Here is a 144,179-nt window from a genome sequence, read left to right on the forward strand (position 1 = left end):
TCAGTTCCCAAAAGAAACATGAAGATACATACATACAGTATTCTGGCACGATTGAGAAGGGAGAGTACATGTTGGCTGTATCCCTTGAGGCCAATCAGCTTCCTGCTTTTGAGAAGGGAATGAGGGAACTTAAAGGAGCCACCTAAAAGTGTATAGCCTACATGGGTATGTTTACTTGTTAACGGTCCAAGATAGATCATAAGCTTCATCCCTCTTTGAGGATAATGAAATGTCTTGAGTGTCAGAACCTCTGAACTTCATAGCTTTTTTGATCAGCAGGGAATGAGTTTGTAACTTCAGCTGTAATCCATATTCGTACCAAAACCTCCCAATCTTCAAACGTGTACTCCAATCTAAATGAGTGCTCTGGGCTCACAAGAACACCCCCCCCCAAAAAAAAACTGGAGTGCCTCTATGATGGCCACAATTTTTAGCCTACAGTCACATTAAATGGTATAGCTGTTGCTTTCATATTAAAAGACCACTTGAAAGTGTGGTATGTAGCTACAGTAGGTATGTAAAATATCTGTGTATCATAAACTTTGCTCAGGAGCTTCTTGTACTCTTAAGCACTGAAGATAGAACTGGAGTGCCTTATTGACTGAATAGCTACAGATAGAACCACTCCAAAATAGGGTCATCTATAGCACTAGTCCTCTAAACAAATGGAATGTTCTGCAATACTCACTGTAAGTATTGTAAGTAAACATTACTTGAAGTCTTCTGAAGAAGCACTATACTAAGTCATCAAGACAAGTGTGACAGGGTGTAAAGATGACTCAAAGGATTCTTTTTGAGTCTTTGGATTCTTCACAGCTTAGGTTTTTCCACCTCTGCAATTATACAGATGGTACAGATGTTGAAGCAATTTTATGTGGGATTGACCTTTTGGTAAATTTGGGAGGAGGGATTCTTGGAATAAACCAAAGGTCCTAGATTTTTGGAAAGTAGAAACACAGTCTATGAATGATAAGAGATGGAGTTCCAGGTATCTTCAGTCATATGAATAAACTGAAAGAACAACAAATATATATTTTACATACAGATAATACGGTATTGGAAGATGAAAAACCACTTTTTCTACAAAACTTGTATATGTAAACATTTTTGAGAACAAGGCAACTATGTAGAAACAGGAGGATGACTCAGAGCTTCTCTTGCATCCTGCAATTGCTTACAGATCTTGGTAGTTTGTACCCTCAGCTGTTTTATTAATTATATAAGTAATTGTTACTGCCCTCTCTGCATTTTGATTCCTTTCTATCTCCATACGTAAAATTCCAGCATCACTGAACATTCTATGCTGATAAAAATAATGAAGTGGGGTTCTCCCAAACCCTTATAGTCTACAGATTACAAAGTCTTCATCTGTTAAGAGATTAATGATGCATTTTCCATGCAAAATCTGGATCCTATTGCACCATCAGTGCTCAACCTTTCATGCAGACTTATCACCAGGTATTCTTATTGCTGAAAGAGAAAAAGGCAAAAGATGAAAGCAAACTTGTTTCTTACAACAAGCAATCACTATCACTAAGCAAGCTACAGTATATACCTTTGTTAGATGCAACATACTGTAATATTAATTGAAGGCTTATTGTTTTAGATAAGGGCCCTGCTGGATAAAAAGGAAAGCTACAAAAATTCACTAAATCAATAAATCTAGGAAATCTTATTACAAATGTCCTTTTATCCTATTACTGTCTTGTTCTCCCTATAATTTGGAATACTAATGTTATCCTGAATTAATTACAAAAAAAGGGGAAATTAAAACAAAACACAATCACCCATTTCCTTAGTTGTGCTGCTTATTCCAAATATAAGAAAACTGAGGACAGACCCTTAGCTTATTAAAACTCTCAAATGCCTCAGTGTTTAAAAAAACCCTAAAAAGAGATTTACTTTAGCAGCAGAATGCCCAATTTTTATTTCAGTAGTCTAGATTTCAGGCCAGGCATCTTCAGTTATAAGGTTTTGTTAGGCAGTAATGGAAAATGTCTATGATAGCCTAGAAAACTTCTGAGCAATTAATCCTGAATTAAATGATCCAACTATGTAATTTGGTAAAGGGCATCATTGTTTTTAATAGGTTAATTTATCCCATTAAATAGGAATAAACCTTTATTAAGAATTCAACAAATACACAAAACTTTTTGTAACACAAACATCTGGAATAACACCAATCTGAAAAGTAGATTATAGACTAGTTTATCCCAAGCATATCTTGACACATATTGTGATTTCATCTCCCCATCTCATTCAATAAATGAAAGGTTCCTATATTTTGTCAAATCAGCAATTGATTACATTTAGAATATTTACTTGTCACAAGAACTCTCACAAAATGACTACCATCAAAAGCCTGGGTGGTCATAAGGCACCATTTACCAGAAGATAAATTGGTGTGATTAACCCCATTACTTCCATAGGACAAGCTTTTCAATCCCAACTTACCTTTTTTATTTCCTGAGAAACAGGCAATTCTAAAATATCGCTCAACTGTTCCAGACTTGAGCATTCCTGGAAATAAAGCCTGCATGAGGCTGGTATTCTGCTTTGCTTCCCCTTTTCTTTTTATTAAAAATATTTAGTAATAAAATGAGGAGACAGAATTTATAAGGTATAAAGGCATGGGGATCCAAGCATGAAACATCCAGTTGCTGCTTAGGTGTCTGCCATTAAAGTGTTACTCTTATTCCCCTACTAGCACCATTTTTTAAGTATTGTACATTGAACCTCAGAAGGACGTCAGATGGTTTAAGGTCTTATTCAAGAACATTTCCAGTGTTTGAGTACTCACCTGGAAAGACACTTTATGTTTAATTTGTTCACATTTAAGAAAAAATATATAATAAGTAACAGCAACATAACCTCACATGAAAGCATTCAAAACTGAAAATGATTAAATGACTAAGATTGCAGATCTCTACATATGATCTCTACATATAAGATTCTGGGCACTTCAATAATGTATTTTTGACTTTATGGTTTTTGTGCAAAATTATTGGAGAAAACAACATGCACTTCCAAGTGGTTGACAGTATCCATTTTATTTTGAGATATCTAGTAAAACCATCCATGACTATGCAGAAAATAGGAAGTAGGTTCAAATGATTCTTTTCTTTTTTCAATTTTCCATTTTTGGATATCCGTACTTCCCTAAACAGCCTGAGATCAACAAGCAAGTACATGTGCATCATGCATAGTTCTCAGATTATTTATGTAGAGAGAAAAAATCATTTTAGCTGGTGAACAAATCTGAGCATTTTAAGCAAATATATGATTCCATTTAATAAAGATTTCAGAGCAGTGACCATATTTAAAGCTGTTCCAGTGACTTTTCTCCAACACTGATCCTCACCAGAATAAAACTTTGTCACCTAGGTCTGGAGAATAGATATTTTTTTTCTGTTCTGTATCAGATACATCCTAACTAGCTAACCTATATCAATCTCCAATGTCATCATGGCTCTGCTTATCAGAAGGAAGAAGTTTTATTGGAAATGGACTTGCATGAGCTCAAATTTAAGTAAACATTATTAACTAAAGTAGGGATTGGAAGCATGACTGTTTGGCTTTCTTTTTAAACTATTTATACGATAAACTGATAAGGAATAAACATTGCAATTCTGCAAGGTAATGCTAAAGTCAGAGCCAACCAGATATACTCCATGTAAATTTGCTAAGTTGCAGAATCTATTTTCCTGTAAGCAAAAATCCATCCTGTATTCTGTATCGCAAATGAAATCTGGGTGTCCCATTACACTTACTTTTAGAAAAAGTGTGTATATTTTTCTCTCAGAGTTCTACCTATAGATGGATAGAAGGGGAAGATTTGCATTAGAGGCAAGAAGACAGGTCTCACCAATGTTCCAAAGAATCCATGTATCTTTCAAAATGAAATTGGGAGTCTCTGCTGACATATGCTATAACATTCTATATATATATATTTATCAAAAAAGGAGGGTTACTATCCACTCAATGGATAGGGCCCCTATAAAATTATGATTTATGATTATTATTTTATATTTATGATTTAGTATTTGTTGCTCACATGTATACTGAGAGCTTATGCACCAGAGATAAATAATGATTTCTCTTCTGACCTATTCTCTGGGTTGTAGGAGATCATGAATGAGCTATTATATCCTTTTAAAAACTAGAAAATGAATACAATCTGATGAGAAGCAGTATAAAGTTAAATGATCTTTCTGAAAAGGGTACCAAGAAGCCCAGAACCACTGAAAAGTCAGAGCAGAAAAGTATAAAAATTCATTAAGTGCTGATTTACAAAGCATTTTGCAACTATTTATACTCAATGTTCATTTGGTCACAATAGCTTATCTATCAGTTCAAGGAGCCTGTTAATTGGCATTAATTGTAGAAACAGTATATCAATTTGTCTGATTATAAGTTTATTTTTAAACCGTTTGTACCAGTTAGATGTTTCTTTAATGTTTAAATATTTTGGAGCAGGGTTAAACATTCAAGCTAGAATTCATAGTTATCTAATTTGATGGTACAGGACCATTTCATACTCTAGTTTGCCAATTGTCCATCCCAGTAGCTAGGATACTGTAGCTTTTATTCATATTCTTTTACAATCCAGACAGAATTAAAAATGTGGAGGAACACTGAATTGTAGCTCACAAAAGCCTATCAGATACCCCATAAAATTTTACTTTGCATTGTCTATATCTTCATGCTTATATGTACATTTGTGATTCATGGTAGTTGTACATGAAAGTGGCAACATATTCTTGTTTATTCACCAAAGTGAGTTAGGGGAGTTTGGGGCAAAACCTGGTTAAACTTGCACAATAATGGGGATCTCTCTCCCCATCTGCCAGCAATAAAATTACTTGTTGCTCTTATACCATGAAGGAAGAGAAAATTAGGAAGGATATTGTAGCCAAAACCACTAAACATGAAAAGCATTCTTGGCTATCTTGGAATTCAGTATTAGCTGTCCTCTAGCTTCAATTTTTAATTCCACTAAAATGTTTGCCCAAATTGTATGAACTTGAGATAGCATGTTCCTTTATTGTCAATATTCTCTTTTTCAAAAGCAGTATGTTTCATCTCTAAACATTCACCTAATATTTTTATTGACAAAACAAACTTAAATACAATTGTTTGTTGCATATTGACATTGCTTCATGAAATGTAAAATTTATTAATGATTGCTTCTACAAAATTAAAAAAAGTTAAAATGCAACATTATGCACTGATCCTTTGAGTGACTAGCAACTTTGAGTGACTAGTGACCTGTGCTTTCTAAATTAAAAATAGGGATTGCTTTATTAAAGCAGCAGTCCCCAATCTTTCAACTTTGGCAGCCTGGCAAGTGGCAGTCACATGCGCAAATGAAGTTTCATGCTCAAATAGAGGGTGTTTGTGCTCGCACACAAAGCTCCACTCGCGCAAACTGTGGGCCTTTGCACTCGCGCATGAAGCTCCAGTTGCATGAGCTAGGGTGGATGAGCTTGTGCACAAAGGTCCACTCATTTGAATGAAGCTTTGTGTGCAAGCACCCGCCACTCGGACGAGTGGAGTTTTACGTGCATGCTGCTTGCCCACTGATCGCGCACCCCAATTTCAAAGAGGCCACGGCCTGGGGGTTGTGGACCCCTTTACAGTATTAAAGGAATTGCAAGGAAAGACAAAAGCGAAAGGTTTTCCAAAACACCCAAGTCAGTTGGGGAACTCATTGCCAGCGACTTACAGCGCAGGTTGGACCATTCTGTATATTGGCTGCCTCAGATGGATTGTGAACACTGCAGCTGGCAGCATAATTCAAGCAAATACTGAATTCTCTCAGAAGCCTCGTGCATATCATGGGATTTAAGATATCTTCTATTCTTATAAATTTGCCAACATAAATGCTATGTAGATTTCTAATTCTAAAATTGAGTAGCTTGATTAAAACATAATTTTATTCATTGAATGTTTAATTGTTTGTCTAACCAAACGGTTAATAAGGTTATACCAAACCCAGATTCAGTACATCATATATTTGTGGAATATGATCAGATTAGATAATCAATCATATATGTAGACTGCAGAAGGAAACATAAAATTATGATATTCGTACTATTAAACATGTATACCTTACATTAAAAATAAGAACCAAAATGCTTAAGTATTATCAAACCCACTTAAATTTTTTGAGACCAAGAAAGGCCAACATTGGAAAATGTTATAGGAAAAAACAACATGTAACAGGTCACTTTAGACTTGGTACCCCCACCAAGCAACCTGACATGCACCCAAGATGGACAGAATAATGAAGATGAAAACCATGACACAAAACATGCTTTCATTTTTATTCACAAAACAGCTTAGCTTGAATTGCTAGAACATTACAAACAGGCTTTCAATTAGAGATGGTAAGAAAGCAGGAGATGAGGGTTTTTCAACATAAAAAAGGACTTCTATATTTTTTCAGCACAGGTTCTGCAACAGCTTACATTGGAATTCCAGCAATATTTCCAAATGGTCTCTAAAAGTGAATCATTGCAATTAGTTCTGGGTTTACTATAGTATGCAATTTTATTTGATCTAAATTTTATTATTTTTGCTTTTCTTTTTAAAAAAATGCCAGTTTTCAATATATTTCCATTTTATAAGACCAGACATCTTGCTGATTAAATCTCGTCTTATTTGTAGAATTAGGGAAAAGAAACTACCTTATTTTAAATATATGTTCATTTATAAACATGAATTGAGGCATTCTAGAAACTAGCCACACTATTTTTCTTTAATGATGGAAATCAATCAGATAAATGAAGAAACTGCTGTGCTAATTACAGTAGTGCGTATTAGTAACTAGATTTAAAAGGTTACTGTAAATTTACATTCTCTACACAAGAACTGCATCTTCCACACATAAACAACATCAACATCAAAACACAGGAAAACAAATTGATTGATTGTCCATACTCTATTACATCTTGATACTTTATGGATTCTTTAAAAAAAATTATTTGAAAACATTAATGCTTTACTAGTACTTAAAAGATGTTAAACAAATGCCAAAAATTATATTAAAAAAAGGAATGAAATCTGCAAGAAAATATTTTTGGTTCTAAAGAAGACATAGGTGCATCCATTTATTTCCGTCAAAAAATTCCTTGCCTGAGACAACACAAGCAAGCAGTGACATTGCACTGGAGGATAGAGCTTTGGGATTCTTGTTCCTATTGAAACCATCGGAATGCAGCACCTGTAGGAAGCATCACTTTCTGTAGAGACAGAAGAGAACAGAAGAGGGATACATGATAAGCAAGAATGAGAAAAACCAGCCCAGGACAGAGTTTAATTTTGTGACATCCAGTGCACTAGAACAGGAAGTGTCATTTTCCGACTGCAGTGTTCCCTGCAGTTTCACTTGAAGCTTGAGACAGGGTTCATAACTGCCTCCCATATTTAATTGTTTTTGCTTTCTGCTCCTGTCCAAGTTTTCTTGATAATTTTTCTTAGTACTCTTTTCCTACCCTTAGTTTCTGCACCTCATGAAAACCTGTAATTTATTCCACGATCTATTCTTCTTTAAAAGAACCTCTAATCCACATGCAAATTGCCCTTAAACTCTATTTCAAAATCTTCAAGAACTGTTAAAGGATGGAATAGAAAAAAAAATGCTATTTCTTGTGTGACCCCAAAATAAGAAGTTGTCATTCACATAGCCTTGAGAAGAATTTACTATATTTAGTTAAGACTTTTGAGATTTGTATCATTTAAATCTTGCTGCCCACCGCATGTGTTAGTCCTCTTTTACGGTGGAATGTATTTCTCATGAATAAAGAATAATGTATTTCTGTTCAAATCAACTTGGTTTGGTAAAACTGTTGAAAGTCAGCATCAGGTTTGGAAATCTGTCCTTAGAAAATGAAGGCAATTCAAATTCACAGGACAGCAGTGAGAAAGTAATGAGAAAAGGGTAAATTCTTAAAAATATTTACCAATACTCAATTTTAGATCATGAGGTTTCCAAGATTACAAGGGATGCCATTTGGAACATTCTACCAACATATATACTATATGTGACTTAGTTAATGACACACATAAAAAATAACAAGACAAAACTAAATTTGTCCTATTATATAGTATCCTAATTCTTAGTGTAACTCTGGGAAACTACATAATTTGGGCTGCTAATCTGGAAACTACAATAACTTTATCAAATCTTGTGACAAACAAAAGGTGTTTAAGCGATCCAATTTAATCAGTTTCCATGCTGTCAAAGAAACTCCTCAGGCATTCAGGCTTTTATGCCCACTACACAATCCTGTGATTTAGGAAATATGTAGCTTCCTTCAATGACTGAAGAAGCCTTATGGTTAGATAGCAGAGCTCAGAATTTAGCATACCTTTAAGTAGACTGGGAGAGGATAATTTGCTGTATGAAAATGTTATGTGTATGCTTTTTATTTCCTTCTCAAAACTCCTGTACAAAAATTAAGACAGAAAAACCTCAATTTTAAGAACAAACTTTATCTATGAATATATTTGGCTTATTTAGGTAAACTTTCAAGCAAATAAGTTTCTCTGCCTATGCAAAATGTTCTTTCTGGAGCTTTTGGACATGAAAAAAGCCCTTCTCTATACATATGCAATGAAGTTTTTCCCACAGCTCCACAATGCAGGTAAGACCTAAGCCCATAAGAACAAAGAGCCAAGATTTCAGGTGGATGGAATATGGGTTTAAGCAACCTATTGTTGTTAAGAGTTTTCTGTGCTTTACACAACAAGTAGAATAGCAACTTGTAAGTTATACTAAAGGCAAGGCAGGTTTGTCAGGTTAAAACAGAAAACCACCTGGCTGAATGAGGCACCTGTTCTTTCTCAAACATCCATAGAAAAGTGGCCAATGATGTCACTAATGTGCAGATCTCTCAAAGAAAAGTGCCCACCAGAAAGGCTCTTGATGATACTGTCAAGAGTGAGAGGTCCAACTCAAGAATGAGTTGGACCTCTCAAGAGTGAGAGGTCCATGAACTCAGGAATCAGGGAATTTCACTTTGATAGAAAAAAATCATGGCGCTCACAACTCACAGTGCTCTACTTTGGGGAGAGAAAAGAAATGTTTCTTTAAGCAGTAAGAGAGCCCCATTCTGCAGGTTTTTTAAAAGTGGCATGTGTTGAATTCAACAAGCTAAGACTTGCTGGGCCATTAAGGCAAAGTAGAGATGCTTCCCAAAGCATAAAGGGATATGGGAAAAATATAAATGATAGTAAAGCATCCTGGCTCACATAAAACTCAGACTCAAGACAGGATAGGCATAAAAGACATGAAAACTATTTATTTAGGGTCCAAGTTCAAGTAACATAATTTAAAATACAGTACACCATTAATATATTATGTACATATATAATATACATGCATATATAATGTATGTGTATTGTTACATATGTAATATACATAATGTAATGTAATGTATGCTGTATTTTAAATTTTCTGAAATAGAATGAGGAAATGCCATGCAAGTTAGCAAATTATTAGCACTGAGAAACCTAACAATCAAAGCAGCTACTTTCATCAATGAGCAAAGATACACCTGTAGCCTCAGAGAGGTTCTCTTCACATCCCACACTAGCTAAGTAGATAGCATTGACTTGTCCACAAAGTGGATACTAGTACTGAAGAAAGTTATACATTATTCACTCATAGAAGGCATGTATTAACTAAGTGAGACAAGGAATATCCTCTGGTTGATGTACATTATTACAGCAGCAAACATTATCTGGAAAATGGGATATTCTCTGTAATCAAAACGTGTACAGATATTAAATTATAAATTGCTCCAGTATCCAGAACAGTCAAGAAAAGGAAAAACTGCAATTTGGCTCCTGGCCTCATTTTGGTTATTTTAATCATCTACCATGTTACTAATGCAATACTGGTCCCAATGAAGTTTAACTTCCATGGTGACTAAAATACATTTGGGAGATCCAAATCCAATGAATCCCTAAATTATTTGATTTAAGATTCTTTAGGTCTGAAAATAGTTAAAGATTTGAAGGGAGAGGCATGCCAAATCTTTTCTATTCTATACCAATTCAGCAGATCCAAAACTAGTGGCATTTGCTACATATTTTTTAAAAAGATGCAGTTATTTAAATCCTAATTGATGAAAATATTCAAAAAAAATTGCCACCACTGCAGAATTTGACATAGAAACTGAGCCTGCCATGCCAGAAATACAGTGAGACTTACCGTATTTTCACCCATATACCCCGCCCACGCAGATAACCCGCACACGCATATAACCCGCGGGTTTTCTGGATCGTGTAAAATGTTTCCCGTATACCCCGCACACGCATATAACCCGCCCACGCATATAACCCGCGGCGAGTAAAAGAGAAGGGAAACAGCTGAGATGGGGGGGGGGAAGAAACGGAGAAAGAAAGAAGCCTGCGCACGCTGGGGAAGAGGAAAGGAACGAAGGAGAAGGAAACAGCTGAGATCGGGGTGGGGAAGAAACGGAGAAAGAAGCCTGCGCACGCTGGGGAAGAGGAAAGGAACGAAGGAGAAGGAAACAGCTGAGATCGGGGTGGGGGAAGAAACGGAGAAAGAAGCCTGCGCACGCTGGGGAAGAGGAAAGGAACGAAGGAGAAGGAAACAGCTGAGATCGGGGTGGGGGAAGAAACGGAGAAAGAAGCCTGCGCACGCTGGGGAAGAGGAAAGGAACGAAGGAGAAGGAAACAGCTGAGATCGGGGTGGGGGAAGAAACGGAGAAAGAAGCCTGCGCACGCTGGGGAAGAGGAAAGGAACGAAGGAGAAGGAAACAGCTGAGATCGGGGTGGGGGAAGAAACGGAGAAAGAAGCCTGCGCACGCTGGGGAAGAGGAAAGGAACGAAGGAGAAGGAAACAGCTGAGATCGGGGTGGGGGAAGAAACGGAGAAAGAAGCAAGCCTCCGATCGTGTAAGCCTCCGATCGTGTAAAATATTTTCTGTATACCCCGCCCACGCATATAACCCGCAGGGGGGCGCTGTGCATGTAAAAACCGCATATAACCCGCGGGTTATATGGGTGAAAATACGGTACTTGATTTATCCTACTTGAAATGTACTAAGAATCTATTAAAAGCTCCCAGAAATAATTAACAACAACAAAATCAAGCCCAGGATGACTTAAGATAGAATCACATAATCAAGTCAGGCTCAGCGTCTAAGGGAAGAATCAGGTCTAACAAAATAAGAGAGTTGGAAGGACCTTGGAGGTCTTCCAGTCCAACTCCCTGCTCAAGCAGGAAACCCTACCATTTCAGAGAAATGGTTGTCCAATCTCTTCTTTAAAACCTTCCAGAGTTGGAGCATGCACAACTTCTAGAGGCAAGTTGTTCCACTGATTAATTGTCAGGAAATTTCTCCTTAGTTCTAGGTTGCTTCTCTCCTTGATTAGTTTCCATCTATTGCTTCTTGTTGTGCCTTGTGCTTTTGAGAATAGGTTGATTTCCCTCTTCTTTGTGGTAGCCCCTATTGGAACACACCTATCATGTCACTCCTAATACTTCTTTCCATCAAACTACACATACCCATTTCCTGCAACTGTTCTTCATATGTTTAAGCCTCCAGCCCCCTAAACAACTTTTGCACTCTTTCTATTATCTCAATATCTTTTTAAAATCATGGTGGAATATTCCAAGTGTGGTCTTACCAGTGCAGTATAACGTGGTAGTAACACTTCAAATGAACTTGATTCTATTCCTCTGTGAAAGCAGCATTGGCTTTTTTGGCAGCTTCAGCACACTGCTGGCTCATATTTAAATGCCTGTCCAGTAGGACTCCAAAATCCCTCTTGCAGTTATTACTATTGAGCCAGGTACCACCTATTCTGTACCTGTGCATTTCATTTTCTTCTCATATGGCACCTGCCTACAGAGCAGATACTTCCTTGAGCTTATCTTCTGGAGTGTTGGCTATTCCTACCAGTTTGGTGTTATCTACAAATAGGTTGATGAGTTCCATTCTATCCCATCGTCTAAATCACTGATGATGATATTGAAGAGTACTGGGACTAAGGCAGAGTCTTTGGTTACCCCAATGGATTCTTCCCTCTATGTAGGTGCAGTTCAATGAAGGACCTATTAAAGAGCCCTAGGGTCTTTAGTGCCTTCTGAAGGTCTGGCCAGGTAGGAATCAAATGAATCTCAGGGAGTATGGTATCTGCTCTGAGGGTAGGTATCGTAAGAGTAGCCATATTTTTGGGTTCCCATTAAACAACTTTGTTTGATAGAGGACCTTACCAACCTCCTCAGACTTTGTGGGGACAAGCAGAAATAACTGGAGTACGTGGTTTTATAAATAAGCCTAGCCTGGGCCATGAAAAGCCTTACAGATAATAATGAGGACCTTGAACTGCACACAGAGGTCCCTAGTATAGGTGTTAGTTACATAGGTGTACAGAGATAAGCTAAGAACTACCAGTGCCATACACTATGGACCAGCTGTAGCTTTCAAGTACTCTTCAAAGGCAGCCCCATTTAAAATGCACTAATAAACAAATACAAGGTGACCAAAGATTAAGTAACAGCAAATAGTGCTTCTGGGTCAATGAATGGGTGCAAGTGGCAAGTAAGATGTCTCTTATGAAAGCCCTTCCTAACTGTACTGCTAGTTGCTCAAACAGGACCTGAGAATCTAGGAAAAATTCCAAATTGTACACCAAATCTGAAGGTATACTAGAACTGAAGGGTCCAGATATGGAAACAGACTTTGTCCCTTTTTGCTGTCACTTCCATATGGCACTTCAAATATCTGTAGATGTCACAGCAAGATCATTTCATTATGCAATAAACAGTATTTCAAGTTGGGAATGTTCTGCTTGTTAACAGAGGCCTAAAATTTGGAAATGGAGAAATGTGGTAAAACTGCAACTGCTTACCATTCAGAGGTCAATGAGTTTTTATAGATGCTTATCAGAGGTGGGTTCCTACCAGTTCGCACCAGTTCGGTAGAACCGATTCGTCAAATCTACCGAACTGGTTAGAAGAGGTTCCACCAGAAAGCAGGCCACACCTACAGAAGAGGTTCCAAAATTTTTTGAAACTCACCACTGACACACACACACACAGGAAGGAAGGAAGGAAGGAAGGAAGAAAGAAAGAGTGAGAGAGATGAAAGGAAAAAAGGACAGAGAGACAAAAGGAGAGAGAGAGAGAAAGAAAGAAAGAAAACACATGGGCAGCAAGCCACTCCCACCAGGTCACATGGCCGGCAAGCCACTCCCACAAAGGAGGCCACACCCACAGAGTAGGTTCGAAAAAAATTTGAAACTCACCACTGATGCTTATGTAATAATGATGTCTAATCATTAATAAAGGGGGGAATAAAAACCCACTGGAAGTTTAGATGAGCGATGAGAACCTTGCATTTCATGAAACTTCAAGCACAGCAGGAAGTCCTAAGGATGCACCCAAACTTTTTAAAAAAGTAATTTCCTATTATGAACAACTTGTCTCAGCAATAATAGAAGAGAACAGAAATGTGAGGATAATACTTAAAAATTCTTGGATATCAATTCGGGTTTACCAATCTCTTCAAGTGAAAAAAATGGATGCTGAAATCATCAGAGATGAAATAATTGATGATGGAATTCCAATCTGTGCAAAAAATTATAAGATTACAATCTAAAAAGTGTTTTCCATCTGATGGCAGCAGATGGCAGTGAGTTAAAAACACTGCCTTCCTTAGTTAGAAACCCTCTGGTGATGCTAAAGATAGGATCAACACTGAACATGATCTATAAACATTAGAACCTGTAGGCTGATTTGATCTAGAAGACTATGGTGTGATTTACAGATAAAAGTTTCAGTGCTAAGGGTAGAGTATTAAGTAGAACAAGGAATTGGGAGTAATTCCTAACTAAGCAGTAATTCTCTTTTTTTCACCCAGGCATTTCTTCATTTTTTCCCATTGAAAAGGCCTTATGCATTTAAAGGACGGTCCTGATAAAACATGCATCCTTCAACAAACCACAAGAAAAAGCACCATGTGTATTGACAAAATTATGATTCATGAAACCCCCTTCCCCAAGCAATCTGTTAGCTATTTAGATATAGTTAAGTTGTCAACAGACCAGTCTGGGTGACTTAGGATAAGTAGGTATAATTCGTTCATTTGTTTATTATTTTATGCCTTCAAGTCAATTTTTTAAAACTTTAGATAAGGTTTTTCAGGAGTGCCTCCTTCCTAACACTGAAAAAGAGTTACTACTGGACCAAGAGTTTCTAGCAGCCTTAACCATTACACCAAACTGGCTGTCAAGTAGGTAGAAAGGTACAACCTTTTCCCATAAAAAAATATGGCACTCAGCTATGCACATGTGGTCGTTAGTGATCTGAAAAGAAATTGCTCTCATAGAAAAAGTTCTTGCTCCATGATATTCAATTGTTGTCTGTTACTGAGCTACCAAAACAAACAGGTGGAAGAGGAAGCTCTGTTATACAACTTGGTATTATTATTTGCAGCACAAATAGTATATAAATAGTTGTCAATTTACAGCCATAAATGTTAAATTTGGGGCACCATCAGATCCATCTCAGAAGCCAGTCATGTTAGGAAATAAACAAATTTGCCACAAGGTCAGCAAACACCCAGTCAAAAGATGAGACAAGGTAACAAGATTTAGAATAAGTATAATGGTGAATATATTCTGAATCATTCTCATTATAACAAGAATAGTTTGTAAGAGTAAGGAGAACTGGGTGAAAATGTGCAACAGAAGCAACTAGTTTCATATTTTGATCCATGGATGCAAGAACAAGAAACCTCCGGGTTTAGGAATCCATGTCATCTGTGTAAATGAGTAAGAGATTACAAAATAGCAACATGTCAAAGCTATTCACTTCTTTATTGAATGAAGGGGACAGACCAGCAGTATAGCAAGCCTGCAAACCCCTCTTGGACCTAATCTTCCATGATTACAATCACCAAAACTATGTCCTTTAAAAGCAAGTCCTTCAGAATAGCAAAGAAATGGAAAGTGGTGAAGAGCCAGGACCAACATTGGTGTTATCATAACACTACTGTAATAGGAATGACTGCACTCTAAAAAAAAAATTTTTTTCCTCTTGTTCTCGTGACGCTCCTCATCAGGGTTCCACCACAAAACCGTGTTCGACTAAAGGGCGCTCGACAAAACTGCGTAGCTGACGTCATCACAGCTCAACAACAGCACGGAGAAAAAAGCACGCTGTAAACGCTAAACCTAAAATTAACCCCTAAACCTAAACCCCCTAAACCTAATCCTAAACCTAACCCTAAACCTAACCCTTAACCTAACCCTAACCCTTAACCTAACCCTAACCCTAACCCTAAACCTAACCCTTACCTTAACTTGAATCGGCTTGCTTTCAAAGCGCTATTTAAAGCACCCTTCTTTCTCCGCGCTCACTGTTGTCGCCCTGCTGATGACATCAGTGACGCGGTTTAATCGGGCGCGCTTTAGTCGAGCGCGGTTTTGCCGTGCCACGCCTCATCAGAGCCAACTCCTTTGTACTTCAAGCAAGTGAGGAATTTCATGGTAAAACCTGATTGTCAATTGCATCAAAATTCTTGTCAATGTTGTGGGCCTGCTGGCTGCAGGCACCAAAAAGGTGATTGGATGTGATAAAATAGCAATGATTACACAAACTGGAAAAAGACATAAATGATGGAAAAATACAAAACAAGGAATTGCTTCTCCAAATGATTGATCACAATATTGCTGTGGATGTCAAAAGGAAATGAGATAGTAAACAGCACTTCCCAAGCATGTATGCAGGAAGATGGAAGAAGTGCCTTTATCTTACTCAGCTGGAAATATTCTGATAATAATAATAAGGCATAGAATCCCCTTTGTTTGAAATATTGGGGGGGGAGGAGCTTATCCTAAATACAGTATATATTATTCTTAATAAGAAATTCAGAATGCAGTATTGCATGTAGAAAGCAATCTACTAACTTCAGCCTGGAACTAGGCAATCAGATATTCAGCGTCGTCATATCTTAGAGAAATTAGGAAAGTGTGGAAAGCATGTGTAACACCCAGCTCTGTTCTAAGACTTACGGGAATTGCCCATAAAAATAGCACAGTCAGTTCAGCTCAAATGAACTGATTTCTCAACCAATATTCATTATCCTCCAGGCCCTTACTTGGATTGTGGCATTCCTGTCTCAAGGAATTAACCAGATGCTTGCTATTTCATTTGGCATAAAGAGGAACGATCTCAATAATTTTGTTTGCATGAAACCAGTGCATTCTATTTTGCATAATTTCTCACTTATCAAATCTTATAGGAATATTTATAGAATATGGTTACAGCATGACATACTATTTGTACAAATAATTATGTAGCATCTAGAGATGACCATACCCTATTTCAAAAATTTAAAAGTGGACCAAAAATAAATTCTGAATTGTTTTCATAAATTAAAAGAATAAAAACTTTAGTGCCCCCAAAACCCCACACCACATGCATGGATTGCCTAAAAACAGTTCTTTACAGGTAAAATATCTGGCTTTGTCCTTTTGCACTGTCAACAAGGAAGCACCATTATCTATTCAAACATATACAGACAAATATTGTAATGATTTTGATCTGATATGCCTGTAGCCTAACTGTATGCACATATAACCTTAAAAATAAATTCCACTGAATTTAGTGAAGTTTACTCATAAATAAGACAACATTAAGAAAGTTAAAATCTGGCTTAACTTTGTCTTATTTAAAACTTTTGTTGAGAACTCAATTGCCCCAACATTCAGATTTCTTTCATTTCTAAGGACATCCCTAAAAGAGTCAAATGTTATCTATTAATTATAGTTCTAACTTTGAATAAGCATTTTATATATCATAAATGCTATCCAAATTGGGATAAATCTAGAAAGAAAGAAAGAATTCAAATTAGCTGAGTGAACAATTATGACAAACAGCTCTTTGCTGAAAAAAACCCCTCCCAATTTAGTCAGCAATGTAAATATTTCTGACTAGAATTTCCTTAAATGAGGTTTAACATGAGGCATTGCAGTTTCTAAACCATTTACCTATTCTCTCCCTCTCTACATTTTCAATGTAATGTGAACAAAATATCCACTCCCTTTTTTATGCATCAGATGAATTAAATATAAATATATAAATGTACTAAGTTTACTGGCAAAACTCCAACTTCTTTTTGAGAGTGGCCTCCTTTTTCTTTTCATGAATATATGTATGTATTGTGTCACAACCCCTGGTATGCCCAAATATGGGAGGGAGCATACTACTTCCCTTTTCTGTCTTTTGGCTCACCCTAGGAGCCATCCAGGCAGAAAGCCATTTTTTTATGTCGCCTTTGTTACATTTTGTTATCAGCACAAATGCAAAACACACACACACGTATGTATGTGTGTGTGTGTGTATGTATATATATATGTGTGTGTATGTGTGTGTGTGTATGTATGTATGTATGTATGGAGAGAGAGAGAGAGGGAGGGAGGGAGGGAGGGAGGGAGGGAGGGAGAGAGAGAGAGAGAGAGAGGGAGAGAGGGAGAGAGAGAGAGAGAGAGAGAGAGAGAGAGAGAGAGAGATAGATAGATAGATAGATAGATAGATAGATAGATAGATAGATAGATACACAACCCCCAGTATGCCCAAATATGGGAGGAAGTTCACTACTTCCATTCTCTGTCCATCGGCTCGTCACAAGAGACCATCCAGACAGAAACCCAATATTTTTACTGTTGCCTTTGTTACATTTTGTGTTGTATTTGTGCTGATAAATAAAGGGAGACTAGTATAGATCTATTTCAAGTTATTTAGCTCTCATCAGCTAGCCATACCCTTACTGGGATTCGAACCTGTGCTGCCAAATATATACAATACCCAGATAAGGGTAATTAAGTGCATTCAATTGTTTGCATTTTCATTTAATATACTAGCTAGCTAACCCCTAGTACAATGTTTCCCATACTTGGGTCCTGCTAAATGTTTGGATTCTCAGAATGGTCAACACTGAAATATGATCCTAAGTATGAGTTCAAGCATCTGAGAGTCAACAGTTGGACAAATCTAGTATACTTCAAAGATAAAAGGGCTGTTTATTCAAAAGATTTAGAAGTCATCTGTAAACATATAATCATAGACAGAGGCAGAAAGCCTCTGAATAGCAGATGTCCTAAATATCTTGATGGCCTATTTTTGAGATTCCAAAGGCATCTGCTTGTGTTTTGGTTTGGTCTTGCAAACCAGATTGGGGTGGTGGTGGTGGAAAAAGAGTGAGAGAGAGAGAGATTACATAATAAACAATCAGTAGTTAATTAATCTTTGCATTTATTACTCCTAAGGTTGAGAGTAAAATAGCTTTACTTTGTGGCAAGAAGTGGGGAAGAGCATGGTCTCTATCTTTGAAAAAAAACTTCTCTTCTATGCTTCTTTCCATTCACTAAATAGGTATCCATTAAGTTGTAAATATCAAAAGCATTCTCAATTACAAAATGCTTTCCATTTAGAGTATTTGCATTTTCAAGGGCAAAATATTTAGTATGGAACAGATCAGGAATAGGACAACTATGCCTCAGCTCAAGAAGAGGGGCTCAAGAATAAGAGATATAGCAGGTTATTTGTTGCAATCAGTGAACATTGTGGAACTTCATCTTATTCTCTTCTATTTGGGTATGATTAATGCTTTCAAAGGACAAATTGCTTGATAAGCAATATAATATTACCAGGGTAGTTTAATATCCTCCTCCACTGGATATTCTTTACAACAAGTTCATCATGCAGCATTGTAATTTGTTCATAGATGCATGAAACACAGAAGTGTAGTGTTTTTCATTCTTTTCAGCTCAACATAAATTGCCAATTAAAATAAGCCTTATTATCAGTGATCAAGTGGCAAAAGGCAGGTAAGTATGCACAGGAAAATATAGCACATATTTTACAGGATTCTTTTTAACCATGGCTAATTAAATTAAGCCATAGTGATAGGAGTTTATATGAAAGTAAACCATAAGCTATGATTTAAAACACTTGTTATAAGCTTCATATAGCACACTAACTCAAAAGCACACAAAGCAGATTAAGTATTAAATGAAATATGTGAATCCAGCCAAAGGGTCCCAGCACTCCCAAAAATTCATGCATTTTATATTTTAACTCTCTTTAACTGGAGGTTGATTTTTTCAGTATTTAAATTTCGTGACCCGACAAATGCGCGCCCAACAACAGTGCACCGCCAAAACCGCAGCGATAAAACTGCGATGTTGACAGCGCACCGACAAAGGTGCGCCGACAAGAGCGCGATTAGGGTTAAGGTAAGGATTAGGGTAAGGGTTAGGTTTAGGGTTCTTACGTTGTTTTCGCGTTGTTTGTTGACGGCACACTTCTGTCGGCGTTCTTTTGTCGGCGTGCCTATTTGGGCACGATTTTGACATCACGGTTTTCTCGGCGCGGTTTTCTCGGCGCGCTTTTGTCGGTGAACCTTTAAATTTAACAATGTCTACTCTGTACTGTATTTCACCTCAATTGTACAAAAGGGTGCAAGTTCTTTCCACACAGAGCTATTATACTGAAAGAAGGAACAATTCAGGAAAAACAAAGCCTGAGTAAAGAGCTGGATACAGAAATAAATCTGCCTTGTAAGATAAAACCAAAATTACTTTCAAAGAATTCTGGGCCTTCTGAATCTTTCTCAGACAAATATGATAACCACAACTGGATGTTATCATACTTGCTGCATATATAATTTTGCATTGTCCACTGGCTCCGTTTGATCCTACAAACCACAGAAACTAGTATTTGGAGTTTCTAGAAAAGTAAGCATTTCAGTGTCTTCTTTTACATTATCTTTCTACCTGTGGCTAAATTAATGATTCACGGGGAACTAGATATATGTTGCATATTTGTAACTTATTGTAGAATTGCAGAGTTCAGCATTTTCTTTGCATGTTTTTATTTGTCTAACAGCAGAATCAGCATAGGATAATAGCACCTTGAGTACTCCCTAAATAGAAAATCAGGGCATACAATAAACAATAATATTGCTGGGAAAGTTTTAGTGATTTCTCAGTCAAAGACCTAGGTTACATTTTATACATTTTGATCAAAAGTAAAGATTTTAGAAAAATGTTTTCTCTAATAGTCAATACGGATTTCATCTAATGAGACATGCTAATAGGTTTAGCATAGTTAATACACATATTATATGTATATAGAACTATGTGTATGTGATTTGTTGTGTTCCCCATCTCAAAAATAGGAATTGGCTCCAAAGGTAGAAATTTGAAAATGAAAGCAGTCTAGTTTGAGGAAGTAGATAAACAATTTTGCTAAATCAATTTGGAGTAGACATGAAAAAGCTTCAAAGCAGAGAAACAAGACTATCTGGATTGAAATATTTATTCATACTACATTAATATATACTAATCTCCTGATATTAATTGAGGTTCTATCTGATCTTTATAAAGTTCATATATTTATTGCAATATTAAGAGTTTGCTAGTTTGTAACTATACAGTCTTCTAATCTTTGCATGAAATTAATTATATTTTTCTTGAACATTCTATAGATTTATCATTGTGATACAGTCTATTAATTAAGAATTACAAAGAGGCAATCCTTCCTCTCCCTAGATTAAAAAAAATGTAAGTATAGATTAAAATAATTTCTGAAGACCCACAAACACTTTTTTACATATTTCTATAACATTAGCTTCCAGTTTCTTTAAAAGAGTGTTTATTTTGCCAATTATAGAACAGAATCAGATATCTCATTCAATAACAGGTAAAGATTTTTTTTAGTAAATAAAGAGCAAATCATTAATTAATTTTAAACAGCTGCATCTGTACAATTCAGTCATTCTATTTATTTCTTAATGGTGTGAGCATATTATGAATAAAACTCTTCATATTTGAGCCACTTCAAATTCGCAAAGTTTTTTTTAAACTATTCAAATTTGAAATGCCCTTTTTGAAAGAATTGATTACTTAGGAAATGTTTTATGCCTAAATCAGTGTTTTGATATTAAAACAAAGTGATTTTGAACTCACAGCAAAGCTTTGATAGGCATTTTGAGCTTTGGTAAGTATATTTCAAATGTAAAGCAATTGTCAAATAATTGAAATTTGAAATGTTTTGTATATTACTGATCCATACTGGAATTTTCTTTCCAGTGTTTTCCTTCACTTGATGCATTGTACCAGAGTTTACACTCCACCCTCTACATCTTTTTAAAAGTCCTTGGATCATGTATACAATCCCTCCAAGTTGAAATTTAGAACTGCAGAAATACGCTGCCTCAACACACTTAGAATTTGTTTTAAGCAGACTCTTAATAAGATTAGTTAGGAAAGAACAGAGGTTCTAAATTTCCGCAGGACGTGTATGCAATGTTTGGCCTGTTTTAGGCAGAGAAATACCATTTTCTGCATTTCTCGCTAACAAATTATGAATCAAAATACCGGTAGTCCTCGACTTACAACAGTTTATTTAGTGACTGTTCAAAGTTACAACAGCACTGAAACGCAAGACTTATGACCACTTTTCATACTTAAAACCACTGCAGCACCCCCACGGTCACATGATCAAAATTTAGACACTTGTCAACTGACTAATATTTATAGCAATAGCAATAGCAGTAGACTTATATACCGCTTCATAGGGCTTTCAGCCCTCTCTAAGCGGTTTACAGAGAGTCAGCATATTGCCCCCAACAATCTGGGTCCTCATTTTACCCACCTCGGAAGGATGGAAGGCTGAGTCAACCCTGAGCCGGTGAGATTTGAACCGCTGAACTGCTGATCTAGCAGTAGCCTGCAGTGCTGCATTTAACCACTGCGCCACCTTGGCTCTATGACGATTGCAATGTCCCAAAGTCATGTCATCCCCCTTTGCAACCTTCTGACAAGCAGAGTCAATGGGGAAGCCAGATTCAATTAACCATGTTACTAACTTAATAACTGCAGTGATTCACATTAGCAATAGCAATAGCAATAGCAGTAGACTTATATACCGCTTCATAGGCCTTTCAGGCCTCTCTAAGCGGTTTACAGAGAGTCAGCATATTGCCCCCAACAATCTGGGTCCTCATTTTACCCACCTCGGAAGGATGGAAGGCTGAGTCAACCCTGAGCCGGTGAGATTTGAACCGCTGACCTGCTGATCTAGCAGTAGCCTGCAGTGCTGCATTTAACCACTGCGCCACCTTGGCTCTTAACAACATTAACAACATTAACAACTGTGGCAAGAAAGGTGATAAAATGGGGCAAAACTCATTTAACAAATGTCTCATTTAGCAACATAAATTTTGGTCTCAGTTGTGGTCGTAAGTCAAGGACTACCTGTAAGAAGTCCTAGGATGGGAGTGAAGTGAAGAAATCCTTACTGTGAGATGATGACAGCTCTTGCAAATCAGAAGTCAGGCAGCTCTGAACAATCAGGGACCACAATCCACTGACTCTGTGTCCTGTATTAATTAGACAGAGGAAGGACCTATTGGATTTTCTACTCAGTATGGATGCTTTAAAAAAATCTGATTTAAATACAACCAAAGAAATTGTCTTGATATGGTGGATACAAAGGCATACTGGGAAATAATTACAGAAACTGACCATTGATTTAATGTATAAAGTATATGTATGAATACATACCTGCACCATGAAATATAACAAAAAGAAACAGGATCAAATAAGACATAGACAAATCTGGCAACTGAAGGAAGCTGTCTGTCAAAACTGACTTGGCTTCACCATTACTTGTATCTGATTTCAGCTCACAGTTTGCCAAACAGAAATGGAAGGAGAGTTGGTAAATTCCTAGGGAGGGGGAGGTCTAAGGAATTTAGGAGCACCTTCTACTGCCGGAGAAGAGATACCCATCAAGGTCAGGTTCCAGTCTGTTCAAACAGCGCAGACTATTTTCCCAAAACAAAAGCACTGCGTGTAACTGGTTTTACCTATGCAGGTTTTCGCGGGAAAACCTCAGAACTGACTTTGCTTCTGCTGTACCTAGATGGATTTCAATAAAGTCTTACTCTTGCTGAACTAATTGGACCAGGACCTTCTTTTTTTAGAATGTGCCAACTGAGATGGTTCACACTGTTGATCCACATACTATCTCCATTACCTACTGTATTGTATTCTAATATACTGTACTTCTTTTCAATCTTTATCTCTAGGAGCCCACGATCAAACTCAAGGCTTTGTGGGCAATTTTTCTACTGAGTTATAAACTCCATAGAAAGACTCATCTTCATGATAAAAGGTAAGATTAAGGTCCTTAAGAGACTACATTATGATTCTCTCGTTTATCTGGTTTGATAAATATAGGAATATCCATATGGTTTTCCTACTGACTCTTTCCTTTTTATCCAAATGTTATCCACCCCGTAACCCACAAGAAATATTTTTGAAGCACTTTTGCAACTTCTTGTGGTGAAACCTGTTTGCCATATTATTATACTTTCACACAAAGCAGAAAGCTAGCTTCCATGTTGCCTATTGTTGTCTTCATTCTTCATTGTCCTGGTGATTCGTTTCCCATTCTTACAAAAAAGTTTGGTTTGGTTTTGGTTTGGTTTTATTGGGATTTATATGCCGCCCTTTTCCCTGAGGGGACTCAGGACGGCTTACAACCACAGGGGAGGGGAAGTGCAAGGTCAAAACAAAACACTTTGTGAACAAAAGAAAAATAATAAAACACAACTTTCATTCAGCAATCAAACACTCGGGCGGGTAATTGGAAGCCTATCCCCAGGCCTGTTGGGAGAGCCAGATCTTGAGGGCTGCGCGGAAGGTCTGGATCGTGGTGAGGGTGCGGATCTCCATGGGGAGCTCGTTCCATAGGGTCGGGGCAGCAACAGAAAAGGCCCTCCTCCGTGTGGTCGCCAGTCGACATTGACTGGCAGATGGAATTCGGAGGAGGCCCAGTCTGTGCGATCTGATTGGTCGATTTAGGGAGGTAATCGGCAGAAGGCGGTCTCTCAAGTACCCAGATCCACTACCATGGAGTGCTTTAAAGATGGTCATCAGTATCCTGAAGCGCACCCGGAGACCAACAGGTAGCCAGTGCAGCTCGCGGAGGGCAGGTGTAACGTGGGCGAACCGAGGTGCGCCCACTATCACTCGCGCGGCTGCATTTTGGACTAGCTGTAGTCGCCGGATGCACTTCAGGGGCAACCCCATGTAGAGCCCATTGCAGTATTCCAGTCTAGAGATCACAAGGGCTCGAGTGACTGTTGTGAGAGCCCCCCGATCTAGGTAGGGCCGCAACTGGCGGACCAGGCGAACCTGGGCAAATGCCCCCCTGGTCACAGCTGACAGCTGGTGGTCAAAAGTCAGCTGTGGATCCAGGAGGACTCCTAAGTTGCGGACCCTATCTGAGGGGTATAAAATTTGACCCCCCAGCCTAAGCGTTGGTGTATTAGCCAAATTATTGGGGGGGAAACACAACAGCCACTCGGTCTTATCCGGGTTGAGCACCAGTTTGTTAGCACTCATCCAGTTCTTAACGGCCTCCAGACCCTGGTTCATCACGTCCACCGCTTCATTGAGTTGGCACGGGGCGGACAGATACAATTGCGTATCGTCCGCATATTGATGGTATTTTATCCCGTGCCTCCGAATGATCTCGCCCAGCGGTTTCATGTATATGTTAAATAGTAGGGGGGATAAGACCGAACCCTGAGGTACTCCACATGTTAGGGGCCTCAGGGACGATCTCTGCCCCCCGACTAACACCGACTGCGACCTGTCCGAGAGGTAGGAGGAGAACCACCGCAGAACAGTGCCTCCCACTCCCACCTCCCGCAGTCGTCGCAGAAGGATACCATGGTCGATGGTATCGAAAGCCGCTGAGAGGTCAAGGAGAACCAGGATGGACGCATAGCCTCCATCTCTGGCCCTCCAGAGATCATCGGTCAATGCGACCAAAGCGGTTTCTGTGCTGTAACCAGGTCTGAAGCCGGACTGGAAGGGGTCAAGATAGCTAGCTTCCTCCAAGGCCCGTCGAAGCTGAAAGGCCACCACCTTCTCAACAACCTTCCCGATAAAGGGAAGGTTGGAGACAGGACGAAAGTTGTTTAAGATGGCTGGATCTAACGATGGTTTCTTTAGGAGGGGTCTCACCACCGCCGATTTAAATACGGCGGGGAAGTGCCCCTCCCGAAGGGAGGCGGTGACAACCGCCTGGATCCAGCCATGTGTCACCTCCCTGCTGTTGGCCACCAGCCAGGAGGGACACGGGTCCAGAATACAAGTGGAGGCACTTACAGCTCGGATGGCCTTGTCCACATCCCCAGAGGCAACTTCCTGGAACTCAACCCAGAACTGGTGTGGCAAATAATCCTCCTGTGTCTCAGCTGGATCTACTGCGGTGGAGTCCAAGTCCGATCGAAACCGAGCTACTTTGTCCGCCAAGAATTGAGCATAATCCTCAGCCCTACCCTGCAAGGGGTCTCCCGCATCCCTCCTATTAAGGAGGGAGCGGGTTATCCTGAACAGGGCGGCTGGGCGTGACTCGGCGGACGCAACCAAGGAAGAAATATATGATCTTTTTGCAATTCTTAATGCTCGGACATAGTCCTTGGTGCAGGTAGTTAAGAGTGCTCGGTTTGCCTCGGACCTATCGGACCTCCACTGGTGCTCTAGGCATCTCCTCCGGCGTTTCTTCTCCCGGAGTTCCTCGGTAAACCAGGGAGCTCTCCGGGATCCACTGACCCGGAGGGGCCGTAGTGGCGCAATCCGGTCGAGAGACTCCGACGCCGCCGAGTACCAGGCGGCAGCCAGAGTCTCCGCCGAACTGTGGGCGAGGGTATCAGGAATAACCCCAAGCTCCGTCTGGAACCTCAAAGGGTCCATAAGTCGCCTGGGGCGGAACCACCTGGTCGGTTCCTCCTCCCTACGGTGGGGGTTTGGCCTCCGGAAGTCAAGCCTCAGTAGGCAATGGTCTGACCACGACAGGGGTATGATCTCATTACCCCTCAGACCAAGATCACACATCCACTGCTCCGAGAGAAATACGAGGTCGAGCATGTGACCCGCTGCATGGGTTGGACCCCGAATTACTTGGGTCAAGCCCATGGCTGTCATGGAAGCCATGAACTCCTGCGCCCCATCAGAGCGTTCACCGAGCGATGGCAAGTTGAAATCCCCCAGAACTATAAGCCTGGGGAACTCAACTGCCAGCTCGGCTACTGACTCGAGGAGCGAGGGGAGGGATGCTGTAACGCAGTTGGGAGGCAGGTACGTTAGCAGCAAACCCACTTGACCCTTGAGGTCCAACTTTATCAGCAGAGACTCACACCCGACAAGCTCCGGAGCAGGGACCCTACGAGGTAACAGAGACTCCCGGATTACAATAGCCACACCGCCACCCCTTCCCTGGGCTCTCGGCTGATGAAGCACCTGAAATCCCTCTGGGCACATCTCTACAAGGGGGACTCCTCCTTCTGTGCCCAGCCAGGTTTCAGTAATACATGCCAGGTCTGCCCTCTCGTCAACAATTAAGTCCCGGACGAGGGGAGCTTTGTGAACAACAGACCTGGCATTTAGCGACAACAGCCTGAGACCAGGGTCCTGACTACTCGCGCCATCTGGTCTTGGAGTGGGACTCCTAGGGCCGGAAGGAGGGATCTCTGTAATGTAGCGAACCCTCCTTCCCCGGTAATGGCCAGCCCTAAGGTCCCCGCCGTATCTGCCTCTCCCTGTCACGACCGCTATGCTCCGACCCACTCCCATGTCCATGGTCCCCCCAACCACCCCAGTTCCTCCCGCCTTCCCCAGCAGGTCCTCCGAGTCAAGCATTCTCATTTATCCACTCTAACAAATCCCACGTAAAAATTTAAAACATATAAAATACAAAGGTAACAATTACTAAAAGTGGGCCATTCATTCAATTCCAAGCAACTCCCATACACTCAACATTCTATTTAAAATTGCGCAGTTATAATATATAATAATATGGAAACAGTGGAGGAAGCGATGGTCTGCTCCCCTCCCTTCTTATGTCCTGGGGAGATGTCCTTAGCCACCAAGTCAAAAGTACGTAGTATATAAGGTGGCTGTAGACAAACAAGATTGAGTATAGAGCTCCAGAGTTCGTAGACGGCTCCCATATAGTCTTGCCCCACTGGTGGAGGTTAGCGGGCTGTATATTCGAAAGTCTCTTTCTCAAAGATATATAAAGGCCCCAGTGTAGGAGGCCAGAGTTCGAGGCTAACTTGCACCGCTCTTGCAAATGGAAGGAAAATTGCTGGTATTTTCGGGGCTCAGTCCTTGTCCCTGCTGTCGCCATCCTCTATTGCTCCTTGCCAGTTGGCCACAGTCCTACTCCTCTTAATAATTAAGTGAGCAGGGAGCAAGGTCCGGAGGGGGCTACAACGATAATAAATAGCAAAACAGCAGGTGATAAATAATAAATTAGGTAATAGATAGTAAAGTGAGCAGAGATAGATCCGAGGGGGGGTGGGGCGTCTAGGGTGGTAGCAAGCACGACCATTCAATCTGTAGATTCAGTGTAGCCTCCAACAGCTTCCGACAGCCCCCTTCTTTAAAGTAAACTAAGTTGAAAAGTTCACCCCTCTTAGCTCACTAGTCACCAAGACTCACAGACACAGTCACCACCACTCAGCTCCAGCATAGTCAGCAAGCTGGCCGGAAAGGAGGATGTAAGAATGTAATACTGTGAGTCAGCTGTTTGGCGCCGCCATTTCCTCCATGCTTTCCTCCACGCTTTTCTTCTAAGCTCAGCAGCCGCTGTTCCGCTGCTCTGGATGACTGATAGGACCAGGGGCCAGCAGGTAATCGGCCAGGGGGGCTCACCAGCAGCACCAGGGGCTTCCGAAAAAGACCAGAGATGGTAAGGTGGTAGGGGAGGCTCCGAACGCCCGCGCGCCGCTCTCACCGCTTTTCACAAGGAAAAGAATGCCTACAAAAATCCAAATCGGCAACAGTTCTACGTTTCCGTTGAGAAGGCATGAAAGATTCTGAAGGGACTAGGAGACAGAAGAAGCACTGTCCTTTTTTTAGGAGATGTTTAGGAGCCTCAAAAATCCCCAGCTATATACAGATTATTAGGCTAGATTTCATTGATATTATGAAGATAGCCTGCCTATTCAATCCCACAAACAACCATGCACAGATCACCTTCCACCTCCTAGTTTATAGAAGTAAAGTGTGACATGTTAATAAAACCAGTTTGGGTCTAGCAGTTAAGGCAATGGCTAGAAATCAGGTGATTGTACGTTCTAGTTCTGCTTTAGTCATAAGAGCCAGCTGAGTAACTTTGGGCCACTCACTTGTTCAGTACAGCCCACCTCACAGGATTGTTGTTGTGTTGAAAATAGGAAAAGGATGATGTTTTAAATATGTTCACAACCTTGAATAACTTGCAAAAATAATATAGGCAGGATGCAAATAAAAAAGAAGAAAATATCTACCCCTTTATGACAGTTCCCTGTGTGCATACTGTTATCCCGAAGGGTTCCACCACAAAACCGCGGTAGAATAAAGCGCACTCGACGAAAGCGCGTACGTGACGTCATCACAGCGCGACAAAAACAGCACGCTGTGAGCGGTAAACTTAAAATTAACGCGTAAATCTAAACCTAACCCCCCCAAACCTAACCCTAAACCTAACCCTAAGCCTAACCCTAACCCTAAGCCTAACCCTTAACCTAACCCTAACCCTTAACCTAACGCTAAACCTAACGCTAACCCTTAACCTAACCCTAAACCTAACCCTAACGCTTAACGTAACCCTAAACCTAACCCTAACCCTAACCCTTAACCTAACCCTAACCCTAACCCTTACCTTTACGTGAATCGGCTTGCTTTAATTTTATTTTAATTTAATTTATTTTTAATTTTATTTGTCGCGCTGCTGATGATGTCAGGTACGCGCTTTAATCGGGCGCGCTTTAGTGGACCGCGGTTTTGACGGGTCACGATCCCGAAGTAGTATTTCTATATGTTCTACTTCTTTCAAATGTAATATTTCTATACAATTGATATATATTCAATTTATATATGATAAATTCTGTGGACAAATCATATTATTCTTGGGAGGTAACAGCAGCTTTCTAGACTTTGGAGCTCTCCAGGAGTGATAGCAGAAGTGCTATCCTACAATTTCGGTGATTCTCATTAATTATGGAAGTGATGATTCTAATGTATCCAGAGTGTACCAGGTTGGGGAAGGCGGTCTACATTATTTCTTACTCCTGGATCTAAACGTGAATGTTGTTCTTTGCTATTAAAAGTATAAAATCATGCAATTGTTAGAAGTTATTTTGGAAATAATGCCATTCCATTTTTTTTTATCCAAAGCAGGAACTGCAATGCAACACATTACTATAAAATACACAATAGCTTGCTGCCCAGACTCTGCTGAGGTATCTCCAACAAAACTAGGATCTCCAAAACAAAACAATCCTCACCAGTTAGAAGGTTCTTAGTGCTTCTTTCAATTTCATCCATTCATTATAGCCTTTTCTTTCTGGACCCAGAGAACTACTCTGATTCTTTGTTTGCATGACTGTCTTTCAAACACGAATATGTTTTAATCCACCAATGATGATATTTCTCTTAATAAATTTTAATACTGTCTGAAGAAATGAAAATGATAAAATAGCAAAACTAAATTGCTTGGATAGTAAATAAATGCCACAATTCTAATAGAATAAAGACACCTGCATTCTGGATTTTATCAAATTCTAAAATGCCTAGAAGAGAAATATCTTAGCCTAATACAAGAAGGGCAATGCGATGTTTCCTAAATCACGAGTCCACAACACTTAGACCACAGACTGCCACAAGTGAGCAAAGCCCCATCTATGTACATGCAATATCCAGGCAGTTTGGAAATTCAATTCACCCCCACCACCAGTCCATGGAAAAACCGCCCTCCACAGAACCAGTCCCTGGCACTCCAAAAGGTAGGGGGTTGCTGTCCTAGATGGAAGACAGATGGCTGGCCTCAGATGGAGAAAGGTTTAAAGGTTTAAAAGGACAGCAGTGGAACCCTGAAATGGTTTAGAACCCAATATAGCTGATACCTTAATATTCTGTCGACCTATCCTAATTAGTACAATAGAAGTACAATTCTGGATTACTAGGTTATTTTCAAAAAATAACTCTAATTAGAACAATAGGAGTAATCTGAGTGAATGAAGTATTATACCTGAATCCAGACAAGACTATTTGTACATTTAGTACTGGTTAGTTGGTAATACTCCATTTAACAACTCAGATAGCCTCCACTGGCAATAGTAATAGCAATAGCAGTTAGACTTATATACCGCTTCATAGGGCTTTCAGCCCTCTCTAAGCGGTTTACAGAGTCAGCATATCGCCCCCACAGTCTGGGTCCTCATTTCACCCACCTCGGAAGGATGGAAGGCTGAGTCAACCTTGAGCCGGTGAGATTAGAACCGCTGAACTGCAGATAACAGTCAGCTGAAGTGGCCTGCAGTACAGCACCCTAACCACTGCACCACCTCGGCAATGACTAGAGTAGTCCCAAACAGCATAACTGAAATTTCAGAGAAAGTCCATCCCAGATTGAATATCATTCACTTAGGGAGACAAACTATCTCCATCTCATGGTATTTCTATCTTATCAAGGCTGCATTTTAACATACTGGCTATCAAATGGTTTCCAGTCAGCTAAGCAAGAAACTGAAGGACCAAACTTCCAAGGACACCAAATTCCAGTAAGTAGATTTATTATTAGTTAATGACCTCCACAGCAAAAGAATTCCATAAAACTGCTATCCATCCTGCGAGCCAAATAAAATCAGGGTTTAAATTTTGGCACCTCTCCACATAATATAATAGGCTAGAAAGTACGGGCTTTGGATGCAATCTGACAATTCAGGAATCAGCAATGACCCAAATAATAAATCAAACCTGTATCATTTATATGCAACAGATTTAATTTCTAATTTGCTTTCTTGAAACAACTCATTTGAATCAAGTTCAACTCCTGATGAATTGCTGATCATATCCATGCAATTTTCTTCATAATAGCATGGAAGTGATTTGCCCTTGTCTTACCTTTTTGCAACTATACTGAAGAAGCACCAATGTTATTGCCTATCAAAATGTATGTACATTTTTAAGTAAAATGGGAGTAAACTGTTTAATTAAGGTCACTCCCCAAATTCAAATAAATTGATCTTTTAAGTCATTAATGCAGCTTGAGAAATGAACTAGTATATACACATTTTTCTTTGCTTGCAGGTTAGCGAAGTTAAATCTAAATATTACTGGATTTTTTTCACATGATGGAATTATTTATGTCTTTATTTTGCTGTGCTTATATCTCAATTATAATCCTAATCCTTATTGCCTAATCTTTATTCTTTCATTTGAGAGCTCATGTTTACTATATTGAAGCACCCGTTCTTTCAAATTACAAAGGTTTGGAACTCTATGCTTAGCCAAACATCAATGAGCTTTACTAAATCAAATTCTATTGACGTGAAAAGTTTAATAAAGGTTCCGGGCATGGACTTTCAAGACTGTCAATTACTGGACAAAGTTCAGACAGATAAACATCTGAGAGAAAATTGACACTATCCCAAGGGTTTGTTGAAATAAAATGAAAGAATGAATGTAATCTTTATAACAAGTTAACTTCCCAGAAACAAGAGTTTAGGAATATAGTATTCTAGAATATAGACATATGTGCTCATCTTAGCTCCTTATGTTTCCAAGTTATAAGAATCTTGTATAGCTGGGTAAATCAAGACCGTTGGGACATTGAAGAGATGTAATCAAAAGCAGTATTGAACTAAGTAAAGAGTACTATGCCACAATACAACCAAGGGAGGGAGGGAGGAAGTTAAGTGGCCCAGCTCTGATTCTTTGAGAACGTAACATTATGCTATATCAAGCTTCATTAGTTTGAAACTAGTATGGATTAATGGATGATCACATCTTGAAAGGGGCATGGATATAAACAACTTCCTCATAAACAGTACAAAGTGGTAAATGTTTGCATCACTTAGTAACTTCCACGAAGAGGGTAAAAACCCTACATCTTCACTTCTAGCTCAAAGAAGCATGAATACACAGTTGCACCACCTAAGCTACAAACTCTAAATGCAAATAGAGAGTCTTTGACTTACAATAATTTCTTTAGTGACAATGGCACTGAAACAAGTGATTCCTGACAGTTTTTCACACTTACAACTGAAGTAGGACGTAAAGTGAGATTTGGACATTAAGAGTGAACATATGGGGTCAGGCTGGATAGCCTCTTGGGGTACCTTTCATCTTGTTATTATAAAGTAAAAGATGGGAGTTTGAAGATTGTGGAAGAACAGGAAGCGTGAATGCCAAAGCCACAAAGTTCAGCTAAAGTTCTTACAAAGCCACATAGCCATTATGAGACTAAGCGCTCCATGCTCGAATACCTGCGGCCCAAACCAAAGGGGAAGCAAGACAGTATCTGCTTATAAGGCTTCTTTCCTCAAGGTAACCAATAAGAAATGAGTTAAGTATTTCCATGTTGTGCTGCTTTTGACAAAGTATAAGAATGTGTGCTTCCATTAGAAGAGTTGTTAAGAAGTTACATGCTTGCTTTGACTAGCTTTTCTGAACCTGGCTGCCAAATAAACTTATCCTCGATCCTGAAACATCTAGGTCCTGTTATTTTCTGCAACACAACCATTAGCAGCACCACAATGACCATATTACCAAAAAGTGGATGCTTGGCAACCGACTCATATTTATGACAGTATCCCGGGGTCGTGTGATCACATTTAGCGACCTTCTGACAAACAAAATCAATGGCGAAGCCAAATTCACTTAGCCATGTTGTTAACATAACAACTGTAATGATTCATTTAACAATTGTGACAAGAAAGGTAAAATGAGCAAAACACACTTAACTGTCTTGCTTAGCAACATAAATTTTGGGTTCAATTGTTGTCATAAGTATCCCTCCAGCTGTAAAAGTAATAAGCTATACCTATACCTTCTTCTACCCTTGGCCCTTCTTCTAATACGGTGTTTCTCAACCTTGGCGACTTTAAGTCCTGTGGACTTCAACTCCCAGAATACCCCAGCCAGCTGTGCTGGCTGGGGGATTTGGAAAGTTGAAGTCCACAGGCCTTAAAGTCGCCCAAGGTTGAGAAACACTGTTCTAATATAAGCTTACCTTACACCATTGCTGAAATATTTAAATCAAAATAACACATGTAAAAATATTGTGAACACTCAAAAGCACTATACTATTAAACAAGAAATTTATCCTGGGATGACACAATAGATCCTCTTTCTTTAATGTACAGGAATTTCTCCCACTTATTATCTTTCCTTGGAGAAATACTCAGCAATCTGAACCCAGGGAAGCAGTCTGGGATGAAGGAGTCAATGACTGCCACATCAGCTTTCTTAACTTGCTATAAGGTTCTAGCTCATTGTATCTCATGAAGGAAACTAATGCAAAACACCCTCTCTTTTAAGTATTATTATTAACCGTGTCTGTCTTTATCTGTGAAAAGCCTGGGCTGTATAAAATATAAAGGTATAAATCATTACTGGATTCAAACTTCTGACTTTTCCACATCCAGTCCTCATTTGATTCCACAAAGGACAGTTGAGAGGGAATTATTAAGCTGTCTCAGCAAAGGCAATTACCTCCAGTGCAGCAGAAGGCTTCTTTTTAAGTTCTTCACATTTTCGGAATTTGCAAATCTGATGTCCAGTTTTACGGTTCCTACAACTGCTGCACTGCTCACAGTTTATCCGTCTTCTGCAAGGGGGACACATGCCGCATCGTTTTCGTTTCTTTTTCCCTGAATTGATGGCAGACGCCAATTCATTCTGCATTGGGTACTCTGCTAAGCCAGCCATATGGAGTGCACTTTCTGCCAAAAATACACCAGCAGGGGTCATAATGAAAAGGCCAGGGTTGATGGGGAAAGCCCCCAGGTAAGGGAAATCAGATGGGTTGTTCATTGTTTCAGCAGTTGAGACAGCTTCTATGTCTGAGATGCCCGTCCCATGGTCATTAGGCAGAGGGATGTGCTCCTGGACAACTCTTTTGAGCAACTCTGTAGACTGAGCAAACTGTTGCAAGATGTTCTGTCCTTCCAAAGAAATATCTGATTTGCTCAACATGTCAGAGATGGTTTTGTGCTTTGAGGTAGAATTGCTTTTTTCCACGATTGCCTCACTGCTGTTGGCCATGGGGGCACATTTCTCTGAATGTTCACTTAATGAGCTGCCGCTACCAAAAGCAGAGTAATGGGACAGTGGCCGAGACTTCTTAAGACTTTTGTTCAAAGGTTCACTAATTATCCCACTTTTGTTCCTTCTTTCCAAATTGATCGAGGGCTGAGAATCACCAGAATTGTTGCTCTTTTCCAACAAGCCTGGCTTGATACCAGCATCTTGATGGGCGTCAGGATTAGACATCTTTCTCTCTCGCTTTTTTAAACAGAAGGACCAGACAAAGCAACCAGCTCACTTACTGTAGAAAATAATCAATCACAATAGTAAGAGCAGTAATCACAAAAAAAAATGGAAGAAGCAAGATCTGTCCTCAGTGTAATTTCACAGTCATTACAACATCTCCTGCAGGTTTCATATATCACACGTAGCTCTGAAAGTAAAGAGGAAAAAAACAGAGAACAGAGAGGAGAGACGTTAGCAAACTGCTAAGAGTTAGAAACTGCTAAAACAAGTAGCGTCTGTATTAGTGTTAAAATTTCCCTTATAATAAAGTTAGGACGCATCACATAGTCAGAGCAGGTATTTCCATGTGATTTGTATCATTAACCTAGATTTTACAGACCTTCGTTGGATGACTTACCCTGTGATCTGACATTTCTTGTAAATATAGGTAGCAGACTGCAACAGTACAATACATGAGTAACAAGAAACTAATTGAACTCTTTATTTGCAAACTTCTTGGCTCTACAGCTTTCCTTCCTTTAAGGCAGTGGTTCCCAAACTTGGCAACTTTAAGACTTGTGGACTTCAACTCCCATAATTCTCCAGCCAGCTCTGCTGTTGAAGTCCACAAGTCTTAAAGTTGCCAAGTTTGGGAACCACTGCTTTAAGGGTACTCAAAAGATCATTTCTCCTACAGGCGTTGTCCTTTATGTGACCGAGCAGGATAGTTACGAATCAACCATTTCATATTAATTTAGGAAGAAGTCAGCTTCTATTATTAAAAACATAAATTCTAAATTGGGAACCAGTGCTGAATTAAACGGCAATTGTTAATTTGCTATTTATTATTGCCCATTTATTTTTAAATGATAAATAATTTTTATACCTGAGAAGGAAAGAATCTGTGTGCAAATCCAATTCCAGCATTTTACATAGGTCTGGGAAACACTCCTGCCTGGGAGCTGTTATGAGTAGACAAGTTAGTTGAACAAGTACTCTTACTGTATTAGACATGTTGTTCTACGGTAAGAGAGATGAGATATCTTATTTATTCAAAAAAAACAAAGCTAGAATGAAAATGTATAGTTGGCAAGAATGTAATCTTAAGGTACTGGAAGAATATGCCAGAATGAATGAAAGCTCAATGCATGTAAAAGTTCCTAATAACATAGATATTCTCTACTTCTAAATATAAATGTCACAAAAAACTTGAGTTTTTCACTCTCAAACAAAAGTGTGTGAAACCTCAGATAGTTGGTTTTCAGGCTGCAGCATTGAATCTATGAAGGAGAAAATACACAACAATGTTTCAGATTTTCATAATGTCCAGTTTATGTCTTTGAATAGGAAATCAGACTTGCAGTTAAGACATTCATTCACATGAAAGGCAGCAATGAGTTTGCAAGAAAGATGCAAGACAAAAGAGATCTTTTCAGAGGCTATAATAATGGGAAAAGAATTCAGCAAAGGTTAAAGCAAAAAAGGCCAACTAACCCAGTGAAAACTTCAATACATCTTAGATCTCAATCTGAGTCAGCTTTATTTCTATTATATGCAAATAAACCATACTATGAAGTCACAAATAGAAACTGTGCAAAAAGTCTCTTGAAACTTAATTTATCTTTCTAGCTACTTGACAAATCACTTCCAGTCTGAAGTGATAACTGAGATAATGCAATTTCAAAGGTAAAATTCAGTCATTTGACTCATGGATAAGGCCTGCTTTCTTTAATTTCTCCTCAGAGGGCCCTAAAGCATTTGTAAACGGTAAAAGGTTTGCTGAATTTTTGAATGGGACTGAAAGTAAAGCATAAATATTCTGTAACAGGAAATCTCATAGCCAAGGCACAATGGCAGTCTCTCACTGTCAACCACAGTAATACAGAGAAAAGAACTTTTTACTTTATTTAACTGTGACATTGTCACATTGTGAAAAGGAATAGTCACAAATCCAAAAGTGAAACATAGAGATGTCAGTTTTCCAATAGGTTTTCTTACTCATATTATTGTATCATCACCTGTTCTGACCCCCTCCTGCGTCCAGTAACGAAAGCCGAGACGAGCTTAACTGGAATGTACTTTAATAGCAAGAAACCAACATCTCGGTGGCTGAAAGCCAAGCAAACAAACAAATAAGGACCTTGGCAGCAACTCAGACAAACCTTGGCAGCAATCCAGCCTGCCAAGTTAGTTACAACAGTTCTCTTTAGTCAATGTGTTGACTTCTGCAAAAGGGGTGTGTGCACAAGCAGTCTTTTTTATAGTCTGGAGAGGAGCCTAATGACCACCAGCTGAGTGCAATTACCTCCTGTACTTGCGTAACTGTTCCTATTAGCTCTTCGATTCCGGGCATCCAGAAACAACTTACTGCTGGCTTCTGGATCACTCTCCCTTGTCTCCTCCCTACTGGTCCAAGGCTCTGGCACCACCTGGTGGCCAACCAGTCTCTCTGCGCCCTGCTTGTAGTCAGAACCCTGTCCAGGGTCCTCCACATCCTCCAGAGCCGACTCATAGGGCCCCTCGCTGTCGGAGTCTGGTGGCAGCTCCAACGGCTTCTGCTGGGCCACAACAATCACCATATCCATACCACTGTATGCACTGATAGTTGAGATACATTATTTCAAAAAAATGGATAAAAAATTAAATCTAGCCTATAGAACAAGCAAATGAAAAGATTTTCTATGTGGAAAAAATATTTTTACTGGCACTATAGAAACTATATTGAGAAATAAACACTAAAAAATAAAACAACTTTTGAAACTGCCAAGCTTGCTTAAATTGAAATTTTTTGATCCTGAAAAAAATGGCAAAATGCAACAAAATATATACAATCAGAATAGTTTCTACATAAAGGATCTTTCTTTCAATTTTTTTATAATGAAAGTGTTTATCCTTTTCTTTTTCTCATCTGCTAAAAGTGTGTGTGACAAGAGCAGAATATTTTCCTGATACCTTTGAAAGGAAATGTTTCTGCAAGCAAGCTTCAAATTTCAGCCTGAAATTATTAACTTGCTCTATATTTCTCCTAGCCAACAGAGCTGTTCCTTGTGATGTGTTGTTGAACTTCAGAAAAGTAGTACAAAATACTTTCTCCTTCTGCCAAGTTATATTTCAGTGTGATATAAACAATGTTTCTGCTACCAATTTTCTAACATATGCAAAAATCTCAAAAGACAGATATAATAAATGGCAAACGTAAAATTATGGCTTGGCAAGTCCAGCTTGTCAGACATGAAAGCTGGAAAACCAGGATAACAGCATCACTATCTCCCTTTCCACCGAGATTACATTTCATCTTCATTGGCACTTCATTAGAGAGAAAAAAGTATGGAGCATCCAGGAACCAACACTCATGTAATTTCAGCTTCTATTTCATAATCTAAATTGTACAAATGTGACTAACAAAGATATCAAGGTTCTCCTTTACACTGTAGCCTCAAGAATCAGGAGCCTCTAGAAAGGAGGAGTTACGTTTAACATATTGCACTGTATATTGCTATGTTTTGAAGGAATGTAACATTAATGCTGGGGAATAGCTTTCCTATCCCATTTGGTTTCTGGTGATCTGACTGTTTCTTTGGACCTGTTATATCATTTCAGGAATTGAAGTATTTTGGGAAAAAAAAAACCATGTCTGCTGGAATGGTAGAATTCTCCCATCAAAGAATCTTGTAAGTTCCAAAGCAGGGATGAGTTTCAACCAGTATGGACCAGTACGGCTGTACTGGATGGTGAAATTTAGCGTGCCTTCCCGTTCCCCTTTGGCCCCATACCAGAATGCTCCCTCCCCTCATTCCCTCTTTCTCTCGCCCTGCCCATCTTCACCATGCTGACGAAAAGTTCTCAGAAGAACCAGAAGAAGAAAGAACTGGTGAGTGGCTGGGGAGGGGGGGGGGAGGATGTTGGGGAAGAGGGAAGAGGCAGAGGGGCTGCTAGAAGAGTGTGCACAGGCTGTGGGTTTTAAAAAACGTCTGAGTGAATCCAGGAAGAGGGAAGAGGCAGAGGGGCTGGAAGATACTATAGGAACACATGCTTCCAGCCCCTCTGCTTCTTCCCTCTTCCTGGATTCACTTAGAGGTTTTTAAAACTCACAGCCTGTGCACACACAAGACGTTTTTTAAAACTCAAAGCCTGTGCATAGCATACACACTTCCAGCCCTTCTGCGTCTTCCCTCTTCCTGGATTCACTCAGACGTTTTTAAAACTCACAGCCTGTGCACATGCACATACTCTTCAACTCTTTTAAAAATGTCTGAGTGAATCCAGGAAGAGGGAAGAGGCAGAGGGGCTGGAAGTGTGTGTGTAAGGTGGTCAGTAATGTTGAAGACCAGCAAGGACAGTCATATTTCCTCTGAAAGTAGCTGTTTTATTGTTTTGTGTACTTATTTTATTCTTATTTAAATAGTAAGTGCACAAAATAATAAATTTCCTTTTTTAATATCTTCTTTTTGTAGGTCGTTCTTTGGGGCAAAGAATTCAGTGACATCGACTTGGCCATTCCCACTCAGTCACATGACTGCCAAGCTACTCCCACCCAGTCACATGACCACCAATCCACTGCCACCCGGTCACATGACCACCAAGCCACTCCCACAAAATAGGCCACACCTACAGAATAGGTTCTAAAAAAATTTGAAACCCACCACTGTTCCAAAGGTTCCCAAACAGGCACAAAGTCTTTGTGATCACAGTAAAAAACAAAAAATTACTATCAACTGATAAAGAAATTATAGTTTCTCCAAGTACTGTTTTGATGTTGTTAGTTGCAAAATCACATCCGACCCATCATGACCCCGTGGACAATGTTCCTACAGGCCTTCCTGTCCTGTACCTCTGGAATCGATTTAAGCTCACTCCTATTCCTTCAGTGACTCCATCCAGCCACCTCATTCTCTGTCGTCCCCTTCTTCTTTTGCCCTCAATCTTTCCCAGCATTAGGCTCTTCTCCAGTGAGTCCTTCCTTCTCATTAGGTGGCCAAAGTATTTGAGTTTCATCCTCAGGTTTCACTATTGTTAAGATTCCTTCAAAACAGCAATATACATTAAGAAAAAGATGCAGTTCTTAAAATGTAGGACAGTGGCTAGTAAATTTAAAGTAATTCTTACAACAGTACCAATTCATTCCTACCAAGTCATACCTATGACTTCCTCTGACCAATGGTGAATATTTTACATCCCATTCAACCCTATAGAATTAAATGGTTTTGATATATCTCAATATCTTGTGTCCAGACAAGAATATTCAAAGTTAAGTTTCAGGACAGAAATAAAGCCCTAAAGCCATCAAACAAACAATAACAAAATCAGAATTTAATTCTAGTCTTCTTTTCTCAAGTTCAACCCTCTCTTTGCCACTGTATACTTCACACAATTATTTCCAAGATTGATCTTTCCTAACACTGATATTTACTAGGTCCACAAGAAACATCTACTTCTATGAGAAACCCGGAAGCGTCACAGCGGAATGGCAGGGGAAATAGCGAGATCTGAGGGGACTCGTTAAAACCCCAGCCGGCGAACTGTCGTCAAGAGACTCTTTGGGCCAGAATCCATCTTGAAAGGACGGTGAAGAAAGAGAGGCGTTTTTGTGACTGCAAGGAACAAGGGAAGCTCCTTGGCAGGTCTGAAATAAGCTCTCTAGTCCGGCGGTGGGGGTGGCGGCAATCTTCAATGACCCACCGCTCTGAAGTCGGGGCAATCCGGATCAAGTTTAGAGCAGAAGTGGTGACCAGTTGAAGTGTGGAGACCGGGAAGAAGGCTGGCCGACCCAAGGGTAAAAAATCTTTAATTTGGAACTTAAAAATTTTTTTGGGCGATCTAAAACAGTGGCTAAGTGGCTTTTGGAAATGAAGAGGGGAAGAGAAGGAGAAAAAAAATGGTGACTGCCCAAGAAGTTTGTGGCTAAAATATTTGGATTAAATTTCTAAAAAAAAAAGGGGGGGGGGAACACAGAGAAAATAGAAAAATCTATATTGACTGGATTTGGAACTTTTGGACTCTTGAAAATATCAACAATTTATTGATTTGACTGGGAGAGCGCAAATGGCATCTACTGGAAGGAAGGGAGTACAACAACATCTGGCAAGAAATGACAGTGGAAAATTTTAATCTTGAGCACTGAGCACAGAAAAGATAAGTGAAAAAGTTCTAAGGAGTATACAACTTGTCTTGGTTGTTTTGACTTTGTTTTGCAACGAGGGAGAAAGAAAATTAAAAGCTTTGAAATAGAATGATTTACCCTGGGACTGGATACTACAGCTGGAAAATTTGGAAATAAGGAGACTCAATTTAATGTGGTAAAATATAAAATATCAAAAATTTGTTAAACTTGTTAAATTTGAACATGGAATGTGGGATGTTTGAAGAAATACTTGAAATGTTGAAAGATGCACATTCAACACTAAAAGGTACTAAAGAACCAGAAAAAGCACTGAAAGATATAGAACAGGAGGTTGGAGAAGAACTGATAAAGGGAAACATAAAAGAGAGACAAAAGGCTAATAGGATGGGGAAAAAATCTGAAAATAAAAGTCAGCTAGGGAATCATACTGAGATTTATAGAGACACAGGAAGAGCAGGGAGAGAAAAAGGAAAATACTATCCAAGTAAGAACAACCTAAAAGTAAAGAAAGAAACAGTGAAGAGCAAAAAAGAGGAATCCAAGGGAAGGTTACTCAAATAAATCAAAGAAGAATGATAGGGGAAAGCCAGAAGATATACAAAAGGGAAAAAAAGAAGAAAAAAGATAATCTTTTGAGGACCCGGATTGTTGTTGGGGGCAATATGCTGACTCTGTAAACCGCTTAGAGAGGGCTGAAAGCCCTATGAAGCGGTATATAAGCCTAACTGCTATTGCTATTGCTATAATCTAAGAGTAGGAGATAGGAGAAGAAAAAGAAAGCGGAAGAAAAATAGAACATCAAAGAGAGCAAGAGATAAGTTGAGAGAAAATGATTAGGAAAGGAAGAAAATGAAAAAGAGAGATATTGGTAGAAAATGAAATATATGGGTATTGTTGATGATATATAGCTAAATAGAATATTATTGTCAAGTGTTGATAACCAATTAAGTGAAATACTTGTTATATTAAAATGAAATTTGACGGTATATGCTGCATATAGAAACTAGAAATAACAACTGGAAAATGAAATGATAAAGCTGATATATTATTTATGGAAGGGCGAAAAACGATTGTTTATTTGTTAAGAAAAATTAAAATTTAAGTTGATAATTTTGAAAGAAAATGTGGGGCCGAAATTAGAAATGATGTGATGTAAAATTAATTATGTATAAGAGAAAATGGAAAAAGGATGGAAACCCTGGTCCACACTCTATTTCTAAAGAGGTTTTGAAGTTTGTAACAAAATAATAACAATAATGCAAAGAAAGAGAAACATCTACATTTTTTCAACTTACACAAAGAGAATAAAAAACATGTTGAGAGAAAATTTGCATGAAAAAATTCCACTTCTAATAATCTTACATATCCAGTTCCTCTACTGGCCTTCATGCAACATTAGCAACAGCACTTAGTTACAATCACTCCACATGCTTTATAGCACTCTTGGAGTGGTTTACAAATGTCTGCACATGATAAAGTAGACAATGGGATTCCCAAAGAAAGCAACTTTAATTTAACCAGGTTATGGATCAAGATCAAGGACCTAACCAGATGTCACGTATGGACATATTTTATATGTCTTCTTTATATGTGAATAAAGAAGACATAGGCTTTAATTGCAGAAAAGTTACAAAGGGCTCTCTTATAAAAAAGCAAAACAGTGCCAACAGTTCAATAGGAAAAGTACTGACAATACAAGCAAATCAAAGTTCATTACTATGAAACCGAATCTGTTGCCGCCATATTGGATGCTGTCATCTACTCCATTAGATATGCAGCCATGCTGGTAGCTTTCTCCATCAATACTCCATGCAGTGCCATATGTAAAGTAAGATCGTGAATATTATTTATGACACATGACAGAAGGGAGGAGATAGAGGGGTAAAGTTCAAACGCAATTAAGCGGAAGCCAGTTACGGCTCCACAGAAGATCATGCCAAGATGTTGATCCTAATAAATGAATGGGTTTTTTTAAAAAACTTTGTCTCGAGGCTTGTAAATTAATTAGGTCATCCCTTGGGAACTTTACAGTAGCAACATGTATGTGTTCATTTATTGGATTTGTTAAGGCCACCCAATTCCAAAACTACTCTACCATGACCAAAATTTCCATCAGTAGACAAGCTCTACAACAAATAGATTCTTTTTGTAAATCTACTTAGTGAATAACTCCTGCTTTATTAAGAAACATGGCTAAATCTCATCAAAAGCCAAAGTAGAAATAGGACAGTTTTATAACATAATAAACAGCTACAGTGACAATTTTATTTGAAATAAAGGAAATCTTCAATATGACTACAAACCTTATTCTTGCACCAAATGTTCATAGTCACAGACATATTTGAAAAGCAACTACTGTATTTTTTGGACTATAAGATGCACCGGTGTATAAGACACACCAAGATTTTGAAGAGGTAAGTAAGAAAAAAGTTTTTGTCCTCCCCAGCTCCCAGGAGCACTCTGCAGGCTTCAGCAGGGCTGCGGGAAGGCAAAAACACCCCCGTTTTTATGAAAAATGGGCCATTTTTCACAAAAACGGGAGCATATTTGCCTTCCCCCAGCCCTGCTGAAGCCTGCAGAGTGCTTCTGGGGGCAGGGGGAAGGCAAAAATGCCTCTGTTTTGGGGAAAATGGCCCATTTTGGGAAAAATTGGATGCGGGGGTGGGGCTTCAGGAGGCCACAAATGGCTGTATTCAGTGTATAAGATGCACCAACATTTCCACGCTCTTTTGGGGGGGGGGAAAGGTGCATCTTATACTCCAATAAATATGGTATATCCATAATGATTTAGCTACTTAAGTGCCTCACTGCTATTGGTGTTAACAGAATTTGCTATTTAGGTAAATGGTAAGCTTTAAGAATGGAAAACTTTACCACTAACATACTAACTTTAGAGGTATCTGACCATCTTTATATGATCATCAAAGCAGTTGGAGGATACAAGAATGTAACAAAAACTTTTTGGGCCCTTCTTACGGATAGGTATGGTCTGCCAATGTCTTTAAGTATTGAAAGGATCAGCAAATTCATTACTGGGGGAACAACTACTGTAGTGGAATAATCCACTAAATGGACTATGTCACAGAAATAAATGACAATATTAACTGACGGAGCAGTTACTGTGCCCTGCAATGACAGAAAGCTGATGTCCAGAAAACTGTTCAGAATAGCTTCTGAGATTTTGTTGTTTGCCTAAGCACTTAGGCTTCAATTTCATTTAGGCTGATGTACAGACTAACCTACAGGGGGGTCAAATATTATTTACTTGTGGACGAGATTTGAGAATAGTAAAATCCTGAGCTTTCAGTCATTTCAGGGGGAAGAATGTTAAATGCACATGTATACTGTTTGTGCCAATTTATATAATTTGCATAATTACATAACTGTCATAAATGGAAGCATTTGGGCAGTAAAATCTTTATATAGTGGACAAATCTTAACGCAATATACATTGGTCCGTTAAATGGGATGCAGTTCAAACAAAAAGCATGCATTGTACTCCTCCTCTAACCAAATTATGACAACACTAGAAAAAATCCTGCAGCTCAGAATTTCAAATCCTAGTGTTACAATTTGAGTCTGCAAGCATAGGACTACAAAACTTGAAAACTTCCAGAATACTGCAACCACATATCTAGCAGTGATGGGATTCAAAGTTTTTTTATTACAGGTTCTATGGACATGGCTTGGTGGGCGTGGCAGAGGAAGCATAGTGTAAAATCTCCATTCCCACCTCACTCCAGGGGAACGATACTACCATTTCCTCCTGATCAGCTGGGATTCGGGAGGCAGAGAATAGATGGGGGCGGGGCCAGTCAGAGGTGGTATTTACCAAACTACTCAAAATTTCCGCTACCTGTTCTCCAGAACTGGTCAGAACCTGCTGAATCTCACCTCTAGTATCTAGGCTAATTGCCTGACACAATCACAGGTAAGTTTCTATCCCATGGGGCTCAATAGTATAACTGCGATCATATACCAGGGAACCATATGTTTTTTTGCTACTTATACAATATGTCATTGGTTTCCCACAAGATGAAATAAGAAAATGATTTTTTAGATTGTTGATGGTTTCAGTATTCTTCAACCTTCAACTCTTCTCCTAGATGTACTGAATACATCTAAATCAAATGGTTTTATTTTAGAAAAACCAGCTGTAAAAACATTGTAATTAGTTCAGTAGAGGCAACCAAACACAACTTCAGTTCTCTGATTTATTTTAAAGTGCTTTAATTTGGTAAATTAATTGAAGCAATGATCTACCTTAGTATTTGAACCTGAAATGTAAACAGAAGCAGAAAGGTGTGTGGCCTATTCTTCTATTTATCTCAGCACATTAAATGATATTCCATATGAAATCCATCCACAAATCTTCAGATTCCTCCCTGGATAATGAAACACAGAAAAAAATATTATTATGCATCAATCATTTAATGGAAACATATGCTTCTTATCTACAGTACATAATTAGTTCAGTTCCAGCTAAAAGTTCTCCCTCTTTAAAATTGTTAATTTTGGGCCCAACATTTCTGGCTATCGTTTATTAATAGTTTGTTAAACATTATGGTGACAATATCTGTTAGTGATAATTTTTCATTAGTCAGTTAAAATAATGTTACAAATTGTATACAAGATGCTATTCTATCAGTATTATAACCCGAATACTGCCACATTACAGTCCTTTCCAGCAGCAATTTAGATAAGGTATAAAACTAAAAAGTACTTTATTTTTGGGTCAATAGTGTTGGAGGAGGGGGAGGAGGAGGAGGAAGAGGAAAAAAATAGGGAGCAATGATAATAATTCAATAAGCAAACAAAGTAAGTTAACAAGTTACCGTATTTTCACGACTATAAGCCACACTGAAAATCCTAAAATTTGATAAAAAACCGGCAGTGCGGCTTATAACCCGGTGCGCTTTATATATGGAAAAAGATCGAAAATCTCTCCCTCCCGATTTTACGCTCAAACTTGAAGCTCGCACACGTCCCTTGGGTCTCTCCCTCCCGATTTTACTTAGTACGCTCAAACTTGAAGCAGGCACACGTCCCTTGGGTCTCTCCCTCCCGATTTTACTTAGTACGCTCAAACTTGAAGCACGCACACTCCCTTGGGTCTCTCCCTCCCGATTTTACTTACGCTCAAACTTGAAGCACGCACACTCCCTTGGGTCTCTCCCTCCTGATTTTACTTAGTACGCTCAAACTTGAAGCACGCACACGTCCCTTGGGTAAGGTGACCAGTGTACATAAAGAAAAATAAAATAGTAAGATAGTGGGATCCTTGCTCACCAAGCTCAGAAAACAGCGATCCCACGATCTGTCCCACACCTCCTCTTTCCCTAAGAGGTGGTGGGGTGGAGAATCCTTGCCCATCAAGCTCAGAAACCAGCGATCCCACGATCTGTCCCACACCTCCTCTTTTCCTAAGAGGTGGTGGGGTGGAGAATCCTTGCCCATCAAGCTCAGAAACCAGCGATCCCACGATCTGTCCCACACCTCCTCTTTCCCTAAGAGGTGGTGGGGTGGAGAATCCTTGCCCATCAAGCTCAGAAACCAGCGATCCCACGATCTGTCCCACACCTCTTTCCCTAAGAGGTGGTGAGGTGGGGGATCCTTGCCCATCAAGCTCAGAAACCAGTGATCCCACGATCTGTCCCACACCTCCTCTTTCCCTAATGCAGGCAGGGGGGGAAACGAAATGAACGAGTGGCCAGGCAGGCTAGGAAACGGAATGCAGGCAGGGGGGGAAACGAAATGAACGAGTGGCCAGGCAGGATAGGAATCGGAATGCAGGCAGGGGGGGGCGGGGAAATGTTGCAAAAAAAACGTGCAGCTTATAACCCGGTGCGCTTTATATATGAAAAAAGTTTGAAAAATTAATGTTAACTGATACTGCGGCTTATAATCCGGTGCGCCTTATGGTCCTGAAAATACAGTAACTGTTCATCCCATCCAAAAGCCTTGTACCCACTGAAAAATAGCTATAATTTAGAGTTTTTTGACAGATATGCACCTGAGCACCCACAAAAGTCTTTGGACATCACAGGGACAGTATGTTGTGAGATTTAGGAGAATGTCTAAATTACTCAGGAAAGAAAGCCTGCTGCATTACACCCTTTTAAAAGATTTCCCTTGTAAATCTAACAGATCACTGAACCAATTAGATTACCCACTCAAATTTCATTACCAATGGCGGTGATAGCTAGAACTGTTTAAACACTGTAATGAGGCATCTTTATATCCTAATTCCAAACAAAAAGTAATATACAAGTTTAAATAATACATTAGTTGAAGTTTGAAGGGCATAGTTGTTTGTAGGCTTTGTTCACAATATTTCTCAACAAGAAAATTTAAAAAATAAGCCTACTGATTTTGTTTGTTCATTAATGAGAGCTTTATATATATCTTAACTTTAATAAGACAATGAAGAGCCACATTGTACTTACACATATTGAATTCCATTATCTCCCCAGAATGCTAATTAGAATAAATGTTGAAATGACTTCCGATGAGTCTTAATATATTTTTGATTTTGCTAAATTTTTCAGCAGGCTTCAACAAGCATCCATTTTTTCCAGTTTGTTGCCCATAGTTTTTCTAGAAAATGGATGAATATTTATCCATAGTATCTTTAGCTTGTGAGCTATAGCTTATGGATTTTAGTAAAATTTGTTACTTAGAAAAGATAGTACTGAATTATTTCTGATTAACGAAAAATAGCAAATGTTCTAGCTCTAGGCATCACAGCCAGAAACTTCGAAGAGTAATTAAATGTGCATATAGTAAAATATATATATCTTTAGAATCCACCAGCAGGTGGCAGCAATTTGAATATCTTGCCTGGGCCTAAAAGTTAACCAAGACTAAGCATGGTTAGTATTAGGATGGGAGACTATAGGGAATATCACAATAAAAGAGATTGGTGAATTGAAAAACATCCTAGAAGGTGGCAATGGCATACCACTTCCATACTATGGTTAAGAAAAATATGACAGGTTGAATGTAGAGCTCCTACTTTTTGTACATATTGCTAATATTCATGTTTTTCTGGGGAAAGTTTCTAAATCAGCTTAAACACAAAACAAAATAAGTAATTTATTGTATCTTATCTTTACTACTTTTATACATAGCTCAAGGGACGAACATATCCAACCTACCTTCCTCCACCTATTTTCCCAACAACAGCAACAAGAAGCCTGTAAGGTGATTTGGGCTGAGAGAGAGAGAGAGACTGACCCAAAATCACCCAGCCGACTTTCGTGGCTACGGTTAAAAAAGTTTGCAGGATCCAATCTCGGTAGATCACCAGAACCAGTGGTTTTTGTTTTATTCCAGCATAACTCCAAAAACTCAGAAGACTAAACTTCTGGTCCTGGCGACCGACCTAAATTGGATCCTGCAACATTATCATGGGACACATATATTCGGCTTCATTTGTAAAAAAAAAAAAAAAAAGAAAAGAAAAAGAAAGTTTGTACTATACTGGAATAGATTAGGAAAAAAAATTGAAAAAGTTGAAAACCTCTAAATCAGTGGTTCTCAACCTTTCTTTGGTCATGCCCCACCTAAGCATCTCTAAATTCCTGATGCCCCCCACCTCATGGCATATTATACTTACTTTACTCAAAAAGTTAACTCTACTCATGTGGAAGCCTAAAAGGCCATTAACTTGATTTAAACAAGATTCAAATTGCCCCCATTAAAAATAAAATTGCTCCCCTATGGGGCATGGGCCCCATGTTGGGAACCACTGCTCTAAATGCTTTATTTTAGAATAATAATTTAAGACCCTAGTCCTCATACCCTACTTTGGTCCTCACAAAGGTCTTTGGTTACTTAGTAATACATTTATGCATTGTATCCTATAACTGATCCTCTACATCAGGGGTGTCAAACTCAAGGCTCGGGGCCCACATTTAGCCTGGGGGGTGCTTAGATCTGGCCTGCAGGGCTGCCCTGGAAACAGCAACAGACTGGCCCATAGTACCTCTGCTAGCGGAAATTGAGCTCCATTTTCGCTAGCAGAGGGTTGAAGGAGGCCATCCCAGTCCAAAAAGAAGGCTTGTGGGAGCCATGGGTGGCAGAGGGTTGCAGGAGGCCCTCACAGCCAAAAACAGCTCGAGAGCCCCTTTTTACTGGCAGAGACCTCAGGCAACCATAGGCTCCCCAACACGAGTGAGGTTAAGCTGGCCATGCCCACTCCAGCCCCTCAAGGTCAAACATAACCCGGATGCAGCCCTCAATGAAATCTAGTTTGACACCCCTGCTTTACATCAAGGAATAACATTTGAAAGACGTCTCAGCCCAAACAAACTTTCAGTCTCCACAAGTCTCAGAAACACGACAGAGTTCAGAAAATGAGACTGAACAAAATCGGAAGGCAATCTATTGTTCGTGGCTATCTTCAGCATTTTTAAATATAATATCTAAGAGCAGAATATGCGTGCCTGCTCTCTTTTCTTCTGCTTAAACTTTTTAAAACCAAATTTACAAATCTAAGAGATTCCAGGTATTTATAGTTCCATTATATATTACTTGCAAGGCATTTCACAGGATTATTGATGCTCGAAAGTGAGATATATATAATAATCATTCTTAAAAACAGATACATATGCTAATGGTCCCACTCAATATAATCAGCTTCATGCAAAAGGCCACCTAAATAGGCTCAAAGACATTATCTTGCTGCTCTCACCAGATTTGCATACATAACCACAAATGGGTTGCGAAAGAGAATAAATTCAGAGCTAGACTTTAAAAAGATGTTTGGCTGGTTAATACCAAATAACTTATTATACCCAATGTTAGGTTTCCATCCTGATTAAGTCATGGTTAACTTTTCTGATCTCCCCCCTCCGACCTGCAAATCACCCAGACACAAGCTTGGCTGTTTGCCACTCTTTAAACACGGAGTTATCGACTCCTTTGGCTGAAGGCCCAGACAATACTCACATGCAAGAATAGTTGGCAGCAACCCAAAATCCAACAGGCACGGATACAAAACAGAGTTTTCCAATACTGTTTTTCAAATGGTTGTGTCCTGCAAATGTCCCCTCCCAAACTTCTCCACTTATATATACTCTCTTGGGAGGGGCCAAGCCACAACCACCTGGGCTTAATTATCATCTCTGAGTCTGCTTCCGGAGCTGCTCCTTCCGTTTCTCTGCCCTTCTTAATCTTGCATCAGGGACAAACTGCCTTCGATCCTCGCCACTGCTCCATGCCTCAGGCACCTCCCAGTGGACAACCAGCCTCTCTGGTCCCTGCTCTGTCTGAACTCTGCCCAGGGTCCTCACATCTTTCCTGGCAGACTCATATGGTTCCTCGCTATCCAAGTCCATCAGCAGCTCAACTGGATCCTGCTAGGCCACAACAGTTATACAGGCCATACTCTAAATTTGTCTGATTTCAGTCTGGTGTCTATCCTTCATTCTCTCTCCAGACTCTAGTCTATCCTTCTAATCTAAGGTAAAATACCTTTAAAACAGTGGTGGGTTGCAGGCAGTACACCCCGGTACGGGTGTACCGGTTCCTGCCCGGAGCACCGGGTACCGTTCCAGTACTCCGGAGGGCCCACCTGCCCGCCCAAGCTCCTTACCTGTATTTGAGTTCTTCAGCGCTTCCGCACATGGAGCGCACGGTGCCTGTGCGACGCTCTGCAGAGCAGCTGGAGCATCACGGAGGCATCGCAAGAAGTAGGGATGCATGTGCGCGCTGCACGCATTCATGTAGTGGACACTGGGCCCTGTTGCAATCATACCGGTTGCAGCGGGATCCGGAACCCACCATTGCTTTGAAACCAAGAGTTAATTATTGACCATTCTGAGTGATAATTTCATAGAGGAGCGGCAGCTGCTGCTTCAGAAGAAAGGGAAGAACTGCATCAGGCCAAAGAGACCACTTAGAACACAGGGGTCAAACTTGCAGCATCACATTGCTGTCATGTGACGTTTCATGACTGTTTCCCTTTGTGGAGCTGGGGTGGGCGTGGCCCGCACATGACACATCCGGCCCACAGACTGCCAGTTTGACACCCCTGACTTAGAAGGACCCATGTAGGCAGCTCTTAGTAGAGTTTCAGCTGAATCTGAATTGAGTTATTGGACAGTTCTTCCTCACCAGTTCAAATGATCATTACTTGAATAGCTTAACCAAAAGAAGGTGAGGAAAGGGGGGGGAAAGAAAAAAGAAGAAAGGACAAGCCATTTAATTTGATTTAATAGATTCTGATGTAATTTGCTATTTATACTAGTTCAGCACCTTGAAATCAACTTGCATTATTTAAAAATGAAACATTTGGGAGTAGTGAATCACTACAGAAAAGGCTCATTTTGTTTTAAGGAGAAAAGCAAAAGTTGAGTTTTCTGAATTAATTGCTGTATACATAAATCACATATAACAAGGGGAAAAACCTTGAGTTTTGAAGCAACATTAGTTTGGATCTGGATGCAGCATTCTATTGATGTGATAATTCACAAATAAACATGGATTTTATGTAGTAGACCTTAGAGCTGCAATTCTTTATGGTATTGTATCTCGCTAAAATAAGAAATCAATTGGGTAATTAATCCCTTGAATAAAACTAATTATTTCATTCAGGTTAGGGTTAGGGTGGTACAAGAAATAGATATACTATTTTCAATAATTATATGTTAATTAAAATATTTTAAACTATGACAGCTTGAGAAGCCAACCTTTAGGGGATTACTGTTATTATCTATAGAGGTTTAGGACTATAATAAATTTTGATTTGATTACTGTTATTATGGCTTACAAAATATACCTTTGCTAACAAGAATTTTCATTATAATACATGAAACCAGCCAAGATTTTATACTAATACGGCAGCAATTGTATTCTACTCCATTCAGTACTTAACCTATTAAAACTGAAGGATTTGTCTTAAAACCACTATAAATTTTATTCCTGTTTGATTGTACTGCTGGTAATAATATTGTAACTGCAATAGCTAAGATTTGAGGTATTAATTCCAATCACATTTATAAGTTGCTCAAATCCAGTGAAAGGCTCCTCTGAAGTACCCTATTTTTCGCACTATAAGATGCACTTTACCTCCCCCTCCCAAAAAAAGTGGGTGAAAATGTCTGTGCATCTTATCGAGGGAATGATGCCAAAGCTCCACCCACCTGCCGGCCCCCACCCTTCAGGCCTCTGCCTCCCAGCAATTTGCCTCCTTACAGCAAACAGCATAGTCAGCTTCAGCACAGCCTGATTTTGTACGAGTGGCTAATTGGTGGTTGGATCAGCCTCCGGGAATACTGTCAATCAACTGTTTCAGGTTGCAGGGATCACCGCCATCCATCACCGCTGCCGATCATTGCCAAATGGTGGTGGCAGTGGCAGTGATCAGTAGCGGCTGCGAACCACGCTGCCTGTAATGGGCTGAAAATGGGCCACGTGGAGGCCAAAAATGGGGCACGCATAGGCAGCGTTCAGCTAGCCCCGCAGCCTGAAAAAGCCAATCGGTGGTATTCCAAGAGATTGATCCAACCACTAAATTGGCTCCTTGTGCTAAATCAGGCTTATGTTAAATCAGGCTGTTTGCTGCAAGGAGGCAAATTGCTGGGAGGAAGAGGCAGATTCTTTTTTCTTGTTTTCCTCCCCAAAATCTAGGTGCATCTTATGGTCTAGAGCCGGGATGGTGTGGCACGCGGAGCCATTTGTCAGGGCATGAGAGGAGTTGCCCTATCAGCTGGCCAGCGCGCATACATGCGCTGGCCAGCTGAGTTCAGCCTTTTAAAGCCATTTTTCGCCCTCCCCAGGCTCCAGAGGCTTTATAGGAGCCTAGGGAAGGTGAAAACAGCCCCCCGCCCCTCTGGAGCTTCTGGAGCTTCACTGAAGCCTCCGGAATGCAAAAAAAACGGCCCTACGGGCAAACAGGAACTTTGGTAACAGACTTCTGGTTTGCTCGTAGGGCCGGTTTAAGCCCTCCGGAGCCTTCAGGGAAGCATCCTGAAGGCTCTGGAGGGCTTAAACCAGCCCTACGAGCAAACTGGAAGTCCGTTCCCGAACTTCTGGTTTGCCCGTAGGACTGGTTTTTTGTGCTCCGGAGGCTTCAGTAAAGTTCCTGAAGCCTTCGGAGGGCCTCCAAGGGGGCGGGAGAGGCTGTTTTTGCCCTCCCCAGGCTCCTATAAAGCCTCAAAAGCCTGGGGAGGGCAAAAAAAGCATGCAAAAAATGGGGGGAAATGCCTGTCATGCACGCATGTGTGCTGGGGGGGTCACGCATTGCATTATGTGTGCGGCAAGCCCACGCATAACCCCCCTGCGCTCGCCCTGCTTATGGCACATGAGCCAAAAAAGGTTCGCCTTCGCTGGTCTAGAGCGTCTTATAGTGCAAAAAATACATAAATTACATATTAAGCTCTATAATTAGTTAAGACACAATTATTCTTCTTTCAAACACCCAAACTAAAGGCAGATGTGTTGCATTGAGCAACCCTACAACAGGATAAAACTTTTCCTCCACAAAATTATGGCAGAACTCAGACCTAATACAACATTTGTGAAGAGGCACTAACAAATACTACAGACCTTAGAAAACCATAAAAATATTGTAGTTGTGCCTATTAGGATTCCCAGAGACTATTACTACTAGGTACTATGATAATTGCATTTGAATGGGTTTTTTTGGGAGTGTTGATTCTGTAACAGCAAAAAGTTTACTTTTATCTTTCTGAAAAAGCCTTTGCATATGTCACCATTTATAATATTTCTACCTTTAGTTTTATAAATGACCCAGCTGAACATTTACTTCACTTGTAATTTTATTTCATCCCAAGTTTTTTTCCAATAATTATTTTATGAAAATCAATAATAGAAATATTGAAGAATTCAAGACTTAAGTTTAAATCTTAAATGTTAAGATCATTTTTGTTGTTTGTTACTCAGTTCCCCTTGTTTGTTTTCCCTCTTTTACTCTTAACATATTCACAAGCCATTTTATTGTTCTCAACTTCTCTCTTTAAACTCAGCTGAACTTTTTTTCCTGACACTCCACAAATCCAGAATCCCTGAATGCGTATTTATTGATAAGCTAACCCTCATTCTACCTCCTATATGATTTTTGTTCAATAGCCATAAGTCAGTAGTCGTTTGATATCGCCACACTGGCATCTTCCTGTCTCCCAGCTGTGATACCAGCTGCTACTGTTACTGATACTTCTTGAAGTTCACATGGTAGAAGGAATTGTTATGTGCTACCTCAAGAAAACACTGAACTCATTCAAGGGGGACATTTCAAATGGTTACTTTTGAAGAAATAGCCAATTTCCTAATTGTGACACTTTCTATTCTGCTAAATGCTGAGTGACATCAGAATTGGGATGGACACTCAGAGTCAAAACAATTCTGAATGCAGCCAATGGACTGGCATGCTGGCAATTGGCTGCCAACAGCATTATATTTCTTCCAGCTGGGCATAGGTGCTGAGGACAGTAAATATATTTCATGGGTATGCAAGGAGAAATTCTTCCTGTTAATCCAGAATCTATTTATTGGCTGCTACTCTCAAACATAATCCCTTTTCCGAGAATACTAATTCACAGCCCACTTCTTTAGACACTGGAATCCTATCCTGCTGAAAGGCCCGACAAGTTTGTTTCTAGATAAATGGTTATGAAAACATGTCCTACTAAAGAGGAGATAATCCTTCAATTGTCATTTATAACATGGAAAATACACAATGAGACATTTCAGGCCATCATGATGAACTGAGTAAGGTACTCCAAGTTAGTCTTCAAGTAGTGATACTCTATTGTTATGGTATTAAGGTGGCCTTGTTTGTGAAACCCCAGGCCGTTTACACCCCATCAAGAGAGATGAGAAAATAAGCCTTCTTTCAAATCTGGTAGGGTTAGAATGTAGTTGACAAAGCATATAGGTTGACACGTGATTGATGCTTATGAATACTTTTCAACACATATACACATTACAAATTAATAGTATTACATCCTGTGATCCTTTTTCTATACAGGAACAAAAAAATAGAATTTTAAAAAATATTCTTGTTTGAAGTGGGCTAAATAGGAGTTTAGAATGAACCTAGAATAATAGGATAAACCTATTATTCTAGGTTTATCCCCAACACCAGATTTTTAGTGTAAACAGCTACTTGAGGGCAAACAGTAAAAACAAAAATCCAGAGGAGGAGCTGAGGATGATGCTGTCCCAGACCCACAGTGAATAAAAATCAATGGTTTTTTTTTTAAAAAAATCAGGTTTTTAAATTTTTAAATTGATTTTTTTATTTAAATCACATTTTTTTAATCAAATTTATTTTAATAAAATGCTTTTGGAGTAAAAAATCTATCTAAAGATAGTTTTCTATTTAAGATACTTCAATAATTTAGTTTATTCAGCATGAAATGGAGCTTAATTATCTAGCATGAGGCTATATATTCTGCAATATTTACATTTTGGTTAACTCATTCAATGAATCCAAACTCCGCAAGCTGAGATAACTTGCACTGTCTTGATGCATTCACATAATTTCATACTAACCATGAGATAAATCATAAAACAAAGTTCAGGAATATTCCTTAATCCCACTGTTTTGCAAATCTATGTACACTACAACTGTTTGAAGAGAAATGCATCTGTACCATCAGGCTCTAAGAATGAGGAGGAAGGGCAAGTAGTAAAAGTGAAAGTGAAACCTTCTAAGCAGCTCATAAATATATTAAAGAGTACCTGTCATTTCAGATCCCATCATGGCAACGCCTGTTAGCGGGCATCCACTCACCTGCTGCCTGCCACGTCCTTCACCTTGTTGTATCACTGCCACATCACCAGCAGTCCCATTAAAGTGAATGGGATGGTCAGTGAGTCAACAGCGGATCAGAGGAGGAGCCACTGCGGGACAGAGATGACAGTTGCTCTTTAAAAATTATGATTTAAATCGAGTTGATTTAAATCAAGTGTTTTTACTAGCGATTTAAATCTTGATTTAAATTGCCTTGATTTAAAACAAAACAACCCTGCCCAGACTCTTCTGGCATTGGGAGAAGTGGTCAACTGGATTGGGAACTGCCTGCCTTCATGAATGCAGGGGAGAAGTTAATGTTGGTCCTACCTGACACGTTACTTCTCAGTGGATTGCAGGAGGGCCCAGGATTGGGTTGTTTCATCTTTATCTGCCCAGAGATTGAGTCATAATTGAAGCCATGCCTCCAGCCCTCTCTTGCTTGGCTCCAGTTCCGACGAAGCCATAGCCATATTTGGAGATGAAATAGAAGAGCGGCCTCTACTCCGCAGCTGACGAGCCCAGAGTGAACTACAGACCTAACCTATCAGGGCAGGGCCTGGACCCTCCTGCCATTCACTGAGAAGCAACGTGTCAGGTAGGACCAACGTTGCTTCTCCAGTTGATATTGCAGGAGGGTCCAGGATTGGGACATACCAAAAGGAGCTGTCCTAAGGGTGGGTAACTGACTGGCTTGTGGACTTAAAAGACTTTCTTCCTGTTTGGTTCTGCTGACTAGTGGACCCAGCTGGTGGGACTGAGTTACATTGACTATGGGTGGTTGTTTTGGGGGGGAAAGTAGAGCTTTATCAACACCCGTGGAGGGCCAAGTGTTGTGGATTAGCAGTGCAATAAAAGACTTAGTGTCTGTATCTGCCTATGAAACCTGGATCAGAACAGACCTGGTCATGTGCAGATAAAGAATTAGACCCAAAAGTGCTTTTTCAGGAGGCAACTGGACTTTGAAAACATTTCGCTTCTCATCTAAGAAGCTTCTTCAGCTTTAACAGGATAGTGGAGAATGGAAGGATTTATATTCCTTGCAGACAGATGATCATTTGCATCCTTTTAGAGGGTTGTTAAGGCGCTTGGAAGTTTATCTGTGTCCTCAGGGTCACCTGAGTAGTCCTCCAATTCCTGTAGTCTGCAGTTTTGTTCTCTGGGAATCCATTCCTATTCCCACACCATTCAAGGGTGTTCATCCCAAATTGTATAGCTAAAAGTCTGTAGAGTTTCTCAGTCATCCAGGTCATGGTTGTCCCAAAGGTGCTTTTTCAGGAGGCAAGTAGGATGGATTTGAAGCAAAATGTCTTCAAAGAAAAAACAAGGAAGTCCAGTTGCCTCCTGAAAAAGCATCTTTGGGACAACCATGACCTGGATGACTAAGAACCTCTACAGACTATAAGAATTAGACCTTCTATCTCTTTCTTCAACTTTTCTGCTCTTAGCCATTGCCAAGTCTTTTGGATGTCTGCTTTGTCTCCTAATTTATTATCATTATGGTTGATCTGTCAGCCAATTGTTTAGATTGGTTTTGGCATTTTTATTCATTTTATCCATATGTTATCCATTTTATCCATATTCAAGTTGTGGGAGCTTCATCATTTGAGACTTTCAAGAAAAGATTGGCCATTTGTCAGAAATTGTGTAGGGTTTCCTGCTTGAGTGAGGATTAGATGACCTATAAGGTCCCTTCCAATTCTGTTAATCTGTTAAACCTGGGAGAGGCAGATGTTGTTGCTGTTGTTGTTTTAAAGGTATTGTTGCAGGATGTAAACTCTTCCAAATAAAGCTGCCTTTTGCAATTGACTAATGGTGATTTTGTCAATGCCAGTTGTGTTCAAGCAGTATTTGAGAAGTTTTGGGACTGCACCTAAGGTGCATATTGCTATTGTTGCTATCTTTGCTTTCTTGTGCCACAGTTATTCTACTTTTATTTGTAGGTCTTTGCATTTTGTGTTTTTACCAATTCCTTCTCTTCTGCTGTCTCCAGGTATTACAAAATCCACTATCTAGACCTTTATTTATTTTTCTTACAAATGATTGTTAAGTCTCAGGTGCGATTTTTATTATTATTTCTATGCTACCCAACTCTGGGCAACTCAACACAATCAAACAAAAATATTAAAATGAAATCAATGAAAAATGAGAGATAAAAATAAGAGATGGCATATATGGCATCTGGGTGAAGAGGCCTGGGTGAAGAGTCAGTTCGTTGTAGTTCTTTTAAATTTCAGCATAAATATGAATGAGATAATGCAATGGTAGTCTAGACAACAAAGTCAACATAACAACAAAATCAGCTCTAAAAAATTAAGTTCCACCCAATGCTCATATTTTCCTTCTCCTGTTGATGCACAATGACTTGCCAGCTCTAATATAGTGTAAAAGTTCTCACTATGCTAAATAAACTCCCAATATATGTGTAGAGGAGTACAGTGATCAAAGAATGCATAAACTTTAAGAGAAAGTGAACAACTCCTCAGTCCTGGGAAAATGGAAGACATAAGGAGGAACTCATAATAGAAACATCTTCATTCTATGTTTGGTGTAAGGGGATAAAGATACTCTGGGAGTTTTTTAAGATGTTATTATACAACAGTAAAGTGGCCTTCTTGAATACTTTGCTTTGTTGTTTATTGACCTGTATTATCTCAGAGGGATGACAATATATGCTATAGTACTTTACAATTATAGTAAAATGAACTTGAAACTAATCTCTTGCTTCCTCAGTTTTTGACTAGGGCAACAAGCAGATAACATGGTAAGTCATACCAAATTCTACCTACTGAAAAGTCATTAAAACATTACTTGAAAGGAAGGAGGAGCCACGTCGTGATGTTACAACGTGTGGTCTCGATTCTCTGAGACCACCGTTGATACTTTTGCCGCTGGGGGGGGGTGTCCATTGAGACCTAAACTATCACATAGAGATGGTGATCAGGAAGACAAAGCCTTGCTGGTCTCAGGGATATCGCAAAATCCCTGACAGACCCAAGGGAAGTGCTTCAAGCCCACAGTAAACAGGCAGCCCCTAGGCTGATGAAATCGGGACGCTCCGGAAGGAAGGAATTGAAAAGAGAAAGTGAGTCCATCTGGTGAGGTATTTTTTCTATTTTGCTAAAGACTGCCCAAAGAAATGTTTCTTTAAAGCCAAATTAGATCCTTAAACAAAAGAACTGAGCGGCGAAAATAATCCTAATGGGATCACTGTGGAAAGTTTTTTTTCCTTTGTCTTTCTAACTATTTTTTGTGGATTGAAATGCTGGTAACATTCTTCATCTCTCCTCTTTAAGTGAACGGATTTTTTTTTCTTCTGCTTCTTGTTGCTTTATTTTTTGACTTCTGGATTAAAACCTTCCTTTTTATTTTAACAATTCTTCCTACTACTTGTTATTAAACCACACTAAAAGAAATCTAAAGAACTTTGTTTCCTACAGAAAGTGAAAATTAACAGCGACTTGGAGGTTTTTTTGAAACAAGGTATCTTTCTTCCTACTTGACTTCACTAACTTTGCAGCTGAAGGGTTTGCAACTTGTTTACAGAAACTGATAAAGAACCAAGGGCACAAACTGTTTTCACAGGTGCCTCTGAGAATTATTTTGGCAGGGAAAAAAAGGAAGGAAGGAAGGAAGGAAGGAAGGAAGGAAGGAAGGAAGGAAAGAAAGAAAGAAAGAAAGAGGGGAACAGAACCCTTCCCCTTTGAAGAGTACAAAAGAACTTGTGTTCAAATCAATTTAAAATAAAAGTAAGAGATGCCTGGAAGACTAGAGTTGCAGTCATTATTAGTTTTTCCCCTTTTTCTTTCTCTCTCCTGTTTTGGAAACATGGGTCAATACTTAGATGAGGAAACCTTAAAATTCCAAAATATCTTGGCTGGAATTCAAAATCTATTGGAAGGATATGGGAGAATTGAGAAGGTTGGAATGACTAGTCTTCCTCACAGCAAAAGATGATGGGGTTGGAGCCCCAAAAATTAAAGGGGAGAATGAAGATATAGAAGATAAAGATAAGACAATAGATGAATTTATTAATGGAGCAAATGTGGGTGAAAATAGAAAGAACAGGATATGGAAAAGGGAATTTGACGAATTGGAGCTTTACCCCAGATTCCAGGATACAGAAGAGAAAATAATACTAATGATAACAGATAGAAGAAGAGAAATTTTTTCAGAAGCAAGAGTGACAAAGACAATTTAACTTTAGTAGCAACTGGTGGGCAAGGAGATTATCTGAGAGACCCTTCAAGCAACAAAGTGTGGAGAGAAGCCTATAAAAACCTTATAAAGGAGATAAAAAGAAGACTGACTCCACAAATGGCAAGAGAGATAAGACTGTTTTGTTACTGGAAAGATACAGGTTGACAATGAAAGTTGGTAATAAAAAAATAGGTTCTTTTATTATTGGTGATTAATAAGTAGGAATTTGTAACTCCTAGATTGTTTTAGATTGTTATTAAATATTTACTCGCTAACAATTAATTAACTATAAATAATAATAATGAAATGATAATGGATACAGCGTAATGATATATACATGTATTAACAATTTAGTAAAAGAAATTTGGATATAAATGGTAAATTGTGACTTGGGAAAAAGACCTATAAATTTTATTAACAAATTTTCACTTAGATCTTGTTATAAAAGTGTAAGGGTTTTTTTTGGGGGGGGGCCCTGATGAGAGGAGATGGGGCATAAATAGTAAATGATTTTTAGCCAATTATAATAACAACAAGGAAATGTTAATGAACATTGTTTAACAATATATATATGGTATTGGCTAAAGTAACTTGGATATAAAATTTAGTCAGTGAGTTGGGGGGAAAAAGGGCGGGAAAGGCTTAGAAACTTTATTAATTGACTTTTGCTTAAAAGATGCTATAAAGGTGTAATGTTATTGGAGGATTTTTTGAAATAGCTAATGAATGCCATTATGTGGTTGTGTCTTTAAGTATGAATGATTTGAGGTAAAAGCATGTTCAAATAATTGTAGTCAAATGAGAATTGTGGTACACTGATAGTAAGACAGACAGACAGACAGACAGACCAGGGTGTCTTGTGTTTCTCACAAGAAAATCCTTTTGTTTTGAATTATTTTAAAAAACAGTAACAAGATGGGACTGTGAAGATTGGACATTAGAGAGAACTAGAAGGAACTAAAGATTACAATTAAAAGAGAACACTTCAACTCAATTTACAATTTATAGACTGGAGTAAAATATTCTAACACTGGACATATTGAAGGGCGTTTTTTAAAAAATGGGACTCAAAATGTAATATAGGGTTAATAGAGACATCTGCCTGTAAGCAGATTTTTTGCCTAAAAGTTATGATTTAATTTATTTCTGTATCAAACTTATTAACCACTCATCTTCCTCACAAAAGATCTCTGGATGGTGTACAATTAAATCATTATAATAAAATATTAAAACCCAAAAAGTAATATTATAAAATGAAAAATGAAAAACATTATAAAATTGCAAGAGATGGAGAGATCCAAGATGGGGAGACTAAGAGTTGTTAATACAGGAGGAGGAGGAGGAGGAGGGAGTTCTCATGGGACTCACATGGCTGTGAGGGCCCGTGTCTCCCTCACAAGGCTACATAGCCAGGTTTTGACCTTTTGTGGAAGGCCAGAAGATTGGAGGCTTTCCTCACTTTGGGAGGCAAGATGTTTCACAAAGCAAGAGCAGCAGCAGCAGCAGAAAAGGCCTTCTTACTTGACCCCACCAATTGGAATTCTCCCACTGATGGGGTCTGTAGCATGTCTTCCCTGCCTCAGCAAATGGGATGGGCTGATGGGATGGCGAGAAGATGGTTTTGTAGGTAAACCAGTCCTATGCTATGAAAGGCTTTATAGGTAACAACAATTTGAACTGGACCTAGAAGCAAACTGGCACCACGTGCGGTATGTGAAGCAGAAGTATCATATGTGCCCTTCTTTGGGTACTCAGTATAGCTTGTACGGCTGCATTCTGTACCAGTTGATACCATACAGAACGCTCTGTTCAGGGAAAAAGATACCACATCCCTAGTAAAAGTAGTGATTGCCTTAGATCCACAACTGGGATCAGAATTTCTGTGACTAAGCAAGGTAAATGAGATTTTGTCACCATATTTGCCATTGTTCTTAAATCAATCCCTGCAGTTGTTAAGTGAAACATTTTGTTAAGAGAATCCAGACTTCCTCACTGAGTTTGCTTGTTGGAAGCCAACTGGGGAAGTTACAATTGACAATCACATGCCCCCAGGATGTTGCATCTGTCTAAATACATGCCAGTTGCCAATTGCTCAAATTTTGATCACATGACCACATGGCAGTTAAGTGCACGGGCTGGTCATAAGTCATATATTCAAACAGTCACTAAATGAATGGCTTTATAAGTTGACAACTTCCTTAACAAAGTTCTTGGAGGCCTGACTTGATTCGATGCCCACAATTATGTGTAGAACTTTTTACTCTTTGAAAACTTAGGATTTTTAAATTCCTGATGGAAAATAAGAAGACTGGCAAGGAGCAGAATGGATTCTTGGCAATGGTCTTCACAGTGAATAATAGTTTTCTGACAAATATAGACCAGCATGCTGCTAAAGATAATAGAGACATTTTCAGGCACAGCTTTGAAAGCCTAAAGCCTAACAAAATTCTAATAAATTAAATTGTAGAAAAAATGACAAATTAAAAGTTAATAAGGCATGAAGTGTCTACAGTATACTCCTGAGAATTCAGAAGTAGCTCACTAATCTCCCTAATACTGGCTTTCATTTCAGAGGCCTACATATTAGTCAAAGCAATACCAACTTTTTAAAGAAAAGTAAGAAAATTACAAGATTATGAATCTATAGCATCCCATGTAAGTATTAGTATAAATCACTGTGAAGGCTAAGAAAATCAATTGCTTGCTAAGAAAGGAAGCTCTTAGTAAACACTATATGTATGTGTGTGTGTGTGTGTATGTATACATACATACATACATACACACACAAACACACACACAGTATATGTACATATACATCTACATACATACATACATACATACATACCAGGGGTGGGTTTCAACCGGTTCGCGGCGGTCCCTGCGAACCGGTTGGTCGGCGAACCCGGAAGTAACTAACGTCTGGGAACAGCAAAGGGCGCGCCCGCCCGCCCGCGGTCCTTACCCCTTTTTGATGAGTTCTGCGCTTCTACGCATGCACAGGATGCATACAGCGCCTGCGCGATCCTCTAGGAGCAGCTGTAGCATCGCGCAGACGCTAGTATGCATGCGTGCACCGCGCGCGTGCACGAGGACGCCGCTGGCCCCGTTCCAACCGAACCGGTTGGAACGGGGCGAGAAACCCACCCCTGATACATACATACATACATACATACATACATACATCTTTTAGAATTATTTGAGATTACTCATGGCTGGTTTGGCGACTAAGGGCCAATCACTCTCTCTAAGCACAACTCACCATACAGATTTGATTGCTGCAGGGAAAATAGGTGGAAAGAGTATTTGTTATGTTCACCACCTTGAATTATTTCAGAGAAAGAATGAACAAAGACGTGGGAGCAAGAACAACTTCCTCCCAGTTTGATTGGGCTGACCGCCCTTTGGTAGCTCATGATGGGACCAGTCTACCCAGTCACCAGAGGGCTAGGCCAAGACTGGCCTACTGCCATGCAACAGCACTAAAGTGATCACAAATTTGCCAAATTTCAATGGAAAAGAATAATTTTATCTTCATTTCAGCAGAGTTAACTGTTCAACTGTTGACTGAACTGCAATGAATATGTGGAACATAAACACAGAGGGAAGCACCTCACAACAATCCTCAAAGTTAATAATCTTCTCAATGCAAAGAAAACCAGGCAACAGTTAAAATCCAAGTCAACTGAAAGTTTTAGAGGCATCCATAATTTTGTAATGCTTATGATGCATTTATGTGTTTGTTTTTGATAATACATACTTGGCATTTTCCCAAGACTTCTAAAGTGTCACAAGTATTCTGTTTCATTGTAAAGGTCAGATATAAATTATGTACCGTATTTTTCGGAGTATAAGATGCACCTTTTCCCCCCCAAAGAGAGGGTGAAAATCTGGTTGCGTCTTATATTACTTAGCCACCTGGGTTGTCTGGAGAAGGGGGAGGTGAAGTGGGCACTGTGCAGGAAACGAAGCGTAAGACAAGGTGGCTTGCTGCTCGGAGTCCCGCTTCTCCAGACAACCCAGTCATTGGTTTCTGCTCCTGGCCTGGGAGATGGATCTGGCCAGGAGGAATACAAGCCCCATTTTTGCAATCAGGGAGGAAAAGAGAGCGTTTCAGACGTCGGGCGATCCCTGCAACCTGGAACCTCCCGCCGTCGGAAATGCCGCCATCGGAAATGCTTTTTCCTCCCCGATTGCAAAAATGGGGCTTGCATTCCTCTTAGCCAGATCCATCTCCCAGGCCAGGAGCAGAAGCTGACTGCCCTCTAACTGGGTTGTCTGGAGAAGGGGGGAGGCCGAGCACCCAGCCACTTTGCCTTACACCTTTCACTCAGCGCCCGCTTCACCTGTCCCTTCTCAGATGGTTCCAGGCAGCCAAGATCACCACGCTGCCACCTGAAAATGTTGTTACTGCACTCTCTGCCACCCGGAACCATCTGAAAAGGGGCGGGTGAAGAGGTCGCTGCAATCCCCCCAATCCCCCGGATCTGTCATGCAATGCTTATTGCTACTGCTGCTATTGCGCCCAGCTACCATATCTCTTTGCTGCATGACAGATCTGGACAGATTTGTGGGGAGGGGTGGATAGAAGAGGACCAATCCTCTTGTGTGGACCCAATGGACCTCAGAATGCAGCAGGTGCCAGGTTCCAGGGAGACTCCCACCCCGGTGCTCCTGCATTCCAAAGTTTCCTGCGCTTTTTCCATTAGCCAAAATCCCGACAATGAAAATAGCTTTTTCTGGCAAAAAAGAGGAGATCTAGGGTCCTGAGAAAAGCCTTCGTGCAGAGGAGATTGGTTCTCTTCCCTTGCTCCACCCTGCACCCCAATCCCTCTGGATCTGTCATGCAGTGCTTATTGCTACTGCAGCTATTGAGCCCAGCTACCATATCTCTTTGTTGCACCACAGATCCGGACAGATTTGGAGGGGGGGGGGGAATGTGACAAGGCAGTCTCATTTCCTTTATGCTTCCCTTTTGCCACTCAAGTGCCGCTGCAAGGAACCATTAATCCAAATGGAAGGGATCCCCACCCCTCCTCATCTAATGGGCTCTTCCCAATCAAGCACACAGCAGGCATTCAGCAGCCCCATATCTTTCCCTCCTCGCTGAAGAGAAGAAGCGATCTGACTGCCGCTCCTTGGGCCAAGCGGCTCACCGTCACCACCAGTCCGAGGAAAGGGGGGGGAATAAAGTGCAGAGAGACATGTTTAGTCCTGCCCTGCCGTGGGAGGGGTAGAGAAAAGTGGATTTGAGATCGATAAAAGCCTTACTCTTTAAGAAGATGAAGTACCCACGTGTCGCATTTCTGCCCTCCCCGGCCCCCAGAAGCACTTTGCAGTCCTCCCAAACCTTCTGCATGCCCCATGGGCTCCTGGGAGCCGGGGAGGGCAAAAACGCTTTTAAAAAATTTATCTCTTGAAAATCTTGGTGTGTCTTATACTCCAGTGCGTCTTATACTCCGAAAAATATGGTAAGTAAATAAAATGTGATAAAGACTGAAGCAACCTTAAAAATATATGTCAAATTTCTATCTTGCTTCATTCTGGTTTTTTTAATTAAGTTCCTTTCCAAAGGCTACTGATTAAATTTAGCAGGCATAGAATAGTATGTAGTAGTAAGGTAATTGCCTTACGAACTGAGATCTTTAAAAAAAAAACAGAGAACAGGAAAAAAATTGATTAAGCAACTTTGGCGCTTGATGTCTTACCTGATTTAAACCTTTTTTAAAAATAGAAAAATTAATGAACAAGTATGTATATACATCAAATAAGAAGTGATGAGATCAAAACAAACATTTCAGCAATTATGTCAGAAAGTTGTGAAGGTCTGGTGTTCTGACAGAACAAAAGTATAAATATTGTGAGTGTCCTGCCATCCAGAACACTGAATATTTTTTTCAACAAAAAATGTCACAAGGACAAATTCTAATAACAAAAGTTAAGGCATACTTTGCCCTTTTGCAGCAAGGATCCACAAAAACAGCTAAAGAAAGCCAACCAATGGATCCTTTTCAATACAGCCTGTGAATAGCTAGACAATAGCAAATATAAATTTCTATTTGGTTGAAACCTCTTCCTAATTTATATATTCAACTCCTGTATTTCACATTTAACAATCTGCCTGCAAAGCTCCATGTACAGAACTGTATTTCTGTATTTAACAGCCAAAAACTCAACATCTAATAATCCTACCAGCAATGCATATGAGCAATACAGCATTTTGCACTTGAGAGTCTGACTGAACAAGAACATATACATAGGGCAGGCTGTGCTACATCAAACTCCCACTGCAAAAGATAATTAATAAAGCAGAAAGTTTTCATTTTTTCAATGTCAATATTTTTCTTATGGTCAAAATTATTTCAAATCTTCGAATAGGCACTTAATTTTGCCTCTCAATGCTTCAATAAATGATTAGGTTTTTACTATTGTCTATAGAGTAGGTACTTACTATCAAGTTATGGTCTTAAATAAAAGAGTTTTAATAATGGTGCATATGCCATTCATAAAACCAGGAAATTGGAATTTTTTTTATAAAGGTTCTAACACTGCATGGACTTCTGGATGATCTATTTTTGAATAGGAACCCAACTACAAAGAAAATGTGTTTTCCACATTAGGCAGTGTGATAAATAGAGCATTAAAGGAGTTGGGCCCTGCTAGCCTTCCTTCCAAGTAACTTTTGTTGGCTAATGGTTTTATGTCAAGGTGGTGCAGTGGTTAGGGTGCAGTACTGCAGGCCACTTCAGCTGACTGTTATCTGCAGTTCAGCGGTTCTAATCTCACCGGCTCAAGGTTGACTCAGCCTTCCATCCTTCCGAGGTGGGTGAAATGAGGACCCAGACTGTGGGGACGATATGCTGACTTTGTAAACCGCTTAGAGAGGGCTGAAAGCCCTATGAAGCGGTATGTGTCTAACTGCTATTGCTATGTCTGATCTAAAAGCAAGCATGCTTTTATCATATATGCATGAAGATAAGGGAACACAGCTCTGATGCTTCCTTTTTTAGCCTCACTTCCAACTAAAAATAATCTCCAAATGCCCATTTAATTCTTTGGGCTATCTGGAATGATGCTCTACTTCTGTTGAAAACAGTACCCAACTAAAGCAAGTGAGCCATGAAAGGAAAGCTGAGGTGGGTTAATTTAAAGGTGATATTGTGCCCGATTAATCACAGGGAACTTTTTAATCAAGACCTACCCCGCAAAGAAGCTTTTAAACATACAGGGTATTATGATTACAGCAGCTTTTCTCTATTTTCAAGCTATCACCCTCATTGTTAACCTCTTCAGTATAGATCTGAGAAATTACTAATTATACACTTTTAATTTACTTTATCCTACTCAACTGAAATCTTTTATGAGCTGTTCACAATTGCTATTTTGTTTTTGTATCTTGGAAATTTTGCATTATAAATTCTATTTTATTTGGCTTCATGATAGACTATCACAAAGTATTAGGAAGAAGTAGAATATGTAATCTTAATATAAAAAAGTATCATGTAATAGATCTGTTTGCAAAATGATAACATTTTTTTCTTCAAAATCATAATATATTTCAAATGAAACCTGAATGCAGTAGAGCAAGTTTTGGATTAGTTTTGCTTGTCATCAACCCAGATCACAAAGAGGACTTACAGAAGGAACTGAACTTCTCATTCCAGGTGAATTTAGTTATTTCCAAATAATTATTACAAAGGACTGGACCAATTAAGTAGTTTAATATACTTTCACAAAATTAGGATTCAAATCCCACTAGCATCTTTCATATAAACAGCTGGTAAAATACATTATTTTTCCTGAAATCTATTTTCATTTCAACGTTTTAAGTGCACATGAAAATTTTCTCTTCACTTAAACACAACCATTAAAAACTTAGACATTATAATTAAAAGCACATTGGAGGTTAAGACCAAATTTGAAACTATCTATTTCAATTAAGACAACATAGTTAGATATTCAAAGGTAATAACTGAATTCAGTTATAATAACTGAATTAAGTTTGGACTCCATGTTAGTATCTATTTTCAAAACCCATAAATTACACATTTAGAAAAGTGGAAAGAACCTTTGATTTCTGATCTCTGATTCCTGTCATTCCTCAAACATCCTTTTGTGTTAAACTGAGAAAATAATTCAACAGAAGAACCAAGGAGAAGAGATGCCACCTAGGAAACAATCTGAGAAGAGAGACAGGAGCCCCCAGTGGCTTAATGGTCAGGAAAAAAAAACTTAGGAAGGTTCCCCCCAATGGATAAAGCAGTTAAAAGTGGCAGTGGGAAATTTGTGCTTTCAAAATTGCAAAATTCTATTAATGTACCGTAACCTTACAGAAGAATCAGTTCATCTAACTGTGTTTCCTGTCTGGTTTATCTGGGAGGGCTGTCAGAAGGACTAGGAAGAAAGGTTGAGAGTATTTGAAGTTTTATTATGGATAGCAATTGTAATCAATTTTCCAAACAGATTTATCATAAATTTCAACTTTGCTTCAAGTGAAACGAGTTCAGCCATTCCCTCATTGTGCATAGAAAAATAATTTTATTTTTTCTGCCCCATCTTTGTTCATTACTATTTCTTAAAAATAAATCAATGATTTACTACAAAAAGCCACATCTCCATTAAAATTATAAAAAGTATCATATTTCAATCTAAGAAGTAATCAATTATTTGTATCAGTCAATAAGGTATCTTTAAGGATATTGGCTACATTGCGAATAAACTGTTCATCTAGGTTGAACTTTAGATCCATATTTTAATTTGAAATGAAAAAATACATACCTACATTTCAGCATTAAAAAAGTAGGATATACATTTTTACAGATCAAAGTTTTTTTTAAAAAAACAAAGAATAAGAAAAACAAAGCAATAATTGTTAATGTTGTAGGAATTTGTTCAAAAGTGCTAGGTATAAACAAATAAAACTTATACAACAAAAAAAGAGTGCTAGGTATAGAAACATGTGAAACTTGTAAACAACAAACAAAATATAGTCCTCAATATAACAAAACTATTATAACAGAAAACTCCATACCCTCCCCTTTACTCTCAAAGTCTGGTTCTGCTTGTGTAATCCCGTCTCCATAACAGCCACTAAATATACTATCCCAGATATCTGCACAGAAGTTATTACATTAGTTAATTTAGAACACGCACACATTTCTTTAAAAGTCAGAAAATATTGTAAATTACAACAGAAAATCATCAATGGGACTGACAGGCATGAAACAAACAAATTTTGATTAAACAATGGAAGAACAATGTACAAGGCAAGATAGCTGATGCTCATTTACCTGCATGCAAAATAATTTACTTCCCAGTAAATACAACTAGCTGTGCTTGAATGATAAGTCTGAAAATCTGGATCTTGATCCTGGTATATGTGCTGTCCTTGATATACAACTGTAGTTTTGCCAAAAACGGTAAGTGCTGGTTTTCAACAAAACTATCATAAAATGTGATCATTTGACTGCAGGATGCTACAAATGGTCATAAATGCAGTTGTCAAAAATTATAGTAGCATTTAACCATTTGAAAGACATTGTTCCACCACTATCATGAAGAACCCCTTGGCTCTTCCAAATATCCCTTAACAGATCTGTGTTTTATCCATTATTACATGCCTAGTTCAGCAAAGTAACAGTTGCTGGCCACAGGAACAACTCATTGTGCTAAGCAAAAACTGAGTATCTTCAATAGCTAAGATTACTGAGACTCAGAGACTTCTAAAACTGATCAATTTTCAGGGATAGAAAGATCGAATTCATTCTGGACTAACTCACTAACACATGCTACACATGAGTAGTGTTATATGAATTTTCAATTCTTTGTAAGACCAAAATGTGTTTTTGCTATAGAACCTGGCTTCCTAGATAATAATGATCAATAAACATTATGATAATTACATATCTAAATCATCCTACTACCTCAACTCTGAGGGAAAAAATCTAGCCCTTATGCAAATGATAGCCTTTTTGCAAAGACCAATTTCAAAATATATGGATAATGGGACCCAAACAGTGGACAAATATTTAAATTTCCATTTTCCATAAGTTACATACCTAATTAATTTACTGTACTTCATGATTATTTATCCTACCTGACTAAACTGAATTGCAATAAATTGTTCTCAATACACAGATGATTAATTTCATCTGTAAAGAATCTAAAGTTTCTGTTTGTCTCTAAATCTTTCAGGATGGGGTATCAAACTTTGATCTAGGTATCTGTACGACAGCCCAACCCTTGCTCTTTAAAAAGTCTATAATCAATAAATATGGCCGACTCCACACATATTAAACCAAGATTGCTAAACCATGACTTGCTGAACTAACCGAAGTGGCTGGATCTGACATTATGTTTGGCCAACAAGGAAAAGTGTCTTAATGTAGTTATGTGCTCTGCAGCGCTGCAACCAGGGATATCCACAGGTCAACATAGTAACCATAACCATGTGACTTAAACCTATTCCTTTTTTAAATGCGTCAGAATGCACATAAAGGGGGGGAGGGGATTTCAATCATGCAGTTGCAGCTGCTATTCCCGCTTTTTACCCACACACCCCGGTAGATTCTACAAGCTACACAAAAAACAAGAATCTAAAAAAATAGTAATTATGAAAACCAACAGGTAACGAGGTAGTCACAATCCAACAGCGAATTAGACATGTTTAAACTCAATTAAAATTAATGGATTTAAGCATGCCCAGCATTGTGTTAGATTACTCAACTTTGCTAGCATGATGAGATTGGCTGATGGCCCAAATTCCAGAAAAACATGGAGAAAGTACCGTACTTTCTCAATTTCATCAACAGATCTAGCCACACAATTCCCTTACAATTAACAGAAAAATCAAGTCTCAGATAATAATCATCTATAATGAAGAGGGAAAAAAGAACAGTACTTAAATTAGTGCTTGCTGATCAAAACCATCCAAGTTAATTATATTTTGATCAACATGGGTCCTCCTACATAATGAATTCAGTTTGTGAACATGAAAGATGCATGCCTGTTGGTGTAAAATGGCTGGCACAGGAAATCCTAGCTATTTACAAAGCACCAATATACCAGAATATAAATAGATATAAACCCTCTTACTTTTGTCCTTCAGGAGCAGATAGACGTATTAATGAAATATTTGTAGACTTCTGGTTACCCATCAACCTAACAGGCTCCCAATTGTGCCTAAACAAATCTTTGGATATACAGTACAGGTGATACTGGAGGGCTATGTCTTCACTTTTCATCATACCAATTCACTATTGTTTTAATTAAAAAGCTGGTCAGACAAACTTCACTAGTTGGATACATCATGCAAACCTGTTTTTGGACATGAGGATAGGAAAAAAACATATGGTTTCAGGAAAGTGAACCATTGTGAAATTATGGCTTCCATTCAGACAACAAATTGCAACCATGTACTTCTTTGTTTGAGATTTCCTGACTTTTTATCTGTGATGTGCCCCACTGAAATCTCTAACCAATGCAATAGTGTATGAGAAGAACAGACTGAAAAAGGAGGAAAACCAAACCAATTTTGTATAAACAATTTATGATTACTTGTCTGCAAAACTCATGTTATTTACAAATAACATCTATATTTACGTATCAGACTAAGTCATAATCAGTGAGCTCAAAATACAGAGGAAATGGGGACCATGATGTATAGCTCAAAAAATCCAAATCTCCACTAGACTGCAGCAAATAGATAAAAGGTTAGCAATCATTCAGAGTTTTCCAGACAGATGGAGGGAAATTAATTGTACGAATGTTTTCATTGTAATTTTTAGTACTGCAAGTGACATAGAACACATTAAGTAGGTAGCATACAAATGTTTGTATGCATAAACTAAGGCAAGTGACCTTAAGTTCCTGAAGAAAAGCCAAAATATGTTCAAAAAAACCTCCCAAAGTTATAATTTAAAACAATTTCAGGACTTAATCTCCAGCTGAAATATATCCATCTGAGCAATTTTAATGTTTTTGCATTTTAGCTGCTCCACATACAATCAAGACTGTTAAATGTATATATTTCTTTTTCTTTAGGCTTTCTATAGTGCTAGACATGGGATAATAATTTCTAGTAATTTATATTAATCAAATGAAATTTTAAGTGAAAACTAGAGTCCACACAAATGTTTCATCTCTAAGCTATATCTTATGTCTCACAGATTGACAGCTTACTTATCCATAATTTATTCATTTAATCTTTATTTTTTGCTTGCATGACAATTACCTTATGCCAAATTAACTCAAAGGCAATATAAATTGATGATAGAAAACAAGGTGGCTAGATATTTTTGTCGTTAACAACAGCATGGACTTAAGCACTTAAACAAACTCAAAAGAAGCGGTTAAGAGCCGAGGTGGCGCAGTGGTTAAATGCAGCACAGCAGGCTACTTCAGATGACTGCAGTTCTGCAGTTCAGCTGTTCAAATCTCACCAGCTCAGGGTTGACTCAGCCTTCCATCCTTCCAAGGTGGGTAAAATGAGGACTCGGATTGTTGTTGGGGGCAATATGCTGACTCTGTAAACCGCTTAGAGGGGGCTGAAAGCCCTATGAAGCGGTATATAAGTCTAACTGCTATTGCTATTACTGACAGAAAATCCTGGCCAAATCAAATGGATGCCTATTGTGCCATAGACTCAGAAGAAAATAAAGAACAAAAGCAAGTGTTTCTCAGCTTTATATGAAAAGGTTATTTTGTCCAAAAACTGGAGGGATGGGGAGGACAAAGAGAAGAAGTGCAAGTCTAAAGACACCAAGTGCACAATCTAGAGTAGAAAATTTCTGCCACTGCTGAAAGTTCCTGCATCAAATAAGGAGAAAAAGAAAATGTTGCAGCAAAATTGACAAATTCTGCGATTTGTCAAAAGCTAATAGATTTATTACAAATTTCCAGCAATAAATTGAAGACACAAAATACCAAAAAAGAATATGTCACAAATAAAATTCCATTATAGCATTTACTAACATGAAGAGCTATTGTAGTAACTAGTATGAAATTCAATTATTCCAACATCTGGAGGCAAGACTAACTGGAATCTAGTTATAGTGATACTTATAAGTAACTTTAAGATTAAGAGAAAGATGGTGATTACCAGATGATGGGGGGCAAACAGCACAGGGATGCTACAACCTTCAAATAGAGAAGATCTTAGACAGACCTTCAGCCTGATCCAATTCTTGCAAATCATTTAGTAAATCATCTAGCAGACTGTTATTAAAATCTGCATCAGGTTATGCTGCAGAATGACACAACATTGGACATCTTAAGTTATAACTCCTGGAGCATCCCCTCGAAGCATACAATGCCCGTCCTGGTTTAAGAATGTTGCGAGTTGTAGTCCAACGCAGTCAGTGCCTGCAGGCTGAAGCTGGTCAGCACAGAGATTTCTGTATTTTCATCTTACGAAGGTAAGAAATGGGACCACGCAGATGTGCAAACAGTGCTTAAAAGTAAAAGGTGACCAGAGAGGCCCTGCAAAAGCCCCCAGCAAGATTACATGTTGGGCAAGTGGATATCCGTATTTTTTTAAATTAGAACTTCACTGAGCAAATTTTAGAATCTCTGAGCACTCGTGCTTACTAAGGCTATGGAGATGAATAATGAACATAAAATACAATACAAAATGAATCTATTCATTAATGTATATTTATAGTCAATATTAAGAATTTACAGATTTCGGTAACTTAATGTTTTAAAAAATGGAAAATATCGTGCACAGGTTGAGCAAAAATAAAATAAAAAATCCAAGATACAGGTCAGACCAGCAGTTAGCTAGTTCTACTCACACCTAAAAAAAACCTCAAGATTATGATGTAAATTAGATGTAAAGTGCTAATAAATGTAAATGTGTATACCCCAGGTGCTAATCTATTTGCATGTACTATTAGAACACATATATCAAAAGTAGATCTAAGTGTTGCAGGACATGCCTGGATGCATAATCACTTTATATGTGGCTCACATCAAATTTATTTTAGCCCTAACTGTCTAAATGATGGGGGAAAGGACTGAGAATGAAAATTTAGCCCTGGAATCTCTGCGGTATCCTAGTAAAAGAAGTGCTGCTGTTAGGAGTTTTGCACTGTGGATAACCAGCCTTGCTCTAGTTTTGCTCAGATAGTCTTTATGGGATTGGGCATGTCAGGTCAACTGACTGATGACATAACAGCAGCTAACTATTCCTGGCTGCAACTACATAGTGCCAAATATTCTATTAAGGTAAAAATGACTGTGCAAAGAGCAACTTTTAAAAATTCTTTTAAATTCATCAGGGCTACATTTATTTGCCCCCTTACTCTTGACTTCTGCAGCCAAACCCAGCAGCTTATTTTACTGCTTGTTTGTTTCTTTCTACTCATACAGCCACCCCTCTTGCCAAGGCAACACCTGTATTTCCTTGCTTTGACTGCAGGGATCTCTAATAAACAATGTAGGCGAGGCAAAGTCACTTTGCAGCTTGACTGTTAATGATTTCATAGACACAACCATGCAGTTTCCTTTTTGAGATTAGCCAAGGTCAATTAGGCGCTGCTACAGCTAGCAGCAACACGAGCATTTACTAATGCTGAAGTCACTTCTCTGGACTGCCCAACTTACTTAAAAGCCCGAACCACAGAACATACCCAACCAAATGAAAACCAAAGCTGGATTTGTCTACACAAAAGTTTAAAACCGGCATTGTTTTATTAATAAAATTGATATTTTTCTTAATTTTATAACTAGGCTGGCCTTGATATGCCACCACATAAAACGTAGGCAGTAATCTCAATGAATTGTCCATATTGAGAGACCGCCTGCTGCCAATCACCTCCCAAAGACCCATTAGATCACACACAGCAGGCCTCCTCCGGGTTCCTTCTACCAGCCAATGTCATCTGGCTACTACCCGGGGGAGGGCCTTCTCTGTGGCAGCTCCAGCCCTTTGGAACGAACTCCCCGCAGAGATTCGGACCCTCACCTCTCTCCAGGCCTCCCGAAAAGCCGTTAAAACCTGGCTGTGTCGGCAGGCCTGGGGTTGATGAGTTCCCTTCCCCTCTCGAATCGTGTGGCTGTTGGTTGTTTTTAAATGCCTTGTATTTGTAGTTTGTGTGTTTCCCTTTCCCTCCTTGGGTTTGTGCAGGGAATAGGGCGGCATATAAATAAAATGAAACTCAAACTCAACTCAAACTCATATTCTTTTTAGCTTACCTATCCTATTTAAAGTTATAATTAATCATTACCATATTTAACTTAATGTCTTCACAGATTAATTTGTTCATATAATTAACATGTAGATTAAAGTAGGTTTTTATCACTTTAGTAAAAGCAAATATTGACTATGCTGTTGAAGTAAAGTAATCCTTACATAGCACATCCCCATATATAACTATTCTCAATTAGCTTCCTTTTGATTTAACAAGTCTGATCTTAACCAAGTATATGGGAACTCAGCCTTAAAAAATGTGATCACCTGCCAAAACATATGAAATGATTAAGATAAGCTATTTCCTAAAATTTTAAGAAGAAACAGATCAGTTCTTCAATAGGACACCTGACCACCCCTTACCTATTTTATATTTTTAAAAGGCAAAGCTTTCCCAAGACAGCTTATTGCTGGATCTTGTTCTATATTTTCTGCCTTTGTTTCGTTTTGAATTAAAATATTCTTGCCTTTACTTCCTTTTCTAGATTAGAGCTCCATGTTGAAAACAAGGAATATATGAAAGGTTATGAATATATGGAGATGATATGATGAAAGATAAGAAGTTACTCTTGTTTGTTTCAGTCGTGGAGTACCATATGATTGCTACTTTGGGTTCTCTGATAAATTCCCTAAAGTAGTTTGAAATGGTGTTAACAGGCTATACAGAAATTAGTGTTTTAGTTACTGCCCATCAGATCCATCTCTTTCCCTATACAGGTGCATACATTAGCAATATAAAAAGCAGAAGGTTAACTAATGTGTCTCTCCTAGTATCATTCTATATCAGGAGTGTCAAACTCGCAATCCGGGCCAGATGCATCACACGCTGGCTATGCCCAGTTTAGTGAAGGGGAAGAAAGTTGTGATACGTCACATGATGATGGTGTGAGTTTGACACCCCTGTTCTATATGAAATGGCTTGAGACTTTGATCTGCTCAATAACTTATTTACAGTACATTGACAATAACTAAGAAATATAAACTGGTTACAATCCTTAATCTGCTTTTCTAGCAGAAAGCTTCCCTCTCCAGCTCAGTCCTATGTCTATTCTTTCTTACCTTACCTCAAGCTATTGGCTCCCCCCACCCACTGATCCACTGATTAGGACTTTCTATTCCACTAAATAAATGGACCATGAAAAGGAACCTACCAAAATTTTGCCCCTCACATAAGCTGATCATACTGTTTAAGTAAAAATGACAGTATTTATGTGTTTACTGAAAAAGTGTGTTTTGCCTAAGAAACCAGTCATAACTGAAACTAGATATCACCAGCAGTCATATTTAGAAATGTTGTCAATTGTATAATTTTTAAACAGAACTATTTAGGTCAGTAGCTCTCAGGTATAATAAAGAGTTGTGATTCACTGTATGAAGTCTTAACTTCATACAGTAAGGAGTATGAAGTCTTAACTTCATACAGTAAGGAATATGAAGTCTTAACTTCATACAGTAAGGAGTATGAAGTCTTAACTTCATACAGTAAGGAATATGAAGTCTTAACTTCATGCAGTAAGGAATATGAAGTCTTAACTTCATACAGTAAGGAGTATGAAGTCTTAACTTCATACAGTAAGGAGTATGAAGTCTTAACTTCATACAGTAAGGAGTATGAAGTCTTAACTTCATGCAGTAAGGAGTATGAAGTCTTAACTTCATACAGTAAGGAATATGAAGTCTTAACTTCATACAGTAAGGAATATGAAGTCTTAACTTCATGCAGTAAGGAATATGAAGTCTTAACTTCATACAGTAAGGAGTATGAAGTCTTAACTTCATACAGTAAGGAGTATGAAGTCTTAACTTCATACAGTAAGGAGTATGAAGTCTTAACTTCATACAGTAAGGAATATGAAGTCTTAACTTCATACAGTAAGGAGTATGAAGTCTTAACTTCATACAGTAAGGAGTATGAAGTCTTAACTTCATACAGTAAGGAGTATGAAGTCTTAACTTCATACAGTAAGGAGTATGAAGTCTTAACTTCATACAGTAAGGAGTATGAAGTCTTAACTTCATACAGTAAGGAGTATGAAGTCTTAACTTCATACAGTAAGGAGTATGAAGTCTTAACTTCATGCAGTAAGGAATATGAAGTCTTAACTTCATGCAGTAAGGAATATGAAGTCTTAACTTCATGCAGTAAGGAGTATGAAGTCTTAACTTCATGCAGTAAGGAGTATGAAGTCTTAACTTCATACAGTAAGGAGTATGAAGTCTTAACTTCATACAGTAAGGAGTATGAAGTCTTAACTTCATACAGTAAGGAGTATGAAGTCTTAACTTCATGCAGTAAGGAATATGAAGTCTTAACTTCATGCAGTAAGGAATATGAAGTCTTAACTTCATACAGTAAGGAATATGAAGTCTTAACTTGATGCGACAAGGAAATGGTTTATATAACAAGAAACATGAGGTTTAAAAACATGTCAGCTGCATGCTGTGGACCAAATTCAATCTTCTTTTGGATTTCCTCTCTAAAATGCTGAGAGGAACATGGCATTTAGCACGATTATTTGTTAGCTATTCTAAATAACTTCATGAAATAGAAACATTTTGTCACAGTACAAAGGTTTGGCTTAAAAATCCCTGCATTTGTATAACAAGCACCTTGCTGCATTTGAGCAAGCTAAAGACATTTCTGGAAGGAAAAAAGCGATCATTTCAGGGATTGGGTGGGGGACAGTATTCAGAAGATAATTTTGCTCAACTGAAAAAGACTATTGTTTGTGAATGAACTGAAGAGTATAAGTTGATTGCCACACCAAGGGAAGGAAGGTAGGTAGATGAATTCACTCTTGATGTGTAAATGACATGGACGGAAGCAGAGTATGAAACTTTTCAAAAGGTTTCCTTTTTATTCAGGGAGAAAGTCCCCGTTTGAAAATGAAAACACTGGGACATTATATCCATCTCCTTTCTTTCCTGTACCAAATCCAACTTTTATCTCACCAACATTACACATTACCAAAGTAAAAAGTAATAAACCAACTATTTTCCTTTAAATGTTCTCTCAAAATCTTTATAGCAAACCTTTGGCCTAATATTCTTTCTCGATTATAGGCAGCATACAAAAATATGATGCCTTTTCTCTGCTGATATTAGTTATTTAGTCTATAGCTCAGCTATACACTAGGAAGTGAATAGGAAGTGAAAGAAGTAGGAGGGGTTTAGATCATCATAAAAAGAGATGGGATGACATTCCAACATTCTGTTTTTCATTGTTCCTACCTGTTGTTGTTTATTTTTTTCATTATGATGAAAGTACATTCCTTTCCATGGTACATTCCTTGAAGGCAGGTCTACGTTCCCTTATACAATTCCATAAACAATCATGGCCTTATACAAATAAGCACTGACATATAATATTTTTGAAGATCACAAGAAAATCACAGTAGAAATGTTAATTTAATTTATGTTTTTTTATGTTTACCTTTACTTTACCATTCAATTGGCAATTGGTCTTACCTGAACTGCTATTTTTGGGGCTCGGACAGGAGGCTCCAGTGGATGGTATTGACTGCCCATTTGGCCAAGAGATTGGGATGAAGCTGAAGACATGTCTCTGTGCTCCACTCTTTCTTCTCCATCGAAGTGAGCTCCCCTCAGACCTGACAACAAGGCACAAAGGAGAACTCCCACCACCCAGCTATCATACTACCTAGGGCAGGAACTGGAGCCTCCTATCCGAGCCCTGAAAATAGCAGGTCCGGTAAGACCAACTGCCATTTTCCGGAGCGAGGGACAGGAGGCTCCAGTGTATGGGACCTACCAAAGCTGAGTCCCATGGGCGGGGAACTCATCCTCTGCAATAATCTGCTGTAGCACCCTGTGCCCAAACGCCGCATCAGCCGATGCGAACATGTCCAACCTGTAATGTTGGATAAACGGCGATGGAGATGCCCATGTAGCCGCTCTGCAAATGTCCACTATGGGGGCCTGGGAGGCCCAAGCCGCCGAGGTGGCAGCACTCCTCGAATGTGCCGTGATGCGGGCCAGCACCGGCAACCTCTGGGATTCATATGGGAGATGGCTAAGCAGAGCCACCGGCTAATGGTGGAAGGCTTTACCCTCCTACCCAGAGACGATGGTTGGAAGGATAGGAAGAGTGCCTCTGACCTCTGGAAGGAGGCTATCTGCTTCAGGTAAATTACACAGGGCCCATTGGACGTCCAACCGGTGCCACTGCTGTTCCCGTTCTCTAGCCAGATTAGGGCAGAAATTGGGGAGAACAAGTTCCTGGGAATGGTGGAATATGGAATTCACCTTAGGAAGGAAGGCTGGGTCCAGCCTCAACACAACCCTGTTGTTGTGGAACATGCACAAGTCCTCCCTAGAGGAGAGTGCTCCTAGCTCTGACACCCTTCTAGCCGATGTAATGGTGACTAGGATTACCACCTTAAGGGTTAGGTGTTTCAGGCTAACTGTTCTCAATGGCTCAAAGGGCTCCTCCATGAGAGCCCCTAGCACGGTGGGAAGATTCCACATGGGGAATCTATGCACCACTGGGGGGTGCAGGTTGGAGACCCCGTGAAGGAATCTCTTCACAACAGGTAGTTGGGTGAGAGGAACCTCTCACTTCTGGCCCTCATCCAGAAGGATAGTGGCAAGGGCAGCTAGTTGCCTGCACACAGTCCCCCAGGCAAGACTGTTGTCTAGGCCGTCCTGGATTAATTTCAGGACTTGCGGGACTGAGGCCCTGGTGGGCTCAATCCATTTTGCCTGGCATCAGGAAACAAAGGCCACCCATGTAGAGTCATAGATCCCCGAGGTGGCATTTCTGCGAGAGGCCTCTATGGTTCTAATCACCCACAGATGAGTATGGGTGTTGGCCGGAATGGCGAAGATGTCCACTACTGGCCATCCGAACCTCCGGCAGATGCTCTGGAACAGCTCCTGGGACAGGCTCCACTCTCCGTTGTCCACCATCTCTTGACTGAGCCAGTTGACCTGATAATTGTCGATCCCCGTGATGTGCTCCGCCCGGATTGACTGCAGATGTCTCTCTGCCCAGCTGCCCAGCGACATCACTTCAGTGTGCAGTGCCCTGGACTGCGGTCCGGAAATATTGAAGCACCAGATGGATTGCCCGGAGCTCCAGCCAGTTGATGTTGTGTCGGAGCTCCTGCCAGGACCACAGGCCCTGCACCAACTGGGACCCAGGGTCGCCCCCCCCCCCGCCGAACAGGCTGGCGTCCGTGGTGAGAACAAGGCATTCCTGGTCCCTGAACTCACACCCCTTGAGCAAGGATGGAGACAGCCACCACTTGAGGGAAATCAGTACCTGAGGGGTGGCCTCAACCTTGGCCAGTGAGCTGCTGGTGTTGGCTCTCTGGAACAGTAGGAGTCAGCACTGCAGAGTGCTGGCATGCAACCGTGCCCACGGTACTACCTCGATGCAGGATATGAGTTTCCCCAACAAGCTGGATAGAAGGGCTATGGGAACATAACAGTCCCTATGGACCTACTTAATCATCTTAACCAAACTGGTCCTGTGGTCCGGGGAGAGAAAAACCTTTCCTGCACAGGAGTCTATGACCGCCCCTAAATGGAGAATTCTAGTTGATGGGGTGAGGGAACTCTTTTCAAAGTTGACGGAGAACCCAAGCCCTTAAAGGGTGTCCATGACCTGCCAGAGGCCCGCCCTCGTCTGACCCAGGGATGCCCCTTGGACAAGGACGTCATCCAGTTAGCAATGTAGCCTAATGGGAAACCCCTTAGGTAGGCTGCCACCACCTTGGTGAATGACCTAGGTGCAGAGGATAACCCAAAGGGAAGGGCCCTGTATTGGAAGTGGCGGTCCAGATAGGAGAACCATAGGTACTGCCTGTGGAATAGGAGGATGAGAATATGGAGATAAGCCTCTGTGAGGTCTATAGAAGCCATGTAATCCCCCTCCCATATGCCTGCTAGAATGGATTTAAGCGAGGCCATCTTGAACTTGTGGTACACAAGATGTTGGTTCAACAGCTTCAAGTCGAGAATACTCTCCAACCCGCCGAAGCTTTCGGCATGAGGTACAGATTTGAGTAGAACCCCTGGCCCATCTGGTCCAAGGGGACCGGTTCTATCGCAGCAATGTCAAGCAGATACTTAATGGCCTGACGCATCCGTCTGTGTTGGTCTAGATTTTGCACCGGGGGAAATGTGGTTCAGGGGGATGGAGAGGAACTCTAGCCGAAGCCCGTGTGACACAGTGCTGATTACCCAGGCGTCGGAGGAAATCCTCGCCCAGACCTCAGAGAAGAGCGCCGGGCAACCGCCAATGGGTGGACCTATTTGCCCCGGCAGTAGGGGCGCCTACCTCCCCTCGAAAGGGCCGCTTACTCTGAGGCTGGAAGCAGGATCTGTCTCTACTGAAGTTGCAGTCAGATGTCCTCTCTTGACCTGGGAAAAGAGTACCTGCTCTGCTGAGCCTCCTGTTCCGGGGGCCGGTACAAGGGCTTGCCGGTACCTTGCAAGGCCCTCAGTTTTTCAGCCCTGGAAAAGGTCTTTGAGAGGGCCTTGTGCATCCTCAGTTCGTCCCTCTGGGTGGCATGAGAGGGGCGGGGGTTTGCAACTTTAAGGGCCCTGACAGAAACAGTGGGTCGCTGCCTGGTTGAAGGTCCCCCCCAGGGCAGCAGGGGGGAGGAGACCCCCCGCCTCCTCCGCCATCTTGGCCACTTGGGGGAATAAGGAAAATAAAGAAAAAACTACCCACCCTCCTTGGGCAGCCTCCTGGCTCTCCCTCTCTTCCGCTGCAACAGTTAAGGAGAAAACAAACTGAATGAATGCTGCTTTCTCCCCTTCTGGGCACCTCCTGCCTCAGCATTGAGAATGGTGTGTTTGGGGGCTACTGCCGAGGCTTGCCTTAGCCAGGGTCACTTTGCGCGCTCTCCTCTGCTCCGCGGCATGCTCAGTTCAAAAAAGCTTCTTCGCGCTGTTCCCAGCGCTCCGTTCTCTCTGCGGCTTGAATCCAGCCACCAAAGCGATTTCCAGTAAATTGGTGCGATGGGGGGGCCTCTGGGTTGGGAATCCCTAGCCTCTAGCCTCCCAATCGCATAAAAAACCCCAGGAATCGGCACCACATGCTTGACTAAGCCGGAAATGGCTGCCGCGACCTCAGCGCTCTCTCAGCTCCCAAGTATATAAAGTAACACTCCCTGGTGGTTAGGAAGGAAAACCACGTAGAGCTACTTACAGGCTAGAGCAGAGAGCTAGCTACGGTGGCTGCAGAGGAAAGGAGGTTCCAGTAAAGATAGAAATCGCAGGAGAAGTTAAAAATATGACTCATTCTTTGGCTGGACTCACTTCGATGGAGAAGAATGGGTGGAGCACAGAGACGTTTCTTCAGCTTCATCCCAGTCTCGTGGCCAAATGGGTGTGTCAATACTATCCACTGGAGCCTCCTGTCCCTTGCTCCGGAAAAAACGCTTGTTCTCTAGGTAATGTACAGAATATATTTAAAAGAAGTGCAAAATCATAAAATGCAAATATTTAAGTCTACAAATAAAATCAAATATAAAACAGAAAGCTTCTATAGTTAAAACTAATCCATATAAAAATATAGGGGCTCGCATTAGTTTTAACAGCCCATGCAACAAAATGGATTTGTTCCAAATCCATGGAACTAGGTAGCAGATGAAAACAGGATAGGGGCACTCTGAAAAAGTCACTGCTTATGTTCCTACCTACCCTATCTTAACTTGCAGAGAACTCAAAGTACAGCCCCTACTTATGATCTTAATCCCTGGCCAGTCAAATTATACATGCAGGAAGAAAATGAAAGAGAATTTCAGCGTGTAGTATGTGACGTAAGATGAGAAATCTTGGGTATTTCAGACATACTTAACTGGAGGAAACTCTTCTGCCTCATTACAATTCCTCAAATGATGTAAGGAACAAAGGACTCCGATTAACTAATACAACCAACATTTTGTCAATATTCTTCAATCATAATCTATTTTCTGTGAGTTCTCATCAGATCTCGAATTTCTTTCCTATTTTTTAAAATTGATTTTTGCATAAACATGGAATATTCCAGATGCAAAATACCATTTCTTGATGATACCCTTGAGAAATCTGAATTCAATGTAAGGAAGAAACATGGGGGGGGCACAAGGGGAAATAAATTATAGTATTGGGAACTGCTGAAATCTGAGACCAGATTTCCTTCTCATTTAACTAGAACATAGAATAATAGGAAAGGATGACAGCGATTTTCTAGTCCTGAAGATTATGCTTAAGCAGGAGACCCTATGTTTGAACCACAGAAAAAACAAATTGTGACATACAGCACTTCAACTTTTCTCCGTATTTTATATTTCAAATGGTTTCCATAAGACTTTAAACATCGTGTATATTTGAAAGCCCCATGAACGGAAAGTCACTGCAGCATTTCAACATAAGTTGATTCCCCTATGTTTACTGTAAGACTACAGGATGTTCTATGAAGAAAATAATATAGCTATATTAAGAACCTTTGGTGAATTATGAATCTTACAAATAAATATGGATATTTGTATTTGTATGTAATGAACACACATAAATATAGTTATATATTTGTGTAAATAAATTACATTTCTTGGTGCACTCTGAGCTTGGTTGTTTTCTTGCAAGCGTTTCATTATCCAAACTAAGTAACATCCTTAGTATTAGTGATAATGACATTACCTAGTTTGGGTAAATGAAATGCACGCATGAAAACAGTCAAACTCGGAAAGCACCAAGGATCCCTCATTTCAACCATGAGCTACAATATTCTTTATCGGTAAATTGAATTAATTTGCTATTTTTCGCTTTGAAAAATATCAATTTAAGAAAGTATATTATGTTTCCATGTATACTGATCATTCTCCAGTCTTTCAGTATCACATTCAAGCAGAGATTTTAAAAGATAATTATTACTAATGTAAATCTATTTGGTGTTTAAGTTGTACTTTTATTCTATATTCCTCTATTCCCCTTTAATACTGCTTGTCCTATGTATAACTTTTACTTTGTTACATCAAACGGCTTAAAAAAGCATATCTTTGTCTAAATATTTATAATATTTATAAAATCCACTTCACAAAAAAGAGAATGAAACTGAAACTGCACTGTGAGAATCTTCCAGACTTATGCCTATCAATCATGAAAAGCAAGCATCTGCTACTCAAAATAGGAGGCGTATATCTAACTTTTTCTCTGCAAAATCAGTGATGTCACATTGTTCCATAGATCTTTCCCAAAAAGTATATTACTGGTTGCCGGTGGCAGAACTATACAGAATATTATGATTCTTGATGTGGGGCTACATCCAGCTCTATTATACAGACAAGTTGTCTTTCAGCTATGCTGAATTGTATTTTTTCTTCTTCTGTTAAATCATGTCCAATTCTTAAGGACAACCTTACATTTACATTTACTTTTACAGCAATGTTTTTTCAAAAGTAATCTGCCATTGCCTCCTTCTTTGAGCTGTGAGAATGTGAGTAACTGGCCTTGGGCCTAAAGCAGGATTAGAACCACCTGGCCTCCCTGTTCCGAGCCCAATACCTTAACCTCTATACCAAATTGGGTGTCTTCAATTATAATTATCATAATCCTGTTATTTATGCTGGATGGGTTAACAAAAGAACATGATATTTGGAGGACTCTGGGCTAGAGAAATCAAGAAGGATAAAGGGATGTTTTTGTGAAGGTGATCATTTGCACATCTATTAATAGTGTTAAAAAGCATACTGCAATTATTACAATGCTATTGTGATAGCGTAGCATTTTTTTTAGAGGAAATAGCTATAAAAGAAAAGTGTTCCATTGAACCAAAAAACATATTTTCTGTTCTGGAACAAGGCTGTTTTTTTTTTCCCAGGAAGGAAAAATAAGAACTTGGGATCTACATCCTAAAACACATCACTGAAGTTGAAGCAAGAGGGGGAAAAATAAAACATTCCCGCATGATATTCTAGTTGAGCAATGGAGCATGAGTAACTAATGGAGGCTTTTCGTGGTCTGATGAGTTTAAGCTATGAGCTGAAAGTTTAACTGTTAATGCACTTGGGATGTGCACAAATGTACATTAAAAAAGCATTCAACATTTTTTCTTCCCATGGGGTAAGGACAGTTTATTCCCACATTTGCGGCTTATGGTGAATACAATAGTAGGTCTCACATTGTCTCCATCTCCTTCCCTTATGTTTCAAAGGTTCTTTTGCTGCTTCTATTTTTAAAGCACTTATAAGGTTTTTTTTAAAAAAAAAATGTTTGAAACTAAACCTAAAACTGTTGCAGAATTAAGGATAATGATGGAATCATGGTGCCCAGCCAAGTTTTATGATCAATACCTGAAACCAATTTCATCTTGACAGCATGTATCATCAGGAAAGGGCCAGGTAATTGTTACACACGTGTGTATGCACATGCACTCCTGAGCTGCTTTTGACTCCCAAGCTGGCCATTAGAAAAGGGAGAGGAGATGCAGGCAAATAAAGCTAGCTGAGGTCAGAACAACTGCCAGGGAATAAAGCAGATCAACAGACCGTAGCAACCTCAGAGGTAGCTAGTATATATCCCTGAGAGGTCAGGTTGGGAGGGGGAGGGGGGCAGCTGTTTCCAGCTTACTCGTTGTAAGCCTGGATGTGGTGATTAAAGCATGTGATGAAATGGCAGTCAGACAAAACAAGAAAACCTGCTGCTGACCGGAAATTCTGGTACTTCTCAGCACAGAAAGTAACTGAATAGCAATCACAAGAATGCTGGGAGGAAAATGCAGGGGCAATGTAAGCCCACCCTTAAAGACCACGTATGACTGTCAAGAAGGGGAACTAAATCCTCTTGGACAAAGGTCTTTTAAGATGCAAAAGCATCTTTTAAGCACCTGAGTTTGTAGTGATGAAAAGTTGTATCCTGGGCCAATTCTACAAAGAGAAACTGAGAGGAAGTCAGTCAGCCAGACACCAAACCATGCGTGAATTATGTTTTATAAAACTCATTTTTGAGAAACTTGCTTCTTAGGCATCCTGGGCTAGAATCTTGCAGATCTGTTTCCTCTTGCATACACTCCTAGAGATGGACAGGAAATGAGATAACTCCCAAAATTTCAAGTAAGCATATGGTGGCCGTAAAGTGCCAACAATACAACGGCAAGAATTCACAAAAGAATGTACCTTGGATTTAGCATTTTCTTTGCAGAGCTCCTTTTAAAATTCTCCCATATATATTTTTTAAAAACATAACCTAGACAAAAAATTGAGGACATTTTTACAAAATCAAATCTAGGTCATCCTCAACTTACAACCCACAGTTGAGCCCAACATTTTTGTTGCTAAAATTAAGTGAATTTTGCCCCATTTTATGATCTTTTGTATCTCAAGTTGTGAATCACTGCAATTATTGTTAAGTGGCATGGTTGTTAAGTGAATCTGGCCCCACTGACTTTGCTTGTCAAGAGATCACAAAAAGTGAACACATGACCCTGGGACACTGCAACCATCATAAATATGCATCAGTCGCTAAGCATCCAATTTTCTATCATATAACTATGTGGATTCTGCAACGGTCATAGGAAAAATGGTCATAAGTCATTCTTTTCAATGCCGTTATAACTTTGAATTGTCACTAAGTGAACTGTTGTAAGTCGAGGACTACCTGTACTGACAATTTTTTACCCCCACATCTCTGTAACAAGAGACAAAACTCAGTGTATTAAAAATAAGAGTTGAAATTAAATTGATGCAGCAGAATTCCTAATCCTATTTGTCTACGTTGCACAAACTAATTGGGGCATTTTAAAAAAGAGAAAACAGGAAATTGTATTCACTTAACTCATCTTTTGATACAACCTTTTCTGAGCAATCCTGCCTTATTTTACTCGCTCTCCCAACAGGGAGCTTACCTAACACTGATTATGGGCCCAGAGTGTACCAGACGTAGCTAAAGGAGAGTTGGTGTTGATATGCAATACCGCATACAGACAGCTGTTTATTGTAGTGATTGTTACTATCCTGAAGAAGATGACGAGCGACCCATCAACAAGTCTATCGATGATAACCCGGTTGGATGGAACAAACTATGTTTCTTGGTCTATGAAACCTGGATGAGAGTTATGATGTTTTTGTATCTTTTCTTGAAGTCCTTACCCAAAATGAACATTGACTGACATTACTGCACGACTGTTGGAAGAGAGTCAAGAAGAAGGATGGAGAGGGAACAACTGAAAGAGAAACCACCACAACATGAGGAGTCACATTCTACTGCCTATACTGTTCGAAAATGTTATTCTTGTGGGGCTAAGGGACATATAGCTAGGTTCTGTAAAAAGGCAAAACAACAGAATGCCGGAAGAGCTAGAAAAAATGCTAATGTGAACTTAGCTATGTCTACTTTGGCGATATCTAGCAATGCACCAGTAAACCATGATTTGTGGGTTGTTGATAGTGGAGCATAACAGTGCATCGCTAGAGATAGGAAAAGGTTTATAAAAATGACCATGAGCAAGGAACATGTATTTTTGGCAAATGGATGGAAGGTGAGGGCGTCTGGTGAAGGTAATGCATATTGTTCATTCCTAAATGAGCAGTTGCCAATGTTATATGTACCTAACCTGAAATTCAACTTACTATCAGTTAGGGCTCTTGTTAACATTGGCTATGTGGTAACTTTTAGGGGAGACATCTGTATTATTGAAAAGGAGGGTAACAGGGTTACTGCTACTTTAAAAAATGGTTTGTATGTTATACCAGATGGCCAGATGGCTAACACAGCTTATCATAATGTTAAACCCCATGACGAATGCATACATTTACTACATAGACACATGGGGCACATTAACTTCGAGATTCTGCAACAAACAAATTGGCAGAGGGAGTAAAACTAAAACCATGCGGAAAATATTTAAACTGCAATGTTTGCAATCAGGAGAAAAGCAAAGTTACTCCAGCAAACAGACTGAACGTTTTTAAAACAAAGGAACCTCTGGAGGTTGTTTTTGCTGATATAATAGGACCTAAGAAACCCAGTTTGGGAGGTGCCTGTTATGTTTTGAGTAGCATGGATCATTATACCTGATACGGTTTCTGTTACTTAATGAAAAACAAAACAGAAACGTTTCAGAATTTCTTTAATTGGCTGAGGTTTGCGGAGAGAAAGATGAAAACCAAGGTTATTACTGTAGTTGCTGATAATGGGACAGAGTTTACCAATTATAAATTCCAATGTTAAGAACAGCTGGAATCGAGCACAAACGTTCTGCTCCTTATAAGCCACAACATAACTCATTTGTAGAATGAAGGGGGCAAACATTACAGGCCATGGCTCGAACTATGATAGCTGATTCAGAAACACTGTGGAGTGAAGCTATGATGTGTAGTAACCATGTTTTAAATAATGTGGTGAATACAACAAACGATGAATTGCCATTCACTAGGTGGCATGGCAGAAAACCAGATCTGAGTTATCTACATACATTCAGAGCCCCAGCATGGGTGCATATACCATCACAAGGGAGACTGAGAGGGCAACAAAGAGCTCGACAGTTATTTTTTGTAGGATATGAGGCTAACCATAGATCATTTAGGTTTTGGGAGAAAGGCACAGCTAAGATTTACTGTAGCGCTAGTGCCAAGTTTATAGAACACGTGGGGTGGAATAAATTAAAAACAAATGATAATGTAATTATCAACACCCAACTAGTCCCTAATGATGAGGTAGGAAAACCAGTAATTAAAGAAATTAAGAAAGAAGTACATGACGAACCAGAAGTACAAAAGCAGGTTATACAGGAGAGTCCACTGGTAAGTCCTGAAATACCTAGACATTCAACCCGTGTAACTAGACCACCTGACAGGTATCAGGCATCTATAGCATGTCAGGCAAATAAGGTTCCTGCAAATTACCAAGAATTAACTCTATATCCAACTGAGGAACAGAAAGCTTGGAAAGATGCAATGGAAAAGGAATTAAAATCATTGCATAAGCTAAAAGTGTATGAAAATGTAAAGTTACCACCAGGTAAACATGCCATTGGTTGTAAATGGATTTTCAAACTTAAAATAGTGTAGATGGGACTGTAACCCGTAAAGCCAGGTTAGTTGCACAAGGATTTGTTCAGTCAGCCAATGATTATGATGAGGTCTTTGCACCTAGTTTAAAGGCTATAACGTTACGTGAAGCATTAGTATGGGCAGCTAAGAATGAATATATAAGTTAATCAATTAGTTGTAGAGACAGCATATCTTCATGCACCGTTGCAACATACTATATATTTACAGAAGCCTGCAGGATTTAAAACTGATAGTAAAACTGATTGCTGGAGGTTGAAAAAGAGTCTATGTGGCTTGAAGCAATCAGGATATGAATGGAATCAATGTATAGTGAAAGAGTTAACTAAGACAGGTTTTAAAGCTGGCATGGCTGATCCTGTTTAAGAAAAAAAGTGATGGTGTGATTTCATTGTTGCTATTGTTCACTGATGACATAGCATTAATCACTAAAACTGAGCAAGAAGCTATGGGGATTATAACACTGTTAAGGACGAAGTTCAATATAAAACATCTTGTTGAGATTAGGCAATATCTTGGGTTAAAGATAGATAAAACTAGGGGAGGATACAAAATCTCACAAACTGAGAAGATTAACCAGTTACTCAGAACGTTTAGGATGGAACCAGCTAAAACTCCAATGGGTCAGGAATTTAGCAATGATGATGTAAAAAGCCCTGTGTTTGATAAAGGTATTTATCAATCTTTGATTGGTAGCTTATCATATCTGTGTAATTGGTCAAGGCCCGACATAGCATATAGTGTAAATCAATTAGCCAGGTTTAATGCTGAACCTACTGAAAGGCACTGGCAAGCTGCTAAGAGGATATTAAGATATCTTAAGCAAATGATGCATTATGCATTGTATTTAGAACCTAAAGATGATCTGAGCTTAACTGCATATGCTGATGCAAGTTTTGCTACAGATGTGTCTACACAGAAATCAACATCAGGATTTGTTGTATTCCTGGAAAAAGAATTAATTGGATGGCGGTCTATTAGACAAAAACATTTAAGTCTATCAACTATGGAGGCTGAGTTCTCATGTTTGTCATTATTATGTACAGATGTAGTTTGTTACAAACAACTCCTACTGGATATGGGAATTGACATACAAGAGCCTATTGCTGTTTACGAAGACAATCAAGCAGCAATTCAGATGGCATCCAATCTTGCTGTAAAAACTAGGTCAAAATACACTGATATAAGATATCTGAATGTAAGGGAAAGTGTGAATAGTAAATTAGTTTCACTGGAGTATTGTATGTCTGAAGATAACATCACAGATCACTTTACCAAAGCCCAAGGTAATATAAAGCATAAACATTGTTGCGAGGAATACAGATTAAGATTGTAAGATTTATATATTGTCCCACCCAAAGGGGAGAATGTTAGGAATATAATCTAACAGTTGGTCGGCAATATATAAATCATGTAGCAATGCTATACCTGTTTCTTTAAATCATACTGTAAACTGTGATTGGTTGCCGTTTTCCTCAATCGGCCATAAGAGGGAGCCAAAATGACTGTTAGCTTTCTGTTCGTTAGATGCTGGGCTGATCTGACCTGAGTGTTTTTGGAAGCTGGCTGTTAGAAAGTGCCGTGAGCTATTGTAAGTTTTGCAACTGCTAGCAAACTTTGAGTACTGAACTGATTATATGATACTGGACTATGTTATTTGGATTATTCCTTAACTGAAAGATGTTGATGACTGACTGTCTTATCCGTGTATGACTTGGACTGTTTGATGGACTCAGATACCTCTATTTCCACGAAAGTAAAGCCTATTTAAACTGCAGTTTCTCTGTATGCTGGTTTGTGTGTACTCCAACACAACTCTCACAACGCTTCGCTGAACGTACTCGCTCTCCAAACGGGAAGCTTACCTAACAAGGGGTCTCCTGAGGGAAGCCAACCTTTCCTCCAGAGAGATTTGGATAATTGAAGCATCCAGATGACCGTCAATGACAAGGATTTACAATGCCATGTGGACTACTTTCATTAAGTGGTGCCAAGCAACTCACATAGTCCCAACGGGGGCCTCTGTCCCACAAATTCTGGAATTTCTCCAGGATAGGGGTCTCTCTCACAATACTATCCACAGGCAGGTGGCAACATTATCTACTGTGCTAGCAGCTGATGGACAGCAGAGTCTTGCCTAGCACCTTGTCATTAACAGATTCATCAAGGGGGCGGCCAATCTTAGACCCCAATTTTCCAGCTGGGACTTGACCATGGTTCTACAGGCTCTCACTAAAGAGCCTTTCGAATCTTTGAGAACTGTTAGCCTTCAGTTCCTAATGCTCAAGGTAGTGTTCTTGGTAGCTATAACATCAGCTAGATGCATTTCTGAGCTGCACGCTCTTTCGGTCAGGGTGGACCTTTTGTATATTCCACCCAAATATGGTGGTACTCCACCTAGATCTCTCCTTTATTCCAAAGGTCAACTCTCCTTTCCACAGAGCTTAGGAGATCATCCTGCCTGACTTTTGCCTGGGACCTTCCCATAATAGGGAATGTATGTGGCATAGACTAGACGTTAGGGGAACGGAGGCTTCTCTTTCCATGATTCCAGCTTGGGTTCTAGGGTCACCCCTTCCACCATAGGCCGTTTGCTGTGGGCATACATAGCGCGAGCCTATGAGGCTCAGGGATTGTCAACGCTGAGTGGGATTACGGCACACTCCACCAGGAGCACCGCGACTTCTGCAGTGTGGGCCACTCAAGCTCCTACTGTGGATATCTGCAGGGCAGCTACCTGGGCTTCACTATCGCTCTTCATAAGGACACGTTTGCGTCTGCCTAGGCATCCTTCCGATGAAGTGTACTTCAAAGAGTACACCACCGGGAACTCCGGACCAGTCAGTTCCCCGCCCTTAGGACACCAGCTTTTGTATGTCCCATTCCTGGACCCTCCTGCAACCAACACTGGAGAAGAAACCTTGGTCCTACCTGACATGTTGTTTCTCAGTGGGTTGTGAAAGAGGGTCCAAACCCATCCTATATCAGTTGGCTTGTAGTTTGGCCTGATGGGTTTTTCTTCTTCTACCAGGTCATTTCTACACAGCTGCGACCTTGTCGAAACTGGAGCCAAGGAGAGAGTCAAAGAGGCGTGGCTACAATTATGACTCAGTCTCTGGACAGATAAGGACATGTTAATCCCTGCAACCCACTGAGAAGCAACATGTCAGTAGAACCAATGTTTCTTCTAGCCATTCCACAAGGATGGTGCAAGTCAGCCAAAAGGATAGACATGGAAGAGGGGAGATAGGCTGGTATAGGGAGCTGAAGTGTCCCTGCAGTCCTAATGTGGCTTTAGGGAACTTCACAAGATTGCTGAAATGTGTGGTTGGTAAGCAAGGATTACCTATATTTTAAAAAATTGTTACTGTTTTGAGGAAATGGATCGATTTAAACTTTTTGTAAAATAAATTGCAAACATAAATATCCTTTTCAAAAATTATATAACAAAACACTTTCAGGAATGTAAGGTTTTTGCTGGATCATAAGAAAAGGAAGCAAGTGAAAACAGATTCATAAACTTAGTAGTAAACTTAGTAGTACAGGTAACCCTCATTTAGTGACCATAATTGGGGCAAGCAAGTTGGTTGTTAAAGCGGTCGCCAAGCGACATGGCAACTGTGCGATCAGCTTACTTTAGCATTCCACATCTGCAAAGGTCATAAATAAGAGGGTTGGTTGAAAAGTTATGTTTTCATCACTGTCATAAGTGCAAACAGTAGCAGTTAGAGTAGCAGTAGCAGTTAGACTTATATACCGCTTCATAGGGCTTTCAGCCCTCTCTAAGCGGTTTACAGAGTCAGCATATCGCCCCCACAGTCTGGGTCCTCATTTCACCCACCTCGGAAGGATGGAAGGCTGAGTCAACCTTGAGCCGGTGAGATTAGAACCGCTGAACTGCAGATAACAGTCAGCTGAAGTGGCCTGCAGTACTGCACCCTAACCACTGCGCCACCTCGGCTCCAAACAGTCACTGTATGAAGCAGTTACTAAGCAAGGACTACCTGTATTCTAAAGTCTGAGCTAGACTACCTTGCCTGATGCAAAACATTAAAAACCAGTTGGGACATAGTCCCCTTATGGCAGTGTTTCTCAACCTTGGCAACTTGAAGATGTCCAGACTTCAACTCCCAGAATTCTGGGAGTTGAAGTCCGGACATCTTCGAAGTACAATTTTTTTGTATGCCCCTCCCTCCCTCCACCCCCTCCTCTTCCCCCCCCCCAACTTCCCAGAACCCGTACACGGTATGGATTTTTAACAAACACAGTCTAAAATCTATTGAGAAAAAAGAAATAAAGAAATTAATGACATCCTACATTGACCTTAGCTTCTTCTTGCTGAACTAACTTTAAACAATTTAAATCATTTCTGATCTTAAGCATAGGCTAACTGGAATTTCTTGGTCCCATATTTATTTTGTATATAGTCAATCCATTTTTTCCAGTCTCGTTTATATCTCTCATTTGAGTGATCTTTAAGATATGCCAATATTTTAGCCATCTCGGCTAAGTTTGTGACTTTCAATGTCCATTCGTGAATTGTAGGGCAAATCTTCCTTCTTCCAGTATTGCGCCACCAACAGTCTTGCTGCCGTTATTAGGTGCAGAATCAAGTTAGTCTCTACCACTGTAAAGTCAGTACATGTACCTAGTAAAAATAACTGAGGAGTAAACTTTATCCTTCTTTTAAAGATATTTTGCATAATCCACCATATTTTTATCCAGGATGCCTTAACCTTTTGGCAGGTCCACCATATATGATAATATGTAGCATCGAGAGAACCACACCTCCAACATTTAGGCTGTACATTCGGATACATAGAAGCCAACTTTTTAGGATCTAAATGCCATCTATAAAACATCTTGTAAAAATTTTCTCTCAGATTTTGAGCTTGTGTAAATTTCACATTTCTTACCCAGATTCTTTCCCATGTATCCAACATTATTGGTTCTTCAATATTTTGAGCCCATTTTATCATACAATCTTTAACTAATTCGGACATCTTCAAGTTGCCAAGGTTGAGAAACACTGCCTTAAGTTATTCATTACTCCTTTAGAATTCCGAACTTCCAATACCATAGGAAAAAGAAATCTTACTTATCACTGTGACCTTTCTACATTTGGCTGAGAAATTGGAGCATAGAACCAAGAGGAAATCCTGGGTACAGAAAGGAATTGCAAGGAAAACTAATGGGAAAATTGTTAAGCAGCTTTGCTGCCTGCAACGTCCCACATAAAATAGCTCACAAATGGCACAGAAGGAAACCCACTTTTACTACCAAATATACTGTTGTAAATGAGACGATCAGCAGAAATCCACTGTTTTTTGTTTTGTAGAAAAAGATACAGCCTCCCTCAAGTTAGTCCCAACTTTTGCAACTACATACCAGTATTTGTAGGAGAAGAGGGTGGAAAGGAGAGAAAGAGAAGGAGAGATAGTAGGAAAGGAAGAGGAAGAGTGGAGGAGAGGTAAGGGAAGAAGAAAGAGGTAAGGAGAGGTGAGTGGAAGGGAGAGAAAGAGAAGGAGAGAAGGGAGGATGGGAAAGAAAGAGAAGGAGAGAGGGTAGGAAGGGGAAGAGAGAGGGTAAGAGTAGGGGAGAGGTAATGGAAGAAAGAAGGGGAAGGAGAGGAGGAAGGAAGGAAGGAGAGAAGGAAGGGAGAGAGAAAAGAAAAGAAAGAGAAAATAAGGTGGTGTCATAACAGGCGCTAGGGATGGTAAACAAACCAATCCAAACTGTACCTTATAATCTTTTAAATGGAATAACAATAGTATAAGATTGGCAAAGAAAAAGAATAGGCATGTGAATGTATACCTATAATTGTATGTAAGAGAATAAATGATAGTAAGAATATATATCACAAGATAGGTAAACAATATTTGCTTATAAATAGCTAAGTATAAATAAAGTTAGAATTGTACATAAAAATGGGTAACGAATAAGGAGTGAATGTAAGATAGAAATGTATAGAAGGGAAAACACTAACTGCAAAGAAACCGATACGGAACTGCTGTATGATATATGATGGAACTTCTTGTTCCTGTGTTGTTTTAAGTCATGTGTTTGTTTCTGTTGATGTGTTTATGAGTTTAAAATAAAAAATTATTTTAAAAAAATACATACCAGTATTTGTAGTTTCCTTGGTAAATGACAGAAGTAATTTGCCATTGCTTTGATAAGCCAAGGAACCATTTGGGGTCATTAGGATGGTGCCCTTTTTTTCCTACCAACCTTCTCTTGCACTATCATGCAAAGTCAGGAATAAATTTGAAGCTGAAAGCAGTAACAAAAGTCTAAGTTTTCCTGCGGAGTAGCCAAACTAAAGACTTCTGAGCACCTCAACCTTATCCAGTCCAAACATCCTGCAGTATTTTTCCCCAGCTGGAAAGGAAGTAAGGATCACTTTGCAATTTATGGCTGTTCTGCCCAAGAAAAAAGAGTTGAATTCTTCTCACACTTGCTGCATTGAGTAAAAAATGTGGAAGTTGCCTTATCAGAAATGCAAATTCTTTACCAGCTAACAATAGATTTTAATGCATAGAATGGCAATGAAAAAGAGCAGATCAATAAATAATAAGTCCTATATCTTAGCAGCTGGTCTTCTTGTCACGCATGTGCAAAATAGAAACTTCAGGAGCTAAAGGTGTCCCCTGCAAGTGTGTTAGTTTTAAGCACATTTGTGCAACTTAATTGCTCAAATGAAAAACACCTCACACATGCTCTCAAAAAAATCAGATAGCACTTTCAGTTAATACTGAATGCTAAATATGTCAGAGGCAATACATAATTGCAACAGCAGGAGGCAAAAGGTCCTGGCTTTGTGATGCAAACTCTGCTCTTTTTCTTTGTGCATTGTGACATGCCCAAAAAGGAGAGTCGGCAGAAGAAATATTACTTTTATGAATACTAAATACAGTGGTACCTTGGTATTCATCTTTAATTGGCTCCAGGAAGCATGATGAGTACCAAAAACATAAGGAATAATCAGCAGGTTTTAGCTTGTGCATTGAATAACAAACAAATGATGAGTACAGGGACAAAATTTTCATGTCGAAATGCATTGAGTACCAAATTTGATGAGTTTCAAAGTGGTTGAGTACCAAGGTACCAGTCTATTATGATAAGATTACAACAGCTGTGTTGAATTTATAAACATTTTGTATACCACTCATAAAATTCCCTTTTTACAACCTTGTAATCCCTCAATTCGGGGTAGAGGGGGGCGACTGGAATAATGGGGATTAAACTTGATCAACAGGAATTCCAGCTATGTAAGCTAGACGGGAAAGAAAATCCAAAAGGCAGTAGCAACTATTTCACTATTCATGACAAGATATATGGAGCACTGAACACAAACGTTTTGACCCGAAGGAGACTTCACTTACTAGAAATTGGTATTAACCAATAGCGCCTTTATTTCAAATCTGTTTCCCAAGATGCCAAATTCATTACCTAAAGGCCTGACCTTTCACAAACTGCAAGAGAATTGCATCTTATATTCAAATCTTCATGATCATGGGAGGGAGAAACCATATGGCAATATTTTTTCCCCCATATCCTTCAACCCCAGAAAATTCAGTAGAAATATTCTTCCATTCCCAAACTTTACAGAGACTGCTCTTACACATAGACAAAGCCAGCAGCCAATTTTTTCAACTCTGAAATATGGAGATGGAACAACAGTCCTCCTAGATATAATAATATTATTCCCACTTAATTTCAAAGGATTCAATCTACATGAAGGATGCAGGAAATTAATCATACATAAAATAGCATTCAACAAAACGAAATATCTAAATGATATAAACAACAACACATTTTGCACAGGATGAAGTACTAGTCCAACAGAATCCTAAACCAAAAACTGTTATGTACAGGAAATAGAATATTTGTAAGCACACACATTGTACTGGGCCCTTTTCTTCACATATAATTAACTCTTCAATGTTTCTGGTTTGGCTGATGGGGAGGATGTGAAAGCATGCAGCACCCATTGGGAAGGTTACATGAAAGGTGTTGTGCAGGTCAGAGAGGGACTGTAGAGGTTGTGCAAGACGGGGGAGGTTTACTCAAGCAACTTACAACTTCCCCTGCCATTGCCAAGCTTCCCACCAGCAGACTCGCGAGAAGCTGGGCAAGGAGCTTTTGAAACAGCAGCATGGCAGTGATGGAGTAGCTACAACTTCCCCAAATTTCATTCCCATGGGATCAGTCCTGGCATTCTGTAAGTCAGCGCACAAGAAGTACCTTGTTCACCCTATTTTGCCCAACTGAATGTTACAAACAGATATAAGTGTTTTTTTTGGGGGGGGTATGTTTGAAGAGCCGAGGTACCGCAGTGGTTAGGGTGCAGTACTGCAGGCCACTTCAGCTGACTGTTATCTGCAGTTCAGCGGTTCTAATCTCACCGGCTCAAGGTTGACTCAGCCTTCCATCCTTCCGAGGTGGGTATAAAATGAGGACCCAGTCTGTGGGGGCTCTGTAAACCGCTTAGAGAGGGCTGAAAGCCCTATGAAGCGGTATATAAGTCTAACTGCTATTGCTATTGCTAATTTATAAAGATACATTTTAAAATGTTGTTTATACTCTACTTTGCAGCACTGGTTCAAAATTATTAACAGCAAGATTCTTTTTGCTAAAGGCAAACAGTCTTTATCTTTTAGAGCAGGGGTCACAGGAGATAGATTGGAATCAACCAGGCCTCTGATTTGCAACAGATCAACAAGAATGAATTAACAGCAAAATGATTTTTCTTCATTTTAAAACAGCTAAAATGAATGAAACCTGTTTTGGTATAGAGAAGATTAAAAACAGGTTTCTGTGCTTAGCTTTTATTACTTCTGTTCAACTCTAAAGCACAAAAACAACCTCCAAGGTTTAGAATTCTTTATTTTTAATCCTATGCACTTTGGAATAGAGAATGAGTACAATTTGAGTTTTCTTGTCTAAATCAAAGCATAACACACAAGCTTGAAGTCTGCTTTCCCCTGTCCTGGAGACTTGCAGACTAAGGAAATTGAACAAAGCAATGTAAAATGAAAACATCATTGTAAATATAAAATCAATTTTTTAAAAGCAAAATTCAATGTGTACATTACATAGTGAATAACCAATTTCAAAATGACATTCAAAGAACGATGTGTTTCAGAGGAAGCTATCAGTTAAATATTTTAAATGGGCACTACAAAGTGGGCTGAGTATAATACGGATAACTAGAATAAATCCCAATCTTTGCTAAATAGTGCCCACCTCCACTGCATATGCAAAATCCAACAATACTTTACACCGGTGATCAAATTTTAACACTAGCATAACATGGGAATACAGGAATGTCCATCATACTTGGAAGTTCATTTGGGAAGCAGAAGTCAGATTATGTGATACATACCAATTAGTTCTTCCAAACACCGGACCACCAAGGGTGAGGCTGGATGCTATCTCCACCTTCCCAGAGAAAGCACATATCTGGTAAGCCAATGCCCATTCTCCTATGTTGGTGGAGATAGCATTCATGCGTGGGATGTACCAGAGCTTGTCTAACTATGACAGGTGGGATGCTGTCCGGGATGGTATCCGCTGACCTGCTGTAAAACTCTCCTCCCTACGCTGATGCATAGCTGATGCCTAATAAATGATGACGGTGACATCCACGTAGCCGCTACGCAGAGGAGCCTGTGTGCTCCAAGCCGCTGAAGTGGCGGCCCTATGTGTGGAATGAGCCGTAATGCGCTCTAGGAGAGGATGTGCTTGCAAGGAATAAGCCTTTGCGATGCAGGCTCTGATCCACCGCCCCAACAATGAAGACGACGCCTCACGGCCCATAGTGTCCAGTTGAAATGAAATGAACATTGCTTCCATGTGACGAAAAGGTGCTGTTCTGCGTAGGTACATTTGAAGGGCACTTTGAACATCCAGTGCCATCTACGCTCTAGATGGTGAACCAGATCGAGGCAGAAATTTGGTAAAAACAATTCTTGTGAGTGGTAGAAGATCATCTTTGGAATGAACGTTGGGTTCACTCTTAGGACCACACGATCCGAATAGAAGGTACATAGATCTTGCCACATAGAAATAGCTGCCAGTTCTGAAATCTGACGCGTGGATGTAATTGCTACCAAGAATATTACTTTCTGTGACAAGTATAGAAGCGATGTGTCCCTCAGCGGTTCAAAGGGGGCCTCCGTGAGTGCTTGAAGAATAAGGGGCAAGTCCCAAGATGGATATCGATGGACTGTCAGTGGATACAAATTCATGGCTCCCTTCAAGAATTGTTTGATCAGTAGATCATGTGCTTGGACATGGCGCACAACACTGATGAGAGGGCCGCCATCTGTCTTCTAAGAGTGTTGGGGGACGGGCCCGCAGTTAGTCCGTTTTGAAGGAATCCAAGAATGTAGCAAGTCAGAGCTTGTGATGGGGCTGTGCCCTTGGGCCTGCACCAAGCACAAAAGGCTTTCCACATGGCATCGTAGATGTGATTTGTAGAGGGTCTCCTGGCCGCTTGAATTGTGCTGATGACCACCAGAGAGAGGTCCTCTGCAGTCATTGAGCGCCGCTCAGCTGCCAAGAGGTCAACTTGATCCACTGTGGATCTGGGTGAGCTACGGCTCCCTGAGTGAGTGACGTTTTGGATGGAGGAATCCGCCACAGAGGAGCGACAGACAGATAGAAGGTCCGCAAACCATGGATGGCACAGCCAGTGTGGCGCTAGGAGAATTAACTCCGCTTGCTTCTCCAACATTTTTCTGATGACCCGGTGGATCAAAGGCAGTGGCGGGAATGCATACAGGGGATCCTGCAGCCACTGACATTGGAGGGCATCCATCCCTTCTGCACCCAGAGATGTGTACCTTGCGAAGAACCTGGGAACTTTTCTGTTGCTGCTGGTAGCAAAAAGGTCGACCATTGGCATTCCGAATCTCCTGGTCAGCGCGCCAAAGTGTGATGCATGGATCTCCCACTCCGCTTGATCCATGTGAGATCGACTCAACCAATCGGCCATGATGTTGGCGGTGCCCGCAATGTGTTCTGCTCGAATGGAGAGAAGATGTAATTACGCCCAGCTTCCCAGTCGCTGGGTCTCCACCATTAGCAGTCTGGATCGGGTCCCGCCTTGTCTGTTGACATGGGCTTTCGCCGTGATATTGTCCATGAGGATCAACATGTGTTTTCTGTCGACTGCCGCTTGAAAGTGAAGGAGTCCTAGAAAAATCACCTGCAGTTCCAGAAAGTTGATGGTCTGCTGTCGGTATATGTGGTGTCCTCCCACTGACTGATGAAGGACTGTAAATAGGGAGGTCATGGTGGAAGTCACTTAGACCTATGGAAGGGTCTATTACCAGATCCTCGGAAAGGCCTCTTGGCATAGGGTTGTTGTCTGCCCCTGTCCCTGAAGGAATGCCTGTCCTGGGACTGGTCAAACCCCTGGGAGTAAGATCGCCGAAACTGAGAAGAAGAACATTCCCTTAGCCTGTAACTGAATTTTGTTTTGTTTTTCTCTAGATTTCTTAAATATGACCGTTTTCATTTGCAGAATTTTGGAAGAGATTCCATAATGTTTAGAGTTACAGACCTGATCAACATCCACTATACTATGTTGAAAGTCACTTCATTTTAGATTTCTAGGGAAACACCAAACCAGATTACCTATTCAGTAAGCGTTTCAGAAATATTTCCTTAACAGAATGACTCAGAGTGGGCAAAAAGGCAGTGAGCACTGGAACAACTTTCAACTTCCTGCTGGCTTCTCCATTGGGTTTCTTTGTGGTAATATGGCAGGAAGCATCAGAAACCTACCTACCTTCCTTCCTTCCTCACCCTCCTCCCTAGAATTCCTGCTAGCTTCATTATTTACCTTTCTTGTGATAAACTTGCAAGGAGAAAGTGGGGAAGCCAGCAGGAAATTGCAAATCCAGGCCAGCGTTTAGGTAAGTGACTGTTGCCCAATGGGAGAGGGAACAAGGGATGTGTGCTTGAATGTACTGCATATATTAGGAAGGTGGGTGCGTATTCACAAAAATTCCACATGGGTTGGTGTTGTGGCTCGGCAGGAGCCTTTGGAGCTGCTATCAGACTCTGACACCAAGGGACCCTATGAGTCAGGCCTGGATGAGGTGGAGGGCTCTGGACAGGGTTCTGACTCAGAGCAGGGCTCAGAGAGACTAGTTGGTCCCCAGTTAATGACTGAGCCTTGGATCAGTGAGGGAGGCTGACACAGAAACCTCCTGTGAGTTGTTTCGGGATGCACGCAGGAAAAGGGCTGACGGATGTAAGGAGCAATTGAGGACTCACAGAGGATGATAACGAGCAGCTGTGGCTCATTAAGATCTCCTCCTGCGGATAAAAGACTGATGGTGCCACGCCCTAGTTGCAGAAGTCAAGGTTCCATTCCGTTTCTGTTCTAGTCAAGCTCTCTGTTTGTATGCAACCATCGAGAAAAAGCACTTGGATAAGTGACTTGATTTATATAATCCTGTTTTGTAGTAGTTTATGAGTGAGGACTTTTGCCTGAGCATTTATCTGTGTTTATTTTGGGCTCGCAGCCAGCAAGAGCAGGGACTGATAAAAACATTCTTTTGCACGTTCTGTTTGGCTTTAGTTTTTGAACGGACAAGGTGGGGGTCAGAACAGGTTGGGTAGAGCATAAGGGATGGCGTGGGTCAAGTAGGGTGCATAGGGGTTTATATTGGGCAAGGCACACAGAGAGGTAATGTGGTTTAGAAAGGGTGCGTGCAGTGCACAAGAAGTGTTGCATAGGTTGGGGTAGCATGAAGTGGGGGCGTGGGGGTGCATGGGCCAATAAAGTTTCCTCCTTGCTCCTCCCTCCCTTTCTTCCTATTCTTTCCTTCCTGCCTCTCTCCCCCTTCTCTTCCCAGCAGGCAAGTAAGTGGCTGCTATTGGGTGGGGGAGAAAGTGAAGGATTGCGAGAAAATTGTCATAGAATGTTGAAAATGAAGAGCATGTGACCGCAGCCTCAGTCCAGAAGCAGCCAGTAGTACTGAAGTAGCCATAACTTTCCCAAATTTCATTCCCTCAGAAGTCATGGGTCCTGAATTTTGGACATATTCTTAAAAGTCAACCCATTAGAGGTAACTCGGTTCAAAAATGTTGTCCAATAATACACATTACAACCAGTTAAAGATCGTGACAAGGAAAGTTTTAGTATTTCCTACTCTATTTGTCAGGGCTGCAGTAGTATTGCCAAACTATAGGATCTGCATAAAACTGATCCTTCAAGGGGGGGGGGGGAATAAAGTTTCTCAAACCTCATAAGGACTTCAATAGAATCAGTTCTGATTCTAAGGTTTAAGAAATCCACATCTTTCGTATTTCCTGCTCTTGATTCAACCATCACCTATTTATGATCTCTGCTTGCCAAAAAATGCACACAATTAACATCTTGAGGCGTCTTCAGATTTTTAATTCTTTCAAGATTGGTTCCGAGACCACAACAACCTTCATCACAAAAATATTGGACAAAAATTTGGAAATGGGTGCAAGAAATTACAGGAGAACAGATAAAATACAAACCCAAAATCTTTCTACTGGGAATAATCAAAGGGAAATATACAAAGAAAATTAAGTACATATTAACACATCAGCTAATTACAGCTAGAATAGCATTTGCCCAATGCTGGAAACAAAATAATACCCCCTCAGATGAATTAGGGATTAAAAAAACTTTGGATGGTGCAGAGATGGACAAATTAACACTGAAATTAAAAGATAAAGAAGAGTCGGAATATTATGAAATTTGGAACAATTGGTACAAATGGCTGCAAAACAAGAATAAAATTAATTAAGCCAAAAAACAATATATATAAATATATAGAGAACTGTGTATAAAGCTGTGTAAATATAGAAGCGAAATATTATATACATGTACAGGTATGATGACATAACAATGTTGATATAATGACTGTCAAAAATCTGCTAATAAAAAAAAAATCTTCATCAGATTGTTGCAGTTTTTTGCTCGCCCAAACCTGACTGATCATCTCTAAACCCAACTACATCTGGATCAACAAAGCTTTTCCTGCATAGTACAAAGGTGGCATTGTGATTATTTTATGTCTATGGCCTTAAAACTAAACCCATGTTCTTTAATGGTGTATCCTATCTTCTGTCACCATTTTCGGTTTTGTTTGATCTGGATTAGCTCCCAGTTTTCATCTATTTTACAGACACACAGATGTGCACACAAACCAAAACGCCAAAGAAAAAAAAGCTAGGAGAGAAAAATGTGTAAGGTTGTAAGCATAGCCAAAACTAATGCAGAATAAAGTCAGGCAGGTATGGAGTAAAAAAATATATTTGAGGCACTGAAAATTAATATGCTCTCTTGTATGTTTAAATAACCATCAAAATACGGAAGTCACAATACAATTGTCAGTCTTATACAGATTAACAGTTGGAAGAGACCTTGTAGGTCATCTAGTCCAATCCCCTGCCCAACAGACCCTACACCATTTTTGATGGCAGTCCATTCTCTTCTTGAAAGCTTCCAGTGATGAAGCTCCCACAACCTCTAAAGGCAAGCTGTTCCAATGATTTATTGTTTTCACTGTCAGAAAATTTCTCCTTATTTCTAGGATGAATCTCTCCTTTTTCAGTTTCCATCCATTATTTCTTGTCTGGCCTTCAGGTGCTTTGTAAAATAGCTTGACCCCCCCTCCTCTCTGTGGCAGCCCCTCAAATATTGGAACACTGCTATCTTGTCTCCCCTGGTCCTTCTCTGCAGTACATTAGCCATGCCCAGTTCCTGCAACAGTTCATGGTATGTTTTAGACTCCAGTCCCCTAATCATCTTGGTTGCTCTTCTCTACACTTTTTCTAGAGTCTCAACATCTTTTTATAGTGTGGTGACCAAAACTAGATGCAGTACTATAGATGTGGTCTTACTAAGGCTTTGTAGAGTGGTATTAGTATCTCCCTTGAACTTGATTGTATCCCTCTGTTAATGCAATTTAGGATTGCATCAGGTTTTTTGTCTGCCGCCACACACAGCTAGCTCATATTTAACTGGTTGCCCACTAAGACGCCAAGATCCCTCTCACAGTTATTGCTATTAAATCTGGTTTCACCCAGGCTATATGTGTACTTTTGGTTTTTCTTGCCTAAGTGTAAGACTTTACTTTTCTCTACATTGAATTGAATTATGGATTATCTAGGTTCAATTACTTCCAATAGTAAAGCACAAGGGTTTAGGAAAGGGAATACAGGAGTATTTCTATGGAAATTTTTATGGAAAAACAGCAATGGGCCAGTGTGGCCGCCAGTCAAGGGTCCATTCTTGAGCCAAAGGAACATCACTTGGCAAATAAAAGTCAACTTTCAAAGTACAGAACCTGTAACATGTTTATTTATATATTTATTTATTTATTAGACTTATATACCGCTTCCCTATGTTAAGGATAATCAATAGCAAGATTTGGGCTCACATATTCTCCTTCCTACAGCAACCATATCATAAATAGAGATCTTTTTCTGCTTTTATTAACACCAAAGCATGTAGTTTCACAGAATCCAACGAACTGTAAAACCCTAACTAGAGTTGTTTGGAACAAACCACTGTTCAAACTGTCTAGTTCAACTAATGATATTTAAATTTTGATGGGCTCAAACTTAGATTAATTTGAAATTAATCGAGACAGAAGCAAAAGTTCTTCACAGCTCCACTAAAAGGGAACAGAAGCAGGGTGTGTGTTATGCTAGGTTTCTTGGAGATGATTATAATCTATCAATTACCTAAAATAAAATATCGGTTCATTACTAAATATGCTGTACATTCTTATGTCAACACTGTTTCGTCACCATCTAAACACATACCACAGAACATTACCACATTTCACATTTAAAACAAACGGTTCCACCACAAAACCGCGGTAGACTAAAGCACGCTCGATGAAAGCGCGTACCTGACATCATCACAGCGTGACGAAAACATCACGCTGTGAGTGGTAAAGTTAAAATTAACGCGAAAACCTTACCCTAACCCCCCCCAAACCTAACCCTAAACCTAACCCTAAACCTAACCCTTAACCTAACCCTAAACCTAACCCTAAACCTAACCCTTAACCTAACGCTAAACCTAACGCTAACCCTTAACCTAACCCTAAACCTAACCCTAACGCTTAACGTAACCCTAAACCTAACCCTAACCCTTAACCTAACCCTAACCCTAACCCTAACCGTTACCTTTACGTGAATCGGCTTGTTTCTCCGCGGTCGTATTTGTCGTGCTGCTGATGACGTCAGGTACGTGCTTTAATCGGGCGCGCTTTAGTGGACCCCGGTTTTGTCGTGCCACGAAAACAAACCACTTGTTCAAAAAGTTATTTCCATTGACATCTCTAGTTATATTTAAATAATTAAATAATTATTTTTATTTGCTGTATTAATTTTATTTAACAGTATTCTGAGCAGTCAGTTTCTCGTAATATACTTTACCAGCTTAAATTTATACAAAATCATTGACTAGAACAAAGTGGACTTTTACTCTAGATTGTCCTGAAAAAAATATGACAGGATGTGTTTCCTAAACAAACCTACATTCTTTAACAAAGATATAGGGTCCTCCTGGCTGCCTTCAATATCTGTAAGTATATGTGTAAATCATATTCTGCTAAAAAAGGAAGATAAGACATCACTGTTTCTTTCACAACTCCACATCTTTCAAAAAATATCCCAAGTTAAGAATTTTGAGTCAAAGCAGCACGATAAATAAGCCGTCTACCCAGCCTTGAAATTATGTTTGTTAGAGCAATCTAATGTTTCATAACATTAGATTTTCTTAATTATAATTTTTTAAGAGAATTTTTATAAAATGTGTCATTGGTACATGATGCCAGATAAATTGACAAAAATATGTAAGAGAATTTCCAGGAGCGCTTCAGCGACTCACAACCCTCCGTGGCTGGGCTTGCCTCCAGGCTTGTGCCCTCTCCTCCTGCTGCCCGGCCAAGGTCCTCACTGAGTGTCTTTGGATTCACTCAGTGGCCAGGGCAGCGTGCTGCCCCAGGGGGGCTGGTGGCAGTCCTGATCCTGTAGGAGGAGGCTGTGCGCGGTGCAGGGAGGCAAGATTCGACGGGTCCAAATGAACTCTCTTTAAATCCTAGTAAATTGCTGGAGATCCAGAATGTGCAACCTCTCACGATCGGATGAGTCAGTAAAACTGGGGAATACCTGGTGCCAGGGGGCGTTGCCCAAAGAGCTTATCTGACTCAATCCAATCATGAGAGGATAAGGTCAACCCATTCTGGATACTCCTCCCCTCTCACTATGGAGAATTTCCAGTATTCATTGGAAATTTAATCATATGGAGGGAACATTTTATCATCTTTGGTGAACATGTAATAAAGCTAGAAAATACTAGGATCAAGTATGTATTTTGACGTAGAAGATTCTACAAGTGAATGTACAATTGAAACCAGAGGTCTTTCTTTTGAGATTTTAATGGACAAACAAATGGGGGCTTCTTATGAGGCTTTGTTTTTATATATGTTAATGCCAATGGAACTTTTGCAGGTTCAAGAGTGCAAGGAATTACAAATACCTTTACAATGAAAACATGGATGGTGAAGGTGGTAGGATTGGTGGAGATGGAAAGATTGAAAGTGTTGATGAAAGAAAAAACTTTGAGAGGTTTTATTTTTACTTGGAAACCATTTTCGGATTTTAAAAGAAATTGAAAGAAATGAAATGCTGATTTTGGGATTTGAAGATTAGAATGAATGTGATTATGGAAATAATCTATACAAATGTTGATCTTAGAGAAAGGGTTTGATATATTTTTACTTATATTGGTACCAAAGAACATTGAAAGACATTTCTTTTCTATTTTTCTCTTTTCTTCCTCTCTCTTGCACTCTCTTTTTCTTTCCTGAGTTTCTTCTTAAAATATTTTATTTTCTGGTTCTCTTTTAAGCTTTTTTAATCAGTAAAGGAAGGGATGTATTTACAGATGGATGGATAGATTTATTCATCATAAATTATTTTAGTATTTCCTTGAAATAGTGGAAAGTAAAAGGTGGCAGACGTACCAAACTATGAAACAACAGTTTCTAGGAATTTGCACCAAACACAAATTCCTTGTGTGTCCAATCATACTTGGCCAATAAAGAATTCTATTTTATTCTGTTCCATTTATTAACTGATACTCTGAATTTTGCTTCATATTTGAGATAAAATATTATTTCAAATGTTCCAACATCTCTGAAGGAATAGACTCAGAGCATCAATAAAATAATCTGTATAGGCTTATGACAATTGTGACCAGAATTTCCCTAGTTAAGAGGGTTGTTAAGTGAGTCATGCCTGCTTTTATGACCTTTTTTGTCACAGTTTGAAAGCAGCTGTCAAGTGATTCACACAATTGTTAAGTATATCTCACTTTCCACATTGCTTGTTGTAAGGCAGCTGGGAAGGTCGCAAATGGTATTCACATGACCCCTGCAATTGTCATAAGTACAAGCAGCCGAATTTTGACCATACAGCTGTAGGGATGCTGGAAGAGTTTTATGCGAGAGGACAGATCATGTTTCTTTTTTCAGTTGTAACTGCAGTTGCTAAACAAATAATTGTAAGTTGAGGTTTACTGGTGGCCTACAATTTGGCAGTTTGAATCTCACTAAGGCTCAAGGTTGACTCAGCCTTCCATCCTTCCAAGATCGATAAAATGATGACACAGATTGTTGGGGGCAATATGCTGACTCTGTAAACCGCTTAGAGAGGGCTGCAAAGCACTGTGAAGCAGTATACAAGTCTAAGTGCTATTGCTCTCTTGAGTATTTCCAGTCCTTGATTTAACGGCAGCTGCTATACTGCCCTTTCTCCTCTAAAACAAGTTCATTCACTGGCCATATAGAGATAATCCAATTATGTTGTAGTCAAAACAATGTTTGTTAGAAGTTGTCCACTACAATGTCTAGGTTTGAATTGGGGGGGGGGGGGGCTGTAAATTGCAGCTTGAGATGTTTCCCTGCTATATGAAGAGAAATGCAGGATGCAGAAGACACTTTACTTAAAGTGACTTTTGATCCTACAAATGAAGAAATGAAAAACAACTTTTTGTGTCTTGGGCATTATGATATTCATCAATATGAAGTAGGCCTTGATTTATTTTTCTAAAGCACAAATTCATCAATCTGTTTAGTATTTGGTGAGTCCTCAGAACACTTTAACTGCACTGTGAGCTCTTGATTTCTTTGGTTTACTTAACTTTAAATTAGACCATACACAATCATTTTCAGTCACTGACCTCTGGCTTCCTAAATTCTTATTCACATTGTATTGAAACATTGGCACTACAGCTAAGTGTTACTTAAATCAGGGCACTGAGCTTAAGCAGGTGTTTCAGTTAGATAGATGCAAGGATCAAAAACAGTAATTTTTAAGACTGATATTTTTTCTTCTATTGAAATTAGATTTCAAATATTTGGTTAAAATATATTTCGAATTTTTTTTCTTTAAAAAATTGCAAAACATAGCATTGTGAATAAAAACCATTTGTAATTTGAGGGTTTTCTTAGTTTTAAAGACAATTGATCAGAATAAGTAAGCACATTACAAAAATATATCTACCTATTTATAAGCGAAATACCACTCATGCATCATCACAAAATCTCCAGAACCGTAAAGCGTACAAATTTCAAATTTGCCACTTATTTTCGTCTTGGCTTTTAGGTGCTCACTAAGAAAGGATTTTTTGAAATGACCATCAGAGTATTAGTATTTCCTATATTATTATTAACATGCTCTGATGCTAAGGAGTTCTACTTCCCCTCCCCACCTGAAAAGAAATCTGTTCCAGCTCTGATTCTAAGTTCTACTTCTCCTCCCCCCTCAAAAGAAATCTGTTCCAAATGCAAAACACAAGGGAATGGAAAACACAAGTAAAGGAAGCTGCACACAAGTATTGTCAAACTCATCCCCAAGTCAGTAGACAGGTTGTAAAAAAGTATACATCTAATAACCCCTATGTTAATCAGTCACAAAAGAGATCAATGCCTTGGACTAATAAGTATTTGTCTGGTTTTAAATATGAACCTCAGATTGATTACTCCAGAGACAAGGTTGTTGACCTCGGACCCCGGTTACCATGTGCCTGGTGCCGTGCCCTAAAGTTGTGGATGAGTGTCCTGGGATGTGCTGCAGTGGCAGTAAATTCCACCTCCCTCCCCTTCAGCCCTATCCTGAATGCTTACACAGCCTTCTCACCCACCTGTATCCAATGGCAAAGCACTTTCTTTCTGCTGTCCGGAAATACAACGGATGCTTCCGAATGACATCTTTTGGAGCCAGAGAGGTAAAGGAGGGAAATTTTATGCCAACATTCAAAGTGCAGGGGCAGATCTACCACAGGATAGGGAGTATCATGGCGGGGCCTCAGCAGTGGCCTCCATTTCTCCAGATATACTTTGTTGGTGATTATGACAATGAGTGGGGACATCAGTTGTGGAATCTACCCAGGCATTAATCCACAACTGGTTAAGCAACTCAGAAGTTGTTGCATGAACACAAGTATATTCTGGAACTTAAGGCTGCTGTTGATTCTGTTCCAAGGACTTCCAAATGGTGATTAACGCCAATAGGAAGCCTTCTGGAGAGCACCAAGGTCGTTTCAGTGCCCCCATGACTACAGAAGTGGCTGTTCTCATTGTCAGCCAGGATTTTGAGAAGAGAGATATCATTCTCCACAGCAGAGACAATAGGTTGTTACGAATCAGTGAGACGCACCATGTCTATGACGCTCTCCAGCACCCTCTGATGTTCTGCCGTGAAGAAGATGGTATTGCATCAATATACCTCAGTGCGAACCAAACACCAAGGTTCCTCTCAAGAAGACCATGTCTATTGCTGCCTTTGACATCTACAGGATAATGGAACTCGATGGCGAAAAATGCTACCTACTGCTGTTCTAGTTCCATAGCAAAGCACGGTATCCAAACGACTAGTATACCATGTATGCATACTTATTTGAACTGTGTTGATCTCCCATCTAATTAAATCAAACTGCACACAACAGCTTTGACAACAATTCAAATCAACTCATATTAAAAAAATCAGAATAATTGTGTTATAATATTAGAATGGAACTATCTACTAAAACATTATACTGTTCTGACTCTTCTGGAATTGAGATTTAAATTATTTTGAAGTGCTCAGAAGCAAAGTATTCAAGCAGAAACAAACAGATGATTTTGGAGGGTTATAAAATATGCAATATGAAACTATCTCTCTCATCTTTGCATACACATATAAGCACAAATACCCTATCATAAATGTCTTTAAATGAACAGATCGGTAACATAATTGTAATGCATATACATGCAACTGGTATAAAATAAAGAGCGCACAACTCACAAAAAGGCAAAAGTTTGCAGATGCACCTAAGTCAGATACCCAATGGAGCTGGAAGGACAGAGCAATCCAGCCAATGGTAGCTGCAATTAAGAATTACAATTGAGTGAGCCACAACCGGATATGCAAATTAAATACAAAAGAATTCAAAGTGTACTGTTGAAGGTTTGCATATGACTCACAGAACACAATAAAAGAAGTCTTGAAAACAACTGTTTGCCTCATGCAAGCTACAGAATTGCAGATTCTATCTATCTGAATCTCTAAAAATACAAACACTACATTTTTGAATCTCTACCAGAACATGATCATATTTGGATACAATAAAAAAAATTACAATGAGAAGACTACATGCAATAAAACATTATCAAGAACACTGCATTTATTTTTTCCTAGTTTTAAATATTTTTAGTAGGCAGGCTCAGATATCCCATATCAGGCTAATGAGCAATATGGGAATTGAGAAAAAAACAAAAGAAGTTGAATGCATGGGAATAGATCACTGAAGAATAAGCTTCTAAGCTTCTGAGAAGTGATAAGGCCAAACACGAACAGGTAATGAATGAATGTGAGCTGAACAAAAATGTGAATTCACCAGTACACACGGGCACATATACCATATATACCTGTGCGTGCATGTGTATTTACACACACAGAGATGACTTGTTATACAGGTAGTCCTTGACTTACAACTACAATTGAGCCCAAAATTTCTGTTAAGTGAGGCATTTAAATGATTTTTGCCCCACCTCATTTTACAACCTTTCTTGCCTCAGTTGTTAAGTGAATCCCTCACTGCATTTGATAAAGTCAATAACCCCATTGTTAAGGTGAATCTAGCTTCCCCCATTGACTTTGTTTGTCAGGTCACAAAAGGTGATCACATGATCTTGGGAGAAAGCAACGGTCATAAATATGAACCAGTTACCAAACATCTTAATTTTGATCATGAGGATGCTGCAAAGGTCGTAACTGTGAAAAATTATCTTACGTCACTTTTCTCAGTGCTGTTGTAACTTTGAACAGTCACTAAATGAACTTTTTCATTAAGTTGAGGACTATCTGTATAGCGACATACTGCAAATTGTAATTGCAAAACAATTACATGCAGGAAGACTAAGCAGGTTGAGAGGAAGAAGACTGAAAAACTATGGTTGAGTAGGAAAAAAGGAAATTTACGAGGGGGGTTGTCTGTGTGTGTATGTGTGTGAGAGAGAGGGGCCTGGGGAGAGAGGAGGAGGAGGAGGGAGAGAGGGAGAGAGGGAGAGAGAGGGAGAGAGGGAGAGAGATGAGAAGGACTGTAAAAAAAAAGATACATAAATGGTGTTGGCAAATTTATTTTCATTCACTAATTTTTACTTTTTTGTATGCCACAAAACATTGTTTACCCTAAATGGGAAGTGAGTGATTAGTATGCTTGTATTTTTGTTGTAAGTTCCCTTTAAAAATAAACTCACTAAATTACAGCAGTATCACCTGATAATGACTGAGGGTGCTAAAGAGCTCATCTCAAAGATTCAGCTGTATAGCACATCATTTCAAGCCTCCTAATATCAGAGTTCTCAGAAGCAAATCACGGAGAGCAGAAACTTTTCAGGATGACTGATCAGGCACATTTATTTACATATACTTTTAAAGTCTGTCAGTTGTTCCCACAAACCACTATGACTGATTTAATCCTAATGGATGGGGCGCTACAGCCAAGATACCACATGCAGTTCACAGGCCTGGGTGCAATCATTTCCCAAGTTTAGGTGCTGAATGGAGGATCAATCTGTTTCACAATTATAATACAGGAAAATAAGAAAGGTTGGTATTGGTAATTCCCAGAATTCTGGGATGCTTAAACACTAGAATTACCCATACTGAATGCAGAGACATAACCACATCCACAGAATTAAGATCCTGACACTCAAAAAAAAAAAAAAAACCCTTTGGAGTCAGACTGCAAAATCACTTTTAATCACCAGCCATCTTTTTCTCTTCCAGAATAGATCCTGACACCACAAGAAGTCAGAAAGACTTACAAAATGAAAGGCAGAACATAGAATAAACCTTTTGCTTTTCAATACGCTCTCAAACAAGCTGAAAGGGCCATTGCTACTCAATAAAGTTTACAGGAGTTGGTGCATAGAAAGGTGCTCAGCATGTTATTAATCAGCTTGCAAAGGGAACACGGAATCTAAGGTGGGGGGGGAGCATTCCACATGCATAAATGTAATGCTATTCTTGGAGTCACAACTAGTTGTGAGAGCAAACTTGCCATCTATCTGACACTAAACTCAGGTCTTGCTAACAGGAAATCCTTGAGGTGGTTTGATTCTTTCTGGGCACAGCAAACCAATATATTCTGCTCTTTCTCCTTCTCGCCCTACAGACTTTACTATAGTCACCCACCCACCCACCCACTCAAACTGAAAAGGCCCACTCCACAGACTTTCCCACGTACTACCATTATATTATCAGACAGCATCACCGCTTAAGACTCTCCATGCCTTTAAGGCAAACAGATGTGGCATGGAATGCAGTGGAGCGCTTTGATAAGGTTCTCTCGCCTCCTGACGGAAATTTCCAAATGGTCAATTATAAAAAGCATATAAAGCAGTGAACTCCAGCAAAGATCAGAACACACAGCCTGTAACCAACAGCAATATAGGAAGGACTAAGCATCATGAACGTAGGAGCTGATGCGTGATAGAGCCTGAAATGAACAGGCTCAATTAGGAAACAAATTTGCATTAAGTTTATTTTAAAATATATGTTTGCTTTTTAGCCGTGTTGATTTTCCTAATTAAGGCAAACTATCAACAAGCCCTTGCTTTTTCCAACTGCTCCTGCTTCTTAGAACCATATCCTTTTGGCCACCAACAAACCCAGTTACCTTTTGGAAACTCCATCCTGCTGCTGGGAGCCAAAGAACAGTTTAGTGAGGGTGGGGGAAGGGTGTCAGAGCAAGCTGACTAAGCAGCAACTTTGGTTCTCCCCTCAGGGTTTAGGGCAGTGTTTCTCAACCTTGGCCACTTGAAGATGTCCGGACTTCAACTCCCAGAATTCCCCAGCCAGCGAATGCTGGCTGGGGAATTCTGGGAGTTGAAGTCCGGACATCTTCAAGTGGCCAAGGTTGAGAAACACTGGTTTAGGGTTAGTGGGGTTAGGGAAAGGGGTCCTAGTGGGGAAGGAAAGTCTTCTAGCTGCCGGCATAGCAAGCAGCTGCATAGTGGTGCAGCTCTACAATCTCCCAAGTCTGCAGATTTAAAGCCAAGCAACGAACTGCAAAGGAAAGAAAAAAGTGTGGCTGCCACCACGATAAATGGATTGCCCATAAACCAACCAGGAATCAGAAGCAAATGCTGTTTACAAAATAATCTTCAAGTGAATCCGTGACTTCTAACTTTTTTGCTGCTTATTCCGTGAAACCACCTCAAGTAAGAGGAGGAGGTGAAACGAAGCCTTCCTGGCCGAAGAAATTAAGCTTCTAGGACGTCTCTTCTTTCCTGCCGACCGCATATTTTGGGTAAGGTCATCAGTAGCAGAGCCAGCCAACCTCCTTCCCTCGCTCCCTCCCTCCCTCTTCCCCCGCCCCCCAGCTTCAGGCGCTGCAGGAGGCAGGCATGGAAGCGCCAGCCAGGCTCGCCCACTGTCCGGCAAGACCTCGCGGGGGGAAGCGGAGGCGAAAACAGCTGACAGCCCCTACAGAGGCGCTCCTCAAGGCTCGGGCGCCTCTCTAATCCGCCGCCTGCTCGCACAAGCAGAGCAGGGACGACGTGGTGGGTCAGCCAGACCCAGCAGCCTTCAACGCCTGGCTGGCTAGCTGCAGACACTACGGCTGTAACCTGGGAAACGAACCACCGATTAGGCGGCCCAGGGGGCGGATGGGGGGGAGGAGCTCTCGATCTTCAATGCAGTGGCCGACCCGAGAGGGGGGGAGAACGGAAAGAGACCCTGCAATAAATCCCGTGCGCTGAAAGCTGGCAGCTGTCGCCTTAAAGGCAGGGAAAGGAGGGGGGGCGCTAAATCTTCCAAACAAAACTTTGCTCAGCAGCCGAGAACCAAGCGCTCACTCCCCCCCCCCTACGACCTCCCCCCCAAAGCCCCAAGGACCCAGAAAAACGAGAATCGGCCGAACCTTTCTGGCGGCTCCACTCACAGCCTCGGCGGGCAGCTCCGGCCGCTTCTCTTCCTGCTGAAGCAGAAAAGGAGCCGAGGTCCCTGCCCCGGGTTGGCTTTCGGGATCGAGGGAAGAGCCCGCCCTCTTCAGGGGACCTCCCGAAGCTGCTCTTTTGCCGCTGGCGCTGCTCAGAATCGCACGCGGCACACACCCCAAAATCCCCCCTCGCTTTTTGTCTGGAGCCACTGATCTGAGACCAGTGTGGATGTGCTGCTGCGGCAGCAACACCTCCCCAGGAGGAAAGCAGGGAGGGACGGAGGGAGGCGGCGCGGAAGGTGGAAGGAAGCCAGAGGGACTTACGCCATCCACTCGGCAGCACCCGAAGGGAAAGGAATTACTTCATCGCCGCAAACTTTTCCGCAAGACTTTCCTCCTCCCGCCCTGCCTCTACGTATAAGAACCGAGAGAAAAGGCCTCTTCAGATTGTTGCACCTACCAGAAACTAAGCGGTCCGGAGCTACAAGAATAGCAGCCGTGAAGCAGAGGGAGGAAGGAGAGCTGCACCCGCCACCCCGGGCAGTCCGTGTGTGCGCGTTGTGCGCGAGCTGGCGCTAGCCGGATTAGAGAAGCAAATCCAGACCGTGCCCAGTGGTGATGCTGGCGATCTTAACACCTGCCCCAAGGTATCCTCGCCCCAAAAAGGGACCTCGGCGAAGCGGACTCCCCGCCGGACACATTCGGGAGCGGCAGCGAAGCTAAAGCAGGAGGCGGCGGGAATATTAAGAAAGAGGTCGGAGCGGGCAGTGTCAGAATTGCAAATAAGTTGATCGCGCTAAAGATAGCTGACGAGAACAGTTCTTGCCTTCCCTCCCTCCCTCGATCCCCGCCAGCAACTCCACGACAAACCCACCTCTACATCCTCGCTCTGCAAGTGCCGAGACAGGCGGACCACATTGCAAAGGGCTGCCTCTTGCTGCCGCCGCTATTGCTAATGCCCGGGGCTGTAAGCAAAACCCGGACCGGACTCTCAGAGCAGGCTCCCATTCGGTTGCCTGATTTCTCCTCCCCTTCTCCTGCAGCTCCCGCTTCCTCTGCCCTTGTCTTTAGCGCTCCGACGGTGAATCTCCCCCCCCCCCCGCCTCTCTAAAAGCCACAAGTCGACAATTTCGTAGCCATCGGTTCACTGGGCTGGAGTTCGTTCATGTGGGGGGTTAAGATCGCTTAATCCAAACAACGCCGCTCTCCCCCCACCCGATTCCTTGGCCACCTTCTTCCCGACGTTATTTCTGCGGTTCAATCTCCTTCCCCATCCTGAGAGAATGCCGATAGCAATACCGTGGCAAGTTCTTTCCCTTTAAACACGCAAACGCACGCGACCCAAAGTAGAGATGCAAAACTTTGAAGTGTTGCGGGGAGGGAGCTGGGCTGTATTGCACCCCATTCAGCGTTCCCCGGTACACTTAGACGTTTTCGAGTCCACCAAAGCAAAGGGAGTATGTTTTGGGAGAAAGATGAAGTTTCCAGATCCTCGCCGGGAGGGTGGTTTCAGCCACAAAGTAGGGCCACGTCTAACAGAAGAGGTGAAAAGGGGATAGGCTTGGAGTAAACAACGGATGTAAACAAATAAATTAGCGTCGGATGTAAACAAAAAGCTTGATCAACGTGAAGCTTTGGGGTCACCCACTTCGGCCTTTAGGAAGAAATCAAATTTTGTTTACAGTGAATGTGAACGTGAGTTCAACAATTCAGATTAATACTAATTTTTAGAGTGGCAGGAAAATAAGAACACGGCGCGACCCAAACCCTCCCCTACGTACCGGAATCAGGCAGGAGCCAACCGCTTGGGCAGCTTTTGGCTGGACTCTCCTCAGCTGTCATATTTCCATAGCGGCTACGTGGGCGGACCCTTGATCCCTTTAGATTCCAGTAACCGCGTGACCCCCAAAGACTTGAGCCATTTTCTCTTCCTTCCACCCTCTCCTTCCTCTCGCGCAAAAGGCTACAGGGCAAGCTGCAAATAGCATGGCTCCTCCCTCAAGGCTGGGACGTGATGAGCGCAGTATGGGTGGGCTCGGAAGAACCAGACACCCTTTCCCACATAACTTTGAGCACGGGAGGGGGAGCGGAAGCCTTCGCAGCGCCTCGGCTCCGGGCAGTGGATCGAGTGCGTGATTCGCCCGAGGAGGGAGGGAGAGGCAGAAGTGGGCAATTTATTCTCCGCAATGTGCCGCGCCGTATGACAAGCGCCTAAGAGATCACCGCTGATCTCAGGCGTGCAGAAATTAGGAGCCAGTCCACCCAAATTTAGTTTCAATTCCCGTTGATGGCAGGAGCGAAAAGTGAATTTAATTCGGAGTGATATCAATGAGCCAGTGTCGTTCAGTTTAAGCGCTGGAAACTCTTCAGAGATTCCAATTTCTGCTGTTGGATAAATAAATAAAACATTTGTTCAATGCATTAATAAAACGAACCTAAGTGCTAGCTACAAAAAAAAGACTCCTTTAATACAGGACTTTCTGGTTGCCATGATGTGCACAAGCTATATTAACAAGGGTGCTATTCAGATGGTCATCACTCACAGCCCTTCCATGATTTTCCAGATTCCGCTTGATGTCACACTCAAGTAGAGTTCTAAGTATATTATGTAATACTTACTAAATATTTCACTTGTTAAACTGTCTTATTTAATAGCAAATTTTAGATTATGTTTCAACTTGCTATTTGAGCCTTTTGCTTGTAAATAAATTGACTGATATTACTGCCATCAGTTGGTCTGGTTTTTTAAAATGAAAATACCAAGTTTCTTTCCCTGGGAGCAAATTCCAAGGCTGAAGGCAGCTACCAAAAGACCCCATACACCTTCACAAGTAAACACTCAACATTCTTCAAATAGTGATGAGCAATAAAAAGGGCTTTGGTTGAGAACCCAAAGTTCTCAGCATTCACATACAGGAGTGGAGATAGATCTCCTAGTTATTTCCAAGAATGACTGGCCAGAGACTTTAAGGGGTTGTCCAAGGAAGGCACAAACCACAATTTCCTGTGGTTTGCCTTAGTATCTGATAATTGGAACCATATTGCTCTGAACTGGAGGTTCCTTTAGCTGTTGTGAGTAACACCGAATGTTGTTTGTCTTGCATAAACTTCATCCATTCTTTTGAAGAATATCTAAAGCAGTATTCATGTCCCTGCCTTATGCCATTGACATGAATTAGGTCAGTTAAATTCATTTGATGACCCAGAATTTTACTTCCCCCCCCCCATTGTTCTTACAATAAGTTAATATTATTTGCAGCACTACATTTTAAATTCCCATCTCATTTTGTAGGGTCAGAAGGTCATAGGGAAACCTCTAAGCAAACCTGGAATAGTCAATAAAGGCTGGTGCCAGAAGTTATTGACTTGACTGAAAAAGAAAATGTACCAAATTCTCTTCAGGTTATGTGAGCCTTTTCCTATTATATTCAGAGAAACAATGTCTTGGGTGCTAGACAAAGACAGAATCACATATATGCTTTTTCACAGGATAAGGTAGAACAGCAGTGAGAAGCTTCGAAAATAGATATCACAAAACTACAATTCCCAATAGCTGGTCAGTAGTGAGGAATTGTGGTTCAGTAACACAAGAAAAGCCACACTCCTTCATTTATACTGCAGAACATGCATTTAACAAAGGGCAAACAGGGAAAATAATATACATTCACTCACTGGTAGTCCAGTGGTGGTGGCGGGGTTGGGACAAACTAGTAACGCATAAGCCAGGGAGGAATTAAAAATACAGACATCAAAATAAGAATGTATTAAAGGAAAACATGGATGTCACTAAAGCTAAATTAATTTGTACCAGATCACATGGAACCAATTGCTGTGTATCAACTAGATTTTATTTATGGGATTTATCTGCAGATATTTGATATGGAGAGATGATTATAATTAACTGAGAAGGGGAAATAATAGGCAAATTAACATAATTAAAGTTATTATAGACATAGATATAAATAATATATGACAGCATAAATAACCACCCAAATCATCCACTCTGTTAAGGTAGCAAAACAAGAATTTGCATTTGATATCTCTCTAGATTATACTAAAGAATTCATGTTGGACCAAAGTTAAAAAGTTGGTGTTGAAAATAAAAAAAGCTTTTTTAAAATTTTCAATATATAAAAATAAATTATTAAAAAATAACAATAATGAAAGGAGGAATGTGAAAGAGAGCATATAACTTAATTTGGGATAATATTAACTTTTGGGGATTTTCTAAGGATGTACATAAAACAGCAAAGATTTTGTTTTGGAACAAAACAACATGCAACACATAGAAATTTATCACAATAAAACTGGAAACGCTTCCTTCAGAATAGAACACAAAGCATTTTAAATTTTCCAGTTACAAGTAATAGCAACATAGAAAAAACCTTGATTCTTTTTTAATGCTCCAGAGTAGTAAGTCAAGATAAGCTAGTAATCAGGCTGTTAACAGCTAGAAAAAATGCAGAAAAAATGGACAAAGATTATTTTAAAACATTTTTAAGAACTCCCCAATTACAAACTTGACAAGTAATTTGCCCTGATATGGACATTCGGGTCAGCTTGAATGCAAAGGGAAATTTAAGATATATAGATGCCTAGCATATATATATATATATATATATATATATATATATATATATATATATATGCTAGACAGAATATGAATCCTAGTTAGTCCATGCCAAGAGGAGTAATTTCTGAGATGTATATTGAAAGGTCCTTCCATTTTTTTGCATAGTCAATATACATATATAACATCAAAGTTTTTCCAAAAAGCATCTGGAATCTCAACACCAGATTATAAAAACACGCACAGAACACACATGCATACACAATACACCTGTAGAAGTAGTGTTTGTATTTATATAAAAAATAGTATGACCAAAATATGTGTATGGTTTATGTGTACGTGTGCACATGTGTGCATGCACCATATTTCCTTTTCACTATTAATGGTAGTGCAGAGAACAGACTCACATGAAATCTTATACTCTGCGAACATCACTCAAGTGCTGTTCATGGATTGGAAGAGTCTTCCAAGTATGCCACATGGTATCTCTAGACAGCTGCATCGGTTAGTTAATGTAAAACAAAGACTCATCCAGTAAGGCTTTTCAGGTAAGTGTGATCAGATGAGCTGTATCTTGGAGACAGCACTTAATCCTATCCAAGTACAAACCTGGACAGAGGGCAAATATCTAGAAATCAGATGGATGAAGTCAGGGAGTAGTCCCTGTCCTCAGCCTAGGGGCAAAATGGGAAGGTTTAGCAAGGATAACTTTATATTTAATACACCTTGCTCTAACAAATCAGCATCTCAGCATGAATAATTTGTGTCTCCACAAATATCTGCTATAGAGAACATCTTTTCACCCTGGATAATAATAATAATAATAATAATAATAATCAATGGAGAACTGAGTTGGCAGTAGGGAATGAGAGCTACGGAATGGTTAATATCAAGCGAGGAATTTTCCAGGGTGATTCACTTTCACCTCTTCTCTTCATCATCGCAATGATCCCACTATCAGTAATCTTAAAAAAAATGAAATTAGGCTACCAAACAGCCAAAAAAGCTGAAAAAATTTCGCATTTACTATATATGGATGATTTGAAACTCTATGGAAAGTCAGAAATAGAAATCCAATCATTGACAAATACAGTCCGAGTATTCAGCACCGATATTTCAATGCAGTTTGGCATGGAAAAATGCGCCACTGTATCCATAAAAAGGGGCAAAATCACTGCATCTGAGGGAATTGAAATGCCCAATGGCCAACTAATTAAATGCAAAGAAAATGAAGCCTACAAATACTTAGGCATTCTGCAATTGGATAACATCAAGCATGGAGAAGTAAAAACTATTGTCAGGCGAGAGTACACCAACAGAGTTAGGAAAATTTTGAAATCTAAATTGAATGGTGGAAATACAATCAAGGCCATAAATACCTGGGCAATACCAGTTATAAGATACACAGCTGGCATAGTTAACTGGACACAAGCTGATTTGGACCTTTTGGACCGAAAAACCAGGAAACTAATGACAATGCACTACAGTTTACATCCACGTGGTGATACTGATAGACTATATCTGCCTCGAAAATCAGGTGGCAGAGGATTATTACAAGTGAAGCAAACAGTTGAAGAAGAAAAACATGCACTGGCTGATTATTTAAAAGACACTCAAGAACATCTATTAATCGAAGTAAAGAACAAAAATCTACTGAAGGCCCAACAGACAAAACAAGAATACAGAAAAGATGTGATAAAATCAAGAATGGAGAGTTGGCAGAACAAAGCACTGCATGGTCAATTTCTGGAAAAAATAAAAGATAAAGTGGACAGTGAACAAACTTGGTTATGGTTAAAAACAGGTACATTAAAGAAAGAAACAGAGTCACTAATCCTGGCTGCGCAAGAACAAGCTATCCGCACAAATGCCATTAAGGCCAAAATCGAAAAATCCTCTGATGATGCCAAATGCAGACTTTGCAAAGAAGCTGATGAAACTGTTGATCACATACTCAGCTGCTGTAAAAAAATCGCGCAGACTGATTATAAATTGCAGCACAATTCAGTAGCACAAATGATCCATTGGAATTTGTGCAAAAATTATAATATTAAAACAGCAACAAACTGGTGGGAACATCAGCCTGAAAAAGTCACAGAAAATCAGACGGTCAAGATCTTGTGGGATTTCCGTATACAAACCGACAAAATACTGGCGCATAATACACCAGACATCACACTGGTTGAGAAAAATAAGGTCACAATCATAGACATTGCAATACCAGGTGATAGCAGGGTCGCCGAGAAGGAACATGAAAAAATCGCAAGATACCAGGACTTAAAAATCGAAATTCAACGACTATGGCACAAACCAGCAGTGGTAATTCCAGTGGTAATTGGCACACTGGGTGCTATTCCAAAAGCACTGGAATTACATTTAAAACAGTTAAAAATTGACAAAATCACCATCAGTCAAATGCAAAAAGCCGCACTGCTTGGATCTGCACGCATATTACGAAAATACGTTACGACGTCCTAGGCCCCTGGGTGGGGCCCGACTAGTAACCAATGCCAAATCCGGGGAAACAACTGGCCGCTGTGATACAATTGTATAATAATAATAATAATAATAATAATAATAATAATAATGTCAAGAACATCTATTAATCGAAGTAGAGAACAAAAATCTACTGAAGGCCCAACAGACGAAACAAGAATACAGAAAAGATGTGATAAAATCAAGAATGGAGAGTTGGCAGAACAAAGCACTGCATGGCCAATTTCTGGAAAAAATGAAAGATAAAGTGGACAGTGAACAAACTTGGTTATGGTTAACAACAGGTACATTAAAGGAAGAAACAGAGTCACTAATCCTGGCTGCGCAAGAACAAGCTATCCACACAAATGCCATTAAGGCCAAAATCGAAAAATCCTCTGATGATGCCAAATGCAGACTTTGCAAAGAAGCTGATGAAACTGTTGATCACATACTCAGCTGCTGTAAAAAAATCGCGCAGACTGATTATAAATTGCAGCACAATTCAGTAGCACAAATGATCCATTGGAATTTGTGCAAAAATTATAATATTAAAACAGCAACAAACTGGTGGGAATATCAGCCTGAAAAAGTCACTGAAAATCAGATGGTCAAGATCTTGTGGGATTTTTGCATACAAACAGACAAAATACTGGCGCATAATACACCAGACATCACACTGGTTGAGAAAAATAAGGTCACAATCATAGACATCGCAATACCAGGTGATAGCAGGGTCGCCGAGAAGGAACATGAAAAAAATCGTAAAATACCAGGACTTAAAAATCGAAATTCAACTACTATGGCACAAACCAGCAGTGGTAATTCCAGTGGTAATTGGCACACTGGGTGCTATTCCAAAAGCACTGGAATTACATTTAAAACAGTTAAAAATTGACAAAATCACCATCAGTCAAATGCAAAAAGCCGCACTCCTTGGAACTGCACGCATATTATGAAAATACGTTACGACGTCCTAGGCCCCTGGGTGAGGCCCGACTAGTAACCAATGCCAAATCCGGCGAAACAACTGGCCGCTGTGATACAATTGTATAATAATAATAATAATAATAATAATAATAATAATAAAGTCAAGAACATCTATTAATCGAAGTAAAGAACAAAAATCTACTGAAGGCCCAACAGACGAAACAAGAATACAGAAAAGATGTGATAAAATCAAGAATGGAGAGTTGGCAGAACAAAGCACTGCATGGCCAATTTCTGGAAAAAATAAAAGATAAAGTGGACAGTGAACAAACTTGGTTATGGTTAACAACGGGTACATTGAAGAAAGAAACAGAATCACTAATCCTGGCTGCGCAAGAACAAGCTATCCGCACAAATGCCATTAAGGCCAAAATCGAAAAATCCTCTGATGATGCCAAATGCAGACTTTGCAAAGAAGCTGATGAAACTGTTGATCACATACTCAGCTGCTGTAAAAAAATCGAGCAGACTGATTATAAATTGTGGCACAATTCAGTAGCACAAATGATCCATTGGAATTTGTGCAAAAATTATAATATTAAAACAGCAACAAACTGGTGGGAACATCAGCCTGAAAAAGTCACCGAAAATCAGATGGTCAAGATCTTGTAGGATTTCGGTATACAAACGGACAAAATACTGGCGCATAATACACCAGACATCACACTGGTTGAAAAAAATAAGGTCACAATCATAGACATCGCAATACCAGGGTCGCTGAGAAGGAACATGAAAAAATCGCAAAATACCAGGACTTAAAAATTGAAATTCAACGACTATGGCACAAACCAGCAGTGGTAATTCCAGTGGTAATTGGCACACTAGGTGCTATTCCAAAAGCACTGGAATTACATTTAAAACAGTTAAAAATTGACAAAATCGCCATCAGTCAAATGCAAAAAGCCGCACTGCTTGGATCTGCACACATATTACGAAAATACGTTACGACGTCCTAGGCCCCTGGGTGGGGCCTGACTAGTAACCAATGCCAAATCCGGCGAAACAACTGGCCGCTGTGATACAATTGTATAATAATAATAATATATTACCTTGACATGGTTGTGAAGTTGTATGCTCTGAGGAAGATGAGAACTATGCCAGAGGTTTAACCAGATCTCATCAGAGGAGCCAGACAAAGAGTATTTCTTCTATAAATAATATAGTAAGACATAATTTACAGAAACCCATACAGTTATTGCCTGGGTCAACAAGAACCATGCTAGGTTTTGAAGTTCCTAGATATCTGGTGACAAATGGGCTACAGGATTCAGGACTGTGGGCTGAGCAACCAGGGCCAGGAGGTACAGGACTGCAGGGGGGAAAAAGGACTTGCAAGTGTACAAAGATTGAAAACAAAGAAGTAATGATCTGTTATTACAAATCAAGTCCAACAAGAAGATATCTGAAAAGAATGCACCAATTCTGAAAAAAAACAAATCCAGAATCAGAAGTAACAGAACAAGGTCAATGAACACAACAAGACTAATACATTAATAAGATACTGTAATCAAAAAGATGGATGGATGGATGGATGGATGGATGGATGGATGGATGGATAGATGGATGTAGAGTTAGGGAGCAAGGGGGAAGAGGTGAAGTCTGCCATGAATCCAGCAGCCACCTCCAGTGTTTATCACACACACACCTTCCATCTGGTCGCCAGGCAAACCAGCACAGCCAGGCCTTCAGGGTCTTAAGGGAAGGATAGGAAAGTGGGGAAAGATCTTACCCTTAGAGGATAAGATGTTCCAAAGGATGGGGGCTGCAGCAGAGAAGGCTCTTCTTTTGGATCCCGATAGTTGGAGTTCTCTGATAGCCAGGATCTGAAGTAGGCCCCTCTGCTGGCATAAGTAGGACAAATTATGATTATAGAATGGTTGAATCTTGTCTCTTGTGTATTCTAACATTTCCTAAAGAGCTCTATGGATAAAGGACAGTATGGTGAGAATATAAGGCAAGCATTACAGCATATTGTTTAAATTGTTTTGAAAGTTGCACTAGCTTAAGTGAATGAAGAAGTAAATTGTCATCTGTTTTTTGCCTCCTCTTTTCAACAGGGGACCAGCTGGCATGCTTTGCCTTTTTTTTTTAAACAACTGTGAGTGGTGGAGAGCTATGGGCAGTTTCTTTCTATCCCCATTTTGAAAGATAAATTTTCTACTCCGTGACATGCTCTCTCTCTTCTTGCCCTGTCATCATCTTCCTCTCTCCAGCCAACACAGTAGCCTGCAGCCATGGTTACAGTTATTGGGACAAGTATTTCTCTATAAACATTAGATCTAAGCTGCAAAAACCCACCTGATCACTGCTAATATGATTTAATGGTTATCCAGATTTTTGCAGCCCAAATCAGATGCCTCCTTCATATTTCATTGCTAACACAAGGCTTTAATTTTATTGCAACTGTATATCAAGAACCCAATGGTTGTGCTCTTATATAAAGTTAGTAAATGTTTCCTCCTAACTAAAGAAAACTGTCAAACTAGTTTATTTGTTACTCATATATGATGCATAAAACAGTATTATTTGCTCAGTATCTGTAGTCGCTTGAAGATGGGCACTGATATATAGATAGAGCACTCTCTGATTGGTTGGAAGAAGAGCATTTCCTGAAATATGGTGTTCCATGCCTATTCTATGATTCAAGACTGATAAGCAGACAATTTCATTCAAACTGGTTTATAAAGAATTGGTAAATAGGAAAATGTACAAGTAAATTTAGAAAACCTATCTTGTAAAACTTAATGTCTGGATGTTCATAACAAGACAGTGGTTCCATACTTCAGATAGCTAATCATCAAATTTAGGACATTAAAATTTAAAACAAAGATTTGGAGTTTGGAAACCATTTTTTTTAATCAGCGTATATCTTTCAGTACTAGAACCTGTTTGGTGTAATGGTTAAGGCAACAGATGAGAAGCAGGGAGACTGTGGATTCTAGTCCCACCTTAGGCACCACAAAGCCAGCTGGGTGACCTTGGGCCAGTCACTCTGTTTCAGCTCTAGAAAAGAGGCAATGGCAAAGCACTTCTGAATAACCTTGCCAAGGAAATTGCAGTGACTCATCCAGGAAGTCTCTGAGAATTGGACACCACTAAAACGAAAGGGGAGGGGACTCTTTCGGTATAGCTTTGATATAGTGTCACATTTTGTACCAACTAATCTTCTGAGGTAGCCTGAAATACAAAGTGTTGCAACAACTTTCATTCTTGCTTCTTACTGTGTGTTATTTAGATTTTCAGTTAATCACTAGATATAATTTGCAGTGATTTGAGAAACATTTTTAAATACGGTAGTTTTAATAACAGCATGTCTGCTACAGCAAAATGAACAAAACCTCTGACTTTTTGGGCTTCCTGTATCTTAAATTAAAAGCAATTATTACCCCTTTTCCTCATGATTAAGGAAATAATATTTCTAATATATATTCTGGTGGAGAAAAATTGATGCCTTTGAACTATAGCACTGAAGGAAAATGTTGAGAATACCTTGGATCTCAAAAAGAACAAATTGGTACTACACTAAATAAAATCTGAACACCCCCGCCCCCACAAAGAACTAATAACAAAACTAATATCTTAATATTTTGGACACATAATGCAAAGATGGAAACTGCTTGGTAAAAAATAGAAGACAGTTGGAAAAGAAGCCAAAGGAGACAGAGAGGCAATAAGTAAAAAATCATGAATATAGAAGACCTCGAAGAAGCAGCTAGTGAATAGATAATCCTGATGAAATTTTATCCTGTGGGTCATGAAGAACCAGAATAACTGAACAACTGAGCAGAATATTGGAATACTTTTGCTGGCTAGAAATGTGAAGAAAAATGAAATAAGTAATGAAATCCCCCTACTCTAGCAGGAATAGAAACTCACAATAAGAGTCAATTAACAGAATCTATTCACAGAAAAATGAACAAGCAATTTATTAGCAATCTTGCTCCCTTGCTCATCCAGAAGCAATATAAAGGTAATAATACATAAGCAGCAAAGTTTTAATTAAAGTTCATGGAATCTTTACTAAATGGTCTAATTTTTAAGCAAATTGTAGGAAAGAATCCTGGTTTTGCAAAAAGGCATTGCTAGTGGCTGCAATGGTATATTAAATACTGAGCAAAACTTGATTTCACCTGTAAATGTTTGCAGAAGGTAAAACTTCATGTCGAGATCTTGTGTGGAAGCAAGAGCAGAGGTTCTTAAGCTTTTTGTGGCATGGGCAAAAGAATACAGATGTAAATTGTAATGATCAAGAACAAATATACTCACATGTAGTTATAAACATATTTTAAAAGAAGATATATGTAGACAATAAGACAAGAGCCAGTTTGGTGCTTGGTTAAGGCACCAAGCTAGAAATCAAAATTCTGTGAATTCTAGAGCTGCCTTAGATATGCCTTGGACACCTGCTGAGTAACCTTGGGCCAATCATTCTCTTTCAAGAAGATAATGGTAAATCACTTCCAAAAATCTTCAAATAAAACTGCAGTCACCAGGAGTCACCAGTGACTTGATGGAACATATACCATATATACTGTATATGCTGTATATACTGTACATGCTTCCTTATCAATCAAATCAAGTGCAAAGACTTGGCAAGTTAAAAAAAAGTTTGAAAAAATAAGACAAACTATAGAATCATCTTTGACAAGGGAACATTCATGTCATACGTTTTCAAAGTTATAACCTTTGCAGCATCCCTATGATCATGTGATCAAAATTTGGATGCTTGGGAACTGGTTCATATTTATGACCGTTGCTTTATCCCAAGGTCATATGATCACCTTTTGTGACGTTCTGTCAAGCAAAGTCAATAGGGAAGCAAGATACACTTAACAACCAAGGTTTAAGATTACTAACTTATAACTGCAGTGATTCACTTAACAATTGTGGCAAAAAAGATTGTAAAATGGGTGAAACTCACTTAACAAATGTCTCATTTAACAACAGAAATCAGCTCAGTTGTGGTTGTAAGTCAAGGACTACCTGTACCATACTGTACTCTAGATATTATTTGTTCAGTGCATCTTCCTTTTCCTATTTAGTACAGTTGATTGCTCATACAAAAACAAGACCAAAGTATTTTTAATTAAAGTCTTCAAAGTTCTGAAACGTTTCAGTGTAACTTTCAGTATTCGGAGCCCATTCAAGTAATCTGCTAGTTGTAGCACTTTTATCTGAGTTAAAACAATTCACGGAAAATACAACCGTCAACCACATTTGCTCAGTGCCTGGGTGTTCTCTTTTTCCCTCAGCAACAGGTGGAAGAGCCAGACACTCAAACAAGCTAGATGATAGTAGGGCAGTGATGGCGAACCTATGACACGCGTGTCAGTGCTGACACGCGTAGCCATTTCGGGTGACACGCACATGCTCCCCAAACTTGTTTCAGCGGCAGCTCTCAGCCTGGGCGGCAGCGTCACGCAGGCTGTGGAAGGAGGAGGAGGAGGAGGAGGAGGGAACCAACCAAAGAGAGGCTTTTACCGGGTCTGCGCCCCACAGCCAGGATCGTCCTTGCGCCTCAAGCCGCGTTTCTTCCTGCAAAGCCCTTCGGGCAACCCGAAAGTTCCGCTTGACGCAGTGGTTAAATGCAGCACTGCAGGCTACTGCTAGATCAGCAGGTCAGCGGTTCAAATCTCACCGGCTCAGGGTTGACTCAGCCTTCCATCCTTCCGAGGTGGGTAAAATGAGGACCCAGATTGTTGGGGGCAATATGCTGACTCTCTGTAAACCGCTTAGAGAGGGCTGAAAGCCCTATGAAGCGGTATATAAGTCTACTGCTATTGCTATTGCTATTGCTATCCTCCTCCTTCCACAGCTTGCGTGACGCTGCCGCCCAGGCTGAGAGCTGCCGCTGCCGCTGCTGCACAACTGAGGGAGGGAGAGGGAAAGCAGAGGTAGCCTCAAATTCCACCGTTGGGACAGGGGAAAGGGCTTGTCCCTCAAGAGGGGGGGGGATAGAGGTGGGAAGAAGGGGCCCGGCCTGTCCCCAGCGCCCCCCACAGACGGATTACGGATCGAACGCTTCTGTCTCTGCAGCCTTTTTCTGCAAGTCCCAGCTACTCAGCGGGGCGTCATCATTTCCGGGGGGTTGCAGTTTTCCAGCTCAGATATCAGGATCCGCCGGGATTAAGTGGGAGAAAACGCCGCTGGCCGAGCGGAACAAACACATCCAAAGGTTAATCTTATTTTACGAAAACACAACTTCCAAAAGTCGATCGTGGCCTCCGTCAAGAAGCTCTTCCCCCACCCCCCACCCATTCTGGGGTCTTGGTGTCCCTCGGCTAAGATCCACCCCGGAAAGCAGAACGCGGGCAGCCCTCCTGTAATTCTGGCTGGGTTAAAGAGCAGGGATGGAGGAGCCATATCACACCTTCATTCAAAGGGTGGGGAGGGGGAGGCCCGATAAAGTCCCTCCCTTGGGGTGTCTGAAGTCCCAGCTGAAGCAGCCGAAGGAAAAAGGATAAGCATCCGTCGCTGCCCAATGGCGCTTGGGGTAACCCCGCTGGGCAGAGCCAGTCGAGGCTCATCCTGCAAATGAGGGTTTCCTTTGGGGAGGGCCAGGTGGTTTCAAGCACCCCAAACAGCCAATCTCTCTCTCTCCGTCCCCCTTCCTTTGCTCCTGGGGTTGCAGAACTTTCCATGGGCTCAACAGTAATTGAGTAAAATTCTAAGCCACTGCAGTAGCTGCTTTTTGGTTTTATTTTTTTTAATATTTATCAGTCTCTCTTTTAGTTGAAGAGTTGAAGTCCACAAGGCTTAAAGCTGTCAGGTTTGAAGACCCCTGGGGTTTTTTTCCTAAAGGGTTAGGGGTGCAAGGTTCTTGTAACTTGACAGCTTTAAGACTTGCACGCTTCAATGCCAGAGTTTCTGAGCCAACATTTTGGTTGCTAAGCAGGACCGTTGGTAAGTGATACTGATAATAATATCAAGGGCAACATACGAAATCGACTGATGAACAAAGAAGTTACTAAGCAGCTATGTTAAATAATTTGTTTTGGTTTATTAAATACAATTATATTGCAATTATATATTTTTGTAGTTTAAACTATAAATTGCGCAAAATTATGTTTTTGTCGAAGTGACACACAACGCGAGTTATGCTCGATTTTTTGCCGATTTTTGACACACCACGCCAAAAAGGTTGCCCATCACTGTAGTAGGGGGACTAAACCCCTAAAGGTTTATGCCGTACATTTTTGTTTTGTTTTATTTTGAATCTGTCCATTTGCAAATACAGAGATTGCCTAGTTGATCTATGTTCTCTATTACAAAGGGATCTGCATGGGACAAGATGGAAACAAAGAGAATTTTGGCTCCTATATTTTGTATTAACAAAAGTAAAGCCTTTAATGAATCAAATGTTTTAAGTCCATCTCTCAGCATCCTTGCAGAGTCCCTTGTAATTTAATGCCATTTTACATTCTACTAGTCACTATGTTGTACCCAGTGGTGGGTTTCAAAAATTGTTGGAACCTACTCTGTGGGTGTGGCCTCCTTTGTGGGAATGGCTTGCCACCCATGTGACCGGATGGGAGTGGCTTGCCGCCCATGTGACCCGATATGAAATTATGAATAGTACTTAGGTCAGTCCAAGTAGCTATTCAGAAGTTAGTGGTTAGAAGCAATCGTAAAGCAAGATATGGAATTAAAACCAGAAATATTTTGTTGGCTATTTGAAAGGGAGTATAATATATATTTAATTTTACACATGTTAGCAGCTGCTGGAATTGTGTTTGCACAACAGTGGAAAAACAGAGATATGTAAATGAATAAATATTACAATGTGCAGGAATAAATAAATTGACAATTAAAATCAAGAAGGCTTTGCATACTTTTTCACGTGGGATTGGTTTTAGCAATTGCCAACTAACGGAAACAGAAATTAGAAATCCAAAAGTATGAAAGAAAACACCAATTATGTAAGGAAAGGTCCCTAAAATGTATAAGGAAATATTACTAGATTATTATTAATGCGTAGATAACTGCAGGACATTACATACCCATCAGTGGTGGTTTCAAAGATTTTTTGGAACCTCTTCTGTAGGTGTGGCCTGCTTTCCGGGTCCACTGATGGAACCTCTTCTAACTGGTTCGGTAGATTTGACAAACCGGTTCTACCGAATAGGTGAGAACTGGTACGAACCCACCTCTGGTTGTACCAGATAATATCTATACAGAATTCCTTGGAACTTTTTCTTACTCCACTTAAAAAATGCAATTGTTTGTGTAGCAAACATTTGTAACCTCAGCCAAAATTCTCCTCTCCTTGTTTTAAAAAGCATTCACTTGATAATAAACTTGAACATTTCCAACTGTTTTATATAAAAAAAATTGTTGGCATAATAAAGGTAATGCCCTTGTGGATTTGCAATTCTCAAATTATCTCATGACCATCACAGCTCTCAATGGATAGTATGCATCCATATTGCATTAGTCAGTCAGCACAAATCTTACTTGGTGGATGTCTGCTTTATTATTGCCATTTATCTACCTTGATTATGTTCATCAGTTAAAGCAGGCATATTTTTGTTGTTCAGTTTTAGCTCCATTCTGTTCTTGCTTCCTCTTTTTCAGAGAGCTATTATTTCTGGATCATTTTCTTTCCTCCCTTTTTAACAAACTAATATTTCTTGCAGACTGTGTTCTGAACTTGCATTTTCAACTATAATACATTCCTGTTTCTTGCACTCCTCTTCATAGGTTTTTCCATTTGTATGTCACTCTCCTACATATTTTGGCTCTCTCAGAAAACCTGATCTAAAATATTAACAGCTGCAGAATGAATTCAGATTTTATATTTGACCTCACTTTTGCTTCTATCTCTTCCTGTCACTTATCCTTCCTTATTCTCCCTTTTTATCATTGGTGTAGTACAATGGTTCCCTCCCCATGCCTCTCTCTTATTAATGAGGCCTCCCCCCTCCCTTCTGTCTTCTCTCTCTGCTCTAGTTGTTATGGGTAAATTAATTGGTTTTTACATTTTATGTAAATGTGTCAATAAAACATTTTCCAGAAATAATTTGGAAATATTAAAAAGTACATTTGTACTTTTTGGAAGATATGAAAATATCTGTATTCCATATTTCTACCCAATGGAAAACGAGGAAACACCTATAAAAGAAGCACTAATAAAAAAAAATTAGACTGTGCAGAAATGGACAGACTGACACTGAAGATAAAGAAAAAGAAGACACAGACTATTTTCAAACATGGGACTTTTTTTACAAATGGTTAGACAACAGAGGCAGAAACTAGGAACGGGAAAAGTAGTATTATGTAAGCAAATTAACCCAGACAGCACACTGTTCACAAACCACTTATGTATGTAAAGAGAAATGTATAAATAAATAATAAAAAATGCTTTTCTAATATACTCTGTAATAAAAACTAATTAGTAAAAATAATTATTACCTAAATTTGCTTTGAAACTCTTTATTCTTATGTAAACTTTTCACTCGATGCTATTTGCTACAGTTTTAAATAATAGTAATCTAAAGAAAGAGTATTTAACTTCCGAGTGTTTCCGTAGGCTAAATCTTGAAGACAACATAACAATTGATTTGATTTCTTAGGTGGTATCATTTTTTAAATCTATCCAATAAAAGTACATTACAGTTAAGTGCATAGATATATAATAGGCATCACCTGGTTCAACAATAGTAATTGTGAGGGGGATCTAGGTAGTGGGCCATAACTTAAGTTTGAGTCAGGAGTGTGCTGCAGTTGCCAAAGGAGCCAATGCAAGTCCTAGGTTGCATCAACAGAGAACTAACATCAAGATCACGAAAAATGATAGTCCTATTTTATATTGCACTAGTGAGACACACTTAGAAATATGATGTCCAGTTCTGGTTACCATAATACAAAAAAGATACTGAGACCCTAGAAAGTGTGCAGAGAAGAACAAAGATTATAAGGGATCTAAACTGTGTGATGAAAGGTTAAGGGAACTAGGAATGTGTAGCCTATCAAGGAGAAGGTTTAATAAATCTGTCTTCCAGTACTTGAGGAGCTATCACAGAGAAGAGAGGGTCAACTTATTCTCCAAAGCAACTCAGGAGCAGGACAAAAAGTAATGAGAGGAAGTTCATTAAAGGAAAATCCAACCTAGAAGTAAGGAAAATTTCCTGAGAGTGAGAACAATGAATCAATGGAACAGTTTGCCTCCTGGAGTTGCAAGTGCATCACCACTGGAGGTTTTGAAGAATAAATTGGACAATCATTTGTCCAGGATGATAAGGTATCCTGTTGAACTAGAACAGGTCCCTTCCAATCCATGATTCTAGTTACCAAAATTGTAACGTATCTCCAACACTTTCCACCAGAATAACTATCTCAATGAAGATTGTCCCAAATGAGGGTAATATGCACTAAATTGATTACAATTCTTCTAACACCTGGAAACATCTGGAAATACTCTGATTAATACAATTGCAATTCCAAATGTAACACGTTTCATGAATTATTTTTATTAATTTTTAAAAATGCAATTCACCAAATTTGAATTAAAGTTGTAGAGGCAACAAGTATGATATGGTAGTTGAAGTATTGACCTGGAACAGGGAGATCAAGTTCTAGCCTCTCTTAGCCCAGAAGGCACCTAAATAATCTCAGACCAGGATTCTTCTCTTGGCCCTAATTACGTAGTATCAGGCTCTGAAAAGGCAGTGATAAACAAAACCCCTCAATGCATCATTAACTTCACTGTATGAACCAAACATGTGTAGTACAAACACAAATAGATCTTGAAACCATGTTGAATAATGCTCGGAATAACAGCAGCCAGTGCAGAATTTAGTGGAATGAACGCCATAACAAATTCTAAGATGACTAAGTTCAGGTCCCAATTTTTATTCAGAAGGAAATAGATTTTTCCATCCCTAATCACCTCTAATCCTATAAAATTCTCTTTTGTCTCATGCCTAGAATTGATCATATTCATCATGTATTTAAATTTATGTACTCGAGGAGGGAAGAAGAGGAAATATGAGAATATATGATTTTTTAATTAAATGTCCTTTTGTTCCTCTCTCTCTGTTTTCTCCTGTTTTTAATTTATTTATGTTACTAATTTTTCTCTTTGTGTTTGCATAATGTTACAGACTACACCAAGGAATACTTTGGTGGGTATGAGTATATGTGCATGTAATATAAAGGTAAAATGTGTTGCCCTAGCCTAGCAGACCCCCATATTTGTCTAGTTACACACAGATGGGGGGGGAGAGAGAAAGAGGGAGGGAGAGGGATGAAGGAAAGGAGAGAGGAAAGCCCCAAAATAAGAAGGTCTAACCCATGTTAGGACACCATGTGCCTTCATCTACCTAACGATTTTAAATGAATGAATTAAAAAAATAGCTAGTACGTTTAAAGCAATAAAAGGTTTGATGGATGTGCTTTAGGCATCTGTTGTTACAGTTACAGCTGGAATTGATAAAACAGTAGTTAACTTCCAATTTGTTGAAAGATAAACAGCTTCTGAAACTGCTATAAAAACATGACAAAAAGCTGATGAAATGCTACAATCCAAACTTTTGACTCTGGAAGCATAACTGCACAGGAGCTACGTAACATTATTTGCACTGCTAAAAAATCAGAAAAAGAAAGCCCAGGAGTCTTTACTGAAGCTTTTGTTTAACTCCTTCAAAAAATTAAATATTATAGACATTGTGCTAACCATAAACCTATGTAGTATAGGAATGTAGCTGTTAAAATATTATCTGGGATTCTTCCTTACCAGTTTCCGATTGTACTAGCAAATTTAACATTTCTCGATCAATCAGAATACATTTGTCATGCATAAGGGTGTAATATATTATTAGTATACCTTGTAGATTTAAATAATGCTAAATAAATCCTATTGTAATACTTCACTAGATGCAAAGGAAGATGGAACTAATTGGAATTATGTAGTACTATGGACTTCAATAAAAACAAGGATTTGGGATAATATTAATATTTTATAAATGAATAAACTGTCCTAGGTAATTAATATCATGTGTAGTATTCCTTCACATATACATAAGCTATATTATCAAAAAATGTAATGCATGGTTATGGGTGTTATCTGAAGAATTGTGTTTTTGTTTTTACTCAGGCAGGTTCAATTGCCAAAGAAGGTGATTTTCATTCTCCACGTTTAAGTTTGTATCTGTCAGAACCTCTCCATTAGATAATTAGGAAAGAGACCACGAGACTCCATGTGTAGAAATCAAGTGTACTTTTACTAATTATAAATGATTAAAGGCATAGCGAAGCGAAGTCTGATTATTTAGGCGCGAAAGTGATTGATATATAGAATAGCCCATTCCCCACCCCTTGGCATCACAGTTACAGTCCAATCATAATTCTCTCAAGTGTCAGGTGTGAGATAACTTCAAAAGGCATCACGAAGATGGAATGTCGGTGCCGTTAGTCCTGGCGGGAATCTCCTACGCACGCGTAGTCTGACAGGCAGCTGAACTCCAGAACCTTCCTCCAGCACAATGAGTAACCCCTCCCAAATACCATGCCCTCCCTCCCCGTTTCATGACAGCTGAAGCAACAGCAAGCAGAGGCTGACAGTATCTGAGCTTTTTTTCAAAGATTAATGAATGGCATCTTTTGCCTATTGGGAGTTTGTTTCATGGACCATTTTGCAATTGCTAGTAGATCATGTTAGGAAAGTACTTTAGAATATATTAAATTTCCACTCCTAGTACATTATTAGTTAGCCAAAACACACCACCTCTGGTTTGATCCTCATTGTCCAATATAGAATACTGTAAATAGAATAGAATAACAGTTGGAAGGGACCTTAGAGAGTCTTCTAGTCCAATCCCCTGCTTAGGCAAGACACCTACACCACTTCAGACAAAGGGTTATCTAATCTCTTCTTAAAAACTTCCAGTGTTGGAGCATTTATAACTTCTGGAGGCAAGTTGTTCCACTGATTAATGTTCTAACTGTCAGGAAAATTTCTCCTTAGTTCTAAGTTGCTTCTCTTCTTGATTAGTTTTCACCCATTGCTTCTTGTCCTGCCCTCAGGTGCCTTGGAAAATAGTTTAACTCCCTCTTCTTTATGGCAGCCCCTGAGATATTGGAACACTACTATCATGTCACCCCTAGTCCTTCTTTTCATAAGACTAGACATATCTCGTTCTTGCCATCGTTCTTTATATATTTATCCTCAAGTCCCCTAATCATCTTTGTTGCTCTCCTCTGCACTTTCTAGAGTCTCAACATCTTTTTTACATCATGGTGACCAAATTGGATGCAGTATTCCAAGTGTGGTCTACCAAGGCATTATAAAGTGGTATTAACACTTCATGTGATCTTGATTCTATCCCTCTGTTTATCCAGCCTAGAACTGTGTTGGCTTTTTTGGCAGCTGCGGCACACTGCTGGCTTATACTTAAGTGATTGTCCACTAAGACTCCAAGATCCCTCTCACAGTCACCACTATTGAGCAAGGTACCACATATACTGTACCTGCGCATTTTGTTTATCTTGCCTAAATGTAGAACCTTACTTTTTTCACCATTAAATTTCATTTTGTTGATAGCGCCCAATGTTCAAGTCTGTCAAGACCCTTCTATATCTTAAGCCTATCTTCTGGAGTGTTGGCTATTCCTGCTAGCTTGGTGTCATCTGCAAATTTGATGAGTTCCTCATCTATCCCCTCGTCCAATCATTGATGAAGATGTTGAAGAGTACTGGGCCTAAAACAGAGCCTTGGGGTACCCCATTGCAAACCTCCCTCCATGTAGATGCAGTTCCATTGAGAACTACACATTGAGTGTGGTTGGTCAGCCAGTTATGAATCCATCTGTCTAACCCACATTTTTCTATCTTATCAAGTAGTAGGTTATGGTCTACTTTGTCAAATGCCTTACTGAAATCCAAATAAATTATATTGACAGCATTCCTCTGGTCCACTACTTTTGTCACTTTGTTAAAGAATGCAATAAGTTTAGTCTGGCATGACATATTTTTGAGAAATCCATGTTCGTTTTTGGTTATTACTTTGTTTGCTTCTAGGTGATTGGTTGCTTCATTAACTTTTCCAGAATTTTCCTGGTATTGAGGTCAGGCTGATAGGTCTGTAGTTTCCTGAATCTATTTTTTCTCTTTTTGAAGATGGAAACTACATCAGCTCTTTGCAGTCCTCTGGCAGTTCTCCGGTACTCCAGGATTGTCATGCTAAATTAACAATATGGGGAAATCTAAGCTTCAAAATAGCATAGCAATTGTTGTTGGGAATTCTGGACATAGATCTAAGTACAGTTAATAAGGTTAGATTGAAGAACTGCAACACAAATATTATTTGTGGAATATGGAAAGTGGAAAATGCAGAGTGGCAGTATCTTTTAACTGAAGATACTTTTATATTTACTTAGAGTTGGTAGTGTAGTACTAGAGTATTTATATGCCTATGATAACTACTTATGAATTGGTATTGCAATATACAGTAAACTAAACTTTTAAACAGTTAAGAACGATGTAATTTGTTTGCAAGAAACTCATATTAAGTCAACTGATCAAAATATCTGATCAACTCAAAACTTGGTCAACATTTTGCAGCTTCTGCTATGGAAAAGAAGAATGGTATAGTTGTATACTTAAGAAAAGATATGAAAGCTGAATTAATAGAAGCAGATCCCTTCGGAAGATATTGCTTTAGACTTAATCTTAGAAGGGAAAAAGACATTACTTTTGGGAATTTATGCTCCCAATCAACAGCAAGATAGATTCTATAGAAATCTTCATGCTAAATTAGTACAGTGGGACTATAGTTCCTGTATACTATTGGGTGACTGGAATGGAGTGATAGACACTAAGAGAGATAAGAAGATTTCCCGCTTAAATACCAAGATGCGAGCAAAGTTACCCAAATCTTTCTTTGACATTATGGATGATTTTGAATTGAGAGATATCTGGCGAGAAAGAAATGCAGAGGAATATGACTTCACTTTCTTCTCGGACAGGCATCAATCCCTTTCAAGGATTGATTTTATTCTAATCACTAATGATTTGCTTTCTAGGGTCAAGAAAACAAGATTGCAGCTAGAGTCCTTTCGGACCATAACCAGTTTGGATGGAGTTGGGAAGGGTAGTGCAGGCAAGAGGTTTTGGAGACTGAATGAAAATTTATTTAGATATGAAAACTATATTAATGATTGTAAAAAATTACTATCTGAATATTTTGTTTTGAATATGAATAAGGGTACATCTATGGAATTTGTATGGGATGCAAGCAAAGCGTATATGAGAGGAGTTTTGATGAATATAAATAAAACACATAGAAATAAGCAAGGGTTAAACGAACAGAACTGGAAGAGGAAATTAAGAGAAAAGAGCTGGAGTTAACAAGGAAACCAGACGATACAAAGGTTAAGGAAGCTATTAACATATTAAAATCTCAATTTGACATGTTGATCTCTGACCAGGTAGCTACTAATTATTATATGCAAAACACAATACTTTTTGTAATGCAAACAAACCTGGCAGATGGTTAGCTTATCAGATTAGGAAAAAAGGAAAACTCGAAATATATCTAAACTGATTTACAGAGGGAAGGAGGTGTTCCAACAGGAAGAGATTCAAAGGCTTTCTGGGAATTTTTTACAGAACTGTATAAAGGGGATAAAATTAATGGTTTAGACATAGACAAATATTTAGACAAGGAGAAAATACCTTCAGTTAGAGAAGAACACAGGCAAAAATTGAATCAACCAATAACCTCGGGGGAAATCCTGCAGGTAATTAAGCAATTAAAGCCAGGGAAAGCACCAGGTACAGATGGCTTGACAGCGGTTTACTACAAAACTTACAGTTAGAAATGGTAGAACCTCTTAGAGAATTATTTAATATGATTCAAACGGAAGGTAAAGTCCCTCCATCTTGGAAGACAGCGTTTATATCTTTGATACCCAAAGAAGATCAAGATACTACTCAACCCAAAAATTATAGACCCATTTCATTACTGAATGTAGATTATAAAATTTTTACTAAAATATTAGCAAATAGGTTAATGTTGGTCATTCAACAATTGATACATACGGACCAAACAGGTTTTATACAAGGGAGACAGATGAAAAGTAATGTTAGATTAATTATTAATGCATTAGAATATTTGGGAAAGAACAACCAGATCCCTGCTGCGTTTATATTTTTGGATGCTGAGAAGGCCTTTGATCGAGTTAATTGGCAATTCTGTTGAAGATACTGCAAAAAATGCAGATAGGAGATAATTTTTTACAGTCAATTAAAGCAATATACCACAGCAAACAGCACAAATCATAGTCAATGGAAGTCTAACAGACTCTTTTCAAATTGGAAAAGGTACAAGACAGGGCTGTCCTTTGTCCCCATTATTGTTTATTATAACTTTGGAAGTATTGTTGAGTAAAATACGGGGCTTGGATGGTTTAAAAGGGATCAAGATTAGGCAGCAAGAATATAGAGTCCGCGCTTTTGCGGATGATTTGGTCATAATATTGGAACAACCGCAGGAATCCAGTATGGTTTTAATGAATATGATTAATCAATATGGTCAAGTGTCGGGCTTTAAAATAAACTTAGGAAAAACCAAATATTAGCTATAAATATGAATATTAAACAAAAGGAAGAATTAGGAGTGATGCTAGGATGTGAGGTAGTTAAAAAAGTCAAATATCTTGGAGTTAACATTTTAACTTCAAATGGGAAATTATATAAGCATAATTATGAACCACTTTGGCATAGCATACAGACAGAGATGAAAAAATGGGAGAAATTGCACTTATCTTTGCTGGGTAGGATAGCGGCAGTGAAAATGAACATTTTACCAAAATTTTTATTTCTCTTCCAAATGTTACCTATACTTAAAAAAGATGCGAACCTTTTAGAATGGCAGAAGGGTATCAACAATTTGTGTGGGCAGGAAAGAAGCCGAGGGTAAAGATGAAAATAATGCAAGATGTACGTGAGAGAGGAGGATTGAAACTACCTAATTTAAAACTATATTATGATGCAGTGGCATTATCTGCAATTAGTGATTGGATTCATTTAACCAATGATAGAATATTGAACATTGAGGGACACGATCTGGTATTTGGTTGGCATGCTTACCTGTTATTCAACAAAAAATTGGATAAGACCTTTAAAAGTCATATTTTAAGAAATGCTTTATTGCGGGTCTGGAAGAAATATCAATATAAATTAAATGACAAGATACCCATGTGGGCAATTCCTAGACACGCAATTGAAAATATGAATACAGCACAAAGACAGGACAGAATTACTTACAGACAGCTTCTTACCTCGGAAAGGGGGGTATTACAATTAAAATGTTTAGAGGTATTAAAAGAGGAGAAGGTAGTTCAAACATGGTTCCAGTATGGGCAATTACAGGCTAGGTGGAAAATAGATCAAAAATTGGTTTTATTCAAGTTGAGGATAATCTGTTTAAACAAATAAGAGATCAAAGCTTAATGCATATAAAGAGGATATATAATGTATTAATACAGATGGATTCGGAAACAGAATTAGTTAAAGATTGTATGATAAAATGGGCTCAAAATATTGAGGACCAATAATGTTGGATACATGGGAAAGAATCTGGGTAAGAAATGTGAAATTTACACAAGCTCAAAATCTGAGAGAAAATTTTTACAAGATGTTCTATAGATGGCATTTAGATCCTAAAAAGTTGGCTTCTATGTATCCGAATGTACAGCCTAAATGTTGGAGGTGTGGTTCTCTCGATGCTACATATTATCATATATGGTGGACCTGCCAAAAGGTTAAGGCATTTTGGATAAAAATATGGTGGGTCATGCAAAATGTTTTTAAAAGAAGGATAAAGTTTAGTCCTCAGTTATTTTTACTAGGTATATGTACTGATTTTACAGTGGTAGAGACCAACTTGACTCTGCACCTGATAACTGCAGCAAGACTGTTGGTGGCGCAATATTGGAAGAAGGAAGACTTGCCTACAATCCAAGAATGGACATTGAAAGTAACAAACTTAGCTGAAATGGCTAAAATATCGGCATATCTCAAAGATCATTCAAATGAGAGATATAAACGAGACTGGAAAAAATGGATTGACTATATACAAAATAAATACGGGACTAAGAAATTCCAGTTAGCCTATGCTTAAGATCAGAATGATTTAAACTGTTAAAAGTCAGTTCAGTAAGAAGAAGCTAAGGTCAATCTAGAATGTCATTAATTTCTTTATTTCTTTTTCTCAATAGATTTTAGACTGTGTTAGTAAAAATCCATACCGTGTACGGGTTCTGGGAAGTCGGGGGGGGGGGAAGGAGGAGGGGGGGGGTGGGGGGGTGGAGGGAGGGAGGGATACACACAACAAAAAAAAATTGTACTTTAATGTCTTAATGATTGACAAATGATGACATATTTGTGTTTTTTTTTTTTAAAGAAAAATAAAAAAGTTGAATATGTAAACTAAACTTTACACCTACAAGTTGTTATTGCAGCATACAAATAGTTCTTATCTTACAACTATAATGGAACCCAAAATTTCTATTGCTAAGCAAGACTGTTGCTAAGTGAGTGTTGTCCTATTTTGCAATCTTTCTTGCCATAATTGTTAAGTGAATCTCTGTAGTTGTTAATATCACATTTGTTAAATAATTTGGCTTCTCCCATTGATTTTGCTTGTTAGAAGGTTGCAAAAGGAGGTTCCATGGCCCCAGGACATTGCAGTTATCATAAATTCAGGCATTGCCAAGCCAAGCATCTGAATTTTGATCAAGTAACCATGGGGATGCTGTAACTGTTGCAAATTGTGAAAAAATTTTCAAGTCACTTTTCAGTACTATTCAGGGGTGGGTTCCTACCAGTTCTAACCTCTTCTATAGAAGAGGTTCCACAAATCTACAGTGCCATTTAGAACCAGTTCCAGCTCACTCCCCCTGCCCATCCGCCCATCATCAAGATGAAGAGCGAGAGGAGGAATTCGGGAGGTTGAAGTCCACAGGTCTTAAAGCTGTCAAGTTTGAACACCCCTGGTAGTTTTTTTCTAAAGGGTTAGGGGTCCAAGGGTCTTGTAACTTGACAGCTTTAAGACTTGCGTGCTTCAAATGCCAGAGTTTCTGAGCCACATTTGATTGCTAAGTTGTTAAGTGCGTTTCACCACATTTTACAAGTTGGCCATGCCCACCCAGTCCATGACTGCCAAGCCACTCCCACTCAGTCACATGGCTGGCAAGCCACTCTCACCCCGTCATATGGCCGGCAAGTCACTCCCACCCGGTCACATGGCTGGTAAGCCATTCCCACAAAGCAGGCCACACTTACAGAAGAGGTTCTAAAAAAATTTGAAACCCACCACTGGTACTATTATAACTCTGAATGGTCACTAAACAAACAGTTGTTAAGTATTTGTATTTCTCTAACAATTGTATAATGGTCTGAGAAATCCATTTCTGTATTTAGACATGCATTTATCAACAAGTCACAAGTGGAGGAATATTTTAAAATTCAGACTGCATATCCTAGTTTGCATTTAATTTCCAATTTGTTTCCTATTGTTAAATGACTTAAATGTTAACAAATACCACAAGGTAAATAAAGTTATGTTCATGATAACCTCATATATATCCCCCCTTTTTTTTTATTGCAACAATACATATGTAGTTTACTATTACATTCGTCCAGAAATTTTACTCTCAGTCCAACTGTAAGCTGTATTTTCTATTATTTTCTGGTGGTTTCTAAAACATAAATTATTGGTGTTAATATGTAAGTTTGGAATTTAAAGAGAATATATGATAATCAGGGATAGGTAGAAGATGAAATCCTTGGGCAAGAAATACATATAGTGATTAAATGCAGGGTTTCAATATCAGAGATGGAAAAACAATGAAACGTTTCTTAGAATCTCAACAAATGAAGAAAATAACAAGAAAAGGAAAATGACAGATGTTTTTGTCATGAAAAATGTTTCTGAAAATTGGAGAAATCCCCACAAATTTTAGAGTTAAGGTAGAAATTATTTATATAATCATAATAGAGATCCAATAACCAAATGATTTTAAATGGGGATGGAATCATTACACTGAAAGTCTTAAAAATGGAATTGTAGAACAACAAAGCAGATGTCAGGAGGGAATCTATTCAGGAATCATCCTGAAAGTGAAATACAAGAAGCAATAAAAATATATTGGACTGTTCAAACCCTGCTGAAAAAGAAATAGCTGAAATGCCATTGGTTCTGTATCAGGCAATATGGAACAAAATCCATACAGATTGGGAAAGTTTGTTTACATATTACCAGGGGTGAAATTTAGCAGGTTCCGACAGGTTATGAAGACCCAGTAACGGAAAGTTTGAGTAGTTCAGGGAACTGGCAAATACTACCTCTGCTGGCCCTAGAGTGGGGTGGGAATGAAGATTTTGCAATATCCTTCCCCCAGGAGTGGGGAGGGAATGGGGATTTGCAATATCCTTCCCCCAGGAGTGGGGAGGGAATGGGGATTTTGCAGTATTCTTCCCTTGCCATAGCCACCAAGCCACGCCCACAGAACCAGTAGTAAAAAAATTTGAATTTCACCACTGATATTACGTACATGTTGAAGTGACCAAGTAATTTTCATTCTATTTTCAAATAAGCAAGGTGGTGTTTAAGTTGCTAAAATAATAAGAGCCTATGTTGAGGGGTAAATATAACAAACAAGCATGTCTCAGGAAAAGGATCTACCAGATTGCATGCAAACAATAGATAGATAAAAGAGGGAGCAAGGGGAAAAAAGTAAGCACATCTTTGTTGTATTGACTACAGTAAAACCTTTGATTATGTAGGTATGCCAAAATTTGGAATATATTAAGAATAATGAGTGTGAATGCCCAACCCAATAAATTTTGCAATGAATAACTACTGTAATTTGAGGAATAGAATATAGTAGTTTAGAGCAGAGAAAGGAATTTGGTAAGAATGTATATTTTTCAATGCACGGTATTAGAATTATAAGAACGGCAGGACTGGAAGTGTTACTTCCTCATTTTAATTGTTAATGACAGAAATTTAGCCCAAGTCACTATTGGAATTCTGTTTCCAGTACAATTAAAAAATTGAGACAGTCTATCTGGCAATATGTGTATATATGTGGACAATCTATTACTGGCAGATTACATATTAAGTACAGAACAGAAGATGCTCTTCAAACACAATTTCCTATCCATGGCCTGGACAAGCCCTCAAACAGTGAAAAATCCCAGTCTATTCCCAATGAGACTTTGTGAGAGAAATATATACAATATTGTCTTGTCCAAACTAAAGCAATTAAATAGATGACATGACTTAAACAATAATAATTTCCGATGTTAAGGTCCAAATGTAACACAAGTATTAGGTACTGCTAGTGATTAGCGATTAGGGAAATGAATGCAAGGAAATTGTGAAATTGGTTACCGAAAGGCGGGGGATTGATATCTTTTATTTGTATTCTGTTAGTAGGTATCTGCTTTGGTTTTTTTTCCTATCTTTGTCTGTGAGATATCTGTTTAAATCTGTCAAAATGTGTGCATTTTATGAGAAAGAAAGTAAGGGAGGAAGGGGACAGGGGTGGGTTCTCGCCCCGTTCCAACCGGTTCGGTTGGAACGAGGCCGGCGGCGTCCTCCGGCGCACGCGCGCGCAGCGCGCGCATGCGTACTAGCGTCTGTGCGATGCTCCAGCTGCTCCTGGAGGAGTGCGCAGGCGCTGTATGCGTCCTGCGCATGCGTGGAAGCGCGAGCATTCGGCAAAACCGGATAAGGAGCTGGCGCGGGGGCGCGCAGGCGCAGGGGGGGGCCTTCGCCGTTACCGGAAGTTACTTACTTCCGGTTTGGCGACCAACCGGATCGCGGGACCACCGCGAACCGGTTGAAACCCACCCCTGGAAGGGGAGGAGAGAGAGAGAGAGAGAGAGAGAGAGAGAGAGAAAGAAAGAAAAGAAAGAAAGAAAAAGAAAGAAAGAAAAAGAAAGAAAGAAAAAGAAGAAAGAAGAAGTCTGTTGAAATA

At 39.6% G+C, this 144,179-nt stretch overlaps 1 protein-coding gene across 8 annotated transcripts; it reads right to left on the reverse strand.

Annotated features, from left to right (window-relative positions):
- Positions 1-6,302: 6,302 nt before the first annotated feature.
- On the reverse strand, positions 6,303-116,246 carry CXXC5 (CXXC finger protein 5). Of its 8 annotated transcripts, XR_004255636.1 has the most exons (5): positions 115,940-116,246; positions 44,752-44,873; positions 33,609-34,575; positions 22,349-22,429; positions 6,303-7,244 (listed from the first exon to the last, which is right to left on the reverse strand). XR_004255636.1 is itself a non-coding variant. In XM_032219940.1 (4 exons), the coding sequence occupies exons 3-4, from the start codon at positions 34,386-34,388 to the stop codon at positions 7,200-7,202; spliced, it is 825 nt and encodes a 274-aa protein (XP_032075831.1). In that variant the 5' UTR covers positions 34,389-34,575; positions 44,752-44,873; positions 115,940-116,238; the 3' UTR covers positions 6,303-7,199. The 8 variants fall into 8 exon arrangements, 7 of the variants coding, with proteins under 7 accessions (XP_032075831.1, XP_032075832.1, XP_032075833.1 ...); XM_032219940.1 differs by lacking the exon at positions 22,349-22,429 and having other exon boundaries at positions 115,940-116,238; XM_032219941.1 differs by lacking the exons at positions 22,349-22,429; positions 115,940-116,246 and adding an exon at positions 115,033-115,132.
- Positions 116,247-144,179: the final 27,933 nt, after the last annotated feature.

Source organism: Thamnophis elegans, chromosome 6 (assembly GCF_009769535.1).
Source record: "Thamnophis elegans isolate rThaEle1 chromosome 6, rThaEle1.pri, whole genome shotgun sequence".
Classification (NCBI taxonomy): domain Eukaryota; kingdom Metazoa; phylum Chordata; class Lepidosauria; order Squamata; family Colubridae; genus Thamnophis; species Thamnophis elegans.

Bases quoted from the DNA above. Each gene is read 5' to 3' on its own strand.
- CXXC5 (XM_032219946.1), bottom strand. From the start codon at position 34,388: ATGTCTAATCCTGACGCCCATCAAGATGCTGGTATCAAGCCAGGCTTG. The intron at 7,245-33,608 runs GTAATTGCCTTT...CTGTCTCTACAG, and splicing joins AGCCTTCTGCTGCACTGGAG to AAAGTGATGCTTCCTACAGG.